Source organism: Symphodus melops (genome assembly GCF_947650265.1).
Source record: "Symphodus melops genome assembly, chromosome: 3".
NCBI classification, from domain to species: Eukaryota; Metazoa; Chordata; class Actinopteri; order Labriformes; family Labridae; genus Symphodus; species Symphodus melops.
Window position 1 is genome coordinate 16,664,814 of NC_136693.1, and position 103,257 is coordinate 16,768,070.

The 103,257-nt window shown below is 40.0% G+C and overlaps 1 protein-coding gene across 2 annotated transcripts; it reads right to left on the reverse strand.

Moving 5' to 3' along the window:
• Nucleotides 1-38,107: 38,107 nt before the first annotated feature.
• Nucleotides 38,108-102,089, reverse strand: hcn4 (hyperpolarization activated cyclic nucleotide-gated potassium channel 4). Of its 2 annotated transcripts, XM_079340280.1 has the most exons (9): nucleotides 100,873-102,089; nucleotides 80,731-81,154; nucleotides 69,806-69,967; nucleotides 66,630-66,848; nucleotides 56,199-56,345; nucleotides 55,722-55,962; nucleotides 44,497-44,661; nucleotides 41,642-42,608; nucleotides 38,108-41,119 (listed from the first exon to the last, which is right to left on the reverse strand). In XM_079340280.1, the coding sequence occupies exons 1-9, from the start codon at nucleotides 101,574-101,576 to the stop codon at nucleotides 40,309-40,311; spliced, it is 3,840 nt and encodes a 1,279-aa protein (XP_079196406.1). In that variant the 5' UTR covers nucleotides 101,577-102,089; the 3' UTR covers nucleotides 38,108-40,308. The 2 variants fall into 2 exon arrangements, with proteins under 2 accessions (XP_079196406.1, XP_079196405.1); XM_079340279.1 differs by having other exon boundaries at nucleotides 38,108-42,608.
• Between the last annotated feature and the right edge of the window lie 1,168 nt (nucleotides 102,090-103,257).

Below are 103,257 nucleotides of genomic sequence, written 5' to 3' on the forward strand. Positions count from 1 at the left end.
CGGGTGTGTAAACTTCCTGCAGCACACTGCCAGTAGAGGACACTGTGTTGTCAGCGGAGTTCACTCTCTCCCTCTCAAGCTCTGAGAATTTGGCATGGCTCATGGCTTATTCATTATATAAATGTTTGCAGAAATAGGTGAGCCAAGAAGAAGACACAAGCTCTTTTGGAAAGTATCTGTCAGGAGTCTTGTAGAATTTGTATCGTTTTGGAAAGGGGAAAAAAGTATTTTCCAGTGTAGATAGTATAATATTTTTACACTATATCACCAACATTTCCAATTTTTAATGAAATTTTCTGCTGTAAAATATGGTGCAGATAAATACCCATGTAATATTGCACTCAATGTGACCTACATTCAGTCATTATCTGTTAAAATATATGGTTTTTCTCATTTCCTGTGATTGGATTTCCATGAGAACATAGTTTCAGTGTCAGCAGCATCTTCATTATGAGGGACAAAAAAATTCATCAATGACTCTCCTCACTGGCTTTCCTTTTGTATTTCACTTCCAAATGAATTCTGGGAGCTGTGTGCCGTTGTCATAACAACAAGGTGCCAGCTGGGCAATTTGTATGCAAATGGCATGGGCTTGGCCCAATATCCCTGTCTATACCACAAGACCTGGTTGCCATGGGAATGTCCAACTCCACCTTCAGTTATCGAGACTTTTTGTTTCTATCTTTTTCTCTTTTTTGTGAGAAATGGGACAAGGATACAGATGCACACAAAAGTTGAGGTGTGAAGGAGGAGCTGTGACCTGACAAGACAAAAGTGCAACAAGATTTTGAATTGGTGTGAAGCAATGCATTGGTTCTGAGCTGTCAGCAGACAGGCATATGGAGCAGAGGCTCAGGTGGAAAGAGGCGTGTTTTCTGGACAGGACTAGGACAGGACTGTATGACAGATGTGTCCAACTTCCAAGTCCTCCGATGAACTATGGATTACTACTTTTCAGCAGAGAGTCAGAACCCACATTTCTAGCAGAATGCCACCCCTCCCACGCATGAGCTCAAGGTCATGAGGAGAATCAGCTTGTGGGCTAAAATGATCTGTCTTTCAGTTTCACTGAGAGCGGCAGAAGAATGGTTATCACATGGTAGAGTTTTTGGATAGTTTTTTGATCCGGCCCATGGATAGAGGCGGATGGTCAAGATGGTTTAAGACAGAGAACAGTGATGAGCAGAGTTTTTCAGAAACTTGGCATGCGGAAGGAAGCCAGCGCTTCATTAATTCAGCATGGCCAGGACGATTGCCTTCCACTCCTATCACTTCTCACTGTCTTTATTTGATTAAGAATTCATGCATCATCTCTGCTCTGCATCTCTTTTCCAACAGGGCATGAAAGAATGGCATCAAATGAGTCACGTGACTGGTCACAGCAGTTTCCTTGGAGGGTGGCGGATCACTTTGCATGTGAAGGTGGTTGATCACAGCAGACAGTTTTGTTTCACACATTGTCATGTCATTTCATCTGTTTATATTGCTGTCAGAAAGACTCTTCCCCTCTTTGTCATTGACAATGGCAATTCAGCAGTGTCAGAATACAGCCTCCAAACTAATATGCTGGAGATGTTTCCAGTACTTAATTTTTATTTATTTATTAGAAAGGGCATGAGAGGCGACTACAGTTGTGTTTTCTCAAAACTAGATGATTTATAATATACAACGAGCTGGTTGTTTGGAAACAAATCAGATTTTATTACTCTTGTTTTTAATATAACATAATTACCCAAGTGAAAGACACATTGGTGCTCTCCATTCCCAGTTACTTTTAAAAAGCTCCGTATTTCATCAGCAACTTCAAGTTAATGGGAAATAAAAAGGACCAGAGAGAGGCACCCTAATCCTGTTTTGATTGATGTGGATATGCAAAGGCTTTTTCTTCCCCCTCCTTCAGTTGTCAGTGTAAGTGAGAGCCATCTATGCTTCTGTGTTTTTTTTACTACATGGGGAGAGAGAAGAACTGTGTTACAGCAGTTATAGGAGCCCCATCACTCCTTTTTACGTCTCAAGGTCACTGCAGAGGAAAGGTGACAGGCTAGACAAGCGCCAAGAGGTACCAGCCATTTTGAGGGCTGGTTAGGAGTTTGATGAATCCAGGGAGAGAGAAAAGTGTGCAGCAAGGAGTAAAAGGGAATTTTTTCAATGTTACAGCATGTTTTGATGTGTGGGCCGGGTTATTTTTTTCCATTAGAAAAAGTGTGATAGAGGGAGAGTGAGAGGAGCAAGCAGAAATGGGAGCTTTTGAATTGTCCGGCATTGTAGCGACCCTTTGAGAGTCATATCTTTGTGTGCAGCACACACACTGGGAGACTGAGCTGCAGAGCAGGAGCGTGCTGGACCAGAGCTGACTTAGCAGACCTTCATCTGGATGTTAGTGATGGGGAGGGGGGAGTGAATACAGCCACACATAGAGTTATTACATCAAGTTGCCATTCTGCATTTCAAGTCACTTTTCATGCCTTTCCGTGGTTCTTGTCAGCCAAATCCTTGTTTGCCATTGTGAGTAGTGCTCCCCCTGCCTACTGCTGTGTGGCTGCAAAAACGTGTGCAAATAGACAGGGGATACATTATTCTGCAACATCTCAGCAGGATGTTTATGGTATTTTATTCTTGTGCATTCAGTCCATGATGCTGGCTTCTCGGTTTTAGGTCCATATTTTGTACGATTAATTACACAGCTAAGAAGAAGCTTGCAGCAAGGAATTAACTGTGCATACTGCAACCTAAAGTGCCTCCGAGCCATGTGACCAAGTATTTACATCTGTAAGCTAAATGTTCTCTCATGTAACCTGCATTGTCTCAATGTGGTATCATGGTTATTTATACTAAGCAATCCCAGTTATCATTCCTGAGAAAAGTTGCAAGCAGAAATATGACGCTTAACCTCTGTAACAAACCTGTTGAAAAGCAACTTAAAAATTTAAAAATTTAAAACTTCAAAAATAAGGATTATGCAATTTTAATGTTTTTTCTAAAATATGTGACAGCTGTGTGACAACTAGAAAGACAGATGCATAATTTAATATTCTATATTGTTGGATATTTTCTCTGAAATGTTTACAGTGTGTTTGGTCCAAGGCTGCACATTAAGAACTTAGAACTAAGAAAGTGTTCTCCAAGGTCAGGTTTGATTGTCATAAATTTGCTTTCAAAAGTCTCCCCTTTTCTAATTTTTCACATACTATGGAGATAAAAGAGTTTTGTTTCCAACCAACAAATTAAGCCATCCGAGAGGAAGTTGTCCCTCTGTTTTGAATGTTTATTTTTGCCTGAGTGCTTAACAATAACACTGGTTTATCAGGGCTGTTGTTCCACCGGAGTATGTACTTTCTGTCTCCATTTATGTCAGTCTGAATCAAAGGAACATTAGACACATGCACTATATCACTATCTTTGTCATTCTATCTGCCTTGCTCTCTCTCTCTCTCTCTCTCTCTCTCTCTCTCTCTCTCTCTCTCTCTCTCTCTCTCATACATACCTCTATTGAAGTCCATGCTGGTGCCACCCTGCATTGTCTGGCTGAGATTGAATGAGGTGTCATGGAGTCCACCGCAGAGTTGAGGTGAGTGGCAGATACCAAACTTTATCACCCAGCTGATAACTGCAGTGTAGGTGGAGGACCGTCTGTTTTAGAGATGTAGATCCATCACCTCTAGTGTACTGCAAGTCCTGAGGTGAAGCAGCATCTGAGGTGAGATGTCCTCATGTCCTAAGAATGAAGCTGAGATGTAAGACTCTGTGAGCTCACATTACAAATTCTAATCTTGATTTGTTCAGAAAAGTGTTGCAGGTTTTCCAGGGACATAAACATGTGAGGCAATTGCAGCAGCAGCATTATACTTAGCAGTGTATGTAAAGTCTTCTCATAAAGCAAAGCAGTTTATATTCATTGATCCTCTATTCATAAATGACTAAATTAAGCAACCTTTTCAATCAAAGTAAATCAATATTTATTACTATTCTGTAAAAAGATGTATTGTATTGAAGGGGGGAAATAATCAAAAGAAACAGTATGCTGGATTAGAACCCAGACTATGCCATGACTATATCCTCCTTATTGGGGTGCATGCACTAATCCCTGGGCTACTGACACCCCCAGCTTTATTTTTAATATAACATGATAATATATTCAATCCAAGGTCTAAGGTAAATTAGGTGAGTGAACATGTGCATTGTTTTAAATAGTTTATTGGAATGTGTTTAATTAATGAGCTATAATGAAAAGAAATCATGAAGGCTTCAGTGGAAATCTATTGAGTTTTTATCTTTGCAGCTGTTTTGTAAAAAGTAAAAAAAAAAAAAAAGTGATCCAATGGACAGTGTCGGTTATTATTATTATTATTATTTTTATTGTTAGCTTTGTTATTGTAGATTAGTTATTAGTAAACCCATTAGTAACACACAAACATGTTTGTAGTAGTACAATAATGTTTTTTCATAATATACTTTGTTAGTTATGATGAATTTCTATTATAATTTCTAAATTTGTTCTGTGATCAAAGTTAAAACATCATTTTTTTCCACAGAAGCATGTCTTCAGGTGGAAAAGACCTCCCTCAGCACCCTTCTACAACCACATGACAGAAAAACTGCTCACTGAGACCAATATACCGTAAATTCCGTACTATTGAGCGCACCTGGTTATAAGCCGCACCGGCTAAAAATAAGTAAATAAATGTATTTGTACATATATAAGCCGCACTTGATTATAAGCCGCAGGTGTCCACGCTATAACAAGAGCTATTTACACAGACGTAGGCTACCGGTAACATCCGCAAATACTGTAGCGTCCGTACGGACGTTAAAGGACGACGAGAGCGTTCAAATAATAACTTTTAAACTTTTAATAACCCGATCACTTGCCGTAACAATCCAACTCTCTCCCCCAGCGTTCTCTCATACAGCCACTCAACACGTTCTCGCTGGTGCATTCACTGACTCTCCACATAATCGGAATTATGAACACATTATCAACTACTGACTTTACAACATGAACCGTTACAATACGAAGCCTAGCCGACGGTGTCTGTAACACGGCTGATGAAAAAGATGACCGTAATATATTTCACAAGAAAAAGTCCATCCATCCACTGCCTCAGAATGACTTCATTACTCACTTCCTCAGTCTCTGTTGTCGCTGTCAGTGTCATCTTAACGTGCAGCAGCTCTGTTAGCTTCTTTGACAGCCAGGTCGATCGCCTTTAACTTGAAAGCTGCATCATATGTATTTCTCCGTGTGTTTTCCATCATGAGGGTGCGTGCATGAAGCGCAAAATGACTGATATTAAGATCCGACGTGACGAAGTCAAATGTTTTTGCGGCAGAAGCTCATTGTCCCCCATAAAAAATCCATGCATTAGCCGCACCGGAGTAGAAGCCGCAGTGCTCGAAGTGTGAGAAAAAAGTAGCGGCTTATAGTCCGGAATTTACGGTAGCTGCTTCACCAACCTTCTGATTTCCCCCTCCATCAGTGGTCCATGTCCCCCATGTTGGCCGGTCACACTGGCTCCTCTAAAGGGGGGGTAGTGAAACCATTAAGCATCCAACACACTTGGCTGATGCTTCTACCTGTTTAATTGCCTGATAGGGCCTGTGATATTTTTATCATCCGTACTGTTGCGGATGGCTGCAAAGAGGGGAGTGTGTGTGTGTGTGTGTGTGTGTGTGTGTGTGTGTTTGTGTGCGTGTGTCATGGCTCAGTAAACCTCTGACAAGCGAGATGCCCGCTTGCTGCAGGGATCCCCTTGCTTCTGTGCACCTGCATATCAAACTGTATGACCCAGCCTCTCAGCCGTAACTTGCACACAAAGGCTGTAAAAATGTTTTGCTTTAGCTTTGACTCCCCACCACCACCATCATCATCATCATCATCATCATCATCATGAGGCTATGGGAAAAGGAACATGTCTTAAGCACTGGGGAGCTTTGCTATGCATACAATCAAATGCAGCATATAACATACATTGTGATGTCTAAAATGGCTGAAGAAAATAGTATGGATGGATTTATCACTCAAAGCTGCTATCAGTATCAGATAGGGTGTTTTTCCTCCCCCAAGACCCAGGTTATTCTGGCCCTTCTCTCACACACACACACACACACACACACAGACACACACACACACACACACACACACACACACACACACACACACACACAGGTAACTGTCGCACTTCCCTGCAGGCTTTTTATTAACAGCATGCTTGTCCACAGTCAGAGTGATTTAGGGCTTTGGAGGGAGGTAAAAGGAAGTGGAGGAGGTAACAGTGGGGGACAGAGAGAGGGAGAGAGAGAGAGAGAGAGAGAGAGAGAGAGAGAGAGGGAGAGAGGAGACAGTATAGTATCCTTTTAGGAGCTCCAGAGTCTCCTACAGCCGACCAACATAAAGCCATGGAGGAAAACCTATTCTCCTTTTTCATCAGAAATTTTTGGCAGGGGATTAGGAAGTGGATTTCACCTCGCTGGGATCTCTTTGAGTGCAAGCTCTGTCTTATGTGGGAATTATTGAATTCGTTCAGCAACTCCCTCTACGCGGTTTAAGACATTTCACTGCAGTCACTCTACACTGATTGGATTCAGTCAGTTAGTCACGCTATCTTGCAAAGCAGCCACAATTTCTCCTCAAATAGGTTAAGTGTAAAACTCTGAAGCCTGGAATAAATGTGAGAAATATGCACCGAATTTCACTTATAATGTTGATTTTTCTTGAAACAATTTACAGAGCAGGTAACATGCAACAATGATATCAATTTGAATTTGCTGCACTTGGAAATGTTTCCTTTCAGAGGAACAGAAACCACATTTAATCATTCAAGTTAATCTTCATCACGAAACATCCTAAACTCTCTGTTCTTCTGTGGCTAAATGTAGTTTAAGCTTAAACTTAGACTGACAAATCAGTCAAAAACTCTTAGTTATTATTGATACAGTAAGTTAAAGTAAAGTACAGTTACTGGAGTTTCAAACAACAAGTTAGCAGCTGTTCTACACAATGATCCATCATTTGGAGGAGAGCCGCCCCCTAGTAGTCAACAATTTGAGTTAGCAGTTGTGGTGACTTAGAAGACAAGAGCCTCTGTACATGCAGCATCTGTACACCTGTTAGGCCACCAGGTCCACAAGTTTAGTTTTATCAAACATAGACTAGGCTACTTATTAATTTTCATACTATATATTTTGCTTTAGCTAAGGAGCAGGCTTTGGGGACTGAGGACTTGAAAAGATTTATATACAACATAATGCTGGTAGTTAAAAAGCTGGAGTTAAAAATCCCCAAATCCAACGAAGAGCGTGACAAACATGCTAACGTTAGTCTGAACCCTTTGTAAACTGACAAAACTTTCATTTGCTGTAACTTAGCAGACTTACTCTATTGGTGAGATTGTTGGTTTTTGAAGTAGCCTAATGCTCAAATACAGCTATTTAAGGCAAATTAGCATGCCCATATACTGTACAAATAGGTACTTCTATGGAAACTTGTTTATATCACTCCAACTTGCTGTTCCTACAAGTTGCTAAGCAAGGACCAGCTAATCACTTTCAGGTTCTGGGGTTCAGCTAACATTTTAGGAGTCAGGGAACAGAAGGTAATCTACAGGTCAGCAAGAAAAACATCAAAGCTAACCAAAACAAAGAAAAAAAATGGATAAAAAGGAAATTTCTTTATGGTTGACAAATGAAAATCATGAAACATTCCATGTTTATTTGCCTCTTTCAATCCCAATGGTAGTGCTGACTTGTTAAAAATATTGCCTCTTTCTCCTGCTTCCTAGGTGTCTGCCACATGCCTAAATACACACATATGTATGTACATACATGCATACATACATACACACATATATACATACAGTACATGTTCACAGACTCACCCTGGCCACAGATAAACCCCATCATTGGCCCATTACCTCTCAGGCCTTTTTTTCTTTTCCCTGCGCAACCCTCCCACACCTTCATCCTCCCTTTTACATTATCTCAACCCCTCCTCCAGCCTTCTTATCACACACAAAACACACACACTGACACACTTACAGCTTTTGTGTTCTGGTTCAAACACATACACTTAATAGAAACAGCCAAAGACACACACACACACACACACACACACACACACACACACACACACACACACACACACACACACAATACAATTTTCTCCACTCCTCCCTCTTGTTGTTTTTTTCTGTGTTTTGCTCTGGGGGAGTTGGCATCATACTATAACTGTCTATTGTATCCACCGCTGTGAGCTCTGTGCTTGTAGAGACTTACACACACAGACAATTACATGCAATATCAATCTTGCATATTTTGCAAATAAGAAAGGATTCCCAGTGAAGCACCTTAGGAGGAAACATCAAAGGTAAAATAGCTCAGAAGGATCCACGCCTGCTAATGAAAGTGAGTCATCCTTTACTCAAATTAGCATCAGCTTTCTTCATGTTATATAAAGGCTCTATACTGTAGCTTCTGTGAGACTGTTTCAGAGGTGGCCACAGGTAGATAAGGTTTTATAGAAGACACATGGCTCTCAGCCTTGCCATTTAACAAATAAATAAAAATATTGAAACAACGAATCCAAAATAATTACATACTATGTGTAAATAAAGATCCCCTTCAGTTATAAATATATATTTGTCTGTCAGGACTAAAGGAAGAGGCTATGTCCTAATTTCGATTAGACATGAATTTAGAACAAAGGTCAAGTAAGTTCAATGTGTCAGTAAAATGATGGACTTACTTGAGACAAAAAAAAACAAAAAAGTGTTTCAATCCAAAATCAACATGACTCACAGAGCAACACTGTAATATTAACTACATCTGCCATGTTTACCCTATAGCTTTATCTTTTGAGACCGTAACCATCACTATACAGACATGAATAGATTTCTTTTTGTAATTTAAGGGGAAAATTACAAAGCTATTTAGAATCTGTCTTAAAGTGGCAAGAAATCCTCTGCACTGGCATTCAAAAAAGCAATTTAACAAATTTGTATCTTATTTAAGACAATAGATAAGTACCTTTGATTCTTAAGGTGAGAAAAAGTTTGATCTTTGCATTAGTAATTTGAAAAAGATTTTGGAAGATGAAGACCTTTTACTTTTATTCTGAAACATTTTTGTAAAATTTCTTGGCTAAACATGGCGTTTTTTTTGTAGCTGTCTCTGACAACTTTGGGGGGAAAAAATGGAAAAACAATAGCGTAACAGAGGGTAAATGGCAGAATAACACATATTTCTGTATAATCGTCTTCATAGATTGTATGAGTTTATTCTTTCTGGAGTCATGCTGACAAAGCGCAGAAATCATTAAAAAAAACTGTTCTTTTCATTGGTAGCCAAAGGTTGAGCCAGAACAAAGAATGCAAACTATTACATTCAATTACTCAACACATACAGCCAAAAATTCTCTAAATGCTAATGTTGCCTTTCAGCCAGTTTAAGTGACACAGTAATATTAGCCTAAATCAATGAGTTACTGTGTATTTAATAACAGATATAAAGGTTTATGAAGTATGAAATTGATAAAATGTTCTTTTATTTGTCAAACATTTTTTTCAAACATCCTTTACTACAATAAGACATAACAATAACCCAATAAGCACAAGCCAAAATGACGTCTGAGAACAGTTAAGAAGGGAATGAAGTCCACTTTTGTGTCTATGTGCATGTGGCTGTAACCATTGAGTTACACTTACTTAATTCTCCTCGAGGGCTCTCTCCTCATCACCTCCTGTGCACGCCCCTCATTCTTCTGTCTCCTCTGCCTCGCTCCATCCTAAGCTGTCCTCTTCCGTCCTACTCCCTCTCTTTGTGAATGTGCTGCTGAGTGCTCAACAGTCCTTTAAGCTTTTCTTTAAGCTCTAATTCTGACTCTTATGCACAGCAGAGGTGGTCAGCAACAGGGAATGTCTATGTTCCATTATAAGAAAGAAAAAAAAGGCACACAGTGAACAGAATGGCACTCAGGCGTTCATTGTCGCAGTTCTAACAGTTACAGCTGATTGTGATTCCTCTCAGTGCTAGTATATGTAACAACTCTCCTGGGCTGTGTGACATAACAGCACAGGCCACTAAACATGAGCAGGATAGTCCCAAAGTGGGCTTTGTCTCTTTTAACTTGTGCTTTCCATCTGTTACCTGTTGGTCGATGAGAAAGGTTTTGTTAAAAATTGTGGATGCAATGCAACACAGAATAAGATCACAGAAAAGCTTAGAAAACTTGTTATCAGATTGTAAATATTAATCATTTGGCAGCCGTCTTTCTGAATCTCTCAATATGAGCTTGTTTAGGGACACATTTAGGTCTTGAATCAACAACATCGGAAAAATTGAACTGGCAGATTGTGGGCTGAGTCCGCCTTCCAACATTTGAAATTTTGCCCTTTGAACATATTGGATTACAACATGCACACTTTGTTAAAAAAAAACGATAATACTGCTTCTGACCCCCAAAAAAAGCTGTATAGGCAGAGAGAATTCACGAGAGCCTAAATGAATACAAAAGTATACCTAATACAACGTTCATAAATTAATTCACTACTTTTATATCAGAGTTGTATTTACACAGTTTGATTGTTAAAGGATTGTTATCCTGGTAATGTCCTTTTTTAATACATACCATGCTGAAGCATTTAATTAAGCAAGGCATGTTTGAGAGAAAACCTGGAAATATAAATTTCTGAAATTCATTTGTTGTGTGTAAGTACAAAATAATCTACGAGTTTAGTGTTTAGATTTGATTTAGAAGATTCTTAATTATAAACAATAATAATTTAAAAAAACAATTTACTAGTATTTAAAGGTTAAAGGTCATATGTATGTAGTGTAAATGTCCAGCTTTGGGGCACAATACTGACAATAAGGAAAATTGACTGAATTTGACATCATTAAACGGGCAGCCTTTTCCCCCCTTGTGCTCACAGTTAAGACAAATCTGCAGGTGAAGCGTGGAGGTCAAGCAGAGCCTAGTGTGTGACATTCAGAGCGTTTTATACGACTTCAGAACTGCTCCTCCTCTCTGATCTCCTCCGAATGAGCTTCAGCTCAACAGGCTGGCTCTTCTGCAAAATTACAGCTGTGGGAGTCAGTAATGACACTCAAACTGTCTTAATTATTCTCAACAATGGCTAGTCCTGTGCTGCTGTAATTAAGCCTTTCCTCGATGCATATGGCGGGTGATAATTTGATCCCCCAGCTCTTCATAGCCAGCTTTCACGTCTGCATGATTTTATCACAACATTTATTTTGCACCAAATATTTATTTAATTTTCATAACCAAGGAGAAAATAAGATAGAGGACTCTCTGAAGAAGAGCCATGGCAGGAGCACATGCCCACCAAGACAACCAATCAACACACTCCTCTCTGAAACCAGGCGATGGTTTAGCACAAGGCCATTTACTGTCAGAATTTAAATCCCCATGATTTATGGTATGGTCGCCCTGGTTTGCTTTCTCCCCTAAGTTCAAAGGCTGAGTCTGGCTGCAAAATGCTCAAGGGCACAGGCTAATATGATAAACAGGGAACAGAGGCTGCAGGCAGTGGGGCAGGTTGTGGTCTTCTGCTTACCGTATAGTTCACTTCTGTGAAAAAGCCAGCGATTGTGTCTGTATTGGTAAGGGAAACAGTGCAGCCAAGAGGGATGTGAGGAAGGAGATCTTTTCCCCGTCAGCTCTTAGTGGGGGGAAGATGAGCAGCACGGGTAGGGGAAGAGGAAGGGATGTTGCAGGGATCAGTAGTCAGGGAAGATTAAAGTTGCTAAAAATAAGGTATTTTCCTCTCTTTTAAATGAGTTCCTCTGGGTTTCTTTTATATATTATTTTTCTGGGAAGAGGGAGAGGATTTTTAGAAAATATGCACAAATCATCCACTGAACTATATAGCATGCTAATATATTGAAATGTATTTGGTTTTCTTGCAAAATAATGTGTTTGTTATGGAGGGGGAAAATACCTCTGCTTACTGTTGAGCATTTCAAAAACAGGCTCTAAACATCCCTTTCCCTTAAATCAAAACCCACCAAAAATATCCCCTTAAATATTTCACTCTGTCTGCTGCAATCAGTTAAGAGTAGGGGTCATATTTTTTGAAATAGTGGATTTAACATTTTAGAATTAATCGCAGCAATTCAATCTCAAGCGCCGATTCAATAAACAGTATTTAAACATTTATTGAGCATTGCAAGATGGATTTAAGCCCCTCATGTCAGAAATAGGCAGCTGACTGTATTAGCCCGGTCGGGTTTTGTCAAGAGGGGAGATTGGCTCTGTGCCAAAAATGGGCATTTACATTGGACTGTTAACAGATGGCAGGGTGACAACTTGAGCTGCTGGTTCTTGTGTTGACACATCTCAGTTGGGTCAAAGCTCGAGGCAGCACATCATAACATGGAACACGTTCTCTCATTTAACAGCATCAATAATTTAGCGTGAAAATGGCCTGAATAGGTTACAAAATTATAACGTGATATACTCTCAATTAAGATTTAAGTACAAGCATTATATTAATATAACATTGAAGAACTAGACAATTCCTGCAGAAATTGTGAGGGTGGTTGCCGTGTGTGCGTGAGTGTGTGTCTGTGTGTGCGTGCATGTGTGGGACAGCAGTAAGAATGGTGCCATCTAACAGCTAAGACAGAACTCTGTCACACTCTAAACACTAACTCTGATAAGCTGCTCACTGATTGGTTGACATTCAGCTTTGATCTGCCAGAACATTCCATCAATGTATTTGAATGGGCTTACCACTGCTCGCAAAACCTCAAATATCTTGAAAACTAAACATGGTATCACCGATCCGTTTGGACTGTGAGCGACAGAACAAATAGGCGCACGTTTCGATGTATTTTATTTGTATGTAACATTCAGACTGGGACCACAGTGGCAATTTTAAAACATGAGTGAAAATTGTGAAATTTTGGACATCAGCTAGAGTGAGAGCCCAATGTGTGTGTATGTGGTGCGTGACTGTCAAACAAATGCCTCTCCTGGGAGACTGAAACATTTTATGTCTTTACTTTTTGCTTTATGAGTGAGAGGACACTCAGAGCTTTATTTTGATGTATTTTGTTTGTATGTGCGAGCAACAATGATTTCAGGATGGCGATTTACAAATATGTCTCCAAAACTGAAGTTTTTGGCAGTTACACTCTAGGATTTGAATTTTTGCCATTCATTTTCAATGGGGCAATTTCTTGTCGTTTAAACTCGATTTGTGTCCACACCGTGTGACCGAAGTTTCCACAAAGTAATAGCACCCATGTCATGACCGAGCCGCTCGTTTTGATACCTTTTTTGTGTGTGTGGCGCAAACGCTGTGGGAGGAGTAGCGCGCGTAAATTTGAGGATATAATAATAACTAGAAAATTTGCATTTCCCTGCGGAAAATGCGTGTGAATGCTTCCTGCGGAAATTTTGCAGAAACACTGCTGAATGAAGAAGAATCAGCAGAAAAAGAGGAAAATTAGCAGAAGATGAAGAAAAAGTGGAACAAGTAGAAGAAGAGGAAATAGCAGAAGAAAAGTGGAAGAAGAAAAACAGTAGTAAAAGGAAGTAGAAGAAATTGAAAGCATCTGTACAAGAACAGGACACATCAGACATGTCACTCGCAGGAGCTGGGGATCGAACCCTCAACCTTCCGATTGACTCTACCAACTGAACCACAGCCGCCAATCATGAAGAAAAGCATTTACAGTATAAAGTTCAATGCATGTGTGTGCGTGTGTGGAGGGGAGGGTGTTTGTGTGTGTAAGTGCAATCAAGAGCAACTGCATTCAGCTGGCAGCTTCGACTGAGAAAATGGGGGAACATCTCCCTATTCAGTGCAGACTTTCAGGGGTAAAATGAAGAGTTGGTGGCTGAATGATGATTTTATGAGCAAGAGGAGAGGTAGCTGAACGCGTTGATGTAATTTTTATGTCTGGGATCCAAGAAATGTGGGAACTACAGCGATGTAAAAACTTGGTCAAGAGAGATCAGTTTCCAAATGAATCGGTGAATCTTAACATTATCGCAGATGGAGAGTTTTTTGGACCACCTGCCGCTTTGAAGGTCACAGTGTCCAAACCGTAGCTCCGGTTGTCCTGAAATCTTAATGTGAGCGAGAGGACAAGTTTTCCTACGTTTTGAGGGTAAATTTAGTCATGTGGTGTGAAAATTGTGGTCGCTAGAGCAATTTGTTCGGGAGATTTTGAAATATTCTCACAACTCTGCCGCACTCTCGCGATGATGTCACGCACTCTAGCTCTGAACATTCCACCACATAGACACCCATTCAAAAACGGGGAAGACAGCAAAAAACATCACAAAACAGTTGGAGGTATAGTTTAAAAAGTATAAAAGATTGCAAAACAATGTAAATGTAGTAAAAGTAGTGGAGAAACGTGTGAACGTTTTAAAGTAAAAATGAAGTCTCTACGTGGAACACAGCAAAAGTTATAAGGCTGAGAAAAAGGTGAAACAGTGGAAAAAAATCCCATTCATTTCAATGGGGAAATTTTTTTTGAAAATTTGTGGAAAAAGTGAAATAACTTAAAAAGTAAAAGTAGTAAAAACGTGAAAAGATATAGCACACATGTCCAGAAGAAGCAGAACAGTATGATAGTTGAACGGTGAATGTAGCACAAACGGTTGAAGAGTAGAAGAGCAGTGAAAAACGTACGGAAGTAGAATAATAATAACTAGAAAATTTGCATTTCCCTGCGGAAAATGCGTGTGAATGCTTCCTGCTGAAATGTTGCGGAAACACTGCTGAATGAAGAAAAATCAGCAGAAAAAGAGGAAAATTAGCAGAAGATGAAGAAAAAGTGGAACAAGTAGAAGAAGAGGAAATAGCAGAAGAAAAGTGGAAGAAGAGGAAATAGCAGAAGAAAAGTGGTAGAAGAGGAAATAGCAGAAGAAAAGTGGAAGAAGAGGAAATAGCAGAAGAAAAGTGGAAGAAGGAAAACAGTAGTAAAAGGAGAAAAGGAAGTAGAAGAAAGTGAAAGTATCTGTACAAGAACAAGAAATAGTGATAGAAGAAAATGTAGTAAAAGAAGTGGAAGCAGAAAAAGAAGTAAAAGCAGAAGAACAAGAGGTAGAAGAAGAGGAAATAGCAGAAGAAAAGTGGAAGAAGAAAAACAGTAGTAAAAGGAAGTAGAAGAAATTGAAAGTATCTGTACAAGAACAGGACACATCAGACATGTCACTCGCAGGAGCTGGGGATCGAACCCTCAACCTTCCGATTGAGGGGCAACGACTCTACCAACTGAACCACAGCCGCCAACCATGAAAAATAGCATTTACAGTATAAAGTTCAATGCATGTGTGTGCGTGTGTGGAGGGGAGGGTGTTTGTGTGTAAGTGCAATCAAGAGCAACTGCATTCAGCTGGCAGCTTCGACTGAGAAAATGGGGGAACATCTCCCTATTCAGTGCTCATTTTAAGGGGTAAAATAAAGAGTTCGCGGCTGAATGATGATTTTATGAGCACGAGCAGAGATAGCTGAACGCGTTGATGTAATTTTTATGTCTGGGACCCAAGAAATGTTGGAACTACAGCGATGTAAAAACTTAGTCAATTTTTCTTTCATTTGACATTTTTCGTTTCTTTCAACATTATCGCAGATGGAGAGTTTTTTGGACCACCTGCCGCTTTGAAGCTCACTGTGTCCAAACCGTAGCTCCGTTTGTCCTGAAATTTTAATGTGAGCGAGAGGACAAGTTTTCCTACGTTTTGAGGGTAAATTTAGTCATGTGGTGTGAAAATTGTGGTCGCTAGAGCAATTTGTTCGGGAGATTTTGAGATAATCTCACATCTCTGCCGCACTCTAAGCGATGATGTCACGCACTCTAGCTCTGAACATTCCACCACATAGACACCCATTCAAAAAGGGAGAAAACTGTAAAAAACATCACCAAACATTTGGAGGTATAGTTTAAAAAGTATACAAGATAGCAAAACAATGTAAATGTAGCAAAAGTAGCAGAAGAACGTGTGAACGTTTTAAAGCAAAAATGAAGTCTCTACGTTGAACAGAGCAAAAGTTATAAGGCTGAGAAGAAGGTTGAAAAGCTGAAACGTTTCCCATTCATTTCAATGGGGCAGAATTTTCTGGAAAAAGTGAAATAACTTAAAAAGTAAAAGTAGTAAAAACGCGAAAAGATATAGCCATAATGAGCAGAAAAAGCTGAACAGTATGATAGTTGAACGGTGAAAGTAGCAGAAACGGTTGAAGAGCAGAAGAGGGCCAAAAAACGCACGGAAGTAGAAGAATAACTAGAAAATTTGCATTTCCCTGCGGAAAATGCGTGTGAATGCTTCCTGCGGAAATTTTGCAGAAACACTGCTGAATGAAGAAAAATCAGCAGAAAAAGAGGAAAATTAGCAGAAGATGAAGAAAAAGTGGAACAAGTAGAAGAAGAGGAAATAGCAGAAGAAAAGTGGAAGAAGTGGGAAATAGCAGAAGAAAAGTGGAAGAAGAAAAACAGTAGTAAAAGGAGAAAAGGAAGTAGAAGAAAGTGAAAGTATCTGTACAAGAACAAGAAATAGTGATAGAATAAGAACATGAAATAGTGATAGAATAAGAAAATGTAGTAAAAGAAGATGTGGAAGCAGAAAAAACGCAGTAGCAAAACTAAAAGAAGAAGCAGAAGAAAGTGAAAGTATCTGCAGGAGAACAAGAAATAGTGACAGAATAAGAAAATGTAGTAAAAGAAGTGGAAGCAGAAAAAGAAGTAAAAGCAGAAGAACAAGAGGTAGAAGAAGAGGAAATAGCAGAAGAAAAGTGGAAGAAGAAAAACAGTAGTAAAAGGAAGTAGAAGAAATTGAAAGCATCTGTACAAGAACAGGACACATCAGACATGTCACTCGCAGGAGCTGGGGATCGAACCCTCAACCTTCCGATTGACTCTACCAACTGAACCACAGCCGCCAATCATGAAGAAAAGCATTTACAGTATAAAGTTCAATGCATGTGTGTGCGTGTGTGGAGGGGAGGGTGTTTGTGTGTGTAAGTGCAATCAAGAGCAACTGCATTCAGCTGGCAGCTTCGACTGAGAAAATGGGGGAACATCTCCCTATTCAGTGCAGACTTTCAGGGGTAAAATGAAGAGTTGGTGGCTGAATGATGATTTTATGAGCAAGAGGAGAGGTAGCTGAACGCGTTGATGTAATTTTTATGTCTGGGATCCAAGAAATGTGGGAACTACAGCGATGTAAAAACTTGGTCAAGAGAGATCAGTTTCCAAATGAATCGGTGAATCTTAACATTATCGCAGATGGAGAGTTTTTTGGACCACCTGCCGCTTTGAAGGTCACAGTGTCCAAACCGTAGCTCCGGTTGTCCTGAAATCTTAATGTGAGCGAGAGGACAAGTTTTCCTACGTTTTGAGGGTAAATTTAGTCATGTGGTATGAAAATTGTGGTCGCTAGAGCAATTTGTTCGGGAGATTTTGAAATATTCTCACAACTCTGCCGCACTCTCGCGATGATGTCACGCACTCTAGCTCTGAACATTCCACCACATAGACACCCATTCAAAAACGGGGAAGACAGCAAAAAACATCACAAAACAGTTGGAGGTATAGTTTAAAAAGTATAAAAGATTGCAAAACAATGTAAATGTAGTAAAAGTAGTGGAGAAACGTGTGAACGTTTTAAAGTAAAAATGAAGTCTCTACGTGGAAGACAGCAAAAGTTATAAGGCTGAGAAAAAGGTGAAACAGTGGAAAAAAATCCCATTCATTTCAATGGGGAAATTTTTTTTGAAAATTTGTGGAAAAAGTGAAATAACTTAAAAAGTAAAAGTAGTAAAAACGTGAAAAGATATAGCACACATGTCCAGAAGAAGCAGAACAGTATGATAGTTGAACGGTGAATGTAGCACAAACGGTTGAAGAGTAGAAGAGCAGTGAAAAACGTACGGAAGTAGAATAATAATAATAACTAGAAAATTTGCATTTCCCTGCGGAAAATGCGTGTGAATGCTTCCTGCTGAAATGTTGCGGAAACACTGCTGAATGAAGAAAAATCAGCAGAAAAAGAGGAAAATTAGCAGAAGATGAAGAAAAAGTGGAACAAGTAGAAGAAGAGGAAATAGCAGAAGAAAAGTGGAAGAAGAGGAAATAGCAGAAGAAAAGTGGAAGAAGAGGAAATAGCAGAAGAAAAGTGGAAGAAGAGGAAATAGCAGAAAAGTGGAAGAAGAGGAAATAGCAGAAGAAAAGTGGAAGAACAAAAACCGTAGTAAAAGGAGAAAAGGAAGTAGAAGAAAGTGAAAGTGTCTGTACAAGAACAAGAAATAGTGATAGAAGAAAATGTAGTAAAAGAAGTGGAAGCAGAAAAAGAAGTAAAAGCAGAAGAACAAGACGTAGAAGAAGAGGAAATAGCAGAAGAAAAGTGGAAGAAGAAAAACAGTAGTGAAAGGAAGTAGAAGAAATTGAAAGTATCTGTACAAGAACAGGACACATCAGACATGTCACTCGCAGGAGCTGGGGATCGAACCCTCAACCTTCCGATTGACTCTACCAACTGAGCCACAGCCGCCAATCATGAAGAAAAGCATTTACAGTATAAAGTTCAATGCATGTGTGTGCGTGTGTGGAGGGGAGGGTGTTTGTGTGTGTAAGTGCAATCAAGAGCAACTGCATTCAGCTGGCAGCTTCGACTGAGAAAATGGGGGAACATCTCCCTATTCAGTGCTCATTTTAAGGGGTTAAATTAAGAGTTGGTGGTTGAATGATGATTTTATGAGCAAGAGGAGAGTTAGCTGAACGCGTTGATGTAATTTTTATGTCTGGGATCCAAGAAATGTGGGAACTACAGCGATGTGAAAACTTTGTCAAGAGAGATCAGTTTCCAGATGAATCGGTGGATCTTAACATTATCGCAGATGGAGAGTTTTTTGGACCACCTGCCGCTTTGAAGCTCACAGTGTCCAGACCGTTGCTCCGTTTGTCCTGAAATCCTAATGTGAGCGAGAGGACAAGTTTTCCTATGTTTTGAGGGTAAATTTAGTCATGTGGTGTGAAAATTGTGGTCGCTAGAGCAATTTGTTCGGGAGATTTTGAACCCATCTCCCAACTCTGCCACACTCTAACGATGATGTCACGCACTCTAGCTCTGAACATTCCACCACATAGACACCCATTCAAAAACGGGGAAGACAGCAAAAAACATCACAAAACAGTTGGAAGTATAGTTTAAAAAGTATAAAAGATAGCAAAACAATGTAAATGTAGTAAAAGTAGTGGAGAAACGTGTGAACGTTTTAAAGTAAAAATGAAGTCTCTACGTGGAACACAGCAAAAGTTATAAGGCTGAGAAAAAGGTGGAACAGTGGAAAAAAATCCCATTCATTTCAATGGGGAAAAAAATTGTGAAAATTTGTGGAAAAAGTGAAATAACTTAAAAAGTAAAAGTAGTAAAAACGTGAAAAGATATAGCACACCTGTCCAGAACAAGCAGAACAGTATGAAAGTTGAACGGTGAAAGTAGCACAAACGGTTGAAGAGTAGAAGCGAAGCAAAAAACGTACGGAAGTAGAATAATAATAACTAGAAAATTTGCATTTCCCTGCGGAAAATGCGTGTGAATGCTTCCTGCTGAAATGTTGCGGAAACACTGCTGAATGAAGAAAAATCAGCAGAAAAAGAGGAAAATTAGCAGAAGATGAAGAAAAAGTGGAACAAGTAGAAGAAGAGGAAATAGCAGAAGAAAAGTGGAAGAAGAGGAAATAGCAGAAGAAAAGTGGAAGAAGAAAAACAGTAGTAAAAGGAGAAAAGGAAGTAGAAGAAAGTGAAAGTATCTGTACAAGAACAAGAAATAGTGATAGAAGAAAATGTAGTAAAAGAAGTGGAAGCAGAAAAAGAAGTAAAAGCAGAAGAACAAGAGGTAGAAGAAGAGGAAATAGCAGAAGAAAAGTGGAAGAAGAAAAACAGTAGTAAAAGGAAGTAGAAGAAATTGAAAGTATCTGTACAAGAACAAGAAATAGTGATAGAAGAAAATGTAGTAAAAGAAGTGGAAGCAGAAAAAGAAGTAAAAGCAGAAGTAGAAGAAGAGGAAATAGCATAAAAACAGTAGTACAATTAGAACAAGTAGTAAAAGTATCTGTAGAAGGACAAAAAATAGTGATAGAATAAGAAAATGTAGTAAAAGAAGAAGTGGAAGCAGAAAAAGAAGTAAAAGCAGAGGAACAGGAAGTTGAAGCAAAAGTAGACCATTTCCAGTATGAAGTTCAATGCATGTGTGTGCGTGAGTGGGGGTGTGGGTGTTTGTGTGTGTAACCACATTCAAGAGTAACTGCTGTAAGCTGGCAGCTAAGACAGTGAGAAAAAGGGGGAAGACGTCTCCCTATTCAGTGCCAATTTTAAGGGGTTAAATGAACAGTTGGTGGCTGAATGATGATTTTATGAGCAAGAGGAGAGGTAGCTGAACGCGTTGATGTAATTTTTATGTCTGGGATCCAAGAAATGTGGGAACTACAGCGATGTAAAAACTTTGTCAAGAGAGATCAGTTTCCAAATGAATCGGTGAATCTTAACATTATCGCAGATGGAGAGTTTTTTGGACCACCTGCCGCTTTGAAGCTCACAGTGTCCAAACCGTAGCTCCATTTGTCCTGAAATCTTAATGTGAGCGAGAGGACAAGTTTTCCTACGTTTTGAGGGTAAATTTAGTCATGTGGTGTGAAAATTGTGGTCGCTAGAGCAATTTGTTCGGGAGATTTTGAAATAATCTCACAACTCTGCCGCACTCTCGCGATGATGTCACGCACTCTAGCTCTGAACATTCCACCACATAGACACCCATTCAAAAACGGGGAAGACAGCAAAAAACATCACAAAACAGTTGGAGGTATAGTTTAAAAAGTATAAAAGATAGCAAAACAATGTAAATGTAGTAAAAGTAGTGGAAAAACGTGTGAACGTTTTAAAGTAAAAATGAAGTCTCTACGTGGAACACAGCAAAAGTTATAAGGCTGAGAAGAAGGTGAAACAGTGGAAAAAAATCCCATTCATTTCAATGGGGAAAAAAATTGTGAAAATTTGTGGAAAAAGTGAAATAACTTAAAAAGTAAAAGTAATAAAAACGTGAAAAGATATAGCACACCTGTCCAGAAGAAGCAGAACAGTATGAAAGTTGAACGGTGAAAGTAGCACAAACGGTTGAAGAGTAGAAGCGAAGCAAAAAACGTACGGAAGTAGAATAATAATAATAATAAAGATTTGGATAACAATAGTGTGAATGCTTGAGCATTCACACTAATAACTAGAAAATTTGCATTTCCCTGCGGAAAATGCGTGTGAATGCTTCCTGCTGAAATGTTGCGGAAACACTGCTGAATGAAGAAAAATCAGCAGAAAAAGAGGAAAATTAGCAGAAGATGAAGAAAAAGTGGAACAAGTAGAAGAAGAGGAAATAGCAGAAGAAAAGTGGAAGAAGTGGGAAATAGCAGAAGAAAAGTGGAAGAAGAGGAAATAGCAGAAGAAAAGGGGAAGAAGAGGAAATAGCAGAAGAAAAGTGGAAGAAGAAAAACAGTAGTAAAAGGAGAAAAGGAAGTAGAAGAAAGTGAAAGTATCTGTACAAGAACAAGAAATAGTGATAGAAGAAAATGTAGTAAAAGAAGTGGAAGCAGAAAAAGAAGTAAAAGCAGAAGAACAAGAGGTAGAAGAAGAGGAAATAGCAGAAGAAAAGTGGAAGAAGAAAAACAGTAGTAAAAGGAAGTAGAAGAAATTGAAAGTATCTGTACAAGAACAAGAAATAGTGATAGAAGAAAATGTAGTAAAAGAAGTGGAAGCAGAAAAAGAAGTAAAAGCAGAAGTAGAAGAAGAGGAAATAGCATAAAAACAGTAGTACAATTAGAACAAGTAGTAAAAGTATCTGTAGAAGGACAAAAAATAGTGATAGAATAAGAAAATGTAGTAAAAGAAGAAGTGGAAGCAGAAAAAGAAGTAAAAGCAGAGGAACAGGAAGTTGAAGCAAAAGTAGACCATTTCCAGTATGAAGTTCAATGCATGTGTGTGCGTGAGTGGGGGTGTGGGTGTTTGTGTGTGTAACCACATTCAAGAGTAACTGCTGTAAGCTGGCAGCTAAGACAGTGAGAAAAAGGGGGAAGACGTCTCCCTATTCAGTGCCAATTTTAAGGGGTTAAATGAACAGTTGGTGGCTGAATGATGATTTTATGAGCAAGAGGAGAGGTAGCTGAACGCGTTGATGTAATTTTTATGTCTGGGATCCAAGAAATGTGGGAACTACAGCGATGTAAAAACTTTGTCAAGAGAGATCAGTTTCCAAATGAATCGGTGAATCTTAACATTATCGCAGATGGAGAGTTTTTTGGACCACCTGCCGCTTTGAAGCTCACTGTGTCCAAACCGTAGCTCCGTTTGTCCTGAAATCTTAATGTGAGCGAGAGGACAAGTTTTCCTACGTTTTGAGGGTAAATTTAGTCATGTGGTGTGAAAATTGTGGTCGCTAGAGCAATTTGTTCGGGAGATTTTGAAATAATCTCACAACTCTGCCGCACTCTCGCGATGATGTCACGCACTCTAGCTCTGAACATTCCACCACATAGACACCCATTCAAAAACGGGGAAGACAGCAAAAAACATCACAAAACAGTTGGAGGTATAGTTTAAAAAGTATAAAAGATAGCAAAACAATGTAAATGTAGCAAAAGTAGTGGAAAAACGTGTGAACGTTTTAAAGTAAAAATGAAGTCTCTACGTGGAACACAGCAAAAGTTATAAGGCTGAGAAGAAGGTGAAACAGTGGAAAAAAATCCCATTCATTTCAATGGGGAAAAAAATTGTGAAAATTTGTGGAAAAAGTGAAATAACTTAAAAAGTAAAAGTAATAAAAACGTGAAAAGATATAGCACACCTGTCCAGAAGAAGCAGAACAGTATGATAGTTGAACGGTGAAAGTAGCACAAACGGTTGAAGAGTAGAAGCGAAGCAAAAAACGTACGGAAGTAGAATAATAATAACTAGAAAATTTGCATTTCCCTGCGGAAAATGCGTGTGAATGCTTCCTGCTGAAATGTTGCGGAAACACTGCTGAATGAAGAAAAATCAGCAGAAAAAGAGGAAAATTAGCAGAAGATGAAGAAAAAGTGGAACAAGTAGAAGAAGAGGAAATAGCAGAAGAAAAGTGGAAGAAGAGGAAATAGCAGAAGAAAAGTGGAAGAAGAGGAAATAGCAGAAGAAAAGTGGAAGAAGATCAAATAGCAGAAGAAAAGTGGAAGAGGAAATAGCAGAAGAAAAGTGGAAGAAGAGGAAATAGCAGAAGAAAAGTGGAAGAAGATCAAATAGCAGAAGAAAAGTGGAAGAGGAAATAGCAGAAGAAAAGTGGAAGAAGAGGAAATAGCAGAAGAAAAGTGGAAGAAGATCAAATAGCAGAAGAAAAGTGGAAGCAGAAAAAGAAGTAAAAGCAGAAGAACAAGAGGTAGAAGAAGAGGAAATAGCAGAAGAAAAGTGGAAGAAGAAAAAGAAGTAAAAGCAGAAGAACAAGAGGTAGAAGAAGAGGAAATAGCAGAAGAAAAGTGGAAGAAGAAAAACAGTAGTAAAAGGAAGTAGAAGAAATTGAAAGTATCTGTACAAGAACAGGACACATCAGACATGTCACTCGCAGGAGCTGGGGATCGAACCCTCAACCTTCCGATTGACTCTACCAACTGAGCCACAGCCGCCAATCATGAAGAAAAGCATTTACAGTATAAAGTTCAATGCATGTGTGTGCGTGTGTAGAGGGGAGGGTGTTTCTGTGTGTAAGTGCAATCAAGAGCAACTGCATTCAGCTGGCAGCTTCGACTGAGAAAATGGGGGAACATCTCCCTATTCAGGGCTCATTTTAAGGGGTAAAATGAAGAGTTCGCGGCTGAATGATGATTTTATGAGCAAGAGGAGAGATAGCTGAACGCGTTGATGTAATTTTTATGTCTGGGATCCAAGAAATGTTGGAACTACAGCGATGTAAAAACTTAGTCAATTTTTCTTTCATTTGACATTTTTCGTTTCTTTTAACATTATCGCAGATGGAGAGTTTTTTGGACCACCTGCCGCTTTGAAGCTCACAGTGTCCAAACCGTAGCTCCGTTTGTCCTGAAATCTTAATGTGAGCGAGAGGACAAGTTTTCCTACGTTTTGAGGGTAAATTTAGTCATGTGGTGTGAAAATTGTGGTCGCTAGAGCAATTTGTTCGGGTGATTTTGAAATAATCTCACAACTCTGCCACACTCTAGCGATGATGTCACGCACTCTAGCTCTGAACATTCCACCACATAGACACCCATTCAAAAACGGGGAAGACAGCAAAAAACATCACAAAACAGTTGGAAGTATAGTTTAAAAAGTATAAAAGATAGCAAAACAATGTAAATGTAGTAAAAGTAGTGGAGAAACGTGTGAACGTTTTAAAGTAAAAATGAAGTCTCTACGTGGAACACAGCAAAAGTTATAAGGCTGAGAAAAAGGTGGAACAGTGGAAAAAAATCCCATTCATTTCAATGGGGAAAAAAATTGTGAAAATTTGTGGAAAAAGTGAAATAACTTAAAAAGTAAAAGTAGTAAAAACGTGAAAAGATATAGCACACATGTCCAGAAGAAGCAGAACAGTATGATAGTTGAACGGTGAATGTAGCACAAACGGTTGAAGAGTAGAAGAGCAGTGAAAAACGTACGGAAGTAGAATAATAATAACTAGAAAATTTGCATTTCCCTGCGGAAAATGCGTGTGAATGCTTCCTGCTGAAATGTTGCGGAAACACTGCTGAATGAAGAAAAATCAGCAGAAAAAGAGGAAAATTAGCAGAAGATGAAGAAAAAGTGGAACAAGTAGAAGAAGAGGAAATAGCAGAAGAAAAGTGGAAGAAGAGGAAATAGCAGAAGAAAAGTAGAAGAAGAGGAAATAGCAGAAGAAAAGTGGAAGAAGATCAAATAGCAGAAGAAAAGTGGAAGAGGAAATAGCAGAAGAAAAGTGGAAGAAGAGGAAATAGCAGAAGAAAAGTGGAAGAAGATCAAATAGCAGAAGAAAAGTGGAAGAGGAAATAGCAGAAGAAAAGTGGAAGAAGAGGAAATAGCAGAAGAAAAGTGGAAGAAGATCAAATAGCAGAAGAAAAGTGGAAGCAGAAAAAGAAGTAAAAGCAGAAGAACAAGAGGTAGAAGAAGAGGAAATAGCAGAAGAAAAGTGGAAGAAGAAAAAGAAGTAAAAGCAGAAGAACAAGAGGTAGAAGAAGAGGAAATAGCAGAAGAAAAGTGGAAGAAGAAAAACAGTAGTAAAAGGAAGTAGAAGAAATTGAAAGTATCTGTACAAGAACAGGACACATCAGACATGTCACTCGCAGGAGCTGGGGATCGAACCCTCAACCTTCCGATTGACTCTACCAACTGAGCCACAGCCGCCAATCATGAAGAAAAGCATTTACAGTATAAAGTTCAATGCATGTGTGTGCGTGTGTAGAGGGGAGGGTGTTTCTGTGTGTAAGTGCAATCAAGAGCAACTGCATTCAGCTGGCAGCTTCGACTGAGAAAATGGGGGAACATCTCCCTATTCAGGGCTCATTTTAAGGGGTAAAATGAAGAGTTCGCGGCTGAATGATGATTTTATGAGCAAGAGGAGAGATAGCTGAACGCGTTGATGTAATTTTTATGTCTGGGATCCAAGAAATGTTGGAACTACAGCGATGTAAAAACTTAGTCAATTTTTCTTTCATTTGACATTTTTCGTTTCTTTTAACATTATCGCAGATGGAGAGTTTTTTGGACCACCTGCCGCTTTGAAGCTCACAGTGTCCAAACCGTAGCTCCGTTTGTCCTGAAATCTTAATGTGAGCGAGAGGACAAGTTTTCCTACGTTTTGAGGGTAAATTTAGTCATGTGGTGTGAAAATTGTGGTCGCTAGAGCAATTTGTTCGGGTGATTTTGAAATAATCTCACAACTCTGCCACACTCTAGCGATGATGTCACGCACTCTAGCTCTGAACATTCCACCACATAGACACCCATTCAAAAACGGGGAAGACAGCAAAAAACATCACAAAACAGTTGGAAGTATAGTTTAAAAAGTATAAAAGATAGCAAAACAATGTAAATGTAGTAAAAGTAGTGGAGAAACGTGTGAACGTTTTAAAGTAAAAATGAAGTCTCTACGTGGAACACAGCAAAAGTTATAAGGCTGAGAAAAAGGTGGAACAGTGGAAAAAAATCCCATTCATTTCAATGGGGAAAAAAATTGTGAAAATTTGTGGAAAAAGTGAAATAACTTAAAAAGTAAAAGTAGTAAAAACGTGAAAAGATATAGCACACATGTCCAGAAGAAGCAGAACAGTATGATAGTTGAACGGTGAATGTAGCACAAACGGTTGAAGAGTAGAAGAGCAGTGAAAAACGTACGGAAGTAGAATAATAATAATAATAATAATAAAGATTTGGATAACAATAGTGTGAATGCTTGAGCATTCACACTAATAATAATAATAAAGATTTGGATAACAATAGTGTGAATGCTTGAGCATTCACACTAATAATAAAGATTTGGATAACAATAGTGTGAATGCTTGAGCATTCACACTAACTAGAAAATTTGCATTTCCCTGCGGAAAATGCGTGTGAATGCTTCCTGCTGAAATGTTGCGGAAACACTGCTGAATGAAGAAAAATCAGCAGAAAAAGAGGAAAATTAGCAGAAGATGAAGAAAAAGTGGAACAAGTAGAAGAAGAGGAAATAGCAGAAGAAAAGTGGAAGAAGAGGAAATAGCAGAAGAAAAGTGGAAGAAGAGGAAATAGCAGAAGAAAAGTGGAAGAAGAAAAACAGTAGTAAAAGGAGAAAATGAAGTAGAAGAAAGTGAAAGTATCTGTACAAGAACAAGAAATAGTGATAGAAGAAAATGTAGTAAAAGAAGTGGAAGCAGAAAACGAAGTAAAAGCAGAAGAACAAGCAGTAGAAGAAGAGGAAATAGCAGAAAAACAGTAGTAAAAGGAGAAAAGGAAGTGAAAGTATCTGTACAAGAACAAGAAATAGTGATAAAAGAAAATGTAGTAAAAGTAGGAATAGTAAAAGTAGAACAAGAAAAATAAGAAAGCAAAAGTGTCTGTACAAGAACAAGAAATAGTGATAGAATAAGAACATGTAGTAAAAGAAGTGGAAGCAGAAAAAGAAGTAAAAGCAGAAGAACAAGCAGTAGAAGAAGAGGAAATAGCAGAAAAACAGTAGTAAAAGGAGAAAAGGAAGTGAAAGTATCTGTACAAGAACAGGACACATCGGACATGCTGCTCGCAGGAGCTGGGGATCGATCCCTCAACCTTCTGATTGAAGGGCGACGACTCTACCAACTGAGCCACAGCCGCCAAACATGAAATAAAGCATTTACAGTATAAAGTTCAATGCATGTGTGTGCGTGTGTGGAGGGGAGGGTGTTTGTGTGTGTAAGTGCAATCAAGAGCAACTGCATTCAGCTGGCAGCTTCGACTGAGAAAATGGGGGAACATCTCCCTATTCAGTGCTCATTTTAAGGGGTAAAATGAAGAGTTCGCGGCTGAATGATGATTTTATGAGCAAGAGGAGAGATAGCTGAACGCGTTGATGTAATTTTTATGTCTGGCATCTAAGAAATGTTGGAACTACAGCGATGTAAAAACTTAGTCAATTTTTCTTTCATCTGACATTTTTCGTTTCTTTTAACATTATCGCAGATGGAGAGTTTTTTGGACCACCTGCCGCTTTGAAGGTCACAGTGTCCAAACCGTAGCTCCGTTTGTCCTGAAATCTTAATGTGAGCGAGAGGACAAGTTTTCCTACGTTTTGAGGATAAATTTAGTCATGTGGTGTGAAAATTGTGGTCGCTAGAGCAATTTGTTCGGGAGATTTTGAAATAATCTCACAACTCTGCCGCACTCTCGCGATGATGTCACGCACTCTAGCTCTGAACATTCCACCACATAGACACCCATTCAAAAACGGGGAAGACAGCAAAAAACATCACAAAACAGTTGGAAGTATAGTTTAAAAAGTATAAAAGATAGCAAAACAATGTAAATGTAGTAAAAGTAGTGGAGAAACGTGTGAACGTTTTAAAGTAAAAATGAAGTCTCTACGTGTAACACAGCAAAAGTTATAAGGCTGAGAAAAAGGTGGAACAGTGGAAAAAAATCCCATTCATTTCAATGGGGAAAAAAATTGTGAAAATTTGTGGAAAAAGTGAAATAACTTAAAAAGTAAAAGTAGTAAAAACGTGAAAAGATATAGCACACCTGTCCAGAAGAAGCAGAACAGTATGAAAGTTGAACGGTGAAAGTAGCACAAATGGTTGAAGAGTAGAAGCGAAGTAAAAAACGCACGGAAGTAGAATAATAATAACTAGAAAATTTGCATTTCCCTGCGGAAAATGCGTGTGAATGCTTCCTGCTGAAATGTTGCGGAAACACTGCTGAATGAAGAAAAATCAGCAGAAAAAGAGGAAAATTAGCAGAAGATGAAGAAAAAGTGGAACAAGTAGAAGAAGAGGAAATAGCAGAAGAAAAGTGGTAGAAGAGGAAATAGCAGAAGAAAAGTGGAAGAAGAAAAACAGTAGTAAAAGGAGAAAAGGAAGTAGAAGAAAGTGAAAGTATCTGTACAAGAACAAGAAATAGTGATAGAAGAAAATGTAGTAAAAGAAGTGGAAGCAGAAAAAGAAGTAAAAGCAGAAGAACAAGAGGTAGAAGAAGAGGAAATAGCAGAAGAAAAGTGGAAGAAGAAAAACAGTAATAAAAGGAAGTAGAAGAAATTGAAAGTATCTGTACAAGAACAAGAAATAGTGATAGAAGAAAATGTAGTAAAAGAAGTGGAAGCAGAAAAAGAAGTAAAAGCAGAAGTAGAAGAAGAGGAAATAGCATAAAAACAGTAGTACAATTAGAACAAGTAGTAAAAGTATCTGTAGAAGGACAAGAAATAGTAATAGAATAAGAAAATGTAGTAAAAGAAGACATGTACGTAGAAAAAGAAGTAAAAGCAGAAGAACAGGAAGTTGAAGCAAAAGTAGACCATTTACAGTATGAAGTTCAATGCATGTGTGTGCGTGTGTGGGGGTGTGGGTGTTTGTGTGTAACTGCAACCAAGAGTAACAGCACTCAGCTGGCAGCTTAGACTGAGAAAACGGGGAAAACATCTCCCTATTCAGTGCAGACTTTCAGGGGTAAAATGAAGAGTTGGTGGCTGAATGATGATTTTATGAGCAAGAGGAGAGGTAGCTGAACGCGTTGATGTAATTTTTATGTCTGGGATCCAAGAAATGTGGGAACTACAGCGATGTAAAAACTTGGTCAAGAGAGATCAGTTTCCAAATGAATCGGAGAATCTTAACATTATCGCAGATGGAGAGTTTTTTGGACCACCTGCCGCTTTGAAGCTCACAGTGTCCAAACCGTTGCTCCGTTTGTCCTGAAATCCTAATGTGAGCGAGAGGACAAGTTTTCCTACGTTTTGAGGGTAAATTTAGTCATGTGGTGTGAAAATTGTGGTCGCTAGAGCAATTTGTTCGGGAGATTTTGAAATAATCTCACAACTCTGCCGCACTCTCGCGATGATGTCACGCACTCTAGCTCTGAACATTCCACCACATAGACACCCATTCAAAAACGTGGAAGACAGCAAAAAACATCACAAAACAGTTGGAAGTATAGTTTAAAAAGTATAAAAGATAGCAAAACAATGTAAATGTAGTAAAAGTAGTGGAGAAACGTGTGAACGTTTTAAAGTAAAAATGAAGTCTCTACGTGGAACACAGCAAAAGTTATAAGGCTGAGAAAAAGGTTGAAAAGTGGAAAAAAATCCCATTCATTTCAATGGGGAAAAAAATTGTGAAAATTTGTGAAAAAAGTGAAATAACTTAAAAAGTAAAAGTAGTAAAAACGTGAAAAGATATAGCCATAATGAGCAGAAAAAGCTGAACAGTATGATAGTTGAACGGTGAAAGTAGCACAAACGGTTGAAGAGTAGAAGAGCAGCGAAAAACGCACGGAAGTGGAATAATAATAATAATAATAATAATAAAGATTTGGATAACAATAGTGTGAATGCTTTCAAGCATTCACACTAATAACTAGAAAATTTGCATTTCCCTGCGGAAAATGCGTGTGAATGCTTCCTGCTGAAATGTTGCGGAAACACTGCTGAATGAAGAAAAATCAGCAGAAAAAGAGGAAAATTAGCAGAAGATGAAGAAAAAGTGGAACAAGTAGAAGAAGAGGAAATAGCAGAAGAAAAGTGGAAGAAGAGGAAATAGCAGAAGAAAAGTGGAAGAAGAGGAAATAGCAGAAGAAAAGTGGAAGAAGAGGAAATAGCAGAAAAGTGGAAGAAGAGGAAATAGCAGAAGAAAAGTGGAAGAACAAAAACCGTAGTAAAAGGAGAAAAGGAAGTAGAAGAAAGTGAAAGTGTCTGTACAAGAACAAGAAATAGTGATAGAAGAAAATGTAGTAAAAGAAGTGGAAGCAGAAAAAGAAGTAAAAGCAGAAGAACAAGAGGTAGAAGAAGAGTAAATAGCAGAAGAAAAGTGGAAGAAGAAAAACAGTAGTGAAAGGAAGTAGAAGAAATTGAAAGTATCTGTACAAGAACAGGACACATCAGACATGTCACTCGCAGGAGCTGGGGATCGAACCCTCAACCTTCCGATTGACTCTACCAACTGAGCCACAGCCGCCAATCATGAAGAAAAGCATTTACAGTATAAAGTTCAATGCATGTGTGTGCGTGTGTGGAGGGGAGGGTGTTTGTGTGTGTAAGTGCAATCAAGAGCAACTGCATTCAGCTGGCAGCTTCGACTGAGAAAATGGGGGAACATCTCCCTATTCAGTGCTCATTTTAAGGGGTTAAATTAAGAGTTGGTGGTTGAATGATGATTTTATGAGCAAGAGGAGAGTTAGCTGAACGCGTTGATGTAATTTTTATGTCTGGGATCCAAGAAATGTGGGAACTACAGCGATGTGAAAACTTTGTCAAGAGAGATCAGTTTCCAGATGAATCGGTGGATCTTAACATTATCGCAGATGGAGAGTTTTTTGGACCACCTGCCGCTTTGAAGCTCACAGTGTCCAGACCGTTGCTCCGTTTGTCCTGAAATCCTATTGTGAGCGAGAGGACAAGTTTTCCTACGTTTTGAGGGTAAATTTAGTCATGTGGTGTGAAAATTGTGGTCGCTAGAGCAATTTGTTCGGGAGATTTTGAACCCATCTCCCAACTCTGCCACACTCTAACGATGATGTCACGCACTCTAGCTCTGAACATTCCACCACATAGACACCCATTCAAAAACGGGGAAGACAGCAAAAAACATCACAAAACAGTTGGAAGTATAGTTTAAAAAGTATAAAAGATAGCAAAACAATGTAAATGTAGTAAAAGTAGTGGAGAAACGTGTGAACGTTTTAAAGTAAAAATGAAGTCTCTACGTGGAACACAGCAAAAGTTATAAGGCTGAGAAAAAGGTGGAACAGTGGAAAAAAATCCCATTCATTTCAATGGGGAAAAAAATTGTGAAAATTTGTGGAAAAAGTGAAATAACTTAAAAAGTAAAAGTAGTAAAAACGTGAAAAGATATAGCACACCTGTCCAGAACAAGCAGAACAGTATGAAAGTTGAACGGTGAAAGTAGCACAAACGGTTGAAGAGTAGAAGCGAAGCAAAAAACGTACGGAAGTAGAATAATAATAATAATAAAGATTTGGATAACAATAGTGTGAATGCTTGAGCATTCACACTAATAAAGATTTGGATAACAATAGTGTGAATGCTTGAGCATTCACACTAATAAAGATTTGGATAACAATAGTGTGAATGCTTGAGCATTCACACTAACTAGAAAAATTGCATTTCCCTGCGGAAAATGCGTGTGAATGCTTCACATGCATTCACACGCAAAGACAGTAGCAAAACTAAAAGAAGAAGCAGAAGAAGTAAAAGCATCTGCAGAAGAAGAAGATGTAGCAAAAGCAGAAATACAAGAAGCAGAAGAAGAGGAAATAGCAAAAAAAACATAAGTAAAAACGTGAAAAGTCATAGCCATAATGAGCAGAAAAAGCTGAATAGTATGATAGTTGAACGGTGAAAGTAGCACAAACTGTTGAAGATTAGTGTCATTCGCAGGAGCTGGGGATCGAACTCTCATCCTTCTGAGTGAAAGGCGAAGAGTCACAAACGGAGCCACAGCCAAAGCTGAAGATGCAGCAGAAAAAAAACAATAAGCAGAAGAAGAGGTTGAATAGTTGAAACGTTTCCCATTCATTTGAATGGGGCAGAATTTGGTGGAAAAAGTGAAATAACTTAAAAAGTAAAAGTGGTACAAACGTGAAAAGTCATAGCACACATGAGCAGAAAAAGCTGAACAGTATGATAGTTGAATGGTGAACGTAACACAAATGTTTGAAGAGTAGTTTTAATCGCAGGAGCTGGGGATCGAACACTCAACCTTCTGAGTGAAACATTTCCCATTCATTTCTATGGGGCAGAATTTTGTGGAAAAAGTGAAATAACTTAAAAAGTAATAGTGGTACAAACGTGAAAAGTCATAGCACACTTGAGCAGAAAAAGCTGAACAGTATGATAGTTGAACAGTGAAAGTAGGACAAACGGTTGAAGAGTAGAAGCGAAGCACGGAAGTGGAATAATAATAATAATAATAATAATAATAATAATAAAGATTTGGATAACAATAGTGTGAATGCTTTCAAGCATTCACACTAATAATAATAATAAAGATTTGGATAACAATAGTGTGAATGCTTGAGCATTCACACTAATAATAAGAATATTTACAATAGTAGTAGTGTGGTTTGCCTTTCAGGCAACCACCCTAAAAAGTACTCAGATCTGTAGGTCAGGTGTCATCATTACTTTTTAAAAACACCAGATCAAACTAATAGTCCGTCATTTATCTTGCAGCATAAGTAATGTGGATAACTTTATAGTAATGGATAAGAAAAATATTAACAAAATGTCATACTGTTTAAAATGGAGAAGAGTAGAGGACCTTAAAATAAATGTACTTTTATGTACTTAAATGTTGATACTCATGTATTGATAAAAAAAAATACATCAAATGTTACTAAGCCTCCCAGTCCTTTGGATTGCACTTTGCTTTACCTTAATGTAGGACACATGAGTTCCATTTTTGGCCATCATTCTGATGTTATCCATGTGTATGCTTTCATGAACTTAATCCCAGAAGGCACACACAAATGCAGTCATTTACGTGTGTGGACACACACACATACACACTGACACAGAAAGAAAACTTTCAGCCAAGCGAACCAGAAGCTGCAAACTTGGCAATCGGACAATATTTGTGAATAAACTGGCAGATGTCAAAAGGCTTGGACGATCGGGTTTTAGGGAAAATAAAGCACTAATACCAATGTAATGTAGTTACTGTGTGCTTTTAAGTGCTCTGGGCCCTGGGCTGCCAAAAAATGTAGAGCCTGTACTGCATGTGATGGGCGCAAAAAATATATGAAAAGTAAAGGCTTTCTCCTTAAAAGACAACATTTTGAAATAAACAAAATGTCAAAAAGATCCTGAAATAAAGATTAAGGACCATTTTGTTAGCTTATTTTAACAACTCTGATTTGGATCTTGTTACTCTGTGCAGATCTTAGCCTTTAAAGACACTTTTGGTCGGCTGAAAAGCCCCCCACCTAAATCCTCATGCCCCCTTAATTATCCCTATTAAATGATTTTAATTTCCAACAACACTGAGGCATTCCTTCTCCCCTCTCGGGCCACATTTGGAGCTGAAAAGGGCCATCTTGAGAGTGAGAAAATACGTGAGACACACACACTTACAGTGCTTTAACCCTAAGGCCCACAGGGTAATGGTAGGATTAATTACTGTTGAGTTTGACCCAAGGAGAACTGGAGCAGATTATCCCAGATACAGCAGAGGAAGGCATTAGTGCCGGTCCTCCCTCCGTGGCCGCAGAGAGACAGCCACCTCAACCGTGAGGATGTCAACGTGACCTCACTGAACTGACCTGCTGCACAAAAAAAAAAAAAAAAACACACAGTGGCAGCATATAGTGAAGGCTCATGTGGCAGCGGCGGCAGCCATGCAGCGTTTACACCAGGACCCTTCTGCGCTTTTCTGTCGCCAGCTCGTCTTCTCCCAGCAGGCAGGCATGAGAGGAGGAGAATAATGTGTAATTACAAAAGACAATCTAAAACAAAGCCCTTCACTTTCAATGAGTTCCTCTTGCAGAAGGAAGGTTACCTCAAGGGGGAATTCTAATGAAGCAGATGGCTGAGTGCTCACAGGGGCAGACGCAGACTGTCCTCCTTTTTATTTTGCTGCTAACATTTCCAACATTCTGAGGAGCTTCACCTGTCTCCTGACCACTCTCTCTGTGTCTCTGACTCCTTGTATGCATGCAAAAGACACTTGCTTATTGACACCAATCACAAGGCTGAGGGGAAGAATAAACAGTACAAAAATAAATTTCCCATATCGAGCAGCCAGCTGCTCACAGGTAGGTGAAAATACATCAAAATGTAGATAGGAGTATCCATTTCATTTTGTGTAAATAAAATATATTTAAAGTGAGCATGTAAACAAAGAGAAAAAACAGTCTGGTGTTTCTGATATTCATTCTATACCATTTTATTTCATCCAGTATGTGTGCTTATTGACAATGCAGTTTTTGCCTCAGTTTCACCGCCTCACAAATTTGAGCCACGGCTACTGTGTGTGTGGCTGTTTTGTGGGTCAGTGTAGTGTCCCCAAGTACATGTCTAGTCACAACATACCTGTATAGTTCCCTTATTGCTTTTGTCCATGGTTCCTGTGTTAAATGCAGAAAAAATAGATATCCATTGATCAATAGCAAAGCGGTCAAAAATGTTGTCCATCTCACAAGGTTGCTCGTCCTCATAAGAAGTGTTAAACCAGTCACCGCCTTTGTAAAACAAAAAAAGTTGAGCCTTCAAGTAGAAAGTCTTGGTCTGTAGCATCAAGTAACAAAAAATGTCCCACTGCTACATCGCATCATAGAAGACAGATTATACAATGTAAATGTTTTCTCAAAAATCATGGACATGTTAAGAACTCTGTACACACACACACACACACACAACATGGTGAACATTGCTTATCTGTTATGGAGATCACTTATTAAGAGAGTCTAAAATAAATACAGAAATATAAATAGATCCTATGGAAATATATAAATCTGTATACGTAAGTACCATCTCATCAGAATGTCTCAACAATAGATTAAGTGGAGATATTGTACATACTGCAGCAAAAGAAAAAAAAAAGACTTGACAGTTTTGAGACATGATTAATGTAAACCCTTATTTCTCCACATGAAGTATGAGCTCATCATTTTATTTTCTCCCGAGCTGATCCAGTGAAGAGCAGCCTCATCTATAGCTTCAACACAGGAAACTCGGATGTACTGCAACCATTAGAAAAACACATAAACCTAATCTAATAATTGTATTTAAAAAAGAATAAATCTTATGATTTATGGAGAGTCTTTGATGTCTTTTTAGTGATGGCTAAAAAGAGAAACTCCTGCCTGTTAGCTGCACAGTGCTTTTACTCTGAAGGGTCATAGTTACAGTGATTTATTATACATCTCTCCTATAGGTGGTATCCCTGAACTACGTAAATAACATCTAGGTTAAACTGCCCACTTGGTTCAAAAATAACATTACCGTTGTGTTATTCCTGTGGCGAAGAAGGTCAACTGATGCTACAATAAACACAACTTTTCACTATATTGAGCAATTTTAACCTCATAACTAAACACAATGAGGGAAACGGTCACACATAACACCTGATTCCAGTGCTTCTGAATGAAATAAATAGAATGTTTGTGAAATTATTTTGGGGTCATGGATAAAAAGCTATAGGGCCCCAAAAGCGCATACTTTCTTTCCCCAGAGAAACTGCACGTTCGATTATGCAGCTGCTACATGTGAATCTTCATTCACAGCAAATGATTTCATCAGTGTGCACCGCTGGTTAAACTACCCATGTTTATGGGTGAGTAGGACAGCACAACAAGAGAGAGGGAGAGGGAGAGGCTACAATTAGGCAGGGAATTTGGAAATGCACCAAACAAAATCTGAAAATGCTGTGCAACAGAAATAAGCATTCATTAGAAAATGGCACAGAGCTACACAAAAGCTCTGCAATGAGAGAGGATGGGGGGTTAAAGTACAAACCTGCTGACTGCTTCGCAACACAACACCTAGAGCCAACAACAGGGCCAGAGCCAGGTATGGCCTGAGGCAGAGGAGATATTAATAACTCCTGCCAAATGGGATACATTTCTTTCAACCCAAAATCTTCAGTTTCATTCTCACGTCAATGAAGCACTGGCCTAGATCAGATTCATTTTAAATAGAGCAATCAATTCATACCTGTGCAATGGGGAAAAGAGAAACAACACTTTAGAGCATCAAAGCAGCAACAGACGTTAGGTTCTTTCCCGCCATTTCCTCTGAACTGATCTCTGAGCAGACTCCCTCGCAGCACTTAGATACATCGCTAGCAGCTGTTGTGATCCTTCAACTGCCCTTCATTGCTTTTTCTACTGCTGCTCTCATACAGCTGGTTTCTTCCCATGTTTAGATAGGAGGCGAGAAGAAAATAGTTCCCTGCCTGAGCGAGTGAATCACAGTTCTATTTTTTTTTTAAAACCTTCAAAAATTTCCCAGCTGAACCCTTTAAAACCCATCTATATAGTATTATGCTACAGAGGAGGCTGCTATACAAAGCACCCCACGCTTTGTATAGGGGGGTAAAGAAAGATTCCCTTGAAGAATAAACACTGCTGTCAGGTGACAGTGTGGTTTCATCTTTTTACATAATATTGTGTGGTTTTCTGTGAGAAAATTATAACAAAGCTTGCTTTTATTTCAATGACAGAATTTCAAAGCTGCAGGGTCAAATATAAAATTGTCTTTCTGAATTTCATGAAAAAACATATTTTTCTTTTGTATAAAGACCACAATGGGAGACTTAGAAAATACGTCAGCCAAAATGAAACAGACAGGACATCCTGCAGATAGTGTCTGCTCTCCAACTGACATGAAAAAGGAGATACAAAACCTTTCCCTCAACCACTTATCTGTGATGAAACACCAGACTAAGCTTAGGCCATCAAATCAATCCCTGTCCAGTGTTGATTTCTCCCTTAGCTATGACCTGTGCCTCTCTGTCCCACCGTCCTCTATTTGTGTCCAGTCCCAGACATCGACCCTGCCAGGTCACACACACACACACACACACACACACACCCAATGGCTGCTACAGCAACTGCTTAGCTACAGTTAGAGCTTTCCTTATTATCTCCCAAATCAATACCACACTGACAAACATCCACTAGCATTCTAAACAAACAATATGGAGAAGGGCAGTCCCCGGCACAGTAACTCCAACCATATGACTCCATGAGGTGCCTCTCTACTCTCTTCTCCATGGCTGAGATAAATGTCCCCTCAGTGCCTCACAGACCAGCTTAACACTGCTACTGGACTACATACATCTTTATTCTTGTGTTGACACTTTATTGTGGTTTAATTTTGTTATACCTGCACTGTTGTTCATTTACTGCTCTGTGTGCCTTTGAATTGCCCCCCCGGGACAAATACAGTTTTTTTTAAATTGAATATCTCAATAAGGTCCGATTTTAAGGAACAAAAGGGTATTTTTCCTCATGTGGGAGGAATAGCAGTCTGTCTGCTTCTTTACGGTGCATGGCTAACCGGAGGACAGGGGTTTAAATGGCTACACTGTTTGCATTAAATCAGTATTCAAGCGATGAAAAGGGTCTCTGTGTTTACTTTCTGTTGTTTCTGTCCCTACTTCACTCTTGCCACTCTAAATGGTGATGAAAATAGTTCAAGGTGTCTTACCACAAAACACAAGTCTAATGTTACTGTGTATAATATGTAAGTTGGGGATTAACAACTTCATTTTTCCCTTACTGCATGCAATCATTTCTTCAAAACAGAAACAAATACCTAACAACTATAAATAAAAATGGTAGAACTACTTTTATGAATTGGTTTGGCTGGTCTGAATTCATTAAGAAATTGAAAATGGAAACGTCACATATTTGATTTTGGCAACTTTAGTGGAGATAGCCACAACATAAAATTACATGCATAAAAAAAAGGTTTGTTGAATATTTTTTCTTTTTTAAATCGACAGCTATCGTGTGCTTTTGTGGTGGTGTGCATGTCTGTGAATGTGCATTCCTGCAGCCATGTGCCCTGTTTCGTGTATTGCTATACATTACTATAGGGACCTGTGGGAGATGTAATGAGGGGAGAACATGGTCTGTGCAACTTTGTGTGAGCCCATGATAGCCTGCAAGGGTCAAGGGATTACAGACATGTCTTGTTAAATTAGGGTGTTGTGGATGAGTGCTGTGACTGAGTTAGGGACTCAGCTGTTTGACTGGAAACAGGTCTGTCATGGCGATGAGATACATACAAACATGCAGAAACATATCACTGCTAGTGATACCTTCCTCTACCTGTTTCCAGTTGTTTAACCACTGTAAAGCTCATTGACAGTACCATCAGATTCTAAATAGATAAACATATATGATGCACCTATTCCTGTCTTTGATTTCTAGCTAGGTCAACCTTCGCTCCATATGAGTATTATGTAATCTACAAAATACCAGCAATGTGACCTAAACTGTGTCTTTAAATAATGTGCTGTTTATTCTAGAAGGTTAATTGAGGCAAACATAAACAAATGGCTGTCAAAGGCTTTCTCACATCTTGCTGTGCGTGGAGAAACTGTAAGAAAGTATTTTCCTCAGAGTTATAGATGCAGGACGGAAGAATGGTAATAGTTTTTTGCAGGATATGCTGTGAAGAGTACGCTGCTTGAGGCTTACTGACTTAGAGTACTGAGTCACATATCCAGATTGCCGTAATACAATTTGTCATTATTTGCTCTGCATCTTGCTAAAGGACACTTTTGCTTGAGAATTGGTTGCTGAAGAAAACATCTTACAAATATTTTGATCCAATGAATCGATTTATATATGGAACAGTCTCTCTGCCTTCAGTGCATCTACGATGGCAAATCTACCTCATATCATGAAGTGTACATACATTCAAAGCTTCTCACTTAGCACTTTGATCAAAGAGGAAATATGTCTAGAGTGATAGTATAGCAGTTGCAGATAAAGTAATGTAAAATAAAACTGACAAAAAAAAACCCTACATTTAATTTGTTTAATATTTGTGCACTCCATTAGTAGCTCTCTGAATAAAAAGTATAATTTAGGGACCTCTTTTTTTAGTATTGCTCAAAATTAAATGTTCTGAGTGCTTCACAGTTTAATACAGGTAGATTGAATGTTTTTTTTTTTTTTTTATATACGGATAAACCCCCTTTTGAATTGTGCTGGGAAAATTTTGCCTTGCATCCAACTGTTCCACTGAAGTTTAAACGTCTTCTCAATAGCACTCATACTTTAACAGTTGCACTCAGTCAGGAAGAAAAACATGTTTTTTACACTTTAGGGGCTTGGAAGACAATGTGGGCTTGATAATACATAGATGAGGACTCTGCAGAGATGTCCTCCAGTTGTTCACAAACTGTTTTGTAGCCATATTGAGATGGAGAGTCATTCTCTGGACCTCTTTGCTTTAAGTTCGCAACCACGTGATACAATATGTGGGAATGGAAGGGCCAAGAGGTGGTGAAATATTACCCCACAGAAAAATAATTTTTGGTTCTAATATCTCTTCGTCATCCCTCATAAAGTTTTGAAAAAAGGAACACAGTTGATAAATAGTTACGATCTAAAAGATACATTTAAGAATCAGCAATATGTGATCCTGTATGACATGGTACAAGAGTCAGCCTGTTGAAGCATGTTTTTGTATGTGCTGAACATTTTTTTTTACACACAAAAAGACTTTATACATGCAGGTAATAGTGCATAGGTTCCTGCTGAAAAAAGAGGATTATTGTGTTGTCCATTAAATTGTTTCTCCAAACACCAATGGATGAATTTGGCATAGTTATATAAAGAAAATCACTGTCCTTTCACAGGAGATAATTTTTCACACCCTCCTAGTTCCTTGATTAACTTATCTTTTAAATATATCTCTATCTATATACAGTATACATGAATAAAAAGGGACCATGTTTAAAATAAACACTTAATATTCTATACTTCTGAGTTACCCAGTAAAGTGTCTTCTAAATCACAGTAAATTTAAGATCTTTGTAAAATGAGATGTTGAAGACAGACAGAAAAGAACGCCACACTTGGAAATAGTTTTTGTGTGTTTTAGTTTGTAGGAGCACAGGAGGGTGTGATTAATCCTCACAAATTGGAGGGAAGTTTAGAGCGGACAGTTTGAGGTTCTAGATCTGATGAGTAGGCAAGAGAGCCTCTCCGTAGATGCAAGGCTGGGGAAGTCCCGGGGGGCCGAGTCTGGTGTGGGTGCCCCGGAGACGTCTGGATTGGAGGAGTCATGTGCCCTGGTACTGAGCTACAGGGTTTGGGCACAAGAGTGGGTGATGAAAAAGGTGAGGGGTAATATCCCGTTTCAACACAGGGGGGAGGAGTATAGTGACCTAATGCAAGGGCCACCTCTTGATGTAAAGATGGGGGTGAGCTTGATAAAAGTTTCAAGTCCTCAGAAAAGCGGCCTAGCGGAGAATCTCTTCCCGTTGTTTGTGGCTGGCCTGGAAGCTGTGAAGGTAGAGAAGACTGTGGCATAAACAGAGAGCTATGGGATCCTGTGGCACTGGAGGGATCGCTGTAGAGGAAAGTCCTACTAGCCACTGGGCTTTGAATGGTGGGACTGGGTGCAATGGGGGTAAGGCAGGGAGAGGCATTTGCTGAACCATACTGAGCCAGGGAGGCTAGGGCAGACCTTTCTAATGACTGCTGGTGAGGCAGAAAGCCAGATGGGAGGCCTGCCAGGCTAAAGTGGCTGAGGGAATATACAGAGCCCTCAGCAGGCTGCTGGATGTGCTGTCCTCTATTTAGGGATGGGGAGCCTTGTGGAGGGGTATTGAAGAGGTTCAAGCCACTTGTAGTCCTTCCCCCTCCAGCAAATTGTTGCAAAGGGGACAACTGTGGGTGCTTGGGTGGTGGCTGGCTATGGAGAAGCTGACCAGGCATAGGGCTAGAAGAGGTGGTAGATATGGGACTATGACAATGGGAGGAATTATTAAGTCCAGATGTAATTCCACTAGAAGACACTCCAGCTGGACAAGCTGCAGACCCTCCTATATGGCTCCCTACTGCCCCTCCTCCTGCTCTGCCAACATGTCCTCCAATCATCCCTACCCCTTGTCCACTTGAACCTCCTCCTATATGGCTAGAGGTTGATCCAACAAAAGCCCTTCCTAAAGATGTTCCAGAATTCCCTACTATTGAATCACTAGAGGTTCCTACAAGAGATCCTCCAGAGGCTCCTCCTGTCAGTACTCCTGAAACCACGCCTATTGATCCAACAGAAGCCCTCCCTAAAGACCCCCCAATTGTTGTCACCACCAGTGATTCCCCAGAAGCCCCTCCCACTGATCCATGGGAAGCTCTTTTTAATGATCCCTTATAAGTCCCTGTCATTGATCTTCTGGTCACATCTCCTTTTTGCCCTGAGGTAATGTTCCCCACCGATACCCCTGATGCCCCACTTACTAACCTGCCACAAGCAGCAACAACAGATCCTTCGGATGCTACTCCTGTTGATTCCCCTGAGATCTCACCTACTGAGCCACAAGTAGCTCCTCTCAACCCAAAGTTCACCCCAGGGGTCACTTCTGTTGTTCCAGTTGTGAATTCCTCTCCAACCCCAGCAACATCTCCTCCAGTGGCTCCTTCTACAGACCCCCTGGCTGCTCCACCTGAAGACCACCCTGATGCCCCACCACAGGCTGCAATTGCTCCCCCACCTATTCCTGAACCTGTGCTTCCACTTATAGATGCTTGGTGGAAGATGTTTGAAAGAGGTGGGGTGCTGGATCTAAAGGGCTGTTGATGCTGTGGTTGTGGGTGTAGCTGGGCCATACTGGATGAGGGTGAACCAGAAGAAGAGTATTGTCCAGAGGGAAAGGTCCCTCCTCCACTGGACCCAGAACCAGCCCCACTAGGTCCATGTGTGCCTCTGATACCTGAGGCCTGTTGGCTGGAGCCAGTTGTTCCTGTTCCTGATGTCATATGCTGAGCGCGAAAAGAGGCTAGCAATGGCATGTCCACTCCAGTGCACAGTTTAGAGGGTGTGCTACAGGGAGAGTCCCCAGCAGAGCCAGGTGCTGGAGGAACATACGTGTGAAATTTCTTTAGACGACTGGAAGGATCCTTTAGGGAACCAAGAACAGAAACTGGAGGCCTGAAGAGAGTTGGTGGAAGGTGAGGAAGGTGTGTCAGGGCAATGGCTACTGAGGTCGTGGCCGCTGCTGCCTGGAGAGGGGCCTGTATGAGGGGGGCCCAGATTACAGGAGTAGGGGATGGTGGAGTCTGGGGTGGGGCATTCTGCATGAGGTGGGCGCAGTGGGCCATATCTCTGTCATGCTGCACAATCTGCTGGATGATCTCATTCTCTTGGTAGTTGAGAACACCTGAGCTGAGGTCATGTTGAACCTTGTGTTGCAGAATGGAGTTTTTCTTGCCTGTAAATAAAAATGCACAGCATGAGCATAAGTCGTGTGGAATGTTACAATGTGGTTGTCATAAAACGATGGGAATAACTGACCAAAGAAAATAATGAAAAGTTGTGAATATTAAAAACAGTTGTAAGTGTGGAAAGAAACATATTGTCAGAGTCAGAGTGATGGAGCAGCGGGGAAGGTGCAAGCAGAGGATGAAATAACAACAACAATGAAAGACAGGTAGGCGATAATCACCTAAACACAGAAGTTCATTCACCAGACAGCCTAATGCTGTAGCCTGTCTTTGGGCTACTAGTAACCTCACTCTCTGATACCAAGGGGAAAACACAAATGGTCTGCTAATGGTTGTAAATGCCATTGTAAAAAGAAGCATCTTGAAGATATATGAACATATTGAAAGCATTTTTAAATGTTCTAACATATGGGTTATACGCAGTCTTGTTAAAGAAAAAGGGAGGTAAATAAGAGGTTGTGGATAGCCTAGTAGTTATATCTAATGCCTTATGAACAGTAGCTATAGTCCTTCAGGAGGGTGGCCTGTGTTTGACTGCAGTCCTCAGTACTTTACCACTTTATCACTTACAACTATCTCATCCCCAGTTCTTACTCTATCCACTGTCCTATCCTCAAGAAAAGATAAAATAAAAATAATGCCCAAATTTGGGATTCAGAACACCAGCATTAATTTAAACAATTTCCTAATGCAAATGCCAATGTCTATCCTAGTTTACTTGGCACCTTGACTTTACACCCTAACACATACAATAACGTCCCTGTGAGCTTTGCACAAGGTCATAGAAACAAGTTGGAGGTGCATAACTATGACAGACATACTAACTGCTAACCCAACCACCAAGCTCTGACCGAGGGTCTATTAGTCATCGTTGAATGGCCGCACTAGCAGTGACAGGGTTAATACACATGACTGCCATTTTCAATTTGGAGCTGACAAAAGGCTGTGAAATCCAAAGATATTGTAAATGTAATTAGGTCCAGATCAATCCCTCTATTTTTTTCATGACTGCTGGCAGATTAGTAGAGGTATTGCATTGAGGTATTGTATCTACAGCTTGACCCTAGCAATGCCTGTCCCTTTAACACCTGCACACCTTCAATCAGATTCTGCCAAGTCCATCAAGGCAGTAATTAATTTGTGGATCATTGCCATATGAGTGACTTTATTAGAGAAGAAGCATGTAGACATACTTTAAGCCCAGGAGAAAGGACATCTGCAGAAGGCTGTCTCTCAGAGACATCACTATCAGCCCACCATTTCTTTTCAAAGCACCCATTTTCTACAAAGAGACCCCCTAAAGCGATTCCTCTATCTTCCATTCTAAACATAGCTGAGGATAAAACAGAGCATGCAGAGATGGCTGAGTGATGATACATGCGTGCCTTTCATTGTGAATTTTTCATCTGCACAGGCTGAGCCTGGGAACAGTGATGGCTACGGAGAGAATATCAATTGTATGGGTAAGAGAACTCAAGCAGGGATTTCAATACCACTATCTATATGCATGCATTTATAGCCAGATATCTTTGAAAGTCATTTTGATCAATAAAACTCCATGTGAAGATTTTAGCATCTTTTATCTCAATTGTCTTACACCTTTAACTCTAGCTCAGAAATGTTTGACTTTCAGGGTCAGCGGCCATAGTGTACAAAGGCTTGTTAGTACATAAAGACAGAAAGTAAAACAGGGGTACGTTGATCCTCATATAATCCAGTAATGTTGTTTTGCTTTGATGTGCTGAATTAATTAATTAATGGTTACTGAATAAGGGTTTCATTACAACTAATTTGTCACATCACCTGAGACCTTTATGTCCAGCATATTATAATAGCATATTGTTAAAACTTATAAAAAAGTCCATATTTTCTTACCAATGCGGTCCAATCGGTCCAAGGCCACCGTCTCAAAGGCTCGTCTCATCATAGGATACTCCTCTAGTACCTCATTGAAGTTGTCAACAGACAGCGAGTAGAGACGACAGTATGTGTCCGCTCGGACACTGGCTGTCCTTCTGCCCCGCGTCAGCAAACAAATTTCTGCAAAAAAACAGAAGAGATTGTTGTTTGTTGGAGTTCAATCTAGCAGCTAACCAGTCTTTGAATTTAGAACTATTCTTAGTTCTTTTTTCTGCTTTTTTCTGCTTTTATTCAAATGATTTTTTTCAGTCTGTTGTTGATTAGTTTTTCCTTTCACCTCTTCTCCTCTGGGCTCTTTCATTTTTTTGCTCTTGATTTCTTGATTGCTGCCTTTATTTTAACCACGCTGTTGCCTTTTTTTCTGCCACTCTTGTTTTCCTTGTCCCTGAATTCTTACCTGTTTACTAAACATAATTTAGTCAATTTGAAGACGGACTAATTGCTACATGTTTGAATCCATAGACTTGTGTTTTAGACCTGCCTTCCTTTGTTTAAGCGTGGTCAATCCAGGATCTTTGCTGTGGTTCAAATTAAAAACAACATTCATCCATATTAACAACAACCATCTCACTCTCACCTACCACCATCCACAATGTGACATAAAACAATTGACATTTTTACAGTTCACTTTGGCTATTCTCATTTACTTTTCAATCTATAACGACCTTCTTTTTCTGTGGTTAAGTTAATATTGTAATCCTATACCAGAAGTTCCTTATTTCATTTCAAAATAAAAGCACGTTTGCATCCAAAAGTACATGTGCACAAGACAGTACACAAGTTAAAAATAACAAAAGAGATCTGAAATTCATAATAATGGAACCTTAAGCCCATGCAATGAAAAATGTGATTAATCACATTTAACTATTGAAATTCAATGATCGGTCTCAAAAAGTCAATAGTGTGACAGTCCTGGTTTGTACACATTCCCTTACATCAATTCTTTCTAGCTCTCATCTCATGTTCTGTGCTCCCAGCCTGCATTCACCATCACTCTCCCTCTTTCTGATAAGCCCATTTCCAGTTAATTCAAACAGATGCTCTGAATTCTCCCAACAAATTCATTTTCCTAAAACCTCCTCTCTCTTAGCCTATCTAAATGAAATGTTCAAATAATCCAACCTATCTCCAGAGATCCATGCAAAGTTTCACTCTCCATCACAACTGTCTATTTTTTTCAGTGGTTTTTCAACCTTTGTTTTACCCCATTAGATAAAAATACTGGTGTTTGTAGTTATTTACCAGCAAACCCACACCTTTAGACACAGGCATGGGAGGACGTCTGCTCTAATCAAACATAAGTACAGAGACTTTGATATTTTTCACATGTGGGTACGATGATGATGCACTGTTACACTTGGTTTTTAAGCCTACATTGTGGGACATCCAAATGCGTCTGGTCAGTTAACAGCAGTGCTCTTACTGGAGCATGCTGCTGTAACAGCTCGGATAAGTAGAACGAAGCCGAACCAAGTCAAGTTTTAAAAACAAGTAATACAATTTTTAGCTGGATCCTTCAGGTAACAGGAAGTCAGTGGTCGTGTTGTTTCTTCCCAATTAAAAGACGTGCAGTGTGTTCTGAACAAGCTGCAAGCGACGATGGGATGACTGATCAACACCAACATAAAGAATTAAAATAATCTAAACGAAATGTAATAAACATGTGGTCTCTCAAATTTATGAAATGGTATATGACAACAAAACTCATAAGGAAATGTGATTTAATACTGCACCATTATATTTTCCACATGGCAGCCAGTAGCACCAGTTGTTATTTAATTACTTTGGACTGTACACGACTTATTATTTCCTGATCAGTAAGCATGTAAATGTACTGAAAATGTACTAAAGGTAAGAAGACGAAGGCAATGCATGATTTGAGAGGACAGGAGGAATATGTATGTCCTCTGAAGCACAAGAGCAACCTAAATGTGTTACTGTTTGTGTGTGCGATGGAAGCAAATGGCCAAGTAAGCAAGAGGCATGTGAGTGTGAGTATAATAATACCATGCTCGTTTGTGTATATACTCTTTTTGCACATGTGTGTGTACAGTAAGTGGGTGCAAGTGGGGCAGCCCTGGCTGTAGCTGTGTTGGGGGTCTATTTCCTGCAGCTCTGTTCCAGTAATCCCCTCTGGAGAGGAGCATCACAGCTCTATATTAAATCCTCTTGTCCCTTGGCTTTCTGGGTGAAGCCAATACTGCCAAGATGAGGCTGTGAGCTGCAGTGAACCCCCTGGCCTCATCTAACTGTGTTTGCAGAAAGTGAGTGAAGCCCAGACACTTAGCACTGCCATCTGAACCACAAATCCATGACAGTGTTTGGGTCTGGTGCAACCCTCTCCAAGCTGGACAATGAGAGATTAGTGGACATCTTTGAGATCCAAATGCAGCTATCCTTAAGCTTCACACATGTCCTGCATATCAGAAAATGATGTATAAGAGCTAATTTAACTGTGGTGTCACAGTTTGTTTACAACAAATTAATTCACCATAAATAAAATATTTTGGGGGGTTTATTTCTGAGAGGAATGGGGAAAAAGCAAATGCAGAAATCTTCCATGAGTTACATAGAGCGCTACACTGTGTTTCCACAACTGATCTGACAAAAACTGATGGCTCCTACTCACCAAATCAAAGCTAACATTAAGAAGAACTTGTTTTGGGGAAATGTATCCTATCCACCCCTCGTAGAATCACCAACTTACAGTGGTGGAGGGATTTCAATTTGATAAATGTGAACCAGTAGCTGTGTGTTGTCAGAGGCACTAGTTGGGTCTCCCAATACAAATCTGTCCCAGACTTTGTGGTTATATCATCTAATCTGAGGCTGTATAATGGACACTTAGGTGAAGATAGAAGCAGAGCTCTCAACTGATCACCAACTGGTGTTTAGTTGGATCACATAGCTGGGAAGGCCGCCAGACGGACCTGGTAAACATAAACATGTAGTGCAGGTGAACCCGGAACATTGTGCATGAGCTATGGGTTGTGATTGAAAGAATAACATTGCAGATACAAGTGGCTGAAATGAGTTTCCTCAGGAGGGGGGCTGGGTTCAGCCTTAAAGATAAAGGAACTCAGCCATTTAGGGGGAGCTCCGAGAAGAGCTGCTATTCATTTGCATAGGAGACGGTTGAGGTGGTATGGACATCTGATTCCAATGCCTCCTGAACCTCCCTTTGGAGATTTTTCAGGTAAGCCTTACTGGGAGGAGACCCAAGGTAGACCCAGAGTTCACTGGAGGGATAATATATCCCATCTCTGGTCTGGTAATGCCTTTGGATTTTTGCTGAGGAGCTGGGACGTCTGGATTGACTTATTTCAGCAAAAAATATACAATAAAGCAATAAGAAACTCACGCAATAATTATTTTTCAAACCTTATCAATAACCATAAAAATAACACCAAAATTCTCTTCTCAACAATAGACAATCTACTCAACCCAGATTTTAACAAACCTCATTTTAATGCCACTAACTCCCTTTGTGAGGAGTTTGCAGACCACTTCATGGGGAAGATAGACACTATCAGATGTAACATTTTATCCTCCCAAAGCAATATGGTTTTAAACACATCTGAGTGTCTGTCTTCACCGGAGGAAACACTGAACAGTTTTGTCCTGGTTAATGCTGAGACTCTTGATAAAGTTGGGCCCACCACATGTCTTTTAGATCCAATCCCAACCTCATTTTTTAAATTATTTTATGGATCCTTCAGAGAAGAGCTTTTAAACATGATGAATTGCTCTCTTCAGACGGGGGTCTTTCCTAGATTTTAATGATTTTAATAATTTTAGACCAGTATCTAACTTACCATTTTTAAGCAAAATTTTAGAAAAACTTGTTCTTATTCAGTTGAATGATTTTATTAACTCACATAATGTCCTGGAGAAATTTCAGTCTGGTTTTAGGGTAAACCACAGCACCGAGACGGCCCTTTTAAAGATTTTAAATGATTTTAGATTAAATTATGATTCACAGAAGCCGACAGTGTTGGTTCTACTGGATCTGAGCGCCGCCTTCGACACAGTAGATCACACTGTCCTTTTAACCCGCTTGCAGCACATCGGCCTGTCCGGTGCTGTTCACAAATGGTTTACCTCCTATCTCACAGACAGGACATTCATGGTAAGTCTAGATACTTGCTCCTCTAAGGTCCATAAAGTCACATGTGGTGTGCCCCAGGGTTCGATTTTAGGCCCAGTGCTTTTTAACTTGTATATGCTGCCTCTAGGCAGTGTCATCAGGAGACATGGAGTCAGCTTTCACAGCTACGCAGATGATACATAGTTGTACATCTCCATGTCTCCTGATGACACAAGGCCAATGGATGCACTTTTTAACTGCATTTTAGACATCAAATCCTGGATGGCAGATAACTTTCTCCAGTTTAACCAGGGCAAAACTGAAGTTTTAGTCCTCGGTCCTGAGGCTCAGAGAGAGAAACTTTTACCCAAATTACAGGCACTATCTTTTAATCCATCCACACAGGTGAAAAACCTGGGCGTGATTTTAGACTCTGAGCTGACTTTTATTCCACACATTAAGAACACCACCAAAATAGGTTTTTATCATTTAAAGAACATAGCCAGAGTCCGCCCCATTCTCTCTCGGGCCAACACAGTGCATGCACTGCATGCTTTTATCACCAGTCGTATCGACTATTGTAATGCCCTGCTTTCTGGTCTTCCTAAAAAGAATATCTCATGCTTACAACTCTTACAAAATTCAGCAGCTCGTGTCCTGACGAAGACCAGAGGGCAGGCCCACATTACTCCGGTTTTAGAATCACTGCATTGGCTCCCCGTGTCTTTCAGGATCGATTTTAAGGTTCTTTTAATGGTTTTTAAGTGTATTAATGGTCTTGGGCCTTCTTATCTATCAGAATTGCTTTTACCATATGAGCCTTCGCGGTCCCTGCGCTCCTCCGGCAGAGGTCTTTTAGTCATCCCAAAAGTCAGGACACACACCCACGGCGAGGCGTCTTTCAGTTTTTACGGCCCTCGCCTCTGGAACAGCCTGCCGGAGGACCTCAGGGCCGCAGAGAACGCTCATATTTTTAAGAGCAGGCTCAAGACCCACCTTTTTAGTCTAGCTTTTAAATAATATTTATTCATTTTATCTGTTATGATTTTAGCATTTTATGTTTACTTATATCTTACCATTATTTTATTGGTTTTAGCTTTATTCAGCTTATTGTTTGGCCTCATTTTAAAGTTTTATGTATTTTACGTTTCTTGCCAGTGTTTCCTCCGAGGGAGCCCTCTGTGTCGGGAGCGATGGAGGGCTGTGGCTGCCTGGGTGCCATCCTGCGGTGCCTGGGTGGAGGTCAGGGGTCTCGGCCCCGCCTCCCCTGGGCACCCTGTGATGGTGCCCCTGATGGCCGCGGCCGATCTGCTGCTCTCGATGCAGACGGCTCCTCTTTGGCGTTTACTTACCTGGTTCATCCGTACTCAGCCTTCTGTCCATATTATTGATGCTGGTGTGTGTGCATGTGTGTGTGTATGTGTGTAGGTCTGCGTGCGTGTGTTGGAGAGTGGGGTGGCTTGAGAGTATGAGTGTGATACTGTTTGTATGCGTGGGGGGTGGGTGGGAATGATTTTAATGTGATTTTAATGTGATTTTAACGTGTAAAGCACTTTGTGCTACTTTTAAAGTATGAAAATCGCTTTATAAATAAAGATTGATTTGATTTGATTTGATTTCGCCTGTTGCCACCACGACACAACCGCTGATAAGTGAGAAAAATTGGATAGATCCTTTTAGCTATTTATCTATATTACTAAGCTGTAGTTTCCAGTTATGATATCTCTCAATGCTGATTTTGTTTTGTTTACCATCGTACCAGACAGTCATTTTTCTATGAAACCTATAATATTTGTCTTATTTAATTAGTAAGTGTTCAATATCAAATATGGAGTATGTATTCTGGAGACATTTGGCTGATCTGTAAACTAAACAGAAAAAGAGCCCAGTATTCAACTAAAGCTGAGCACTAGAAGTTCTTCATTGGACAGTTCCGCTTTGACAGCTTTTGTGGATGGTGTGTGAGTTGCACTCCATTTATTTATGAATACTCCTCTCCCACTGCTTTTTACATATCCCCTGTGACTCATCGCAATGCTCCCCCAAATCCTGCGTGAAATCCTAGAACAGGCTTAGTTGTTGTATATAGTGTAGCTTGTTTTGTGTAAGGGAGGTGGAGCTTTCTTCTTAAACTGACTCCTGCATCAAAAATCACCCATCCCTGTGTAGCCCTAAATATGAATAAGATGATTAAAAATAACTGAAATGTGGGCTTGTGAGGTAAAATTGGAAGAGCTTGTCATAATACTGTTGTGACACAGGTGACATAGGAGAAGATGGGCGTAACCTCTTGAGGACAACTTGATAAATCTTCCTGTCCAGTCCCCCTGCTGTTTGGGTCTGCTTTGAGTTTATCTGGACAGGCAGTGATCATTCTAAAAGCTGCCTTTCCCTAGTAAGTGCCCCAGATACAAATATGCCTGTTTCTTAAAGGCTCACTGCACCAGAGGATGGTACTTTGCCAGGGCACTGATGTGGCTCATTTTCGCACTTAAGTGACAAAGCATTCATCAAAATTGAATGACACCAATTAAAATTGGATGTAGCTGAGGGAATGCTGGAGCAAGACCTCATGTGCTGTGACCTTGGTAAGAGCACACATGACTGGTCTTTTGTTGGATGGTGCAGCCCACGTGTCCTGAGCTCTTACTGGAGAGATGCTTCCCCAGAGTCCCAGCTTTCAGTTGCAGGAAAAGCTGCATGCCGTGCCAGATGTCAGTGCTGGTGTCTGTGTGTGTTTGCATGTAGACACATGAAAGGGAAAAACATCCATCTCTTGTGTGCAGTACTGTATTCACATGTCATTTGAATACCATGCTCACAGGGTTATGCCTCATCTAAATGTTGTGTAGAAAGTTTTCAATATCTTTAATTTCTCAACATCTGTGCAGAAAACACATCACAATATACAGTAATGAAATATTTAGAATCTATTTATTGAGGGAAATATGTCAACTACAGTAGGTGACAATATACCCCGTTTCAGCTAATTACTATTGGACTATCTTCTGGTTGACCTACTAACAACCTATGCCAAAAAACAGTAATAGTACTTGATATATTCATCTTGTTTCCTTCTATGCATTTATCTAGTGGAAGATCTGATACAAAGCTTGGAATGAGAACTGTGAAGAATTTGCAAAATGCCCAAGTCGGTTTGGAGCCAGTTCAGGTGTATTCATCAAGGACAAATTAACCCCCCTTGTATTATCTAGATGTGTTGGCCCTAGTGTTTAGACTTCAAGAAATCAACTTATTATGATTTGTTGGACAAACACGTTTACATGTATTTTAAAAGTCCAGTTGGACTAATACAATTTTTAAACTTTTTGCATCACATACTGAGTGACGTAACAGGTTAAACTGATAACTGATTAAGGGACAATCACAGCTGTGTTTACATTTTATTTCAAATAACACATGCATTTCAAAATACATTTTTTAAATGTCCACAAAAAAAAAGCACAGCATCTGTATGCATTCGTCTACAAAAGAGGAACCTGAAAACTGCAGTGCATAAGTCTAAGTGAATGCAAATGTTGGCCTTTGAATGTGCTATCAAATAAGTCTAAGTCTCAGAGCGCATATCTTTGCATGTGATTTAGCGTGTGTATGGCTGTACCTGCCTACATCATTGCCTACACTTATGCATGGATGTGAATTACTGAGTATGAGCACGTCCGCATGTTCTGTAGTAAAGTATCTTAGTCCTGTAGCCCGGTCTGGCAAAGCTCACCTGGACTTTGAGTCCTACTGTCACCTCCCATCTCCCTCCCACCATGCTGCCCCCCAGCCCACAGAGCAGACACTCTCTAACCTTTGGAACATCCACAGTGGGCTGCCTGATTCCCAGTGACATACCATGCTCGATCCCTCACAGCATTAACATAGCTGTGCAAACACCTTCCATTTTGCTAGCATGCACCGACAGGGAGGGGAGATTTTGTGTTTTTCAGCTCTGCTTCAGAAGTTGGAGTCCCGTCACATCTCATTGTTTTTTTCTTTACCCCCTGAGCCGAGGCTGCTTGTGTAAGTGAACAACAGTAGGAACGTAAAACAAAATTCAAAAACCAGCGTATTTGTGTGTATTTGTACAGACAAATTAGTGTCATGTTGTTTGTGAACATAGTCGATGACGGTAAAATGTAAATCCAGAATGAAAGCAGGTAGAGTGGATGCCCCCTTGAAAATATTATTTGATAAAGTTATTCTACTTTACTGCATTCATACTCATAAAAGATCCTTGTCTTATTGCATAACACAACAACATGTTCGCATAACACAACATACACTTGAATGCATATGTTGTGTTTTATGCTGTATTGCATCATATTCCCCATCGAGTCCACTAACATCAACACAGAATCAAAGCACAACATTGTATTCTATGTCATAATAAAGCTGTTGTATAATATAGTACTACTCTATATATCATCATATGATCCTACATGCTGACACTGCTGTGGTGCCTCTATCTTCAGAGATGGTGCCCTAGAGTATGCAGGGGTGTTAACGGGTAAAGGACCATGAGGATTACCTGGGCCTTTGCGATTGCCAGATTCTCGCACTGACTCAGTCATTTGGCAGCTCTATAGCACACTCAGTCTGAGTTTAGAGAGACATTTCAAAGGGCAAACAGAGCGAAAAAAAGACTTTACAGGACCACAGCTTAAGAAAGCACCATTCATAGAAAATCAGTCAATCTGAGGAAAAGGCGAAAAAGATGACACGAGAGATTGCAAACTGTGCAGTAAAGTTACTCTTCTCCTACATGTCATAATCTCTCTCTCTGTCTCCCACTCACAGAGCCGCTACAAGCCACTCTCTCTGAGGCAAAGTAAGCTATCTTGGAGGTGCAATCAAAGGCAGCTTTAGATGGCATCTCTGACTGGCATGCAGGGCCTCAACAAGGTCACTTACTCCACTCCAACCAAGAGAGAGCTGCAGTCTGTGCTGGCCACACATCATTTACTGCAGGCTACAAAGGATGGACTCTTAACAAAACAATAACCTGATCTGTCTGGTCTCTGACAGAGCAGTGGAATCGCTGTTCAAATAAGTGTCCCAATACTGCGCTATAAGAAGAGAATGACGCAAGTGGAGGCGGGGTTGGAGGGTGCATGTTTTCTTGCTGAGCCCAGAGCAGCATCCAGAGATCAGGCTTGGCACAGTGATCCATGTGTCCCTTGGCGTTAGCACTGCAGTCACATTACATTTCCCCTCTGTACTGGATTGCTGTGTGCCCAGCCGACGCTGTCGTCCAGGACACGTCGTGTCCACTTTAGACGTTAGGCTCTCTGGCTCGAACTAATCCAACAGCTAACAAACTGGAGCAGACTACTGGGTACATAATTGTGTTAATAATTCAGATTGTCTATGAATGAATGAGTGATGGGGTCCATTAGTGTATGGTTGGTGAGTGTATATGCTCAACCATTTGATGAAAGTACAGCTTGCTGACGTGTTTTTGACCAAAAGAAAGCTTTCAAATGACTGGTCAGCTTCCGCTTTGCTTTAACATCCTCACACATCGAGAACAGAGTAAGAAACTCGGCATTTATGTCGAGCCGATCTACATGTTACTAATGTAATTAATGTACAAGCCAACGCACAATAAAAGCTGCATGAGTAGCTCCCTTCTACTGCCTCCGTCAACGGCTGCTTGAAAGTCAGACGACAGATGACTTTAAATATAGAAATATATACATACAAGTATTTTTTGACTTACTGCTCGCTGCTTGCTGATAGTGACAGTCACACTGAGGCATGTGCCACATACTTGCTGTGCTGATCTTGCACCAATTAATTTCACAAATGACTAACTCATTTTTGGTAACAAACTCCCAGTAGCTCCAGGCTTACCTCAACAGCCCCCACCCCACCCTTACTCCCCCACCATAGGAGGGACAGTGCCAGGAATAGTCACAGGATAATGGAGTCTATAATGCTCAAAAGGAGAAAATAATTACAGATCCAAGGCTTAAGATTAAAGCAAACAGGCCAGTTTCGTTCCAAAACCAGTGTGGGTTATTAGACTCATGTTGGCTCAAAAAAAAAAAAAAAAATTAAGATGCATACCCTCTAATGCATTTAGAGGACATTGTTGTCAAGAATACAACTTCAAGTTGCACAATGTCCAAGCAGTAACACAATCTTACAGTGATACATGTATAAAACACAGGCTTGTAAATTCACAGTCTCCTCTGTTGGAATCTAAACTCTTCCTTTTTGAGGAGGGACCGAAGAAGGGAACATTTTGGATAACATTTTAGACAACATGGCCCTGGAGAGAGCCAGGGCCATGTTGTCTAAAATGCTGATTAGTCTTGGCAAGTGTAGAGATAGATTGCCTGCCATATTTTCATTATTTCTCTAGAATCCCCTGGAGAGAGGGCATGGAGACGGACTTGAGCAGGCAAGGCGTAATTAAACTTCCACAGGCAGGTCATGTGATGTTAAATGCTTTGCCACCATTTCTCATTACTTAACAGTGTAGTCTAAATGATACGCTGTCACTGGACAAATTAATTGGTATTTGGTGAGGACAGTATGGCACCATTGTCTCCTACATGTGTCATAGACTCTGTGGGACCATCAGAGGGGTGCAAATGATCTGACCCTGATTAACAAGATAACTCAAGATAAGTACATAACAAGTCTGGGTTATCGCACAAGTCGTAAGCAATTCTATAGTATGTAATTTTGCAGGTTTTTGATCCTTCCGACCTTTGAATGCATATTTCTACACTAGCTCCACCACAAGTACTGCTTTCTTAATTTGGATTTTTGCCCTACATTTAAAAGACAGCTCATGACGCGAATTAAGGGAAAAGTCCTGCATAAACCATGAAGCAGAATTTTAAGTGAGGTGACAAGAAGTGCAAAACATGAGCACGAACACAAGCTAATATCAGAGCCAGAATAGCATTATCCAAGGGCTGTTGCCTCACAAATCAAAATTCAAACCCTGGCCAAGTCCTTAAAGTGATGAAGAAACACATTATAAATATAAAAAACAGAGCAGATTTTAGCTGCACAGAAAGATGTGTGTGTGTGTGTGTGTGTCTGACCTTGCAGCACCAGCTCGTCTTACCTCCAAAGTAGCAGCCATCTGAAAGCTTGGTCTCTTTACTGCCTTTAGTTAGCACGCTGACCACCCCGTGCTGTATGAAGTACATCTTTTTGCCTATGGTGCCTTCCCTGATGATATAATCTCTGGGCTGGAAAACCTCAAACTTCAGCTTGGTGAGCATTGAGGTTACAAAGTTCGGGTCTGCGTTGGCAAACAGAGGCATTGACGCCACCAGCTTTCGACAGTTAAAATTGATGATTTCCTGCATATGAGCAAAAAAAAAAAAAGAGAGTGCAGTTAGCAAAACAGCAAAAAAGACATGCACCTTTTAGACAAGGATATAATAGTACCATCATAAAAAATGACAGCTGTGCAGGCATTTTTTGAGCTCCTCTCTGTTTTACTTGTTTGAATTTGGTCTTAAGAAACTAAACTGAGAGAAATGTCAAGCCGTCGACAGGCAGGAGGTTCAAACACAGACAGCAACACTCATATCACCTCTCGCAGTGGCTCGTTCAGCTCTCCAAGGATGCTCTCCTCGTCGAACATCTTGCCCTGGTAACGGTGCTCGTAGTAGTCGTGGATTCTCTGCCTCATGTCTGCTGGCAGCTTGTGGAAGGACATGTACTGCTCCACCTGTTTGTACTGCGGGGACACAGAGGCACAGAACAACCACATCAAGGAAAGGGCGACTAGCACTGAATAAAGACACGTCAGGAAACAGAGGGAGATACAGTAACTACAGGTCATGAAGGCTAAGTCAAAGTCAGCTGTATGTTTTATTTTACCAGACGCAGAATTTCTTTAAATCTCACATTTACGGTGCAGAAAGTATATACATGCAAAATAAAACAATGACACAAAAATACAAAAGATAAGTCCAAGAAGATGCGCAATCAAAACATCAAATGTACATGAAATTAAGATACGGCACTGGCAACTTACTAAAAGCAATGCTCGAGTGTATCTTTAAAATCCTTCGTCTTTAAAGTGACAGATTTTGTATGTGTTCCTGATGAGGGGAGGGTGGGAGAAATTATAAAGTCACATCAGTTAAAGTGTGGGTGGTGGAAGTTTAAAGTCCAGATTTGTTGGGGGGGGGGGGGGGGCCAGAGGGAGAGGTGGAGAAAAGTTGAGAGAGTGCAGCCTTCTGAGAGCCTGGTGGATGAAGCTGAAAGCACTTTTCCAGTTTCCGTTCAAAAACAAAATGTAAGCAATTTATGAAGTCCTTAATCTCCGTATCTGGTTTAAACATTAAATATGGTATAACTCCAGTTCAGCTACGTTGAGAAGATGAAGATCAAAGTGCACAGAGAGCACCTCGAGAATAATAACAGGTAGCATGGTCGAATCCTTGACCCTCATTTAAAGAAAGAAACAATGAACCATTCAGAGGGCTACAGTGGAAGTGCCCTTTGATCACCATTTTACACAGCCAACAGATTTTCCTACTCAATTGCAGGGCTGACCTCAGATGTCCCCCTCTTTGTTATCTGGCTGTGATACCCTAGTCACCATTAATCTTAGAGGAGATCTTCAAAAGGCCAAGCTTTCGGAGATGTAGCACAGTTAATAAGGACAGCTGTCTCATGCACGTCAGATTGTTTTTATTTTTTTATCGTGAGAACAGAAAAAGCTGTCTGGTTAACTGAGAATCAGAGGATGTGCAAAAAGATAGAGAGACATACTACAAGAATCTAGTACAATAAAACATGATGGAATGAGTACCTTCGGATTCGGATATGCAAGTAACATCGGCTGTTGGATTTTAATCCTGCTTCATGCAGCTACTTCTTTCACACTATTCTATGGTCGGTCCTTTCCAGTCTTTGCCAAAATTAGATGGATTTTCTGCATTTGACCAAAGCCTTTCAAGTCTCTCACAAACAAAGCAGACAGTCTTTGCATATTGATGAGACTGTGCCAAGTAACCAGCTTGTAATCATGCTTTTATATGCATGTGTTGCTGCACAAAGACAATCACAAGAAAACTACCTCGAAAATATTTAGCACCACTTCTTGTGTTTATTGAACCGTGAACATTTTCATATGGATAAACACGAACAAATTCTCTAACAAGAAATGCTGCAGAAAAGGCAGATTATTTGAATTTTTATTGCCAGAGAGAAACTGTTCATCTGATGTACTCAAAATATGAGTTCACCTCTCCGGAGTGTCAAGTGAAATATTTGACTATTTATATGTGTCTAGGCAGAGTAAAATGACCTGGAAAATTAAATGCTTGCACAAGCATGAATAAGACCCAGAAAGAAGCTTTTAGATATCCAGCTTCTGTATGTCTGTCGGGAGATGGATGAGCTCTGTCATGGGGTAAGGGTTTGAGCCTTTATCCCTGCAATCCCTTTGGCATAAAATTGAGCATTTAATGATCTGATGATGAAAGAATCCTTGCACAGAGGAACTTTCGCTCCTCTATTCAGAAAAGAGAAAGAAATCTCAGGAAAAAAAAAACAATCACAGAGGTCTCCAGCTGTAGTCTCATTGGTTGCAGACGCAAGTGTTGCAGTAAAGACGGCTTTTCAGTGTGTGTGATGTCTGGGTGAAGATGACAGGTGTAACCCACATTCTGCATCTTGTCTAATGTCTTTATGTCTCTCGCATTAGACATGCAACGACAAGTTGTTCTGTTCCAAAGACGTGTATTATCATCTTCTTTAGTGCGTCTCTCATCTTGCCTTTTTTTTTCTCCAAACATTTATATTAAAGAAAACAACACGTCAACATGTAACAGAGCCATTTATTCTCACTTTGAAGCATTAAGTTAAAATGTGATTCATCCAGCATGAAAGGGTATTAGTCAAGTGAACAAAGACGGAGGGTGTTTCTGTGCTTTTATATTGTGATGAGTACGACTGTTCTTCAAAGAAGCTCAGTGGTAGTGTCTCATTTAAAGGCACCTCATACTCACTAATCACTGCTGGGTCTCACGATCCATGGGGGGTGGGGGGGGGGTGGCTCTCATGTTGCTGTGATAACACCCCCTGTGATGGAAAATTATCTTATTGCTGCACAGCTGCATCACCCTGGCACAAGGGATAACCCTGCTCCCATGTAATACTCGGCTAAATCAAATTATTGACACACGCACGCACGCACGCACGCACACACACACACACACACACACACACACACACACACACACACACACACACAATGCTTTAAACATAACGCGGGAGTTCAGGGTTGCTGTAAAAAAACAAATCGTTCATTTTTCTGGAAAACCAAAAATCTATTGAAAAAATATTTATTTAAAAGTCTTTTCTTGTAATCATGGTAACTGTGTGTAGCCAGTTAGCTTACGACAGAACAGGGCACAAGAAGTCTGACTATGTCCAAAAGGAACTTTCATCATCTTCGAGAGACCCCAGCATTTTGTCATTATACTTGTATGTGTGTTTTTTTTTTTTTTAATTACAATTAACAGTTGCATTTTTATTGTTCCGATAATAATAAATGCAAAGTAAACTTATTTTTTTGTGCCTGTCCTGCCAAGGACATGTACTTGAGTAGAATGCATTTGAAATGCAAAAAAAGGTATAGATGAAAAATAACTAACCTCTTTGTCAATGCCATGGGCTTGTGTAACTGCATTAGATATGTAGACTTTTTCATCTTTACTTTAAGTACATTACCTTTACCTACTTCATTCAAAGTACATCAAAGTTGAGACGTTTTATAATATATGAGGTTAAATCAAATAACTTTCATTGCCTTGGCAATATTATACAGTACGCCCTCTGAGCTTTACAGAACTGCATCTGCCTGATATTTTATTTCACAAATCCTTTCCCTCTCGTTCTCACTTTTGATCTTTTTTCCACACAGCCATCCTTTAGTCTATTTCCCACTTGTACTTTTCCTCTTCTTTCTTTCCCCTCTCATTTATCCTGTTTTTCATTTTCCCCCAAATCCCTTCTCTCTCACCCTGCTCTCGCAAGTAGATGCACATTTTTTACCAAACAAAATGAATGAATTATTCATCTTCCAAAAGAGATGTCAGCCACTTAATCATACTTTCTAAACATTTATTTTTCCCCAATGTTTTCTGTCCTTTTCTCTCTTACCTCGGCCCATGTGTATGGATCATATAATAAGGCTAGCTGAGGTCTTTCACCTGCTGTATTTGTGATATATGTGTTGATCGACAGCTCAGTCTTGTGTGAAATAGTCATAACACCTTTGGATTCAGGAGGACTGGCATTAGCCCTTAAAATACTGTATTAGGATTTATACTAGAGTGAGACAGGTGTACACATTAAATGTCTGCCTTCTCATATCTTTCAACTAATTATTCCACTAGCCATGGATAAGTCCTGCTAATTGTGGAAGCACCAATTACATGCTCTACTTGTGTGAAACTGCATCAAGGTTTTAAGCCATGCTGGCAGCGTTTCTCCAGGGAGAATAATGTCAGTCCATCATTTTGATCCAGACTTATCCGAATGACTATTCAAATGGATTGCTGTGGCATTTCACACAGAGGTTCATTGTGCAAAGATAAAAAGCGTCATATTATTGGTGACTCTTTACCCATGATGTGCCCTGCAAAAATAAATACTAAAATAAATCTCATGTTACTTTCTGTAAAGCCGGTCTAGACCATTGTTAATAGCATATCATATTGTATAGAGAGAACAAATTACTTTGAAAAATGAGCAACATCACAGTAATATCGAGGAAAAACGGCTTTTATACTGCAAGAACCTGAACCAGACAGAGACTATTGGTCAACAGCCATGTGCCAGAAACCTTTAGGCGGAAGAGTTGTATAGAGTGAATTAAAAGGAGTGACATGGAGCTCAAAATGACATGTCATCAACAGATGATGCAAAAAAAAAAAAAGAAAATGTGACAAGAAATCTATCGTATATTGACAGTGGTTGCACCTTTGATTTGGTTTGGGTTATTGGCTACACTAACAGAGCGGCTACATCACGGAGCACCTCTGGCACATGTCAACAATAGTTGACTCAACAGTGAAAGTTGTGTGTCAGACAGAGAGGAAAAGGGAATGTAACAGGGTTTAGATTAATGCCATCCGTCAGGTCCCAGCTAATGAGAACGACTCTTACTGTAAGGCACAATCAGTTTAGGTTCTTCAAATAGTTGACAGCTCTGTCCTTGGGTGCATTCATTGGTATGACTGAACACCAACAAGAAAACAAAAACGTTATTTCTATTGCTGGATTAAATTTACATATTTTCATTCTAACTCTTAGTATCAATCAACAGAGAGGGAATATTTTGTATCAATGACAAATACAGTAAATCTGAATGTTTCACTTGCAGTCACATGAATCCATATCTTACACTCATAGATGGAGAGTCACAACCAAAAAAGTAAGAATAAAAAGGTCTCTTGAGCCTCTTCATACTCAAATAATCAGCTTTGGGCCTCTGATTAAGTGTTTATTGCTAAGTGTTGATTAAAGATTTACAGGGGAGGGGCAGTAGCACCTCATAGTCATTTCCTTCTCAAATCATTTGGGATCAGCATGCCATAACATGCTGCTCATATACAAGTCCCTGCAGAGCTTCTCTGTTTTCATCACTAACTATCCAACAACTGAACTTCACTCAGTGATCCCACGCTGAATCAGATCATTTTAATGCTGTTAAATACATGCAAAAAAGTTGTTGTGTCCCCAATATGGACAAAGGTTATTCTCTTTGTGTGATAATGTTTTTTTCTTTATACCAGGGGTTCACAAAGGTTTTACCTCACGACCCCAAGGGTGCCAGAGGGGAGGAGGTTTAATCGTATACAATACTGTACACACAAGCACTAATGGGCCTACCCAAACACTGAGAACACAAAAGAACAACAAACAACAACACAACAGCGTTAAAAACTGCAAAAAATATTTTAGATAGTACTTTATCGTAAGAAAGGCTAGAAGAAGAATAAAGTTATGTCGATACACTTTAGCAGAGTGGACACACACAACCTATTAAGTAGACACACAGGTAGCTGGTGCCACCTACGTGGAGGAAGGAATTCTTTGTGAAAATCAACAGATGCCTAAACGGTTACAGCTCACAATGCCTCAGACTGTGGTGAACAGCGTAACTTCTGGACACAATGACACTGACGCTAAGAGACCCCAAAATATAATTATACTATTGTTAATACTTTTTCTGCACAATTACAGTTAATCAGAGTAAAGTTGTTACAGAGTTGTTAAAGTACAAGAAAGCAAAAAGAGAAACTGAAAAAAGGAACAAATTAGAGTTGGACATTGTTCTTAAAGTGGCTTGTAATAATATTATAATAATGTAATATTAATATTAGTATCCACTGCTCTGACCTTATCAAAGAACAAAGGTTTAAAGCAATGTGAAATCTTTATTTTAAATTAGATTAGATTTAAGGACTTTAAAAAAAGAAAAAACAATCAAATCAACCATCAAAACGAACGTCATTTTTGTCTGCCCCTATAAAGAATGTGAAATGTTCTGAGTCACAACTTGCTTTAATCAAACACATACTGTACTTACCTGGCAGAGAGAACAGAGTTTAGTAAATATATCTCTGCTTTTATTTGGAAACAATTCCAGGACTTGAGTGCTAGCCTTCTGCATCGCTAGCACAAGGAAGTGACTACGTAGCAAAGGCAGCCTTACAGGACATAATGTAAAGCTTTTTTCCAGCCTCTTTTACATTCTGATCTAAGATGGACCCTAATCAATGCAGTCAGGAACATCTGCTCCAAATTGAGTTTCAAACAGGTAGAAAATGCAATACTTCTCCCCTCCTCTGCAGCAGCAGGCTCTGTTTACACACAGCATAACACTGGCATCAGGCGTGTATTTTTAGCAGAGAGAAAATGAATCTAATAAAGCTCTATTACATCTCAGTGGGGGCCACACTCCAACCCCTAGCATTTAGTGTGATTGTTGGGCTCTCCATTTTGTGTAACAGCTAACAGGCTGCCTGATTACTATTTAAGAGCTCATTTGAGTCTGCTTGCTTGCTTCTGACAGCTACGGCATTTATCACATGGTGCACATTATAATAGAATTCTATTCAGAAAAGATTATACTGGGGCTTTCTGATGATAATTTTCACCATCTTTGAAGCCAAAGCCTTATCCCCCTCGCTTCCTATTTACTGTCTCTACACTCTTAAGATTTCTTCACAGACTGATTTATTTTCATCATATTCCCAAAGAGGTATTTCGCTGGTGTGTTATTCTCACTGATACTTTACTGTTACCTGGACATTATCTCTGCATGTCAACGGACAGATGGCTTCTCATCCTTGCAATACAGCCACGTGTTTGAAAGGGACATGCCCTACTTTGAGCGTCAACCATAACAGGGAAACGGACATACTGCTCCATGCTTAAATTCACTTTTACTGTAACCTACAGGCACACTTGGATTTTTGTAACAATTATGTAAAAATCAATGTATCTGAACATAATGCCATCAATTCCTGCAGCTGAATTGCGTTTACACAACACGAGTGTTGTCACAACTCTTCCTACTTTACGGACTGGAGTTTTATGCAAATGATGCCGTTTTGTAGCCTCGATGAAAGCTTTTTTGGAATATCAACATGGGCATATTTGGCTGCCCAACACGAAAAAAACAACAACAACAACAACTCCAAAATGCAAACTACGACCATCCATTTCAACTTGCCAAAAGAAAAGCTACGAGTGGCTTTTTCCGCATTTCCTCATGAGTCGAACTGTCTAATTCTTCATATTTCACAGCCTGTAATCTGCAACATCAGCTATGCATGTGTCGAGTCAGCCCGCCAAATTAAGTATTAAAAGAGAGTCTCCGAACACTGTGATGTTGTTTTGACACAAACAAAGACATTGAGACCAAGATGAAAAAGTGCTGGTAGTTATGTTGACTTTAATACAAAGTTATTTGTTCCTCTTAATTTTCATGACACACTAAAACACAAGAATAGCCCATTTATGTCATCCTGTTTGATATAATTTATTCCAAATACAAACAGCTTCTGTTGAAGCATTAAAGCTTCTCAGCATCCTTGTACTTTGAGAACCCACCCTGAGACTAAGTCTTTGAGTTTAATAACACTCATTAAAGTGCTGTGACATGACTGCACATATTACAACTAACTAATATTTTTCAAAGTGTATACCATGAAAATAAGAGAAACTTTTTCTTCTCTTTAAAAAAGACAGTTTATTTCACATGTCAAAGGAGTTAAGTTAATTTCCTCCTTTATGCAGACTGACTTGATGCCCCATTATTTCTTACTCAGTGTGTTCAATCCTGATTTATTTTTGGGATGGTAAAATAAGGATTTCTCTATACTTACCTGATTCCTGTCATGCTATGATTCCCTTTCTCTTACTGTGCATTTAAAAATATACAGTATATGTATCGACAAACTGCTTGGCCCCAAAATGCAACACACTGTTATAAAAGATAAATGTCACTTTATTCGTTTTGATATAAAATGCCACCTTACTTCAACAAATGAGACATCACAGAATCAGTCAGATGTTTACATTAACTTGGCTGAAGGTGGCAGATTTGACACTGGATGCTGTGTTGGCAGTGTCTGAGCTGGCATATTTCACTCCAGACTGAGTCCCAACAGACAGACACAGCTGTACCTTCCACAGCGGACTGGTGGCCATCGAAGAACAGCCACCTGTTTCCTGAATACCCAAGGGATTGACTGATTGGTTGCCTATCTTTTTGAGTGTGTGGACCGTGATATTAGTCTAAGACTGAAAAAGCAGATCCCATTGTCACACAACCAAAGCAAAGGCCGGTGACATAAAGGTTTGTGTCTTTCAAATAGCTAACTGTGATTAGCAGTGTTGTACATTGTTGTAGAAATGACTTTTTTCTCCCACAGCCAAATGAGCACATAGAAACCGTTCACTCATAGAGAGCCTTATCGCTGAGACACGAGGAGAGATAAATGAGAGAATCCGCACTCTTTAAAATTAATTGCGGTCTGCAGTAATAATCTCTCTGCAGGCAAGCACCGTGGGAAGCTGTGGGAGCTCTGGGAGCCTTTCTAGCTGGCTTGGGGATTCTTAAGGTGCCTTAGGGAGTGATCCCACAAACAGCAGCAAATGACTCTGGTAGCACATGCTGACTGGTGCTGAGGCAGGCCAGCTGTTCAGTCTACTTGGCAGCCAGGCTTCTGAAGCAGAGCAGCAGAGGGATGGAGCATGCCAGGCCAGAGAAACGTTGTCTCCCATATGCTGCAGAACGACAATTCGTCATGTTTGAACGGTATATTTTGTGGATGTTTGACATTTTAAGCTGGTGAGAATTTGGTAGAAAACTGGTCTTTGTTGCTCATCCTTTGATTTGTGAGGTGTTCATTTATCCACTGCACTTTCTCTCCCTTTGGAAATGTAGCAATACACCAATCACATCAACTAATCCATTCCTCCACATGTCCACTGTCTTTTATTCCTGCTCTCCTCCTCTCATTTGGGTGCTTTTTCTGGAGCCACCGTTCTCTTGAAGTCATTCCTCCAATCTCCTCCTCACTGGAAATGTTGGGAAAAGTTGCAGCCTGGCAGCTCGGCTCATTATCACCTCCAAAGGGCATGGGACTGAGAAGCACAGCTCGGCCTTCAGAGCCAGCTGTCTGGGCTTCCCTTTCGCTGAACAAGGGAGGATAGGGTTCCTTTCTTGATGGGGATGGTTTCACAAGAGAAGGAAACTTGGACTCCCATCTCAGAATGGCCTTACTTTTAATGCAAGGGCTTTTTGCATTTGATGGTGCAGAAAGGAGATTTAATACATAGAGAGCGATGACGAAGCTCACCTGTGGTAAGCGCTAACGATAAGCAAGCAGCAGCCAAAGCAACCTCAATTTAAAATACTCACAATGTGCTGAAGTCAGGGTGTCTAGAGCCCGCTGTATGGCTGAGGTTTACTATCAAATGGTGTAGTTAGGAGTCAAAGCTTTCATGAAATCTTTAATCCAATTTTGTCGACTTGAATTGCATCAGAGCCCTAGAGGATCGAATCGTCTTGTGAGGAAGAGACGTACACGACTGGTATATGATGTAAAATGGAATGCAGGCCTGCTCACTTGTTTCAATTATGTTTTCATATTCATGTTTAGTTTTGTACTGCTCTCTTTAATACTTGGGTCTGACGCATGCATATTAAAACAACAGACACCCTCAACAATACATATGAGCTACACTACAGTCTTTCAAGGGATATAAAGTGGAGTTATTATTCTTCAGGTCCATTATGCATAAATCATGGAAAAGTTATTTATAAACCTTTATTTGGGCATTCAAGCAGTTGTTGTTCTCCCGCAGTTTGTCAGCTGCAGCAATGACAATTTCGGCATGGATTAATTGTGTTGTGATAGGTGTGAACATGTCCAACCTTGAATTTGAGGGAGTGAATCTCCCCCATGTGTGCATTAGAACCAAAACGTATGTTTAAACCTGGAATCAAAGTGCAAAAATCTAGAACGTGATACCAGTGTCTGTTATGAAATCAGTGTACGGCCCACCTCTACTGTCTTTTTGTTTGAGCCTTGTTATGAGAGTGAAGAGAAATATTTTGGCTGGATTTTCAATTCTGAAGCTGTAAGATAAATGTATAAATGAAATAGCTTTATATAGACCGACCTACTTTTTCTGAAACTCAAGTAAAAACAGGATTTTGGGATGATGCTGGAACAGTTGCTCTACTTTCACCTGTGATGTTAGTGGTCAGATTTGGCAAAACTAGTAAATAATGATGGAGAATGATAACGGAAGGGTTTATGGCTGCATGCAAAACCATCAAAGGAATGCAGATCTGATTTAAAGAGCTGCAGCAAATTTAAAAAAAATACATACATCTGAGGACGAGGCAGCATCCCACCACTGTCCTCTCTTCACGACAAACGGAAGAACACACAGCTGTCCACAACATATCTTCACTCACCTTCTCCTGGTACTGCCGTCGAGAAGAATCCAGCGATTGGATTAGCGCGGTGGCATGGCCGACAAACATGGCGTAGCAGGTAGCGCCCACGATCATGCTGAGGATGGTCAGCCACACGTCTGTCATTCCCACCGGGGGGTACATGCCATACCCAATACACAGCATGTGGCTCATAGCTTTGAAAAGTGCGTAGGAGTACTGCTGTCCCCATGTGTCGTTCTGGATGAACAGACAGGGTTGGTTAGGGTTAGTACACTTGATATTTCTTTTTTGGTCATTCGCTCTCCATCTCTCTTTCATAAGAGCGTTGATGGCACGTTAAAGGTCAACGAGCAGCCTGACAGCTCACACACAGGCACGCACACATCCCATTATGAAAGACAAAACTAATGGCAGATGTCCGCTTCAAACTGTCTTGGGTAAATACAGAGCAGTTGGCAGGGTAAATGTACTTTTAGATATGCAAACATTTGGAACAAGCAGACTTTTGGGCAGGAGCCTAAAAAAGGGCCCTGAGAAGTGAGCGAATGAGACACAAGAGGCTTGCATGACAGTAAGTAGGTCAGCTATTTAGAAAAATGTTATTTCTCTTAGAGTTTTCTCATTTGTAGATAAATTGCCCCTTTTTCCTTTAGATCCCTGTAGGAGTTTCATGGCAAATCAATATCAACCTTCTCCTGGGGGTGACAATGTCCAAATGGCTTTCAAACTCATTTCCACGGCAGAAAAGTGGAGAGAGATAGTGATTTTATTAGTGCCCTTCTGTAAAGGTAAGGAGCGATGGCCACTGCAAGGTAATAGGACAGCTATGGTAAAAGAAGACGTAATATGTCTCCTGATGATTCTAATCAGAATCAAACCAGCCGTGACTGAGTCAATACTAACAAACTCTGTGTCTGCCAGGTAATCTGAGCCAACCATGAAAAGCTTTTCCAATGGAGAGGTGCCTGGCCCCGAGGCTTGAATTAATTCAGGAAGATATAGTTGTTATTCTGTCACAGTGAGAAGCATTATTCTTCGTAATGCAATTAATTAGCCAGTGTTTACTGTGTGAACAAAACAAAGTCCATTTTGATCTTAATGAGAGGCTGCATCTCTCACATGGGATTTTAAATTTAGTCCATTGTGAGGGCTCTTCCTCAGATCTTGCACTCCCAGATACAAGGGGCTGTCTGTGCGCAGAAGACGAAGGAGGCAGAACTTCATGAAACCCTTTTGTGACTGAGCAAAACAGTCAAGAAATGGAAGAGTTCATTTTTAGGTTTTAATTGGAGTTGGATTGAAGGTAAAAGTAGAGTTTGTTTTTTTAAATATATATTTGAAAATGTAAACATAAATTGGAGATTAAAGTCTAAAAATGAGGGATGGCAAATTTCTCTTGTAGGTCTGCAGGAGGATTTTTAAGCCTTTTTTTTCAGTTTACATGAGTTTTCAGTGTTTATGCAGAATACAACAAAGAGATTAGTAAAGCAATCATATCTTTGTTTTCACTGCTGCTGAGTAAGACTTCAAATTGGATCTTAATCCATGCATATTCTACTGTACCTTCATGATGAGCCACAGTTTATGTTATGTTGCCTGACAGCTCTGCCTTATGTAACTTAAGATAATCCCCTTGCAACTTGGCTCTGCATATGGAACTAGTTGTAAAATGCATCTTTCATGGCGGCGAAGGGGATGAAACATTTAAAAATAGAACGGGGAAATGTTCGGATGTGACCTTGACATCTGCGCATGTTTTCTGATGTCTTGATCCCTTTATTTAGATCAATTATTGCCAAGGAGGTTTTTGTTTTAAAACGACTTGTGGATTTGACCTCCAGCACTGACAGTAACTGAGCAGACCAGCCTCACCTGAGTGTGATTATCTAGGCACAGAGAGGTACAGAATAGAGGTCAAATTAGCTTGGGACAGTGGTTTGCAACATCTGTTGTTTCTTATGATTAGATGTAACAAGTGAGCACGTCAGGGAGGCATGAGGATCCAAATACATCATACCATGAGCGATGTAAGTACTCATGTGACATCTGCTCTGGCACGCAGGCCTGATCATACAGTTGACTAAAAGTTTGTTCACATTAGACCTAAAGTTGTTTTGGGTGCCATTTTCATAAGCCATGTTTATTCTGGGCTTAAATCTGTCATTCTTTTAACCAATTCAGTCTGTGGCTTTAAATTATTAAATTACTTCAAACTAGTCATTTAGCCTGTTTTGTAAATATATCTGTATATTTCTCCGCTTGCGAGATGAATAAAGGATCTTATCTTATCTTAAATAATTGTGATTGTAACACAACAACTGTAACACAAAAGGGCAATAATCCAAACAGGGATAATAAAAAAAAACAACTAAATCCTGCTGGTTGAAAATGGTTATAAGGCTTGGTCAAAACGTTCAAAACTAACACTTTCCAGTCTAGGGAAGGGCAGAAAGCCGAAATCTCACCCTATTGACATTTCCATCAATATAGTCATTGGTGAGGACACCACTTTCCTCAGCTGCTTCCCTTTAAAGGTTAAATACATGTAGAGTTATTGATATGTTGTACTATAGAGAGAAGCATGCACTGACGCTGAATCAATCGTATTGAAGGCCAAACCACAAAACCTGACAATAACTCAGGTGCATTTCGAGCCACGTCCTTTACACCACACTAGGTTAACATGAGGTCATCAGCTGCGATGATTCAGAGTCGCACATCAGGTGTTACACAGTCCGCTTCATGGGCAAATGACAGCGAACTGTAATGTGAGTCAAGTTATAACAGAGACTTCACTCGAGCAGCTGTTTTAACAGCGCAGCAAATTAAAGCACAGCATGACTGGTCACTGGAAACTGTCAATATTCAGACAATATTGAATAAAGGGTTTTAAGTCGACCTCAGAAAATCAATAGTCCCGCCACAGCCTCAGTGTCTCTCACTTTTCACAACAGGGGCAGAAGTCGAGAGAGCTCCTAATAAATACAAATAATCAGCAAATTGAATACATGTGGGCCAATGTAAGAGCTAAATATGTTTGATTTGAGTCTTAAAAATGACTAATGTGCAGGGCAGGCTTTCCCAGGATGCTAAAGGGTTTTAGTTCAGTAATTACTGAGGCTGATGGATGAGATAAGATGGGTCATAATCTGATTGGTGCAGGCAGGAGAGCTCTGTGCAGGAGGAACACTTACCACCATCTTATTTTTGGACACCCAGCAGTCGGCAGGGAAGTCCTGCAACATGGGCACCAGGAACTGCAGGCAGCCATCCCAGTGGCACAGAAGCAGCATCATGCCGATCAGGTTGACAATCCTCACCATGGCGCTGGCAAGGTCATAAGTCATGTGGAAAATCTGCGGGGCGAGAGAGATGATGAGGACAAAAAGATAGGTTAGGGGTGTGCTGAACGTGCAGATGGTCAAATCCCTGATATCTCTCTGGATTGCAAAGCACATACAGTCCCCTCAAGAGACACTTCAATGACTTCTGGGTCTTCTCTTTGATCGAATCACGCACGTGGTTTTGGAGTTAGACAACAGTACAAACCTCAGCTTCTTTTTTTACAGTGCACACAGATGAGCGTGTATGCAGATGTTGCTGTTTTGAAAACGGTCCACAGAGGAAGGGGCTGCAGACTGGGACCAAAGCTTTACCTGCTGATTTGCTCTTATCGTCAGCCACTCAGCCAAACACAATAATTGTACACAGGTAGAGGTGCCTGAGCTCACAGGGTTAGAGTGTTCGCAGGCTGGGTTCGTTAATCCTAATGATAAATACACTCATAAGGCGCTCCAGGACTTGTGGGCTGGTGTAGATTTTAATGGACCCGACCATTCAAAGCCTCTTAATCCCATTGAAGACCAGGGTGTGCATCACTAACCACTTCACTCCTTATTAAAATCCACTGAGTGCCTTTTAAGAGCTTGTGACTGAGAGGGGATATTCCATCTTTGCTTTGTTGTTCATTAGCAAGTGATTATGAGGCGGAAGATGAGGGCATAAACATATTTGCCATCCAGATTTGAATCTTCGGCGTTTGCTGTATAAGCACTGGGTTTGTTTATTTTGTCTGACTGCCTGTTTTTATACGTGTATTTTTCCTTGCGTGTGTTAAGAACACGGCTGGCAGGGACCCTGGGTGGCGTCTGTGCAGGACAGTGTGGGTGCACCATCAAATCACATCAATTTAGCTCCATCAGCAGGCTACCATGAAGCCAGAGGTAAGTCCATAAAAATGTGCCCGAGCGAGGAGCGCAGCCTGGCTCTCTTGAAAGTAGATGGAGACATCCCCACTCACGCAAACATTCACTCTGAAACCCAGTGTGCCTCTCTCCCACTCTGTCTCTTTCTTTCTTTGGGCTCTGGTTCAAAATGTTTAGCCTCAGGCACTTTCACATCACCTAAGTCGAATTATTCGCCCAACTGCAACTTTTCTCCGTCAGCCCACGAGATCCCTTAATTTTCTACACTTCTGTTCACAGCAGCACACCAAATATAAGTTACGGTGTGCTTTCTAAGGAGTCAGTGTTTCCCTTAAACAGAGTGACAATAAATAAGTCATTTTATCTAATATGCAATGTTGAGTGATGTCAAATTTCCTGCTGGAGCAGTAATGGCATTCCATAACATTAGAGTGTTAGATTCACTCTGTGGCCAATGAATAAGTCATGAGGTTCCCCTTTCCATCTCCCACACGGAGCCTGATATATTTTTCATTGGTGAAATCTTTTTTTCAAGACAGGAAAAGGGAGCTCGATTAAACAGATGCTGCTTCAGAGCTATAAAAAAAAAAACTTGCTTAGTAAGGAGTAATATGTCAATCCAAATGACGCAATGGGGATTTCAAAGTCATCAAGCATGCTAGAGAGCGGTCTCATTTTTAAACATTAGAAATTCATATTTTTGAACTCGCATATTTAGATACTATGGCACGAGTACAGTGTTAATATGACATTTACCCTTGCTCGTCAGCCAGATGATGCTGTATATTTACCGAAAAAGGATAAAAGTCTGTCGCTTTCTCCTAATGCATAATGCTTCACTGGGTGTAAAATGTTGTTACAGTTAGTTCACTTTATGACTTTTATACATTTTAAACTAAAAACCTGTTAATACATTTGGAATTTACAGAACCTGTGTGATGACATAGAAACATCAGGAACAACTTGAGGCCTTGAGTGAAGTAAGTTGTGGATAAATGTCTATGAGTGTTTGTATTAGTATCTGTGTAGTTTGTGGCTGCTTGTGGTTATGTGTCTACGTAGAGACAGTGGCAAATGTCTATGCGCACACATTATGGGAAATGTAGTACTTTAATTATGGGACAAAATGTCAATATATCTCTGGAATAAATGTTAATCAACCTTTATATATCATTTTAAGTATCAACATTAAATACAAAAGTATTTGTAAATGCATATAACTCGTGAGTTTGTGCATGTGTAAATCTTGCACATTTCGAGACATGACACTTCTTATAGAGCATTTAACGATCTGTAAGTGTCGGTGTCTTATGCACTGTCACACTGTTCTATGGGTTGTCCTTGAACATGTAAATAGTCTGCACACTATCCACCTCTGTGTAAGTGCATTTCTGAAGCCGGATAAATTCTTTTCAGTATCTCTTGGTGCAGCCTGAATGTGTCATTACAGTTCGACAATAACTCCTGCTACATTCCTACTGTAGATGTGCCCTCTGAAGACCTCTGGCACTTAAACATTGTGTGGAGAATAAAGCCTACGAGTACTGGCAGGGGTAATTTCATGCAAATCTGCCGTTTGTAACCCAAACTGTACTGCCACTGGAAGAAGGTGATTCCTTTATCTCTATCTTCCAGCAGTAATCAATTCAAAGACTCTCATCACGCCAAGGAGGAACAGACTTAACATTTAGAAAAATGTATTACAAAGACTGGGTCTGGTAAAAAGTTGATTATTATAGGATCATAAGTCAAATGACTGTTTTTCCATTTTGTTTCTGTCACCTTCTGTAAATTGGAAAAACAGCCTCACAGAGCAGGACCTCTGCGCACTCTGTGATCAAATGAACAAATGCAAACTCTAATGTGATTACAGGCACTGTTATTGCACACGCAGCATTCCACAACATGACGCGTTACATGAATTATGATTGATTAGTGATCACTTTCGCTAAATTGATAGGGACACATTATGAGCCTGGCTTTAGCAAAAAAACAAGAGAGCTTAGATGGATGAGGGCACGGAGACCAAACAGCAGATTTGAACGAAGTCTCGCTGTCACTCTCCCTCCCCTCATTAAGCCTTTCCATACGATAGGACAAGCTGAAATCTGTTTCCTTTTTTAAAATTAAAAACATAGCCTAGATACCACAAGCGTAGGTAAGTTGTGGTTTCATGAACATGACTAATGAAATTGCAGTGACATGGTTTTAGGCAACAAGAGACAGAGGACGTGGAAAGCCACTTTACAAGACAAAACACAATACATAATTAATGTAGAGGAAATATACCTGCCACCAAAACATAGCCACTTAATTAATACACTATTACTCCAATTTCCCTTACTCTGCTGACTACAGTAGCACTGCTGTCAACTAAAGCAGTGTTTTCCACTGCAGGATCTTCCCAGAGGGTACCATGTGCTATTCCAGCACCCGGAGACAAGGGGCCTAGTGAAGTCCTGGAGCCTTTATTTTTAAACTTTGGAAAAATACATTTACCTATCTTTTTTTTTTTTTTTAACTTAGACCAGATTTAGTTAAGACATCCAACAGTCTAACATTATATATTTTAAAAATGCAGAATTATTATGTCTCCTTTATAGAAGTTTCTGGTACTTTTGGTAGAGACATGGCTTAAACTGTTTGCTGTGACATAATGCAAGAACATAAGTGTCACAGGTTGACACCTTTCTTTACAACTGCAATGTCCCATTAAAGAATTGGCTCAAAAATACTTAAGGAAATAATAAACCTATAAATAAGGGCTGGTAAACATGACAGGGGTCAAATCCAGGGTTACATGCTAAAGTTATTATAAACTAATTTGCATCCTCGAGAGCCAGCCATCAGGTCTAGACAGAAGAGTGGGTGGAGGCAGCTGCTTTGCCTTCTCAAACAGATGGAGCAAGAAGAGTGAGATCCAGGTGAGAGAATAGATGCATATGTGCCAGTGTGCTGACGGTAGCTAGACACACTCCATGTAGCAATACACAGAGGCATCTGGTGTTTCTTGCTAGCGTTGCTAATGATGATGAATGTTTGGCGTGATGCTGTCTCAACACGTAAGAGAAAACAAACAAAACTCACATTTCCTTCTTAAAATCAGCCACTTTGCTGACTGAAATTCCAACACATGGTTTTGCCTTTCTCAGATATGTTTCTCTTTGGTAATAGTTTCCCTACTTTGTACTAAGAGATATCCGTGATGTCAAAAGAATGAGTTTGATGTGCTTTAATTGGTTTTGAATAATGTATATTATGATGAGGGGTGATTGTACAAGCTACATATTTGCAGAGGTGTTTAAATAATCATGAACAGAGTGGACATGTCATTTTATCACACAGTTGTGATTGTAGAGCAATTCAAATGCCAAGAGAAGGGCAGCTCTCAAATTAAATACTTTATTACGGTGCTTAATAAGTCATTTAGGTATAATCATTTGAGTGAATTTCAATCAGAAGGAGTTCAGAAAACATTCACCATCAAGCTCTAGACTTGGGATGAAAATCGTTATTTTAAAACCATCAGTCTTTTCCTTCCAAGTTGCTCCTTTTGTCCTGTATGTATTTTGTCCGTTACAAAGCATTTCAATCGCCAAATATTTGCTTCTCCTGTGTCTGAGTGAGACATGATTACCGCATGATGATGAGTAACGAAGTTTATCAGCGAAATCAATCCATGCATGTCTCGGTGTTATTTTTAATCATCCAGGATGATGGCAGACTCTGGGAGCAGGCTGTGGGCAGGGGTTAGATTTCTCACTCTAAATGCCTCGACCAAAATGTCATGCTCATGCATGCTGTCATGGCGGACGAAGCGCACATAGAGAATGAGAAGTAGGCCTGGGAGTGGACCACTGGGAAAACCCTTCCATCATCCGTCTGAACAGGCCTGGAGGGCTCAGATCACAAAAACCACTTTCGCTCTGCTCCCTACCAAGATGCGCCATTGGGTTTCTGCAGGATTACACACTTTTATGTAATACTTTTTTCGGCAAGTGCACTGTGGGTATTGATATCAGACAAAGCTTATTCAGAGTGTTGAGGACCTGTCACTTTGGCTGGCAAGCTTCATTGTGCACTAAATAATAGCCCATTAAATATATTCTCCCTGCTTTGCTTATCTCTCAAAGACCAGTCCTTGACCAAGGTAATGGGTCAGCGAGTGCGGAGCTGATTAGCTGATTTATCTTATTTGAATATTTCTGTAAAGATTTACTGGGTGGAAATGGAAGGCGTCTTGCTTCATCTCTGGACACAAGAGGCAGCCACGTGGCTAACTTCTGTTACAGCGCCTGAGGATTTTACTGACGGAACGTTTTGTTTCTCTCAGACTGAAGCACAAAGCCACTTGTGCAGACTGAGCCGTAAAACAAACTGTGGCGCCGATGTGAATAGAGACATTCTGTAACGAATACACAAATGCAGAGCTCCTTACACCTCAAGCTATTGATTATATCCCTGACAATAAAAATAATACCATTTTCTCCTCTTTGTTGTCATCTGATCATTTCTCCTGTTTGAAGTCTTTGTCGAGCAGTTTTGTTTGGAATAAATAACTGAAGCTGTAACTATTAACTTCACCATTTGAATTCCATAACCCGCTCATTAAATGTCTCAGCTTTCATAAATTCATCTCCATGCATGCTAAAAGCAAGGTTTACTGGGTCGGCCAGTCGAGACGGTTATGTTGTAGGCATCAGGCACGTTAAGAGGAAGCCCTCAGAGCTTAGTCATTAGTGCACTGCTTTGAATCTGATTTAACAGGATGACTAATCTCATCCAAGTCACTGGTTCATCAACAGGAGACAACTCCAATGAGGAGAATATCCGGTCACAGCCTTATTTTTAACCCGATGAAAAGTGACAAGAGGAAGCTGACAAGAGGGAGAGGAGGGGCCATCATAACGGCAGCCTGATCTGTCGTGTGTGTGTGTGTGTGTGTGTGCATGCATGTTTGCGTCAGTGTAATAACCATGCTGAACGTCATTAAGCACAAATGTGTTACCACTGGCAGAAAGCCACCGCCACAAAAAACCCTCCATGTTTGTAAACAACGTCGTGTCAACACGCCGGTTGTAGAAACACCCTAATATCTCAAGTGTTTGGAGAGGAAATGGAATCAACCAGAGCTAATTCATGACAGCTGTGATGATGGGACATGGGAGAAGTAAAACCACAAGCTGCTGCAGGGTCACATTTTGAGCTTCAAATACAATGTCACGCCTGAAGGAGAACGGCTCATGTGAGACTCATCTATACAGTACCATCATCTCTTTGTTGATGCATGGTGCCAGTAGGAATCTCTCCCCCCCCCCCCCCCCCCCCCCCCCCCCCCCCACCCCCCACCCCCCACCCCCCAAAAAAAATAAAAAAAAATAAAAAAAAATACAGATTTCACAATTCATCATTTTGTTGCTCCTCTTCAAACTCAAATCCCTTGCGATGTCTTCCGGGAAACCCCACTGGAGCAGGTTGGGGGTGAAGCGTCAGACTCAAGGACACTTCCACTATTTGTGGTTGCGTGATATCATGTTATGAGCTACAGGCTACTCGCACATTAAACTCCCTAATGACATGCAATTATAGTCCATGTCAACAAAGCTGGCATGCAAACACTGGCATGCAGGAAAGCAGAACCGACAAGCACAGTACAATGAAGTAAATATCTTACAATAACATTTCAACCAATAGTTTACAATTTTTTTAACGCGTCAGAATCTGAATCCTCTTTCTTCTGTATGTACATAAACACAGGGTTGCAAATTAGCCACGACAAGAGACCTGTATGCATGACACCTTCAGTACTTTGTATTTTACATACATGTAAAATAAACAAATAAGACTTTTTCATGTCATTGGTTTATATACAATCTAATTCCTTGACCAAAATGACTCATTTTCAAAGGCAGTATTTGTGGGGGTCCTCAGAAGAGGAGTCAGTAGATGCAACCCCTTAATGTGTCCCAGACATGTTGTTATATCACTAAGTGACTCTATGGTTGAAGAAACGCTACATGTAGAAGTTAGCTAACTGTCCCTGAAGGATTATGAAAGAGATTTATGACGTGTTGGACCAGAATACTGCTGTGAAAGTGCAAGTCACACTGCGCAGCTTTCTAAAGTGAGGCATCATGATTGGATGAACTCCCCTTTGACAGGTGTTTCTATATGGTCTAAATGGCGAGTGTGCTATGATTTTATATGTTATGTATTTTTTTTTTTTTTAAACCAGAAACAAGGCAGAGATAAACCCAGAAATGAGAGTAAAACAACCGAGGGTTTGAGCTGTTTTGTCCCTGCTCTTTGCGTTGTTTCTCCATCTCGTCGTAGCACGTTGGATTCTTTTGTCTCTTCCTGAATTCCTGAAAATACTTTTTCACTGCAGTGGGTACATGACAAAAGGTTCAAATTTTAAAATGTGTTCCCCACAGTATCACTCTGAGGCATTAAACCATGCAGTACAGTTCACTGAGCTGTATGTAACACTTCCTGGAAGTGTCCTCTGTGTGACTTTTTACTGAGCTGAGGAGGAAATGAAACTCAAACAATAACAAACCTAATGAATTTGTGTGGGAGTCTATTTAAAGCTTGCAGATACTTGTGAAATACGAGTAAATTAAATCAGCGGTGCCCCTCAGGAGGACATGGGGACATCACAGGCCTGCAGCTTCTGACATGTCAGAGACACAGATCCAACTGCACGGCATATTTAGACTGGCAAGGCACACTGAATGGTATGCAGTGATGTTAAAAATTGAGCAAGAATCCTGCCACGACATGTTGATAATGCAAGAGAAAATGGTTTACGACACTGAGTTCGTATATGGTTAAATTTCAAGGACAGGATAGTAAACAGCAGAAGGACTGTGTAGTTTTCAATTTCCTCCTCGTGTTCCTGTTCGTGCAGGTGACTTGACCAAAGACAGTGCCACGGTGTTTCCAAAATATTCAAATGGCGATGAGATGCACACACGTTTTCAGATGTGTAGCTGTCAATAGGAAAAGTCAAAAAGTCATTCAGGTGGTGAGATCTCAGCGACAAGTTATTCTGCAGTGACGGATGACATTTCTGGGAGGTTGCATCTGGAGTACTCTGGCACTGAGGCAAAGCTGGCCTTTCACTCTGTCTGCCTCGCTAGCAATCATCAGCAAACCTTACACACACGCTTTAACAGGCACACACCACCCACGCAGGCATAAAACATGTAAATGGCAGCTGCCTCCTTGAGTGTATTGCCCCTATCTTTGTGCTATTGTTATGCTGTTGTTGTTTTTTTTTTTTTTTACATATAATGTTCTCGTTCAGCATACAACTCTGCTTTTTTTTTTTCTTCCTTTTTTTATTTCCTTCAATCACATTCCTTCTCTCTGCTGCTTCATTGCACAGGCTGAAGATGAGACAGCACATTGTCAGCGTGTCCACTCGATTCAAATGAAAGCAGGTTTCCAGTTCTTGTATTGTTTCCTTTATTTTGGACTCAGGAGTACAAGCGGCAGGCATGCATGGAGACAAAGGGTTGCAGGGAGAGTCTCCCAAAGTGATTTCATGTGAACTTTTCCTCTCTTTGAAACGGCATCACAGTGGCCCGGCGTGATTAATGTCACCACACTTATATACACTGTTCTTCAAGGTATGCCAGCGGAATATCTGAAAACCAAAGACTTTTTCAGAACACCCGTGGGCAGGTCTGGGGTTGCTGTGGTTTGATTGCCAATCTGCTGCTATTCAGCCTTTCCAATTGTCCATGTAATATCATCCACCCAGGTAACATCACCCCATAAGCGCCGTTGCATTTTGACCACGGTGAACAACCAGGCTAACTAATGGATATCTACACAGTGATGTTGAAATGTGAATGTGAAAATTAAAATGTACCTTTCATGTGATCCTAAGCAATACATCATAAATTTAGCATTAATGGAAAAACAGTCAATTTATTGGTATTACTAAAATTATCCTGATTCTTTTAACTAATTGCTTGTATTTGTATTTCACAAATCAGTGGTACCTTATGATAAAACACATAACCAGCTTTAATGTTAATATTGATAGTGACAAACATCAATATCTGCCACTAATAATGAAGGCTCTGGTGTAAGAGGCTAGAGCACAAGCAACACAAATAGAAGAACATCTTTGTATTTGTTGCCGTCGTCCACTCTAATTGCTTTTACAGTTGAAATGTAAACTGAGAACCTTCATATTTCCCAGTTGACATTTTTTGAATTTAACGCTTATCCCTTAAATATAACTGTTTCTAATACATGCAGGTTTTTTTTTTTACATTTCTCTTATATTTGATACTCTTATTTTATTTTTATTTTTTTACAGTTAAATCAGAGCAACCAGGCGTAAGAATGTCCTTCTACATAATATGAAAACGTTTTACCTTCCCTTGCCTTTTAATGAAATACTTAAAGACAGAATGTTTGACTTCTGTTGTGTTAACAGGCTAATGGTAGCGCCCTTAAGTTTGGTAATAGATTCAAATTGCATGTCATTTTACACAAAATGACCATTTCCCTAGCCCCTCACTTAAACAGCCTTTATACGCAGGGGGATGAGCCGGCCTTCCCTCTTGTCCATGTAAACACGATGTAGATACGGCTCAGAAAGAGACATAGACAGCGGGACTCTTTTGTCACACTGACAGTAGACATACATGACTCATAGAGATATTTTCTGGATTTCTGCTATATTTAAATGTAACATGTCACACATTCAGCCTTTCAACTTTCTATTCTGAGATTAAAATGGAATTAAAAAAATGAATTGTGTTAATAAATTTAAACTCAAAAGGAACCAACATCTCTACAAGTACTGAGGAATAATGTAACAATAGCACAATAGCATTCAATTTCTTTGTAGTGGATTGTATCTGAATTCAAAATTCTGAGTTAAATTCTGTGCAGACCAGTTATATTTTTTCTCTTACACCGTTTCTGGGCCTGAATTAACTTAAACTGACTCGGAGGTCAAATTGATGCTTAGATTCATGACATCATCTTCATTGGTGCTCAGTGGGATTTAACATCTGTAATCTGACCTTGCTCACTGATTGAAAGTACTCTTTATAGAGACACTAAAGCTTGGCTATTTTTTGGGGAGATACTTGGAATAATACAGCAGTTTATTAGAAAGCACTGACTCTCCAAAAAGTAGTCCTGCAAGTGGTTTGCATTTTCTCTTATTTTGTCACTAACCGCCCAAAGCAAGCCACGCTGTCCCATGCTCCCTCAAGTGTCTTCATGTTGACTCCACACTAAGACTTCCGATGCTTCACTTTGCACATTTTACCTCTGAGACTGAACAACAAGATCCATCCAGCATGAGCAATGGGAAATTTTCCTAATTATTGCAGCAATTATAATCATGATTGTGTAGCAGCGATGCCTCTCTGGGCTCTGTGGTCCCCCTGCTAGCTGAATAGGCATAAAGAATGTGAATGCTAATCAGTGGCCTGGCTTCTTCAACTTATTCGTGACTGGGCTACAGCAAAGGAGCCTCTTCACTCGTTTCAAGGGTGGATGTAATCAGGAGCTGCATCCAACCATATTTTCCTCCTAGAGGAAAGAGCAGGGTACAGAGCTCTGCAAACATACTCAAGAGTATCTCCCCAGCATGGGAATACCATTTGGATATAACTGGTATAGGAAGTGAAGCCCCATGTGTTTGACAAGATTCATCTAATAATATGATTGCATGATTGTCACTCAATGGGATGTTCTCAGTGTTTTCTTTGTGGCTGCTTCGCTGTCTTTTCCTCTCTGAGTGTTAGCATCAAGGGGATCCAGTTTGCCAAGGAAAACTTAAATTAGCACAGCTTATATACATCATACTGGAGTGTGGGAAGGTTTCAGCAGAACAAAAAAATAAAAAATAGTCAAAACAGTGGCGTGCACTTTCCTACCTCTTCCCATTGATGGATGTAGCGAATGAGTCTAGAGAGACGCAGGAGTCGCAGCAAGCTGAGGATCTTGGTGAAGCGGACAATCCGCAAAGCTCGTGCGGTCTTGTAGAAATCTGAGTCAATCCGTGTCTCCACTATGAGGAAGATGTAGTCCACAGGGATTGAGGAGATGAAGTCCACCACAAACCAACTCCGCAAGTACTTGACCTTGATCTGTTGCGGATCCAGGATGATCTCCGTGTTGTCTTCCTTGACGATTCCCGTTCTAAAGTTGAGGACCAGGTCCATGAGGAAAAAGGTGTCAGAGACCACATTGAACACGATCCAGGGAGGTGTATGCTCGTCTTTGAAGAATGTGATGCCAACAGGGATGATTATGAGGTTGCCCACCATCAGCAGCAGCATGGTCAAGTCCCAGTAAAACCTTGGGGGGGGAAAAAAGAAAGAATACCATGCTCAGAACGTATGAATTGCTTCTATTCACAACTCTAACACTTACAAAAGCCTAATTTATGGCTAGCCTCATACTGCTGTGTGCTTTGAAAAGTCTTTCCATAAAGTATTTACATTAACTTGCATCATACTGTTGAGCCAGTAGTGAACACAATCTTTTGAAATAAGACGTGAAAACTAATAATGCTAATAAAGGGGTCCATTTCCTATAACTCCAAATCTTATAATAACCATAGAAAAGAGACCTACACAATAATAAAGCCATTGTAAAAAGCAATAGAGCAATGAATTGTTTTCATCTGCGCAGGAAGGATTATCTCACAGAACACTTTGATAGGAGTACAAAAAGTGTAAAAATGCACATTGTTGAAATATTAGTGAAGTGTGTTATATTCTTTATTAGTTTAATTACCCATAAGAATACTGTATAACCTCCCTAATGCCAGTGAGTGCTTATCACTGAAGCTATTTACGTTTGGATTGTATATCACAACTCAAAGGTCAATGAGAGCTAACAGTTCATTACGAACTGTACTGCGACCTTGTCCATCTTCCAGGCCTCAGAGTTTGGATATAAATTGCACTCTTTCCTGGCTCTGTAATTGAATTCACATCGGTCCATTTGTGTGATGATGGGTGATATATCTTGGATGTTCCATAGATTGCAACATAAGCGAATTCTGCAATGTGCACTGCTCCAGTAAGCTTGGATGATTTAGCCACCCACTTTTAAATAGGCCACAAAGATCTATCTCTGTGCAGAATCAATTTCAAGAGCAGTGCTATTGGGATTAACGAAGAAGGGAAACCAAATACATATACCTAAAAAGGGTTAGAGATTATTTCTAATAGCAATTCAGATAGATTAAAGCAAGTAATTGCTGCTTGGTCACTACCTTGTTGCAGCTGAGGTCTATAGATTTGATGACGTGTTGAAGTAAATAACTCATGGCAAAACAAGGAACTCCTGGATCAGACCTCCTAATATAAAAAGACCTCTGGCCAAGTCAAGTCGAGTGAAAATCTAGTTTTATTTTTGGTACATAGTGTCTGTCTTACAGTCCAAAAACATACTGATAAAAAAAACCTGGCACTCACCAGATTCACCACAGATTTTCTAGAGACCCTTATTGTTTGTAGACCTATTATTCTGTTTGTTTCTACCAATGATGTGCAGTATGTTTTATTTAATTTAGGGCAGTAAAATAGGCTTTTCTCTTCAAAGTCCTGTGCACAAGGATTGTGATAAAGCAAAAAAACATATATTGTGTAGTACCTTTCTACCTTTAAATTCAGTTCATGTTGCTACCATTATATTTATACTGCATTGTAAGAAAAATAAACTTAATATTTTTTTAAATTAAAAAAAAGTATATTTTTTTCAGCGTGCAAGCGTTGTTAGCTTTTCTTTTTCCTTCTGTGAGCATGACTAACCTCCATTAGTGATGCATTACAGAGGCAAAACAAGGGACATCAATAATGACCAACACTGTACTTTCCATGTTACTGTTTGTCACGGTTGCTTTTGGAAAGAAAAAGTATAATTCCCTCTTACAAATAAAACGGTGGACAGATGTTTCCTGTCTGTATATGCATAATTACTAATAAACAGCTAACACAAAAAAAAATACTACGCAGCAGATGCCGAGGTATTACAATAAACACATGCCTGACACTTACACATGTGCACATAAATAAACAGCACAAACATAAATGTATCTCAGTTTCATGACTATTGCACACAGACACACACACACACACACACACAAGAAATAGTGACAGTAATTGGATTTCTTCAAAGTAAAAGGGTATCTACTGTTCCAGCTTGTTGTCATGAGGAGTTATATTTAGACAGACCTTGCCACCACTGTGTTTGCTCATGTTGAGAGAGAAAGCCCAGGAGGACAAGAAAAACTTCAAAGGTAGAAAGGCAAACAAAGGTAATGTTTTCTCATCTAGCCATGTTTCCTAACATTACAAATGCCAGGGCATTTGTATGCCATCAACATCTTTCTCATAGTGCTCGCAGCACTTGACAGGTATACCGGAGATTAAATAAGAATTTCTGCTTCTTTAACTATCTGAATCAACATCAAGTCATTCACTTTGTTTATGCTGTTTGCATAAGCTACGATGACTCAACCATACATTAGGGTTCTTTTCACATTTAAGGACCTTGCTTATTTTTGCAACCTCTTCACCACCAAGTATGCTCACAATTTTTTTTATTTTTTTTATCATGTTCTGACACACATAATGGCAGAATACATTTTGTTTTGGCCAATCTTGCAGGAAAACTTTGTGATGGAATTTTTTGTAGAAATCTCCTAAAAGAGATGAAAATTGGCTTGAATGACGTAATCCCTATGTTAAGGTGACACTTTTACTGATTGGCAACACAAAGGTAAGTTCAAACTTCCAAAGGACAGGAAACTAGTTTCATTTCTATATATGAATCTGCTTCTAAAGCATAACATGGATAACATACAGTACATGACTGTGAGGTAAGTTACAGTACGCGACTTACAGAAAATGTGTTGTTCTTATGGACCCTTTAAACAAGCACTTTTTACTGCCTTTTTAACTGTTTTGACCCTCCTGAATCCAAAATAAATCTTAAAAAACATTTTCTTTTTCTCCACTGAACTGGTATTAATCAGAGGGTAGATGAAAAGTAGCAACAGCTTCATTTAGCTTCACCCAGGCTTTCATCCAACAAGTAAAATGTAAACATGCTAAGTTATTGGAAACATGGCCTGTCTTCATTAAAGGAGTTTTTTATTGCGATGTTTTTATTGTAGGGCTGTAACGATTCACTCAACTCCCAATTCAATTCACAATATGGTGTAAATGCTGCATCGTGTTGGTTGTGCTATTTGTGCAGAAGTCTTCTTGCAATATTTGCACACATCTGTTACCTTCTCACCTCTTTCATTTTCTGTCTCGCAGAAGCCAAAATGCTTCCACACCTCTGATTTAAAAGACGGTGGTGTGTCCTCAATTTCAAAATCTTGCTCTACAGCTGCTATATAAATATTATTGTGATTCATTTTTAAGAGCATCGGTGTGAATCTTGACACCTAAAATCATGATTAATCATACAGCCCAATGTCTGTGTATGCCCAAAATGATAACCTTTACATGACAGCTAGGACAGCTTGCTAAGATCTTAAAACAAAGAACAGCAGATGCTAAATTTACCAGTATTCACTTAATGCTGCAGTCAAATATTCCCATCCTTTGAGCAAAGACACATTTATGCAAAAAAAAGAAAAAGATTAACCCTATATGCCTGCCATAGGTTGCATTCTTTATAAACAAAATCTAAACTTGGTCAGCCCATCACTCAGACTCTGCCCTACTTGATCCCCACACAACCCCCTCCCCCTTACCCTCTGACCCCCACCCGCACTGACGATCTGTCAAAAGGATGTGTGCCAGCTCCTCAAGAAACAAGGATCAGAAAGGCTCCAGGACCAGATGGTGTGTCCCCCCTTCTGCCTGAGAGTCTGTGCAGAGCAGCTTGCCCCCATCTTCACACAGATCTTCAACTCATCACTGGAGCTGTGCGAAGTGCCCTCAAAAGCTCCACCATCATCCCAGTCTCAAAGAAACCTGCCATCCCAGGACTCAATGATTGTAGACCCGTCGCCCTGATGTCTGTGGTCATAAATTTCTTTGAGAGACTGGTATTGAGCCAGTCAAGGACAAGGACATCACAGGCCCCTTGCTGGACCCCCTGCAGTGTGCCTGTTGGGCAAACAGGTCGGTGGAGGACGCAGTCAACACGGGACTGAACTAAATCTTGCATCACCTCGACTCTACAAAGACCTATGCTAGGATCCTGTTTGTGGACTTCAGCTTTGCGTTTTAACACCATCATCCAGGACATCCTCACAGCTCACAGTGCTGGCCTCCACCTGTCAGTGGATCCTCACTTTCCTGACTGAGGGGAGGCAGCAGGTGAGGCTGTGTGGCATCAGATCCAGCACCTGGACAATCAATACAGGAGCCCGCCAGGGGTGTGTTCTCTCCCTACTGCTCTTCTCCCTCTACACCATTGACTGCACCTCAGGGGACCCTTCTGTGAAACTCTTGGAAGTTCGCAGATGACACCACCGTCATCAGTCTCATCCAGGACGGTGAAGAGTCTGCCCCAGGAGCTGCTGATCATGTTTTACACCTCCATCATTCAGTCTGTTCTGTGCACCTCCATCACTGTCTGGTTTGGATCTGCAACCAAACTGGACAGACACAGACTGCAACGGACAATCAGGACTGCAGAATAGACCCCCCCCCCCCCATCCAGGACTTATACCGGTCCAGGGTCAGGAAACGGGCAGGTAGCATCAATGCAGACCCCTCACACCCCGGACACAAACTGTTTAAGCTGCTCCTCCGTCATAAGAACAGATTCTTGCCCCAGGCTGTCACTCTGATCAACGCTGAACAGTAAAAGAGTGTCAGACCTGTAACTTATTTTTATTTTACATTGTATAAAGAGAGCACAGTCCAAAGTTAAATTCCTTGTGTGTTAAACATACCTGGCCAATAAAGCTGATTCTGAAAGCTCAGCCTGGAATAATATAAATGCTGTATAAAAGACAGATTAGAACAGAGTGAAAGAAAGAGAAAATTTGTGCCAGAGAAGAGATCCTGAACATCTCAAGTCTAACAGGACGAACAACCATTCAAGACCTCTGGACTTCTCTCTTACAAAACAAATCTGTCTGAGGCCGGACTCACATTTAATGACACTTTTTTTTTTTTTTTTTTTAAATGGTAAACTGAGAAAGATTCTTCACACTGGTTGTAAAAACACATTTGGCAGAATATCAAGTGAATCCAATACATGTTCTGACAGAAAAAAAGAGAAACCTGTTAAGGTCATGGAAGCTTTCATTGTAATTACAATTTTTGATTTTATTTATCATAAAAATGTAACAAGGAAAAATGAGGGAAAGAGATAGGTTTTAAAGGACATCCCAAAACACTTAACATTGTGAAGAGTCACCAATAGGTCATATGCTGAATTAAAGATCTGTTTGGAATCGATTAAAATGTTAGTGACGCCTGTAAATTTGTTAATTTTAAATAAACACGTAAGTTTCTATGTTTTTGTGTGTGTGTGTGTGTGTGTGTGTGTGTGTGTGTGTCTGTGTGTGTGTGTGTGTGTGTGTATTCATGTGTAAGGTTAATGTTCATGATATCTTCTTTCCACTTGTGGTTGCCTCCGAATGGAGGTCAGGCCACCTCAACATAGCAGGGATCCATTTACTGTATTTTATTATGCTCTTGGACCCTGACATAGACCAACATTGTTCTATAAATACAGTACAGTGAGTGTGGGATGTTTGGTGGAGGCATATACAGTCTTGCACTTCAGTGTGCATTGCACCATGAATTGCAGACTACCACTGCATGGTCTTAAGTTCCTGACGACAAATATTTTTTCAAGCAAAATGCAGCAACCCAACAGTGGTGAAGGTGAAAGTTAGGTTAAAATTGTCTTTCTATTACCATTTTAAAACTAATTCATTCTAAGTATATTGACTTGGGTTTGGTTGTAACAGAAAGGCTTAAACAGACTTGAGACAAAGGGGTTTGTAGAAATTGAATTAGATGAAAACATGTCAAGAAAAATTACAAACTCTGGTAAAACATATCCAGAGCATTTGTGTTTGTTTGTCTCATTAAATGATCAAAGTTGGAAGGAAGTAAACTGCGACTTATAGGATAGACAACATAGAAAATTGCTGTGAACCAATCTGACAGTGAAATAAAAGAAGAAGAAGCATCAGAATAGCTCCTAGTTTACATCATGTTAGTGGTGGGATTACAATGTACTGATGAAGGGAACCAGGACATTTGTTGTCTGTAGGTCCAAAGCCACAGCCCACTCTGCTCCCTGGTGGGATGACCAGGGACAACGGGAACATGTTGTCACCCTCAGAGTGCATCTGACTACATGATAAGCCTCTCTCTTTCTCCTCACTCTGCCAGCAAGGATACCTGAAAGGCAACGTGAGAGCCACCACAAGCAGCGTTGGAAGTGGACACACTCACATTTCAGAGTAGCTTATATCTAAAATGGACGGGCACAGACTAAATAGGAAAGGAGTGTATATAGTCGAGGGAGTAGGGATGGGTACGAGCACTCAAGTGCTTGCTGCTGACTCTATTATTTGAGTTGCAATTCATTACTTGCGCATTTGTGCAAGCTAGCGCTGCTTTTGGCTCATACAGCGCTATTCTTGTGACCCAGCTTTTTTATTTTCGCCTCACTTAATATAATAAACGGGATACAAACGTATGACTTGTCCGGCCACGGCTTCAGCTTTAGTACACAGATGAAAAAAACAAAAAAATAATAGGCAGCTACGGCAACTCTCAAGGGAGAAATTAGACAAAGCAAAAGCATACCAAATTGTCTGTCTGTCTGCTACAGCTGCGATTTGTCAGTCAAGAAAAGTGATGACAAAACGATGTAGTGAATGTTCAGTGCAAGATTTTTGGCGTTAAAACTGCTTACCAAAGAAATATTAGTTGCTTATGCTAATGCTTAAAAGACAATTGGAAATCAGCGGAGGCTGAAACAGGCAGTCTCGCATCACGTCGTTAGCCCTGTTAGCGCACGTCTTCAGCCTGCTAATAACCAAAATTGCTGGAGATATACTTCCATTAAGTTTTATAGAAGGAGCTTCAGAGACCTCAGGGCGTTTGTCGAGCATCACAGACCATCACAGAGAACAACAGGTACGAGGCTGTTCTTTGAGAGTGTTAAGCAACACAGTACGAAGTACTTATAGGAGCCTACGCTGCTATTGTGACATGACCATCGCTTTCTGTTGTTGGCTATTTATTTATATTTATCTTTAAATATTGTATGTTTATGTCATTTTACAGGAATAACAGGCATAGAGATATTTACTGGATGTTTATTTCATTTTACAGGTATTAAAAAATTCGCGTCTGACGCAAGATTTCCTTATGATAAAAAAAATATTCATGCGAATAATAATAATCTGCGAGTACTCGTTCATTAGGTAATCCGAGTACTCGAGTACAGAGATGACAGTAAATTGCCATCCCTAACAGGGATTATATATTGTATTTGTGTTGGAGAGTGTGAGACTGTGTGTACACTCCCCCTGAAGAGCCTTCTTCTGTATCAGTTGGCTATCATGCTGGAGGAGTGAAAGAGTAACAGGCAAACAGATCATCTGTCATGTCAGGTACAGGAGGCAGACAGTTTCTGCCTTTATTCTGCATCACACTGACTGAATGGGAACAGCAGAGGAGCAGCGGGTGATCTCAGACTACAATACTGCGAGGGCACCAGCCTCCACTGTAATGTGATTTTGGCTAATTACATGATTGAAATTGATCTGTTTTTGCATGAAAAAGCAGCACCCCCTTCTGCATTATTAATTTGTGTGTTTGTGAGGGTGTGAGTGTTTGAGAGTGTGCGTGTGGTTTTGTGTATGCCTGCTCCAATCTTCTCACTCATGATTTCATTTAAAGTGATCCTACTGTGAGGTACTGTCGTATATATGCCTTAGCATCTTCTGCATCAAACTCCATGTTAGACTAATATCAAGCACAGATGTAGCAGACATACTGTTTTCATTTGAAGTTTGTAAAGCCAAATGTATGAAACTGATGAACCAGCACAGTGAGCGGTACAAACAGCCATGACTAACAAACAATATTTGGTGCAACAAGATCTCGAGCCACATGATCTTGCTATATTAAAGCGTGACAACATTTCTTGTTGGGCTGAAAACTGTCTCTCCGTATCAGTATATGGACGCAGAGACAGAGCAGCTGAAATCATGACGAACTCTGACGTTGAACTCAAAATGACCAGAGAAGATGGCCCTGTCACTTTTTAAATAGTTATCTTAAGAATAGTGTGATAATATAAAATATCATCTCGTCTCTTCTCCTGAACACAAATAACACATATCATTGCTTTTCATGAGCTGAATGTATCATCACAACCCTATGACTATAAGATAAACCATTTATTCGTCCCGCAATGAAGAAATGTATAGTGTTATAGCAGCAAAAAAGCAAGTAGAGCTTGCTTTAGGTGCACACAGTGCACAATTAAATAAATAATAATTGAGAAGCCAAAACGGAGCTGCCGTTGTAACAAATGTGGTTTGAATATTCAGTTAAACACAAAGAAACGTCATGCACACAGTCACATAAAGTTGAGCATGCCATTGTACCAACTTCTGTACATTATCACTCACAGTATCAGAGGATATTATATGGTAGATATTGAAAAATGATAAAAATTATAATCATGGCTTGATCATCTTTAGCTGATGACTGTTCGTCAAATGTGCTACCAGGAGGTTTTAATCTCCAACTGTGTCTTTCTTTCATTTTAAGGTGTATAATGTATTTTATTTAGACTTCTTTTCTCCCTCTTTTTAGCTCAGTATTTCATACACCACCCTTATGTCCTATAGTTAAACCTGGTGCATATGTTGCTTGAATGTAGTGGGCATAGAATCTAAATCTGTACTTTAGGTGATTTCTCTGCTGCTCAGGTTATTATATGATTGAAATGTAAACATGTTTTTATTTTTATGTATGATGTTTAATAGGCTACTTTAGGCCAATGTTATACAGCGTGCAGCTTTGTTTAAAATGTGTTCAACATTTTCAGAGCCAGACTGACAATAATTGTTAACATATGATGTCACTGGATATTCTATCATGAAATGTTATGTTGATTTTAGTTCGAAAATGCTGCAGTAGCATTTATTCTGACTGAACCACTTTTACATTGAAATTTGCCTCAAGTGATAAGTGATAGAAAAACAGAGTCATTGACACTTTTGAATGAATGAGGAGGCTTGAATGAAAATTAAACATAGCCTGCTCTGTTGAGGAAAAAAATAGCAGTTCATTTTACATAAGCTACATTTAGCCACAGGGAGAGAAATCCATGATAAAGCCTGTCACACTTAACTGGAGAACAGCCTCTCTTAGCAACAACAACAATCAAAAGCCTCATGTGACTTTCCCACAGAAAGGAAGCCCATTGTGTTTAAAGAGCACAGTTAAGAAACACAGCAAGATGCAAGTGTCTTCAAGAAAAAGAAAGAAAGAAAAAAAAAGGTTAAAAGGGTTAATCCTGTTTTTGTTGTCACCCGCTCCAATGAACTGTCATAACGGCGTTGTCTTTGCTGAGCACAGCCAGCAGGCACACTGCAAGCACATCACTGACACTGGGGCTGTGCAGTCGCAGGTGGCTATATTTAGGTGAGGCACGCTGTTTCAAACCCAGGCTAAGAAGATTTCATCAGAGGTAGAGGCAAATCTCCCCAACCTTAGGCAACGAGAAAACTGAGGGATTTGCTAAATACCTACAGAGGGGAGAGGAGAAGCGAAATCATGAGAAAGGTATCAACCTTACCTAGCACTGCTTAAAAGAGATACATAGATAAGATTACAAGCAGTTCTATGCTAGGACATCAAGGTGAGGGTACAGAGTAAGGTTTTTCAGAAACTTCCAATCTCTGACTGAAACGGTTATTCAACTCAGCCAAGAGAAAGACAATGCTTAAGACACAATGTCAAAGCGACTGCAGTAGAACATTTTCTGACGGATAGAGGTCTCATCCCTTAAAGTGAAACCTGAACAAATGTAAAAGAGAGCCAAAAGGCTCAGGCCACAAAAGCAGATTGATTAAAAGATCTCATAATTACAGGAGAAAAAAAAAGTAAAACCAACTGAATCTACTGTAAGTGATTGATAGCATTAAGTTCAGCAATAAATACGAACAATGGTTATTTATTAAGTTTTTTTTTGTTATGGAGTAAAATTGGCATATGGTCAGAAATACTTGAGTAATAATGAGTTAAGTGTATCAAACGTGAATAGAATGATCACTGCTTTGATTGAAATAATCCAACATGTATATAGTATCAGTTATTCATGCAAACTCTCTCAAAAGAATATGTAAATTCCTTAGGTAATACAAAATGGTTAAAAAAAATACTCTAAACCATAAAGTACTTTCAAATCACTGAAGTTATTTATTTTACTTAATACCTCATTATTGTCAATCAGACAAGTCTGGAGACTTCCACAGGTCCAAGACCAGGCTAATAATCTCAGGGAAATCTTAATAATCTGAAGAATTGGTCTCAGACACTCTAGAAAATGCCCCAGATCTGCCCACTGAAACAAGTCCAGCCTAAACATGCTCTGATGTTTGAATAGCTCAGAAGGGACTATTTCCTTTTTTCACATACACATTCCTGAAAGTTTCTAGAGAATTTCAAGGTGACTGCTCCTGAATGATCCTTTACATTTGCACCTTACAGAGGGAGACTATCCAGGTCAGTTTTATACGGGCGAACAGAAAACATAGTGCAACAGATTAATTAAGTTTAGCTGCGTGCATACAGTTTATGGTTATGCACTGATCACAGGAAATACATGTAACCACCCCCTCCTACTCAATGCTGTGTTTTCATATGACCGGCTGGCCGGTTCGGGCCGAGTGAAAAAGGTGGCTCTGTGCGTTCACACAACTTCCTCTGCAAATATCAAGAGGTTTGTGCAAGTGTGAAATCCCTTTTAGTCTGTACTTCTTATCCCAATATCCTACCTGCGATTCCCCCCAACTTTGTGTGTGCGTGTGTGTGTGTGTGTGTGTGTGTATGTGAAAATAAATAAGCCTACTTTAGAGGAAATAAAGAAGTTAGAGACAAAGCGGTTCTGTGGAAGACAGGCAGAAGACATGAAGTTTTCCGTCCTTCGCCAACACCATGCACTCATCCTAGTTGCATATGCCAGTATCTGCACTCTTCGTTGTGGACTGTCATCCTGCCATTAAATGCATCTGTGTTTTATCATAATGCCTTGTTATCTCCCACACGGTCCTTCGGGTCATGTCAAAGGGGTCCCCTGTCAGCCAAAGTGTGGCAGAGGAAACACTGGCCTGCTGACTGAACATGACAACGCTTCGCCCACCCCGTAAGAGGAAAGCCAGAGAGACAGAGAGAGAAATGGAGCGATAGAGCTTTCTCTGAACATAGATGAGGTGCTAAGATAATGTACTGTCTATAATACCAGGAGCTGATCACACTGTACACCATCACCCCACGCCCTTGCTCTGGGATGCACCAGCACTGGGGCCATTATCTTCAGCACTTCAGGTACTGCAATCAGTAAATGGAGCAGGTAAAATGAAAGTCTTTCTAGCCATCTCAAAAACGACGATCTGAGGGTCAAAGGGTGACAAGGAGAGAAGGGGCACGAAAAGAGAAAATGAGGGGGGAGAAAATATGGAAACAGTTAGAGAAAATGAGACTGAACAACATCGTGTGCAGAGAAGACCAAAACAAGGGGTGTGAGTAAGAAGAGCTGCTTGTCTTAAGAGACTAAGGGCACCGCTTTGGCTTCAACAATGTTGATTTGCTGAACATTTCACAAGCCTAAGATAAATATAAACTAAATTAATGCAGCATAAAACTAATGGAAAGCCCTCAGTAAGAATACCCTTGGAGCATGAAATCAAATCAAATCGGAGAGGACAGGAGATGCAGTTTATCAGATTTTTCTGGTTTGCGTGAGTAAGCAAAAGTGGAGGCTTATCTGACTGTTAAACCAAACAAGGTAGGATTTGTCTTGTTGTTTGTTAGCGCCATCATTTCTGGATTGTACACGCTAAACAGGATCAGGGATTGGATCTGTAAACACCAACTTCGCTGCTGCCTCACTCACTATTCAATCAAACATCGGGCAACTTGCTGCTAGCTAAAATGGGTTAGACATGTTTCCGACTATGGTGATGGCAAAGATAAATCATGAATCCCTTCCTCCTTAGCAGAGGAGAGAGAACAATCCGTCTCTCACGGTTTGTTTTATAATCCAGCCATTTGTCTGAGTCTTCTGGACACCCAGTGTGAGGCTGGGCGAGGCCAAACACATTGATCCAGGAAAGTATTTCCTGTGAATCACACCAGCCACACACAGAGTTCTTTATTCGACGCACTGGACTCTGGTCCTATGAGTGGAAACCCCACTGTTTCTACAGCGCTGCGCTTTCAATACAGTTTTACAGAGTAAATGTAAGGTCCTCTTAGGAAAGGCCACCCTACCTGATAGCTGGAGAGTAAAACTATTATTTAACAACACATAAAGACCTATATAATTGTAGCCATTAGCAAGATGTGTAAACATTAAATGACAACTGATTCAAGCAGAAGAAACAGAAATACATATATATAAATAAATGTGTGTGTGTATACAGTATATATATATTCATGTTTCATCTGCTTGAAAACTAGGTTGAGTTTTTTACATTACCATTAAGTGCTTTTTAATACGAAGTTTCAAACACTGTGTTCACCCTCTTTAGCTGCATATCGGTGCCCGTTTGAAACCTCGGCCATTTCCTATCTGGCTGATAGGAAAAAGCAATCCAATCTCAGAGAGACAAGGGGTGTGAGAATCCACCTGGGACACAGGCAGGGCTGAAAAGGTCAACCTGTGCTAGATATAGTAGAATCTGTGTGAGGAAAAATGGACAGGCTGGGGCTGAACCGTGCAGGCAGAGGTCAGGGAAGGTGTGATTCAGTTACTGTCTCGAACAAACTATGCATAAAGCAGGGGCTAATTTGTTTTTCAAAATTACAAAACACTTTTTTAACTACCTTTCTCCAGCTGAAGGACAAACCAGGGTCACTATATGGTTTTACTTTGAACACTTGAAATTTAAATGCAAGAGAAGAAAAGAAATGGGACTTTATTCATCACACTATGTTTCCCAGTTTAAAAGCAGTGGTGCACTGAGGTGCCGTATTACGTGAGTGTTTGTGACTAGACCCTCACAGCAGTGTTAAAATTAGTAAATCCCGCCATCTGGCTTCTAACTAAGAACAGACCAATATAGCATTTGCAAACATTATTTCACCCAGGTCTTTGTGTGAATAGTGTGCCTGGACGCAGAATGGAAGACATCAGAGAGAATCAATAGCAAACAGTAGGAACTTTTTTAACCCAGGTGAGCAGTAAAATACAGCCTGCTGTGCTTAGTGTACAGGCAACCAATTTCTTTCTTCTTTTAAAAGTTGTATTTTTTTCAAGTGCGACAAAGTCTTCAACTCACGGGAACAACAATTACAACCAATGATAACACGTAAGATACCTTATCAATAAGGTAAAGGCTGAGTCACAGACTAAATAATGCTCTCTCGGTATCACATAAATATTACACCTATTTATTCCATCATGTTGATGATTGCCACTTTTTCAACGAGCAGATTTGAGAAGAGAGCCTCCATATGGAGAAAAAATAATTGTAACTGTGTCAAGGGTGAAGAAATAAAAAAAACCTCATACTGGAATGGATTACTATCTATTTCAGTGTTTATCTCAACAAAGTAACAACAAGCCTATGCATTGTGTTTCGTCTCATTTTTAATTTCTCCACTGCACGAGCCAAGCAGACAGCTGAGGTCATCAACAGATGAGTGTCAGTCCACTGCAGATGGAGGAGCCACTCTTAATATGAATATGTTGTGCACGCCTCAAAAACAGAAAGTAGTATAAAAAACGATGTCATGACCATGAGACCTTCGTCTTTCTGATGTCACACAAAGCTGAGCAAAATAACTTGACTGCATGAGGGGCCAATCATTAATCCTCAATCTTTTTTTTGTGAAGCATCAATTCAAGTGTTATCTAAAGAGACTTTACAAAAGTATTCGGAAAAAAAAACACTTTTTCTCCATGAAACACCCTGCCATTTTAAGATTAATTAATCAGAAATATTTACATCTGGGACCTGAGAGACAATATTCACATATGTCCAGAGGTTAGACACATACATATAAATACACTTCACACAGAAATGTGTTTTTAAAAATAGGGGAATTGGCTCACTCGTGTTGAGAGATTATAAAGTGATGCTGCAGTGCAGAATGCTGAGGTGGGAAGGACACACATCACATTTGTCAGGTGACCAAAATACATCAAGCACACCGGCTGGCTGACATGCGGCACTTAACAGAAAATGCTTCAAGCAGGCTTTTCCATTTTAAAAATGTATATGATGTCTAATCAATCAATATAATCTCACCTCGACAATACCATCACTTTGCCAAGGTTAAACTCAGCCCCCTGCCTAATACATAAAGAAGAATTAAATGACATATCAGGAGAAGGGAGGGGCACTGACATACACAAACGTTCTTATGACCACGTGTTCCGACTTCACACTCCCACTAAAGTGTGCCTGTCGAGGTCACACGGTACTGTTCAATCATTTTGCTACTATGGCAGGCGACCTTCCACCCACGAGCCACGCACATCATCCCTGGGCTCCCTCCATTAAATAAATTGTGCTGTAATAATCTCTTGGCTCCTAATATTCGTGGATGAGCACAGAAGCCTATTTTGATTACCCCACTTTCAGTCCCAGCCAGAACCATCTGTAATCCCCATGTTTTACCCTCACTAAATTAAAGGAGGAATTATTCAATGAAGACAGAAAAGGAATGGATTGTCATTTATCCTATGTAGTGCCATAACACTTTTTTTTCACACGCTTTCCTGCAGATTAGAACCACAAGACAAAAACGTGAGGGTCTATGAGGGAGCATGCTTCTCGTACAGTCTGTACTCAACTCTATGATGATGATTTTCTGCAAAGAAATACTGTCCAAACTATTTAAACGGAGCTGTTCATGTCCGAGCATTCGTTTCCTTACTGTATCTCCAGCACATAACCTTGACCTATGTGTAACTCTCACCTAGACTATGACTCCTGCCACCTCCACGGGAAGAGGAATCTCTCATGCTGCAGCCACGTATGTTCCTTCATCTCATTTTTCAATAAATCGATAAAAGGCAAGCTCTCGGCCCCGGAAGACCCAAACAAATCAATAGCAAAACATTCTCTCCAATCAACCGTAATCAACCTGACTGATATAGGGAATACAGCTATTTAATCTGATCACATTTGTGCACCAAGGTAATACAACAAAAGTAAATGCAAGTCGGCGGCACGGATAAAGTAATCTATCCGCAACAAACACTGTGCGGCTGTTAATGTTTGATAAGGACTGTAAAGCAAAGGTGCACTGTTTAAAATATCTTAACATTCATCAGGGGAGTTATTACCAGAAAATGTACTTCCCCTACAACAAAAACAAGGGCTGTCTAGGTATAGCACAGCTCTTTATTCTTATCAAACACCCCGAGCCTGACTGTACTGTTTCACTCGTTTTAACCTTTTTAGGGTTGAGATTTGGAAATGTGCAAAAGTCTACATTTTTCTATTTACGCTAGAGGAAGACATTTCATTTTGCATGACTCATTTTAGCAAGATAATAAAAAACATGAAATCACAATCTTGGTCAAATGATAGGCGACGTGAATGCCTGCAGGAATATGGTGAATGTTTTCACCTTACTTTAACTATATGATAGCTTTTATGTGCACTTTTTTGTGACTAGATCTGCTCTACTTTCCTTTAATATATTCTCTTTACCAAAAAGTTAAACAAGCACAATTGTAATGTCTTCTCAGAGGATTTATATTTTGCCACTGTCTAGGTAAGTGTCTTCTGGGAAACAGAACTGCATGTGAGGGAGGGAAAAAAAAGTCTTCAGAATAAAAGTGGACTTTGCCGAGGGAATGGAAGGATTCTTCTGACTGTTGCAAAGGGATTTAGCTGATTGACAGAAACTGGAGGACAGGCGACCCCCCTCTCTGATAGTGTTGGCAACACGGTTCTAAAAGGAAAAAAAGGAGGGATTAATAGAGTTCTAATGTGTGACATATTCTTTTCTATCACTCCTGGGAAATGTGGAAGACTTTCCAGCAGATGTGTCCTCTTGGTTTTGAATTGAAGGATAATTAAACAACACTTGGCGATCAGAGGGTTGGGTTGTAATGTTGCCTGGCGTCATTTGTTTAGAGCTCTGCACAATGCTCTCGTATTGATAGAATCCACTCAAAGAGCTCGATATGAAGAGATTCAAAAGAAAATGGTCAACTGGTTTTCATGATGATGAGATAGAGAACACATTCTGTGAGGGGTGCTATCATGTTGTCAATCAAGTATTGAAATATTTCCCTGATCTTAGAAGGGGGAACAATTCATACACGACTTATTACTTTCTCTAAGATCATGCAGCAATGATAGACCTTTTCTAAGTTTATTCAATGGAAGCTTTCAGATTTTCTTGACAAAGACAAGAAAGCTTGCAGAGAAAAGCAGATATCCAACAGAAGCTTTGAGTTATGAGCAGGGCAGTAGGGGCAGTAATCCCAGCATCAATCATACACTTTGTTCAACAATCCTATCAGACCACCACAGATATTTTATGGTCAACCACTATAATAACCTTCCGGAAAGCTTCCATACGAATCATTCTCATAGCAGGAACACTTGTCCCGTTTTTGGGTGTGTAGATATGTCCATGTCTGAACTTTCTAACTGTGAGATGTTTGTTCAGAATCGAAGGAGGCCGTTCAGCTTTGGATCTGGAAATAAGGCTGTAGATTGGATTATGATGCCATTTTTAATCCATCTTTTACCCTTGCAAGATATTGCTCCTCCCTTGCTTCTTAGCGTTATACAATACTTGACGAGAGGAGATTTTGCTGAATTTCAGCGCCGTGATGACTATGTGATTTCTTGTGACACTCTAATTTGAGCTTATAGTAGCAAAGCTTTGATGAATACATGGGAATAAAACTTTTAGTCACAGAGACCCTTCTCTTATCCGGGCCCATTAAAAGGTCCCGCTCATCTCCTTGTGTACTCTAATTACAGTCATCTGGTCCTGTCTCTAATCCTGATTTTGGAGGAAGTAGGCGTCTAAGGATCATGTTTCTCCTTCAGTTCATTAAAAATAAAATACTGGCTGTAACCCATCTCAACATGCTGCTTTAACTCACTGACGCGATGGGCTTTTTTCCCCCCCATTCTTACATAGAGATAGGGTTCTAAAATATTATCGAGCATTTTGATGCTGAAAAAAAAAAAAAAGGCGTGATAAACTTTCGTCAGTCTTGGTCGTGATCAATCAATCTACTTAAGCATTAGCTGTTGCCTTTTTTCGTAAAGCACAGAAAAGTGCTGAAGAATATTTTCCAAAAAACAGAGTTTGCAAAGTATGGTCTTGTTTTTTGTTGCTCAATTGAAGAGCCACATCTGTAGTTGTAATTGTAGAGTAGAGTGATTAGATAATCATAGTGTTGAGTGGTTGAACTATAATCAAACTGCTATCAGATCACTAAAATGTCTAATCATGGCAATACACTGTATACCCCATTCACACTCCAGACAATGGGATGGCTAACCTTTAAAGGGTTTTTGTAGCACCATACATTTTTATAAGGCTTTTTTTTTTTTGTTTGTTTCATCCTGCTGACAGAGTAACACGTGCATTTATCTCACTGAGTGCCGTGTGGATCAAATGTTCGGGTGTCTTGCTCAAAGACACTTCAAAACGGAAAGCTAATGCCAAGACTCTGACCTTTCAGTATCAGGACAGTCTCCCCAAGCCCCGAATCACCCTTCCTCCTGACATTCAACACAGTGAGTAAGGGAGTAGAGGAGGTCAAAAGAAACACAACCAGCTGGGAGGAGCATCACAAAAATGGCAAACTGTCTACAACATGTTTCACGTTCAGATGATGACCTGCCTAAAGTGTGAGTTGGATTTGGACACACTAAACACTACTCAGTGCAGTGTCTTAGTAAGCTGATGCCAGAGAAGCCTGGGACTTGTTTGCTCATTTTTACAGGTTTTGAGTGTGAAAACACCAGCAAAATATTATATGGAGATAAAAAGACTCTTAATGTAAATCACTTGAGTTTGGTTGTACTGTAGCTGAATTAAATTAAAAGTTAACTGAAACATCACTCGATAAAACAATAAAACATTTATTTTGTATTTACAGAATATTGTATGACAATTTAAGCAGCTGACATACAATATGAGTCCGATATTTTAAACACAACTTACATTTTAAAAATAGATCCTTATATATTAGCCGGCACAGTGAATCTGTCCCCTCTCACGAGATAAACAGGAAGATAAATATGTCCGTTTTTTTTATTTGAGAGAGTCTATTTTTTGCTATTTTCACGGACACCCCAGGCCTGTGAGCAACTCATACTACGGCTCACATGTCTGTCAGAGTCAGACATCTTGTTATTGAGATAGACACACACTTCTGAGGTTTCTATATCACATGTCATTACACAATCACAGCCAATCGAACAGAGGGGAAGATCGACTTCATTCAATGTTAGGAACAAGGAGAAATACAGTAGTTATAAAGATCTGGATACAATGTGTGTATCTTTTATAGCAAAAAAAAAAAGTCATGATAAACTGTAGGACTGAAATTAGGTATTATTTGTAAAACAAATTATGGGGTAACAATGCAATGAAATAATTTCACCTAACTTAGTGTAAAGGTGTTGGATATTTCTAGCAAAGGTTCATACCAATTTTAACTTTAAGCCTCCAAATTTTCCAGTTTTAATTTTTCTTTTTTACGTTTGATTTTATTGGGAAGGACTCAAATTGTTATGGCAATTTTCAACCAAAGCTCGATCGTTGTATAAAACCCATCTAATAATATCAAGATAATGTAGACACTTCGGTTCCACACTGGTAAAATACGGAAATTGAGCCTCAAAATAATGTTTCTGCAAAAAAGAAAAAAACAAAAGCCGACTAACAGGTTTCTTTACGAACAAATATGTGACGCTTCAATTTGAATGCATTTGAGAATAAAACTATTTATCGTTGCTAAATGTCAAAAGCATCAATAATCCAAGCGAAGAGGATAAAGGAAATTAAATGTGGTCTTGCTTTGATGCTAAGAGCCTCTGTGTGACCATGTATCACTTGCATGTGGCCAATAACAAACTCAAGGGCACTAAAAACAGAGAGAAATCTAGAGGCTGCATCAGATTATTCATAGACTTTCTCTTTTCAGTTCTGCAGCTTCAGTTTGTTACCTGAAAAGACAGCAAGATGAGGACAGAAATTGAGAAGATGAACAAAATTAATTCAAATGAGATGTCTCAAAGCTGTTTGTCAAAATACTGTCTATGTGGGGGTTTAAATATGAGCCGCTTAGGACAATGTGAAGGGAAGGCTTTTTTGCTGACCCTAATCAATGATAAAATATGACCCCTGAGCACAAGTTTAAAAACAAACGCCTAAAGACTTTAATTGTGTATCTATCTGGGCAGCACAGGTAAATAGGCCGAATGACAGTAGCACACAATATGTTATCTTTGAATATTTCCCTGAGAAAACACTGTTTTTACAGTAAAATGTGCATATTTAGAAACTATTAATTTCCTCTCCTGTGATATGGCCCTAAAATAATCCAGAATTAATATATGACTAAATTAATAGTAGATATTTTATCATGAAGGAATAAAGACAATTGACATATTTGTGGCTCTTGTAAATGATTTGCAGGGGGGAGAGTAAGCAATGATAAATAAAGCTGAAAAAAAAAAACTATGGATGTGTTCTTGTGCTCATTAATGCGCTAAACATTTTTTAAAAAGAAAGACAAAAACATCTGGGCCTGCGTGATGCATCGACGTAGTGATGGTTCAGTCTAAACCTTTTGTTATTCCCAGAGCATGTGTAGAACGTGTCTAAATTTACCTGAAATCACTGTATGGGTGAATTATCCAAAATCCGGCGGATTTAACCCGCTCCTGTTCGCGTTCTACCGCCTTCTCACTCCCAAACATCCTCAGGGAGAACTTGTTGACCCCCGGTTGAAGCATCGCTCCAAACTGTCTGTGTATGAACCCGGCCTGATACAATCTCTCGTCGTCCGGCAGAATTTGATCAACGCCGTCCAACTTAATGAACCCTGGCTGCTGGTCTGGGGACTCTTTTTGGGCACCCTCACCATCACCACCGCCGCCGCCACTACTACCGCTGCCCCCTTGCGCACCTTGATCAGGCGGCCCGTCACCGATAGTTCCGGGGGGGCTCTCCTCGCTCGGGGTGACATCCCCCTCGGTGATGAGACGCCTTTCCTCCGCCGAGTCCGAGTCGTGAACGTGCCGACTTGTGATTGACGAGAGGCTGCCTCGAAACCTCCGACAGTCTCCGTTTGAGCTGGTCTTCATCGGTCTCCCAATGTCCGTCTCCATGATCCCAGACTCCCCACTTTTGGTCTCCCCGATGCCTTTGCAGCTTCCCCCAGAGGTCGGCGACGGGAGAGGCTTCATCCTGATGCTCTTCCTCCGGGTGTCCTTGTCAGCGTCTTCTCCTTCTCCCATCACGGATGCTTTCTGCCCAATGTGCTGTGGCAAACTGTAGAGCCTTTTACGCATGGAGGAGTGCAACCTGTCCATTATGACATTGAGACACAGTGGTGGAAATTGAATAAATCCAGTTTTTTTTAGGCTGTATTGTAACGGATATTGCCAACAGTCCCGCTCTCCCCTATCTATTTGTGAGAGCGATCAGTCTGGAGCTAATCTGAATCCCTGAAATCCTGCTACACATGACATGGACCACCGTAGCTCTATTGAAGCAGATGAGAGAGAGTCTTTTCCATTATCATACTACCTGGCAGTTTGCATGTCCTCACGCACATCCTAGGCTGTCCACTTGGCCACAGCGTCCCTGATGTGCATCTTTGTGCCGCTCCGACATTGTGCGCAAAAGTGGAAAAAACTGCTTGAAAGTCACCTTAGCGTGACATGTGAGGGACGTGCCGTCGGACGGTGATATGGAGTCGAGGAAAAGGTCCTACACGTCGAAGGATGCTCTTTTCACCAGATGTCTTCCCAGTTGCCATCAAACAACACGACACAATCAAGTACAATACAGTCGAGCATTCCAGGGAGCGCTGACATCACTGATCCATAGTCATGGTGCGTTTTGGCGATTAGTGAATATTCATGATGCTGATCTATTGGGTTGCCATAGGAGCGAGAACAGCAAATAAGCTCAGCCCACCTTGTTTAAAGGGGAATACTCTGCCCATTCTTAAAACGCTCTCCTGTTCTCTTACGTTAGGGCTACAGGTAGGCAATGCAAGCCCATTGTTCAGCCCAGGTGAGGGCTTCACGAGGAAGAACCATGGAGCCCGTTCACAATTTCTTATTGGTCTGATCCTCTGGTAATACAACCCCATAAAATCAGCTGGATAAAATGCTTGTAGTGTTTAATCAAACATGTTTTAGATTTGTTGGCGTGAGGCTGCCCTCCCAATTAGAAATATTATTTCCCCATTGTTAAGATAATGGTTCAAAATGTTGAACACATATAAAAACAACAATCATAAAAACAACTTCCATACTAGCACACACAATCTATAGTGAAACATCAATATTAATGGCCATTCGATGTTGCCCATTTTAGGGCCACAGTTTTCCTGATCATAGATCTTCCTAATTTCAACAACTTAAAATTATCCTATGGCGATATAGCCTGAAGAAAGATTCAAAGAAAAACTCAAAATACCATTTAATTTACATTTCAGCTGATATAAGCCCTTTTTTTTAACCTTTAATAGCATTATGAGATAAGGAAAATGCCATCAATATATTCTGGAAAAAGCAATGCAACACTACAAAGCAAATTTCAATTTGGCTAAAACATGGAACCTTTTTACTGACAGATCTTCACAGGATTTTTTTTTAATTGAAATTGTGGTGTATATAATGATTTGCATATATTACTATGTAAAATAAGTTAAATGAAATCAGCTAAGCTCTTAAATTCACACATTAACCCGCTGGTCTTTCATCCAATTTAGGCATTAGGCAAGTCTTTTTCCCTGTTCGAAAATGAATGCCCAACTACTAGCCACAAAGATTTATATTGCAATCAAAGTCTTTATAGTGGTTTAGTTCCAATCATGCACACAAGCAAAGCTCATTAAAGCTATTTTATTTAGTTTAAAATAATGTGTTAGCTTTAAAACTGTTTAGTCATTAAAGGTTGTCCAAGAACCATTTTTTACAGTGTAATGTTTTGCTCAATGTAGGCTACATCACAATTCTGGCAATGAACATCACTCATTGT

Coding starts and splice junctions, on each gene's coding strand:
- hcn4 (XM_079340279.1), bottom strand. CDS start 101,576: ATGGACAGGTTGCACTCCTCCATGCGTAAAAGGCTCTACAGTTTGCCA. Junction 81,155..100,872: donor CACCCATACAGTGATTTCAG/GTAAATTTAGAC, acceptor TCCCCCCCCAAG/GTTTTACTGGGACTTGACCA. Junction 69,968..80,730: donor ACATCCATCAATGGGAAGAG/GTAGGAAAGTGC, acceptor CTCGCCCCGCAG/ATTTTCCACATGACTTATGA.